Genomic DNA, 120500 nt, shown 5'->3' with positions numbered 1-120500 from the left:
CTTCTAGTTGCCAGAGCCGTGACAGGCAGGATCACTTGTCACCCGCCAGCTACATAACGTTTGCTGAGTAACTCTTCTACCGTGAAAGGCTTTTGTGTTTATCTCATATGACATATGAGATAAAAGCACAAGAAGGACACGGAGCTGTTGGAGCGGGTCCAGAGGAGGGCCACGAAAATGGTGCGAGGGCTGGAGCACCTCTCCTATGAGGACAGGCTGAGAGCTGGGGTTGTTCAGCCTGGAGAAGAGAAGGCTGCGGGGAGACCTTATAGCAGCCTGCCAGGACTTAAAGGGGGCCTATAGGAAAGACGGGGACAGACTTTTTAGCAAGGCCTGTTGTGACAGGACAAGGAGCAATGGTTTTAAACTAAGGGAGGGCAGATTTAGACTGGATTTAAGAAAGAAATTTTTTACAGTGAGGGCGGTGAGGCACTGGCCCAGGTTGCCCAGAGAGGTAGTGGAGGCCCCATCCCTGGAAACATTCCAGGTCAGGTTGGACGGGGCTCTGAGCAACCTGATCTAGTTACAGACGTCCCTGCTCTTGCAGGGGGCTTGGACTACATGACCTGTAAAGGTCCCTTCCAATCCAAAGCACTCTGTGATTCTATGATTCTAAAAAAAATAAAGATAACTCTCAACAAACCAGTTGCGCTACAGGTTTAGTTAAGGAAATTACTGCATCCAGAGAAGCCTCAATGGTCTCTTCAGCTGGCTGGCCTCTGGCTGTGCAGGTGGACCTGCACCTGGGGGAGTGCAGGGGCTGAGCTGCACATGACAGCAGCAAGCTCTTCCTGTGAGCAATGCTATGGGTTTCGTTGAAGCCACGCGAGGCAAAAAGGGCTGTCAGTAGATGAAGAACAGCACTGTCAGGATGAAGCAACAGATACACCACTGACGCCCAAGTACACCACTGCACACCATAACGTACCCTTGCTTGTTCCTTGGTGAGGAGTCTTCACCAGGCATCCATCAACCTTAGCTGATGGGACCCAGCACTGTGTTTTGCAAGTCTTGTGTCATCTGCTAATTAAAGTTATATGCTAAACATGCTCATCTCTCTGATGCATTAATGAAAGGAGCAGGAATTTATATCCCCAGTTTTAATCCCCACTAATTTAGCAAACATTATCCTAAGTTCCTAAGCATTAAATCACGTGAATATCAGCAAGCACTTAGCTGCAATAGTAGCCCATGGAACGCATGGGAAGGTAATTTTGCAAAGAGCAATTCTATTCAGTGTTAAGTGCTTAGTTCTGCGTGCTTTGCTCCACTAACACAGAGCAAAGGACACAAGAACAGTATGAAATGCAGTTCAGCCCCTATATGCGTATTCAGGCTAACAGGACTGAAGTGGACTAACAACAAGGGGAAAGAAGGCCAGTGCTCTGAAGATACAGGTTTATAATCTCAACCCTCAGAGAAAGATGGCAATAATTCCAAAATCATATACTTGTCTACAGAGATATAGATGTGAATTCAACAATGGCAGCAAATGGTAAAACAGTCTAGCGGCATAGTTTCTAACTCTTGGTAGAATTTCGGGATGGAAAGAGGAGATTAAGATATGCCCCTCTAGGGGGGGGAAATAAAAAATTGGCAACTGAATCGCAGCACTTTGTGATGAGGTGAACAGCTCAGTGTCACTGGAGCAAGCCAGGAGAAGTTTAGCTAGGACATAAAGGGAAAAAAAACAAGCAAACCTACTGAGGGAACCCAGGGGATTGAGTGAAGTCAAACAGAGGTGCTGAAAATGACAGATCACAGTCCAGCCACAAAGGCAGCCAACACGAATACCACAGAAAGAGATGGAGCAGATGGGCTGTCAGAAGCTGGAGCAGATGGACTGGCAAGGCTGAGATTGCTCTGGACACAGGGAGGCAATGCTGCAGCGCCTGGCAAAGAGAAACAAAACATCCACCCAGAGAACTCCTCATTGTTCCTCTGCCAGGAGAGCACCAAACTCCAGCTCTAGAGGAACTGGAAGGGTCAGCAGGGCATCCGGCCATCCATTTGTGTCAAGCACATGCAGAGCAAGCATCACCTCACACAGGCAGTATTTGGTCTAGCAGCAAAATCCATCTGAAGTGCAATGGTTTAGGTTCAAACCATCTGTTCCTTTGCTGCAGATTGCAAAAGGCAAGCAAGTGCATTCAAGTGCTCATTGCAAATGCAGTTGTTCTCAATTTTAGCGAGACTAAATGTGTACTTTAGTGAAGTTAACTAAACCTTTTCCTGGAAGACAGCTCTCTTATCATGGAGCTTCTGTGATACTAAGCCACCACAAGCACTTAAAGAATAAACAAACAGTAAGAGAAAAATCCAACTTCTTTATGAGCTACAGCCTGAAGTTAGTTCTCTAATATGTAAAAACAGACATGCTTGGATCAGAGCCTTCACCAACTGAAAAGGTTATGAAAGTACAAACATACCTTCGAGATGGTTGGCATTCCAGGTTACTAGACCTCTCTCTCATTGCTTGCAGAAAAATTATTCAGAAGTAATTTTAATTTACGTGCATGCTCACTTTACTTTCTTCTTGCAGGTCTGATGGTCAGCTAGAGTACAATTGATATTGATGCCTGGAAGGACCTACAATCATTTAATCTGTTAAATCATTAATCATTTAACTCCTGTTAAAACAAACCAGACTAGTTCCTACTTCAAATTGTATAGCTGCAGTTGAATTAGGCCATATCCCAAGATATGCAAGCTCAATTCTGCCTTTAGTTCTGATATGGTAAGTCATGAGACTGCTCCAGTAGCAACATCAGCACAAAAAATGGATTTATCAGTAAAAGGGAGCAGCTCAAGGAATATACACTAAACTGCAGTTAAAAGGTGAACGCACACAACAGCATCGCATGCACACAGCTTTTTCACTGCATGCAAAAAGGACTGATGATGCAGGAGCAACCTCCTCCTCTTCCCTTACAAAGACTACCAACCTTACTGCCTAGATGTCATGGTTTGACCCCAGCCGCTCGCTCACTCTCTCGAGTGGGATGGGGGAGAGAATCAGTAGGGTAGAAGTGAGAAAACTCATGGGTTGAGATAAAGACAATTTAATAGGTAAAGCAAAAGCCACGCACACAAAGCCAAACAAGGAATTCCTTCACTCCTTCCCATGGGCAGGCAGGTGTTCGGCCATGTCCAGGAAAGCAGGGCTCCATCACACGTAACGGTGACTTGGGAAGAGAAACGCCATCACTCTGAACATCCCCCCCCCCCCCCCCCCCACCTTCCTCCTTCTTCTTCCCCCAGCTTTACATGCTGAGCACAACGTCATATGGTGTGGAATGTCCCTTTGGTCAGTTGGGGTCAGCTGTCCCAGCCGTGTCCCCTCCCAACTCCTTGTGCACCCCCAGACCACTCGTTGGTGCACAAGATGAGCAGAAATCCAAAACATAGCCCCATAGTAGCTACCATGAAGAAAATTAACTCTAGCCCAGCCAAAACCAGCACAACTAGATCACAGTCCTATCGAATCCAGGAGAGGTGGACTGGCCAGCCCACCAGATTGCTTCCGCTGGCATTGCTCCCCTGTATTTTGAATCACACCTTGCACCCAAGTGCAGGGCCACATATCATGTTACTGCATGGATCTGGTCACTGATACACCAAAAACCACGTTTATTAAGCAAAGGAAGATGCTGACCCTAGCTATGCATTTGCTACAGACCCATTTCCAACAGGTAAAATACAGTAACCACCACGCAGAGCAGAGTACGACAGACAGATGGCAGATGAGGAGCATCATACAACTATGGGTGCAATGTTAACGAGTTACAGAGCAACCAAGTCCAGCTCACTTTTCATTTTTCCAGTGAGTACTGGGGGGCAGGAGAGGCGCAGGGAACATCGCCTCAGAGCCACCCCCTACAGACTGTTGCCAGGTCTGTCAGGCCTTTGGAAAGCATCCCAGCTCTGGGAACTGTACACACACGAGCTGCACACCTCAAAACTGTCTCCTCCAAGGCTGCACCCAAACTTCAGGATGACAGCAGCACAGAAAACCCTAGAGAAAACCTTAAAATACTTGTATTTCGTGTACTAGGCGTAGATAAACGCGACAAATCGTTTTATGGAAAAGTAAGTGCAGAGTGGTGAAATCACAGCACCTCCAACCCAAACTGTGAATTGAGTTTAGACTCAGTATTTTCTGTCTTGGAAGTCCTGATTGCTGCAGATGACGCAGCCTCAGGTGGTCACGCTAACTGCTGCAGTGAAAATTTCATCAAGGTACTTCCACACCGCAAGTATCAGGAAAGTCTTTTGCCAGACACAAACTTGTATCTAACGACCTAATGCAGATGTGCAAAAAAGAAACTCAAATTGAAAGAGTCATTTTTCTAATTTAATAGAAATAACCAAAACAAAACTGTTTTCAAACAATGCTTTAAACTGATCTAATACAACTTCTACAGCACATTCCAGAGCACTTAACAAGAAATATTTACAGGCAGCTAATGTTTTAAATAACCATGTAAAGAAAAACGTTTTTTTTTAATTACACACCAGCAAAAAACACAGGAACAGAACAATTAGAAACGGTAACCTTGTTTAAAAAAAGTTAAATATGATTAGTCAGATAATACGATACCACAGGAACAGCACTTTTTTGAAGAATCATATTAAAAGATGAGCAAAGTTTACTATGTGCAAAAAAGAACCAGTTCAATGACTGGAAGCAAGAAATAATTGAAGAATCAAAGAATGCTATTAATTTAACCCTTCCATGAGTACGTTTACATGTAAAACAGGCTTTCAACCGCACAAATCTTTATAGGCTTATATACATGTTTCATGGTGTTCTGAACCTAAGAAATACCCCCATTTGCAGGCCATTAGCAGACATGCACTTCTTTTTTTTTAAATGTAGATCACTCTAGAGTGAATGCTGCAACAAGTTGAACTTATAAAATATTTTAGTACCCCTCCTTGTAGAAATTCAATAAATTCTAAAGAAAGCAGCCTTGAGCTGTAAGATCACTCAATAGAAAAGGCCAAAACTGCATTTCATACATTTAATAGTTCACTTATAATAAAGATACCCAAATTAACTGCAATTTTTGAAAACTAATTCAATTCAGATACATTAGAAAGCATATAAAGTAGGATCCCCATAAGCAAACAACACAGGAACTAGATGGAAGAGTTACTGTACACGCACTTTGAGAAAATAAAAGAAATCGCCATATCTGAAGATACAATGCATATGTTCAATCTGAAATATGTCTATGTAAACTGTGGCATATAAATTTTTTTTAAAAAAAGTACCTCCATTATTTACTCAAACATCTACTTTTTAAAAAAATATGTAACTTTCCCCAATTTTTAAAATAAAATGCCACACTATATTGTCAATAACTCCTGCACACTTTGTTTTTAAAAGCTAGACTTGGTGATATGCATACAAACTTCCCTATAAAATCACTATCCAAAGGAAAGGATTCCTGTCATGCTAATAGGCAACAGACAAAGCAGTTTTATTGCTTTTTCTGAGGAAGAGAGTAAGAAAAACAAGAAAAAGCCAACTTCCAGTACATGATACATATAGCTTTAAAATACTGTTGCCATTACCTAAACTTTTAAGGTCAGCCCGAAAACTAGGTTATACAACAGAATGATAAATTTGGGCTAATTTTAAGGACTTCCGTTCCAGTGGCTTGCAGAAATGTTTATAAAACATTTCAATGACCCAGTGTTAAGTGTGCCGACACAGTCAAATGTCACAAGTGATAGCAATGGTGACATTCCACACAAGAAAACAACCTCTCCACATTTAACAGAGCATTCCTGAAGTTTGGGGAACATCCTTTTTTTGGATAGTAACTCTGCCTTATTATGCTATAGGCCACTTGATTCCAGGGCACAGTTAAATAAAAGACCTGAACCTATTCAGCTGGTTAAATTATCACTAATCACTAGTAATTACATGGCAGGATACCTGCTGAGGTAATTGAGAAGTCCGCAAGTAGCATACTGTACACTTTTCACTCTCATTTCAAAAGCAAGTTGCCTTTTACTTCTTTGGATTAACTTAAACTTCAGGGTCATATACAGCAAAAATTGCGACATGAATGGTCTTTTTTACAAGCGTCTTGAATGAGAGCACGTAGTTACACCAAGTGCCAGACTATCTTCTTGCTATCATGTTGGAACGCTGCAATCATGCAGACAAAGCAGCTGGCACGCAGAGCGCGCCCACCACATCTTTCATCCGCTAGTTTTATTGATGTAAGCTATGCTCTAATTCCCAGGGTAAAACACGCTGGCACTTGCACATATTGCACACACATCATCTGGCATAGAGAAGATGCTCAGAGTAACACAGTGACCTGTTAATACAAACCCCATTAATTTGCTCTCAAACAAGTTACAATGTGGCACCAAAAAGTTTTGACTGAGCAAACCCTTACCAGTTCCATGATAAACGTTTACAGACTACAGGATCAGGAAATGTATTAGCAGAGCTTACCTATCCTTTCAAACATTTTTGAATAGAACTTAGCTAATTTCAAAACAATCATTGAATTATTGTATTGGGAGTTCCAAAATGAAGGGGGGGATAACATCGTTTTGTTTCTTTTATATAAAAAAGAAACTTCAGATTTCTTGCACACAAGTCAAAATTCCACATACTACTACCGAGCACTGATGAGCTGAATGGAAGGACCAATTCTAGAGGTTCAGTGGGTTATGTGCAAGAGTGGAGCTTGAACTCTCATCAAGGTCAAAGCTTAGCATCGCTTGTGGTTTGCAGGTGAACTAGTGGAATACAGGCTAAGTCGCTAGCCTACAAAGTTTGACAATTTTCCTACCTTGTCATAGGGAGTGAACCAACCAGAGAGGCTACCTCAAAACATTTAGACATCTGCTCTGGGGTCTGGGTGGAGAACAGATGGTACTGTTCTTGCAGCAGCCAGGGAGCACGCGCTACCCCTGAACCGCAGCTTCGTAGTGTGGTCCTTCCCCCGCTCCGAGACCCAGGATGCCACCACGCTTGTCCTGCGCTCCAGGTCAGGCAGTGGGCATCCGCAGCACTTGAATCCGTGACTGGTGACTTACAAAGTGAACAGTTAAAAAGTTGAGGCCTGAAGGTACAGAACCTAGCGTGCTTAAGCGCCATAAAAATGGTGACCCCAATTGAAGAGAATTCACAAAATCTTATTTTCATGATAATTTTAATAATATTCCTTCGCAAAATGAAGCTGAGAAACTAGAAATGCATAAATAGGCAATACACAGAGCCATTAAATGATCCCTTGTTACTATTACTGTCCTATTCACACACATCATCCTTTCTACGGGCAAAGTTTTTGCTATTTGTCATTTTAATATGTTTAAGTAGAATTACCTTTCCTTTCACATACAAACTGGTAAAAAATAAATTTAAACTGGCACTATGTTAAATCTGAGAAATGGAAAAAAAAACCCAGTTTGAATTTTAAGTGTAACATTTGCATAATCTAAAGAAGTGAGCCTGAAGTTATAAATACCTTCAATCCCCTCATTTATTGTGAGAGGTATAGTCACAATGTACATATACTTTGTTCTTCTAAAAAGAAATCAAATCTTAAGTGATTTGCATAAAAATTGCTGAGACCATATCTCAATTTGATACATTGTGCTAAAATATTTATCTTTACCATTATGGTAAAGTGTATACAATGTCACAGGAATTGCTCATGCTGAGTATACCAAAACCCCAGTGATTTACCACAGAATTGCTGTATTCATGCAAAATCTTATGGCAAATTTATAGTCTGTCAACTTGACATCATCCGATTACATGATTTCTTCATCTTACTTTAACGAGATCTGTATGAAGGCCAGAAATTACATTTATTATTTCTGGTATTGATTTCTGTCAGTAAAGGAAACAACTGTTCAAACTATAATTACTTTGTGACGACCTCATTTCTAACCAGAAATACTGGAATGAAGGCAGTGTGCAATGGGAAGGCACTGCAGAGATGCCTGCCACAGGGTTTAGGGAAATAGGGAAATTGTTCTGTTTTCAATATTTGACCAGAAACCACTCAAAGCCAAATCCTGGTCTGTGCAAGTGCTTTGTTCAATGGATGGACAACTAACCCCATCTCAACAGATTTATTCCAATCTTTCTAGACATTTCCCTCATAAGCTGCTTCTGAAGAAAGTTCTGAGTACTCCTCTAATAAAAATAAGACAGAACCTCAAAATGAATGCAATGTTAGAAATAGCATATATTACAAATCTTTTCTTGATAGGAACAATTAATAAGAATACATATTAGCTTAAAAACAGCTCAGCAAATGTTGCTGATCTGCAAGAAATCTCAATTCACTATTTACAAATAAGACAAAGTGAATACAGGAAATTTTACACATTTGGTAGTTAATAGGTTATTGTTTGCCGAGTGGTCTATTAGAAACTGATATTTAGGAAGACTGGAAAAACACCCCAACTAGTTATTACCTCTTCAGTCTATATTTTAAGTACAGAAAATTAGACAATGAATAGTGGAGATAACATTCTGCCTCATTAGGGGGATCAGGGACAGATGACACAATGCTAAGACTTCTGCCATGAACGCCATTAAAATGTTCTGTGTACAGGATTCGTAATAAATATACCTAGCCCTACTGAAAAGAGATTGTTGCCCCCAGTTTAGTCTTTCATCTGTCAAGAACTCACACTCCTGCACTTGCCAATTCAGAACAGTTTAATGATTTTTTTTCCTTTTGCTATACATAAAATGTAGTAAAGAAAGTCAAATTGAGATAATTGGATCAACACAGAAGATCAGTTATTCACAATACCACTTAAATGAGATGATAAAAGCAATGACCAACACGCACTTAAGTTCACACAAAGAGGGGATTTCAGGAACGTTGCTTACAGTTTATACTGCAGTCCAGCATGAATGCAAGATACAGTAACTGTATTGGTCCAGTCCTGCAGAACATTTTACTAAGCAGTCTTATCTGTACATGGAACATCTCTTATCAAATCTGCTTCTCTTCAACATTTATCCACCTCTATCTGTGAGACCAGGATAAGTGTGTCCCCTCCATCAGGAAAAGAAAGAATATAGCAAATCAAGGAAAAAAGAAAAAAACCACAACCAAAAATTTACAATACAGTTTTTTTCCCCTTTTGATGAGAATGCTTTTCTGTACAAGTGTTTTTTGTAATCTAATACTGTTTAAAAAGCTATCAGCTTCTTCAAGATGGCCACTGTAGGCATGATAATATTCCAGGAACACTTAAATAACAGTTTTTACAATAAATTTTAGGTCCATATCATTAGATTACTTTATATGCACTGGTCTCTCATCTGATTTTAGGCGTTTTCTACGTGGTTGTATAAAATCTTCATCGGAGTCCTCAGTTATTTCACCATCATCCTCTTCCTGTTCAAATTCAGGCAAAGGCTGGAAGGTCCTGTCTGGGTAGATCTCTGTAAGTTTATCTTCAAAGTATAATGCAACTGCCTTCCCTGCCTGCGCTACTTCTGAATCAGCCTGTAAATAAAAGAAGACAGGAATATTCACCTGTTGGAAATGCACATCCCTTCACCAAGTGTGCATGGTCTGAAACGCTTACCTTCAAATTAATCTCTTGTGTTTCTGCATAAACTTGAACAACTTTCATCATCTAAAAAGGATACCAGAGTCAAAAAAAATGAAATTATAATCCTTTCTAAAGTTATGAGATTGCATAGGATTGGATGACTAAAGTCAGCCATAACAACAAAACAGTTTGTTATGGACTACACCTCTTTAGTTCTCAAACTTAGCAGAAGCAGGTTTAAAACAGTCTTAGGAGGGTGACATGAGGTAAATAAACCTTAAACAAAACACACAACTTTTGTACAAATAAGTGTCTCCCCGTCATTTTCAAAACTGCGCTCTATTCATGACTGCTTTCTTCAATTATAAATTTTAGTTGCCTGGACATTATTGTGGAAAAGTCTTACTTTAGCGAGAAGTGCTCCATGAGACTACTTTCTTGGGGGTCTTACCCCACTTTGATTTCTATTTTTTAAAAGCGTATGGCTTAGAGGCAGTGGACATGATGCTATTATGAGAGGTCAAGGTGACTCATCTTTTGCCATGAGCCAGCATTTCAAGCAGCGAGACAAGTCTGAAACACCTTTTTAAAAAAAAAAAAAAAAAAAACACAAACACAAAAAAACCACATCCATCAGTCCTTGCTCCCTTGTTTTACTCTTGTCCCTAAGAGCTGCAGCATGTTTTCCTCTACAGTAGATGCTTCATTAATTCCCTTGATTGAGAAGTTCACATAATTGCAACTTCTTCCACAGTGCTCATTAACCTCCACCTAATAGAGACATAAGGGAGTTGGGGGTGTCAAAGTCCCAAATGCTTGCGAGCATTTACAGCATTACATCATTAACCTCGATTTTTACTACTGTACTTGTGAAACAGTTGAGATTTTAGTTGTAGGTTTGTGTACTTCCTTCAATTTACTTCTTCACAGAGCCAGAAATGCAGCCCAAACACTGCAAAACTCAGATTACATTTTACAGAAAAATACTGGCTGTTGTATACATTTCTAAGGTCAGAAGAAAGCCATTCCCTGCGATGCCTTCTCCCCAGGGCTTTTTGTCATCCTTGCCTTAAGGCATCTCAGAAATGAGGATACCCTCTTACCTCAGCTCCTACTCTGTTTCAGCACAATACCACAATTTTTTTTGATATTGAGAATATTTTTTCCATTGCTCCACCTAGTAATAACACTTAGGTAGTTTATCTCCCCAAGTCACAGTCATTGTAAGGTGCAAGTATTTCATTGATGGGTTCATTGCAAAATAAGTCAACTTCCCACATACATCAAAAATATGACTCCATACAATAGTTACCAACTGAAAATTGATTTTTGTGGGAGCCCAACTACCTATGAGCTAAAGCACTAAGCTTAATACCAGCCATAATGAACACAATGCTTTTCTGGATTCAGCTCGCATGAGGTACTAGAACCAGTAGAATATTCTTCAGAAAGGTACTTTTCCTCAGTAGAGGAAGTTTCCTCAATAGAGGTCTACCATGTTTCATGAGTGTAAGAACAGTTCTCTGTATAGCTTGAGACAGTTTTAAGGACTGCTCGATTGCCTTTATTACCACACTTCCTAAGCACTTCTACAATCTATTTGATATATAGTAACAAGGTCACCCTGCTCTTCAGTCATACATCCATACCAGTGAATGCACTTTAAAAGTTCCCTCTGTTAAAGTCTGATCTCCACATTTTGCTAAAACTGAGCGGTAGTTCTGTAATTGCATTTGTTTTGTTTGGTTTTTTAAGTGTCTGATTCAGCATCTGCTCCGTAAGCAGAAGTTACGACTAGAAGCAGAGCCTTTAATTGGAGAAGCTGCACAACCATGTCGAAATAAATCTTAATCTAAAAAAAAAAATTATACAGATTGGAAGTTAACATACTTCATTAAACCTTTCACAGTTCTTGAAGATCAACCGGACATCTGCCACAAAATCCTCAGGAGTCTGGTAGTGTTGGGAATGCTTCTTTTGCAGTTTCTTTTTTACTGTAGATAAATCCATTGGTTTCTTTATAATTTTATAGTAGTTTGGTATCTGTAAAACACAAACAGTGATTTATCACTACAATGACTACATAGTTCACAGAAGCAGTTGAATTTCTTCACTTATCAAAATATCAATCAGCTAATCTCGTCATGCATTGTACACATGTTCGGCAAGTGAGAACAATTTCCTTTCGTCAAAGTGTTTAAGTTCTTTCTAACCTTCAGTGTCTATCATAGCACAGCAATGCTTTTCATTATAGTTACTTCTTTTACAGCTGAAAACAGAAGAGTCAAAGCAGTTCCTTTCCTCCTTTCATTTAAAAGATTGTCAAAAATAAAAAAGCTCTCCTAAAGCATTTTGAATTTCATGGGTATCCCGAGACATCCTCTTCCAATTCAACAACTGCTAATTGAAAGTATTTTTAAATATCTGGGTTTGAGACTGGGAGTAGAGCCTCTACACAGAGAGGCTACAGAATCAGTTTCTGTCTCTCTCAGAATCATGAAATACTGGATGACCACCACAACTTTTAGATTGATCAAGGGGGACATGCTTCAAGTAAAAGCAGTTAGTTCCTTCCTGAACTCAACTCTAGACTTTTAGAGATGCTACGCCAAAATTAAATCACAAACTATTTTTCAGGAGACTCACCGAGGCTGGGACTGGCTCTTGAAATTCAATGCTCAGCTCATGACAATACAGGTAAAGCAGGAGACGTTCACATTTCTTACAAAGAAATAAACAGCTTCACATTAATATCCTTAATTTATCCTCAGCCCAGAAGTTCATATCTCCTTATTTTAAATAGGTTTGTACTTTAGCAGCTTAGTACTAGAAAATTTAAATGCAATCCCCGCAAGCTTAGTTATAAAATGTAAAGTTCTTCGGAGGGCATTGTTGAGAGGGTAGAACACCACCTTACAGTTCACATAGCAGAAATACACTCCCCTTTGATTTCTTCTTCCTAAACAAAAGCCTAGGGCTAAAGTCAAACATGAAGAGGCACACTAATATACAATCACATTAAAAAAAAAAAAAAAAAAAGACAAACTATAACCACTTTTATCCAACCATAACTGCATGTAACAGGAAAGGACTGAGTTGCAGACTTCTATTCTTTTCCCCACAAGACAAAAGTAAACAATTTGAAACCAAAGCCAGAATGTTTCTATGAATTCCCTGTTGAAATAGTTTTCTTTCCTTTGTTTGTAATTCCTTTGGAGGAATTCGATTTGATAATACTCTAACACTTTATGCGCAGGCTGATTGATAAAGCTAAAAATAATTCTGTCAAGGTCATTACACCTTCCACAAGAATGCACCTAAATAATTCTAGCACCTCTCATAGCATGGATTTAACACACCAAACTTACGTAACTATTTTATAAAGGTTGTATCCATGTTAAATGCAAAGAACTTCTAATTAAGAAAACTGAAGAGATTAATGCGTGTTAAAAGGATGCATGTAAACACATATTCTGTATTTAAATGCAAGTTTTAGCTACTAGATGATTACAGTCCCAGTGTAATGCAGCACTCCCACATAGTCACCAACACCTGGATGTGTGGTCACAGCAAGAAAAATCTCATTACTCATTTCGGGGTTTTTTTTGCAAAACCCACAACCATATTTAATCTGGTGCAGCCACAGCAAAAACACCTCCAAGAAACAGTGGGGGATAGCTAATGTGAGAGAGCACTTTTTTCTAGGAAACAGATTCCTACAGATTTGAGACATACCCTTTGGTCCACAGGACTCAGGCCTTGTGCTGTTTTCCCTTTCTTGCTGTGTTGTGAATTGTCACAATCATATTCCACTTCTGGTTTGCTCAGATCTCTGCAGAATGTACATATCCACTCTCCACTAAACAGAAATAAACACAATTATTCCAGATATCCAGGGACAAAGTCTCATCAGTGATGACTACAAAGATTTCTTCATTAGCTCTTACAGATTCACATCGTACTGTAGTAAAGACTTGGATATCCAAAGATAAGGCATAAACCTTAATACTCAAGATAACTCTGACAGTCAAGGCCATTTTTCCTGCCCTCACATTCCTCTCCCCAGTATGTTCTAATACTTTACAATACCTTTCTCACCATGACTTTAAAATGAACTTCACACAACAGAATCACACTTTGAGAGACCGTATGTTTATCAGATAAACATTGACCAGTTACATGCAAAACAATTCAGGCAGGCCTTTGAAATGTCAGATTTTTTTACTGACAAGAAATCATCCAGAGCTAGCTGATGTTGAGGATGAAACACCAGTTTTGGTACTTTGTTGACATCCACCATATGAATGAGACCACAGAGCTGTTCTCAGGAACCATTACACTGTTTCTGGTACCTTGGAAAGCTGAGGAGTGTTGGTACGTGACAAGTCAGGTGAAACACCTTTGGGCACTTTTCACAACATAATAGATCCCCTCCATTTTGGCATACAGCACACCAGTCTTCATTTGGATCATCATCTTTGTTATTGCCTTCTCCTCCAATTCTAGCTGATCGGTGCATTAGACTCCGCACTGGGGATTTTCCATTTACAAGGCTATGTCCAGACTGTTTGCAACTTTCACTTAAATCTGCTGGTTCGGTTTTTACATGATTTTCAAGACTTCCTAATGCTTCTAATTCACTTTCCAGATGCAAGTTAGTGGATAGTGGTGGTGTCAAGCTGCTCTCAGGACTGCTAAGCTGAAATGAAAGTATTGCATGAAAATCAGAGAGAGTCAATTTTACAAGGGCATCTTTCTTCATATGTTGGAAGTCAAAAGCCATCCACCATTTAAAGGTACTATACTAATTTCCCAAAATATGTGGCAAATCATTATGTAGACCCGAGTTGCATACAGTATTGAAAACTACTTTTTCACAAGTCCATCCTTTCAAGAACAGACTCATTTCTACCGATATATAACATGATAAACAAACTTTCAAGCCAAACACTTTGATAAATTGGTAAAAATACACCTTCAGTGTCATTAGGAAAAGTCCTCAAATCCATCACCCTGCTCCCAGTACACAATCCTATTAAATCAAGCATAGCTGGGAAACACTGAAAAATATTCACTTGCATAAATATTTTATTTATGCTCTGGCATAAGAACCTTTGGCTGATTGGAAGATTTCCCAATGTAATTACATACGTATGAATGTTCAGGAACTACTAACAATGGGTGACTTACAGCTTTTATTAGTCAGGGATTAAAAGCAGCAAACACACTACACTGCTGGGGGTATTTCATTTTAATGGCTAAAGATAAAATTTACATGACAGACTATCCTGTGTCTAGCAGAGCGTAGTATTAAAGGATATAATAAAGTCCTCAACACGGACCAAACTGAGATTAAGTTCTGTTTTCTATCGGACTACTTTCAACACACAACTACCTACCATAATACATAAAACTGACAAGGACTGGGTGTGTTTTGCATCCACATCACTAGGTCAAGTCCTGTCCAAATCAGGAAGGGAAATGTCTGCCATCATTTAATGTTTATTTGTTCAACATAAGCCAGCAAGCTACTGTCCAAGTCCCATTGCCAGCTTATTGGTACCTATGTCACAAACCCCCAGTGATTAGCAGTCTTAGCAGTACTACAAAAGCAGACAGCTCAACACTCAAGCTGGCCCACACTTAAAGTTCAGACGTACTGCCAGGGAGCAAAATACCTCTCAATCTTCAGGGCTGTTAACAGAATATGAGACTTAGGAGTAAAATGGCTTTATTATTTCCAAATTCTTAAACATGCTGCTAGGAAAACCATAACATACTGTTGCACAAACTAACTTTACCATGCAAGCACTCCTTCTGCCATCCTCTGTTTTTTCCTGTTTTACTGTTCCTGAGAAACTGCATATCTCTTCCTCTGTCCCTGGCTCTTGCTTGACTTTCACTTGGTCAGACTTGAAGTTAACGCTAGTTTTCTCAGCAGTTCTGCCCGAGGAGCCACAGCTAGAAAGAGAGCAGCGTATAAATAAGAGGAAAACTCATCAGAGCAAAGAAATTTAAGTGACCATTTCCTGAACAATTTCAGAGGCAAAGCATGTCAGAACATTTACAAGATAGCTCAAGTTTACAAGACAGCAGAGAATCATAGTGAAGAAAGAAAAAAAGAAAAAAATCTTCATGTACCGGGTCACAGTTATATCAAAGCCCTATTGACCCATTGCCAGTTCCTTTTTTTAATTCTTCATGTCTGATTTTTCAGCCTAGCAGTGTTAAAGTAACATACTCACCTTCCTCTGCTACCTGTGCTGGAGGTACTAGGTGGCCTCACAGGAGTGTGGGAGTTGGATAAACCTGCAAAGAAACAGCATAAAGTTGACTTGGTACAAATTTACATTCTGCAGTAGAATAAGTGACTAGCGTTGAGTAACACCAGAAGTGCTGCTAGAATATCATAACTTAATAATTCACATCAGCTGCCCTCTCAGTCATTTGATCAGAACAAAGGTCTAGCACACCACATTAAACAAAAAAACACAGACAACACACTGTTGTTAGAGTCCCAATAATTATTTCACCTAATCCAAACAGTGCTATAGCCCTCAGCCCATTAAGTCATCAGATTTTATCCACTGACATCCACCAATGAAGTCAAGAAAAGCAGACTCTGTATGTTTTGCATGCAAGTTTTGAGAAACATACTAAGTTCCACTGCTGCAACCATTCATTCACAGAATCTTAGAATAATTTTGCAGAGAAAAGAGTAAGAGAAACACATATCAAATGACTGAAACCAGCTTCTTATTAATAGAAATGGACATTTTCAATATTTAAAAAACTCAACATTAGGTATTGGTGACTTAATTTGTTCACATGCATAGCAAAAGCTCTATCATCAATTGGCTATACTTAGAATGACGTTGCTCAAATGATTGTTGGGTGTAAGTATTCCTGTGACTAAGCTATTCTAGAAACTTACTTCCCAAACCTCAAAATGGTCTAGCCAGTCATCATTTGGGGGCAATAACTGAACTACATCCTCTGATGCACAAAAAAAAGAAAAAAGGATTGTGGTAACGTAGGAGAAAAATATAGTCTATACGTGTATCTGGAATACTGCTTTCATGTGCTGGCAGTTTGTTACTGTAAAGATATTTCTGAAGGAGAGTAAAATTTAAATTTCCAGAAGAACTTATTTCTGAGCAAAATAAATTTTAAACTAACAAAATATCACTTCCCTTTCGGCAGAAAACGGTAGGTTATTATTTTCAACTTAAATACCAGAAATGCCCATCACTTTCTAGAATCACTAGAAGTACCCATCACACTTACCTGATGACCCTGGAGATAGAGCTGAAGGTCCTGGGGAGGGATTCATGGTACTTGTAGGCTGTGGGGGTAGGTGGCTGCCTGTAATGTATCTACTTAGAAGGTTATCTAAATTACTTGAACCAGCGTCTTCAAGCTAAGAAGCAAAACCAAAAGTCTGAATCAGAGAGGCCTAATTAAAGTTTCTCAATAGTTCCACATCTTTAAACTGCGATCAGTATCTTTACCGGAATTGTTCACTATCCCTTCAAGGATTCAGGACATCAGCAAACATTTTATCAGTTTCATACAGAGATCAATCTTTCAAAACAGAAACCCACAGTTAGAAACTTGAAGTAAGATTTTTCAAAAGCTCCTAAATATCTGAGTTCTTTCAGTATGGTCACAGGCTGCACTTACTGTAGGTCATTCCAAACCTTTTGGTTCTCAGATGTTCTGTGTGTTATACACATACAAATGGTGTTAGTCATACAAACTACCGGATTACTAATGTTACAAGAGTTATTCCACAATTAAGATATTAAGGAAAACCATGAACTTGTTTTTCCTTAGCATGATGTGAAATCTCCCTCCCTCCCATTCACTTTTTACACAGATTTTAGTATCTATTAAAAACAAGGAAACAGGTACCCTATTACTTTAACTGCTTACAGCTGTTAACTGCAAGACAGCATAATTGCAAATAACGTGTCTGAAACACATTGTATTCAAAGCGCGTTTTTATGACTGTGCAAGCAACCTGAAAGACTAATAGCTTCCTATCCAACTCTTTCATCAACTAAAATCCATAACAGCTATCACATGAACGTGTATAAAAAAAGAGCATCTTAACAGAATGCTGCATGTTCAGCGCACCTAGAAGTTGCATGTTTATGTTTTAGACTATCCCACTAACAACTATTCCTAACTTGCTGTATCGTGAACTTTAGAGACGTATAGCTGAATCGGTCATAACCAGTTATACTTGTGTTTTGTTCTAATGGCTAAACAAAGCTTCAGCACTGCACATCGATCACATTTAGAGATGTGATCCTTTTTTTCCCCCACTATTCTTACATTAGCAAATTACCTGCAGCCTCATGAGAAAACTGAACATACAACCCTTGAACATGACTCTCTATAGATTAAGTTAAAAAGTTGCTACTGGTATTACAGCAGATCATCTGCTTGGATGAAATTTAGGTTTTGTTTCTAAGGCGATTGTTTCCTATATCATAATTGAATCTCCTGTGCTTTATATGGGCTTTTCAATGTAAACATCCTGTTCTCAAGACGAAGCCATCATCCTCCCCTTCCTGGCCTCCCAAACACTCCTCCAGAAAACATATTACTTTTACTTTCTTTGCCTCCACTCATACCTTGAATTATGCTTCTGACCTCTCCAAATGAGCTTGACTTCATCACAATCTACCTGAGGTTGTGTGCAGTACTATCTGCTGCCTCTCTGGGCAAAGAATACAGGGCACACTCTGCAGTTCCAAGTCAGTGAGTAGCAACAGCGTGCAGATGAAGTGAAAACTACAGAAGCAGCAACAGACACACTCTGTGCAAGCAAGAATTTCCAGGCAGACACCACCACAGCTCAAGATGAATCATGGAGGTCAGCTTAAGTGTTCTGCAGCACCTTCCAGGATTCAACACTAATGTGAATGCTGGCGTCTTGCATACAAGGAAATGATTACAGCCACACTACTGGGGTACAGAGGAAATGTGAGGAGAGAGAAAAGTAAGGTAGTGGGACACCTTTTCTCTGTACTTCCTGCATTTGATTGTTACGTTTAGGAACATCACAAGAGAAGTGCCAGGCAACTTCAACTCTGAATAAATTACCATTCAGGGCATTCGACATACATAACTATTCAACTATTCTAGTGATGTCTTCCCGTATGATAATCTTGTGGAAGAAAGGAAGTGAACACAGTACTTGGGATTAACTAATCTAAGTACCAATTTTACTATAGGACAGCCATTAAATACTGACTAATCTAAAGGTTAACACAGGTCGAGCAGGTCAGCCCTGTATAGTGAAAATAGTTGCATGCCCAAGTCAAGGGCTGAAGATTTTGATTCTTTGACTTTAAATGGTAACTAACTATACCACTCCAGAGTCAAGCACCAGTATCCAAATGAAAAAGATACAGAAAGGAAAGCAGATCATACTTCACCCACAGTGTAAGTGCCTGATCTTCTCCACTGACCTGGATGGGTGGAATATCTGGCAGGGAAGGTAAATTCTCTGGGTTTGTTACAGAAGGAATGAGTTCGATTGCTGTAACGGATGGACTTGTTGGACCACGGTTTGCACTTGCCATTGTTGCTGTAGTAGGACTAGTCGGATTAATAGTGGTGTTGTGCACAGAAACAACTGGAAAAGGCCCCGCATGCCCAGGGTTAGAATGCTGTAGGAAAAGAGAAGAGACCGTGACTGCATTACCGACAAATCAGACAGCCACTGCATGTAAAATTGCAACACGTGCATTATGGGATAGTCCTCAACAAAAAATTGGGGGGGGAGAAGGACATATAAACTCACATTTCTATCAACATAACCTGATAGCACTGAATGCAAAGCAACTGCTATTTTTATTTACTCGGAAAGAAAAAGCACTTTATGAGGCTAGATATTTAAATATACAGCACATCTTCCACCAGATTATTTTCATACATAGTTATATTTTCTTAAAGCATTTACTTCCTCCAAAGACAACTCTAGAGTCCACGTCTGTCCACAAACTTTTTTTTTTTTTTTTTTAAAAAGAAGAGTAACTCTTTCAAGTATTATAAAGTAATTTTTGGTTTTCCAGTCATGTTAACATTCATTGTCAAGAATTTTTATGCTTAATGGTATGCAGAGCTCTGCATCATGCTTCAGGTTTGAATTTAAAAACACTTTAGAATTTGGTTTCATTAAAAACCCTCAACTACATCACTTTGAACTTCACTATTCCTGACTATTCTCTAAGAAACCCAAAAGCTGAATGTCACTGAAAAGCGAAAAAGGAAATATTTTGTTTCCCAGAACTAAAATGCAATACAAACATTAGAATTCATTTTCATTCTTAAGGTTTGAGTTTTCTTATGTTCAGCAAAAATGTCACAGTACAGTATGCAACATGGAAAAGCATGTAAATGTGTGTAGCTGTGAGTTATAAGTGTTATAGATAAACACATTTACAGCTGGAGGTATCATTTATTGTAATGAAAGTTTGGCACAATGGCACAAATGAAGCGTGTACACAGGATATACTTGTCTTTGAAGGTGAGGTTGCATCATGGAGTATTGTGGTCCATTGTGGCGTGGTATTCCTGGTATACGAGCAGCATTCTGAGCCATTCTCATCTGATGTGCTTGGAAAGCCCCACAGTTCATGTTACCCCTCTGCATGGTCTGCATGCTGATCAACCTGGGAGGCTGCAAGGGTTTTTGTTTTTTAAAATTTTTGCTTTTAACATGGAAAAAAGAAGCCAATCTCTTTCCACAGTAGCAGGTTTACTAGTTACATAACATCAAGAAAAGCCAATAGCTGTCACATTTAAAGTATGTCAAATTTCAAAAGATTTTCACATTTATAAATCGCTTTGTAAGTTTATATTTGATAGGGCAATTTTAAGTCTTGGTGTTATGTAAAAGGTGAAATAAGAACATACAAGATACTTGCCTGCTGCTGTAAGATTTGTGGACTCGTCTGCCTGGGAACTGACCCAGCTGGCTGCCCCATCCTCATTTGCTGCAGCTGCTGATGCTTTTGTGCATACACTTGCTGCTGCATATGCTGAAGTCGAAGCTGCGCTAGATTGATTTGTCCTGGAGCTTTGTTGATGTGGTTTGTTCCTGGAGGAGCTTGTCCAACCACTACATTAGGAGTGTAACTAGGAGTTGGTTTATTTTCAATGACAAGGTTACCTAAACAAAACAAAAAAAGAACTAGTAAACAGGTAAATCTCCATCATCATCCAAAGGTTGATAAATGCAGAATATTCAGATGTTTCTAATTCAGTTTCCTCAGGGGCAGTAACAATGCAATTTAAGTTTGAAATTTTCTTTTTAAGTGTCCATTACCATACATGAGAGAAGCAAAAAGAAAACTCAAGACTACAGGAAGAAGAAATTGCGAAACTGAAAACATGACCTGTGAGGAAAGAGTGAAAGAACTGCAACTGCACAGCCTAAAAGACAAGACCGACAGAGATGACCGTTCTCGGTGTTCACAACAAACAGACAAGATGAGAAATAAAATAGGAAAAAACCATGTTGAGCATAAAGTTTCTATACCTAAGGAAGCAAAGCCTGGGAAAAGATATTTGGGGGACAGTGGAGAATGTCCCATCACTGAATGACTAAGAACAGGTTATACAAGCGTGACACAAAACACTGCTACAAGCGAGTCCTGCATTGATACAACGCGATGGACCACATTGCCTCTCTAGCTATCTCCAGTCCTATTTTTAAAGGGAAAAGGCAAAATGTTGATTTTTTTACTTTGAACACATACTCACTGAAATCTGCATGTCACTTTTTATTGAGGTTGACAGTTTCTGTTCTGTTTCCTACATAGCTTCCCCCGCCTGCCCTGGGTTTCTAGTCAAACAACATTTGAAACTCTGTTCTGGAAAGCCTTGCTTTTTCCTTCTTGACTAATCTCCAAGAGTAACAGCACTCAAAAACTGCTTGAGGAACCACCCAGGAAGGAATAGTGTCAACTTTAAACCATTACTTAAACAATGAAAAGTTTGTTTACTGTGCACATAAACCTCCTTGACTAAAGACAGGAACACCAAAACCTGGCTAGTGGACTTAGAACAAGAAGCAAGTACACACAAAAGCATCAGGAAGAGCTGGTATTTTTATCCACCAGAAAAGTTCACGAGCAGGTGCTAACAGATACCTCTGTCTCACTGTGCTCTCCCCACTCTAGCTCACCTCCCCTCTTCTCTCATTCAAAACCTGTTCTTTGAAAAGTATAAGTGATTAGCAGATTAATATGGAAGAAAAACTGTGACACTACACTGCTGCAGGATAAGGCAATAATAAAGAGGCTAAGATATTAAACACTTTACATCCTTAAAAGAGCACATGTTATTACTGCATCTGACAACAGCCAGCAAAGTGCAGTAATAGTAACTGCAAATGTCCAGTGATCCCAGCTGTCACTAAGTGCTCATGCAGAATGCGAGCGCTCCAAGCTCCTATCTCACCGAGCTCCAAGCCCTCCAAGCTCCTATCTCACCAAGACTATTACAAACTCCCATGGCAGCTAATGCTTTAGGGCAAAGAAAGAATAAACAGCTGCACTGAGAAAAACTACTTAAGATATAAAAGGTTTCAGCTATGGTGCCGTAACCTACCGTGTGGCAGGTGCACAACACACACACAGGAACAGCAGCGTATCTCCCGTTATGAGGGTCTGTTTTTCTTTACCTTATAAATGTGTCAGACATCTTAGAATACAAAACTAGTTAAACATTGCTTCTTAATCCACTTACCTTTCCAGCAATCACATGGACTGGCTTGGTACTTAACCATGAACTTTGCTGATATCAACAGTCCTCCTAACTATGCTTGTTCATGCAACTTCCAAAACATTGAGACATCTAGTATTACTCCATATGCAGCTAAATATGAAGTTCAGACAGGCGAAACTGATTCTATGTACTTGCCAAAAAAGCTTATTCCAGAAACGGAAGCACCCATTTAGCGCTAGTGTGTTATACTATAACCATCAGAACCACTTTAAGAGGGGGAAAAAAGGGCCATTCCTAGGACCATTCCCACTGGAAAACAAAACCTGTGGAGAAAGCCTTGCTAATAGAAAGAAAAGAGCAGACAAGGAGGGTAATCAGGACTGGATGGGTTATGTCAAGAGAGTTGTGGCCTTCTGCATTAAGAGATATATCGCACTCCAACTCACGCATGTTGGATGAACACCCCCAACTCAATCTAGTTTTTCAAGCAACACAGAATAAACAAACACAATTTTCTCACCTAAATTGACGACGTTCTTTGCCCAGAACGTAGGGTCACAATGGAAGCGTATTGCTCCATTGGCAGCTGGGACAGGATCACAACGTGCCTTTAAAATATGACGTAACTGGAATGTTATCTAATGGAAAGCAAAAACAAGACTGTTGATGACAACGAAATAAAGAATGAGAACGTTAAGAAGTGTGCATTTGCCCAGCGAGTTTAGACTGCTGGATCACCGACAAGGACTGTCAATAGCAAGTTTGGTTAGTAGCCTGGAAAGTACTCAATTCACCAGGAGAACCATCCACTGTACAACAGCTCAGAGGATTACAGAGAAGTACTGTTACACAATAATACTACTTCTACAAAGACTCAAGTGAAACACTGAGGTGCCTTTACAAAGCTTGACCCCATTCCTTCTATGATAATACTGTTAAGTCCTTAATTTATGAAAAGTGGTGTACAAGTTGGGAAATTTATCCCATTATTAAAGAAGGGCTTTTTTTGTTTTGTCTTTAAAGGAAGCATGAACAACTGATTGTCTCTTCCTTGGATAAATCTAGTGAAGCTACACAATACTTAGAAAATTCTTTTGACTAAACATTCTCTGTACTGCACAGACAAGTTAGAGGATGCTTTCTTACCAGCCGTTTACTGTATAGCAAAGCAGTACTGCTGCCACTTGCAATAGCCCAATTAGTAAAGTTCATCACATGCTTCACTTGTCGCGAAAGACCAGTGATGTCATTTTGTTGTTGTATTAACTTCATCTGTCTCTCCTTTGTTACATTCTACAAAGAAACAAAAACTTTATTACAATGGGGGCTTCAGATTTATGAGGAAAATGTAAACCGATATCACAGTTCTTAGAGCAAAATAGAAAAGTCACAAGCAAAGCAGCTTATACTAATGCTCATATTCAGAGTGGCTAGAACCATCAAGTAAGGATTCTCTACTATTCCATTCTACCATTCTTCCCAGAGGTATGAAAGTACAGGGGAAATAGCGGGCTCAGAGAAGAGCCTCTGCTTTATCCCAGGAAAACATCAACTACTAAAACAAGACCAGTTTTCTCCCCCATGTTGCCAGAGGCATAGCAGCATGACAAAGAACTAGGGGAGCGACCCAGACTGGGGCTCAACGAAACTGCCAGCTCCGTACTGAGAGGTGCCCTGGCATTCCTGCAACTGCCACCACAGGAGCTGCAGAGCAGCAAGTGGAAGAGACAGCAACAGCGGTGCCCCAGGTACTCTGAACACCAGCTCCTATGCCGACCAGAAACTGCCTCTAAACACCTCCCGAGTGTGGCAGGTGAACTCAGCAGCCCCATCTTTGAGAAGTCTTCAGCCTTTGATAACCTGCCAGCTGTAAACCCGGTGCTAAAAATCTGGGTTGCAGTACTGAATCTTCAGGATTCAAATTTAACAATATGTGATTGGGCGACTGTTAAAACCTCACAAAAAAGGAAGGTTTCCAATGGAATTTTTCGAGCTTGTAACAAATGCTAGGTAAACAAAAAAAGCCAAAATTCCGTTACTCATGTAATTTTAAATTATTTCTTTCACTCCTGATCAAATACTCCTTTCTTCTAGGAATACTCCATTTCATTGCCAAATAACTGTTCCTTAACCAGAAGAAATCTATTGTAATTAACTTGATCTTAAATTTTTAAATCACATCATGGCAGACTGGCAATATGCTATGAACTAACTTCTCATGATGGATTGCCTCTCTTCAGATAAAAAAAAGTAATCATAAGTTAAATTTTCATAGATTTGAATAGAAGTCAGAATATAATTATTATTCAGAATGTGCTAGCTGGGAAGTATGTTTAAAGTCATTGCCTCCTTTACGATGCCAATCTATATAACTTAAAATACCAGCATTACACCTTAATGTACAAATATGTAAGACTACCATGTCTTTGAAAACTTAGGTGTACTTAAAGGGTTGGGATTTTTAGAAGTCACAGCAGTTGTGAAAATTACTAAAGAAACAAATACTAACAACCGCCATTAGGACCACCACTGTCCTAGCAGCAGTCAACATGACACTAGGAGTGAAAATTAATACTAGCCTGTCCGCTTCCCTGCTCGCTTCCCCTGCTGCCACCACCCTATACAAGCAAAAGGAGGGAAACTGATTTTAACGACGACCTAGCGCAACCGACAGAGAAAAGAATGATGTAAAGTTGCATCAAACACATTGCATCAGTTTGTTACATGCTCAAGACAAAGTAGACAGATCTGTCTCTAGCAGTTTACACTCTGAAGAAAAACTTCTAGACAAGGTATCAGGAGAAGACAAAAAGAAGCAACTCAACCGTAAGAGTGCTAATATATTTACATGAATCTTAAAAAGCTGTTTGAGGAAAAGACTAGATTATACAGACCTTAGAACTATGTTGTAATATAGAAATATGGCAAACAGAACATGGAAAGGAGATTTTTTCAGACACTCCTTTATGATGAGCATGATTTTGAATGAACCTGAGGCATAGACATAAAACTAAAGGAGCCACAGGCTCCAGCTACTGAAAGGATAAACAAGAGGTTTAACTCCAACACACTATTCATAGGCAATATTAGTATTGCAACACCTGCAGTCACACCAAACAAACTGTTTTAAAACATGGAATGTGAGTTCTCAATAGGGGACTGGAAACAGTGAACAACACTTATTTTTTTTCTCTTTACTGTACCTCAAGGTGCTGTAAGAGAGATTTTCCCTTTTTATTGATTTCATTGATGAGGGTGAATATAGCCACTTTGATTTCCTGTTCTACTCGTTTGTTAGTTTCATTTACTTCTTTTATCCTAAAAAAAGAAAAATGTATTGTCAGGCAGTCACTTTATGCTATGCCACCAAACAATAAACACCACAGGCATCTTCCCACCCTCGAAGAGTAAAGGAGCAATTTCTGTATTGAAGGAGTTCTGATAAGTGCAAAATTTATAGCTTGTTTGATTTCTAACAGAGAAATCATCGTTAATCAACTTTTTCAAATAAACCATCTAAAATTTCAGTTTTGGAAAAAAATTTAAACAGTCTGAGATCAAGATGGTATCTTAATTAACAACTTGTGTTTTACTTAAAATAATATGAAACAGTCCTTGTGGTTTACACACTTTATTTAGATGTTTATACACACAGACGTACCCAGCCAAGACCACATGTATGTGTATGTACACATACATATTTATTTCCTTATCATGTCTCTTTCACTGTGAAGAAATTATATATGATGCCTTAAACTTTTATGCTATTATATATTAACCAGAAAGGAAGTCAACCCTGAATTTCAGATGGACCCATCCACCTCCCCAAAAAATCTTCTAACAAAAGGTTATTACATACCTGTAATCAATATACAATAAGGATATAAACATTTCACTAATGATTTGCCTGACATTAGTCTACATTATTCTCTTGTGCTTTATTACTACTGCCTTTGAGTTTGTTATACCTCACACCTCTTCATCATTTCCATCACTGTCATTCTTCCTCAGTTTTAGTGTCTTCACTATTCTCAACTTCTTCAGACTCAAGCAAATCATCCTGAGCTCTGTCCACAGAATTTGAAATACAGCATTTCTTAAACTCCATTACAAATTCTGGATTTATTTGATCCTATGCTGCCTTAATCTAATGACAACATAGAGTTGCAGCAGGATTCTTTACTTTGCTTGTAGGAGTCAGAGCACAATACCTTGCCATAAGCCAGTCTAAGTGTAAAGACCTAAATTGGCCTTTTTTAAAGGGCTTCTTCACTACTAGATCAAGTGCCTGAACTTATGATGTCATTCATCCTGATATCATCACAAGACCAATACTCATTTGTCTGATGATGATCTTCATTGTTGGTGTCAAAAGCCCTTTAAGGCATCTTGGACACATGTGCTTTTTCGTGACAGCACAACCTGGTCTTCTACTCCAAAAAACATTCAACCAACCCTTCATTAAGTCAGTAGGCATCCATCTTTGGCTTTGGCACCTAACAAGTTATTCCAGTAGGCAGCTATTCATTCAACACTGTTTTACGCTTCACAATCACACACGAGGCCAATGTCATACCATCTGCTAACACTGACAACCCTATTGTAATACACATTTTTTTTCATTCCCTGAAGTTTTTATCATAATGGATTTTGTGCCCTACATGTCAAAGTAACTCAATGGCACGTCAAAGTAAACTAGCGTCTTACTTGCACTACCCATTTGGCTCAGCAGATAATCATCATCTTTACACAACCCAATCACATGCTGCAGAAATTCACTGAATTTTCAGTGAAGCCAGAAACTCTTAGGCAAAAAAACATTACAATGTGTTACTCATATATGTACCGCCCATTATTGGCCTTGAATTCTTATCAGAGAATGTTTCGTGACATTTCTTGAGTTTTCAGTTTAATTATTTCCCATGTAACTGGGTTTCTGTCTCTTCTTCAAGCACATAACAATTCTACAGCTCCTCCTCCTGCTTCACGATGGTGTTCTCTTTTGGGTCCCTTCAAAGAGTTCCATGCTGAATCAGCACATAAAAATTGCCATTTTCATTGCTTCCATCTTCACACATTTGTCTCTGTCACGTTGTATGTTCTACTTCACCTACAACTCTTTTTTAATGTACATGGTACCACTAGGAGTTAAAAATTTGCACCAGAACTTCTCCTTATATCCTTGGTACACTTCCTTCTACCCTTGTACTTCCCATCTCCAGATGAGCTGTCATTTTGCAAGTGACTTAAAAGTTGCAGAAGGCTCACAAAACCACCAAGAATCACAGTGGAATTCCCTGACCTCCAGCACACCTCATCACCACAAGAGGGTGAAAAGCTGACAGCGATCACGTGCTCTCTCTGTCTCTATATTCAATATTCTATATGACATTGAATTTAAGCTAACCCTGGAATTCTTAAGTTAAACTACCTAAGGAAAAGCTTGTCTTCCTTTCAGGTAATTACACTAAGTTTTGCTTGCCTAATTAGAAAAAAATGGAAAAAAAATAATAAAAAAACCAACCAAACAAGTAAAAAAACAAAAACAAACAAATCAAAATCCCACACACCACACCAAACAATTTCCTATTCAGTTTCAAAACAAGTTTGTTACACAGTTCTCAGAGGCATTCATATGAAACATCAAATTTTTCTTGAAATATTTTTTTTTATCTCTACAGCCAACACTTCTGTCACCTGGAGCTGAACTTAGCAGAAACCGTAAGACAGGTTTGCCTTGCCTTTTTTATTCCTTTTCTTTTTTTCTTTTGTCTTCTCCCCCTCCCCCAAGCATAATAAATGTGTCACATCTTTGGTTCTACTCAAAGTTGCCATAAAAGACATCATCTTTGACATTTGTTTCTTTCAACAACTTCCAACAGATGCACAGTATTGTAGGGAACAAAACATTACAAAAAGTAATTAAGTCCAATACAACTAAAGACACAGAATCAACTAAAACATAAGTATTATTCTAATCCCATCATTCATCTTACTGTGATTTATTAAAAAGGCAATGTAATAGTACCAGTTGATCATTTTGGGGTACTCACCTATTCTGAACTTGGGTAGCTGCAAAATTTACATAATTCTTCTTCTCAAGAAGTTTGGCCAATAGGTTCTCAATTGCACCCTTCTGGTTCTGAAAAGCTTCTTCCAGAAACTGATACCTTTTCAACACGCAAAAGAAGATCTCAATTACCAAGGAGCAATGTGCTGAAACTAAGGGTTCCCAATTTAGATGTAAAGCTATAAAATTTTGAAAAAAGTATGACAAAACACACAGAAAAACCAAACTATATATATGCCAATCAGTGTGCAAAATGTTTCAGTGCTGATAAAATCCTTTGTAAGTGTCCAGAAGACTGAACCCTCTGTGTGTCACTTACTAATTCCAACTACACAGGGAGACAAGGCACTGCATCATTTCACAAGATAGCAAGCTAAGGAACACCAGCTAAAGGAGACACCAGAAACTTCAGAGTTTGACAACTCATTTTGTTAACCTTAGATGAGGAAAATGCACTAATAGCTTAAACACACATTAAATTATACCAAAAAACACACCCCTATCCCAGAAAAACAGTATTTCAGCTGAGATTATACGGCTCATATTTGACCAAATTAGTTTAATCTGAAAGAAAATATTCCTATTTTAAAAAAACAATTTAATTTTTTTCGGTACTTCCAAGTGAAGAACATATCATTCCCTTCCAAGTCCTTCAACCAAACAGCTACTGTATCAAAGGCACCTTCCATTACTTCATCTGAAAAGAGTGCAAGTAGCTACATCGAAGGAAAATAATGAAATTAGTTGCATTTTCCTAATATACTATGCATCACAAGAGGAATCAACAATGCAACAGAAGCAAAATGCCTATGTTGAAAACAGCGAGGGGAATTAAGTAGCTCCAAGAGTTTTCATTTTTTCTGCTCAACCATCAAAAGATTCCCCCCAAAACCCAGGATTCCTATCAGTCACTTGCCACTTCTTGTCTTTGCAGTAAGTGAACTTCATGCTTCTGAAATACAATTTGTTAACAACAGGGAAAACTAAGGTTCCCAGAATATCTTCCCTTCTTCACTACACTAAATCCCAACATTCAAATTGCCAGAAAACTTCTACAATTAAAGTGAAGCATCTTATAAGATGCATTAGAAGTAACCTATACTATCTCCCAACCACAACTGAAAAGAAAGTAGCATCATCTTTTGTCAAAATCTAGGAGAAGATTACAATCTAATCTAACAGGAAAAGACTGTTTGGATATATGATCAAATTTACAGTAACACTTTTTCTTGATTAAATTACTCACAATTATGATAACAGAGACTTAGGCAAAGAGAACACTGTTCACAACAGAAATTACTCTGCTCCTGTTCATTCCGTTTGTACCAGCAATAGACAAGTTTCAACTACAAGAGTTTAGAGTCCTCAGTCTCAATGTCAGAATGTTGCTTTTTCCAAGAACAGTCTAAATTTCTTGCAGACAGACAGAATTGCAATATTTTAGGTACTATAATACAAAAAGTAGCATTACTAAAGCCCAAATGCCACAGAATTTGAAATGTTTGGAGATCTGCAGATTTTCTAAAACTATTTTGATTAAGTTGAAAAATCAGATTTCCACTTTAAGGAGAAAAAAAAAAAATATCTACACTTACCTAATACAGCTAAAGTTTTGCTGTAGCTCCTGCTACAGCAAAACTTTTTTTTTTTTTTTTTAATATTGTATTGTACTTCTAGCTTCCAAAGTATGTGGACTGAAAACTACCGAAACTAGAGGAATCACACATCATTAGGCTGCTAAAAGAATGTCAGCTTTCTACAGAATCACCAGCAATTCTTTCACTTGAAATTCTGAACTGAGGACTGGACTATGTTGCTACTTGAAATGGTGATTCATCCTCCTTTGGTGCAAACTATTGGGATTTCAGGTAAGAAGTAAACAGGGGATTAAAATAAGTTCTTGTTTCCACTTGGCTTTTTTTTGCTTCAGTGATTTAGCAAGCTTCATAAAAATCTCAGTTGTACTTCATGGCAGACGAAGCAGTTGCCCTAATCATCTGTAATTCACATCTGCAGACAGAACAATTTTTAAAGAATATTCGCAACAAAGCATGTTAAGAGCAAAGTATTCTCTTCTTTTCCTGGAAGAGAACAGGTAAGTAGAACAAGATACATCTGTTAATCAGTTAGCATCATGCACAAAACAGATGCAAAGAAACAGACTAGAAAAAGTTAGTTAACATATCCTAGGAGACCACGCTTTCTGGACAAGTGTGTCTTCCAGGATATTTATGACCAAGCCTATGAAAGAACAGAGCGGGAATATTCGAGGTTGTTAATATTTTAATAGTACTAATTTCAAAAGTAAAAGTTCTCCATTAGGCTGCTGTAGCAGTCTATGAGAGTAATCACTACTCTGGAAAAAAGCCACTGAATTCAATATTGCAACATACTGTCAAGCACCTTTACGGAGAAGTGGTACTTGTAGACCGACTAGGAAAAGCAGGGCTGCAGTGGCTGGTAAAAGCGTACTTATCCCCAGATTCTCTATTATAACACTGCAAAATACTTTTTCAAACATTCAAACAACTATATGACAGAGCTGCTAAAGAGCAGGAAGTCTTAATGTATCTTAAGAGGTTCCAACTTTTTTCTAGCAGCTAAGAGAAAAGCAAGCACTGGAGACAAACCCCATCATTTCTTCTTACTTGGAATGAGGCAACTTTCAACCAACTAAAACCAAACAATTTTTCCCTCTGTACTAGAAAAATATATTAACTATGAGGCAAATTTTATACCTTCCTTCAAAAAATTACCCTAAATTGAAAGACTGTTGCATAATAAAACATGCCCTTTCAAAAAATTACCTCATCCATGACTCGCTGTATCACGTTTGCTTCTTTACAGCACCAGGTGTTCAGGGCTGTAGCAATTTCTATATAAAGTCCCAAACAGAGCGACAGCACTGGAGAATGCCAGGCAAGTTAACACCTTAATCGCACCAAATCACCTCAGACCACGTTGTTTTGAATCTGCTCTTAAGATGCTTGACAAAGCTCAACCAACCGATCACTTAAAGTTTTCAGTGCTCCACACAGGTTCTCCTTTCCAAGGGATCATTTCAGTCCGACAAGAGTAAATACAACAGTATTTAATGACACAACTGTTTTAAATCAATGCCATTTCATCCTCTAAGAAAGTGCACCACAGGAATTAAGACATGGTAATATTTGTACCTGTGTTCTTTGTGTTCCAGTAACTGACAGTCTCTGCATGTCAGCCTGTCACATGTTTCACAGAAAAGTTTTAACTGCTCTTGTTTGTGGACAGGACAGAAAACAGGACGTTGACCAGATGCTCCCACGGCCTCTGTTTTTAAAAATAAACCATTTTTGCATTTTAAAATAAAATTTAGACAATCCAAAAAGCAAAACGACTAACTTCCAAGCTAAGTAACAATCAAGAATTTGGACAAAGACAACTACAGACCTGTTCTCACCCTAAAGTTACCGCGAATACGTTCTCATTGAAATATTTACAGTGCCAGTGGTTTATAGCTGTTTCCACTTTACTGTATTCAAAGAGAAGGAGGAATTCCTCTCCTATCACAAACACTCAAAAGACACTGGCTCCTGTAAGAATGTAAAAGCTGTACACAAGCACCAGGATCGTGTGCACGTGTTTAAAGCTTAAATTGCATGCAATTTCACCTCTGACACACTGAAGGATGGATCAAACCTCGCAAACTTTTATACTGTCAAACACCCATAGGTTTTCTAAATTATCACTTCAAAACCTTTATAAACCTCATTAAGTCATATGCAACTGAAGTGGTAAATGTGAAGCAAACATTGCCCGTGTTAACAGTTACTTAAACCCCAGCTAAACTGCTTAACTTTTCCACTTAAGCAAGTAACAGATAACATCAAAAAATAGTTCCAAGTTTACTAAAAAGTGCTGCATGGTCTTCTAAAGATATTTTGAGCTTAGCACAGAGGAAAGCAGCCTTTGGAAGATACAGCAGGTAAGGTTTAAAACATGAATGTCTTCCTCGGTCTCCAACATTTCTGAAGCTTGTTATATCATGCAAGTTATTGTAAAGAAAGAGAGCTCATGAATATACAGCTGACACTCAGCAGTAGAAATTTAAAGTCTTGGGGCATATCTTAGAGTCTAACAAGAAAGAAGGGAACAAGCGCCCCTGAGAAAATAATGAATCGTCATCCCCTACAATCAAGAGAGCTACTACGGCTCGCTGTACGTCAGGTCAAAGGAAGGCTACGTTCTTGCCATATGCTCACATACCGACTACACCTGGGCTTCCATCTTCTTAAACACCAACCTAAATTTCTGATAGAAAGCTTACTTTATTGGAACAGCCATTTTTTGGCACCTCCCCACTCAGGTTATTGAAGGGGAAGTGAAGCTATAGTATCACCTTGACAGTCACAATGTAGCACTCCTAATGAAAGATGTTAGTAATTCTTTGTAGGGCCCTGTAATTTGATTTCACCTTAAGGGTTTCTCGTCTACTAGGATTAATACATTTAAACTTAAATAGGTAATCTTTCTTATTAAACAAAACCCATTAAGACATACAGAGAGACCTCTCAAAAAATGAAGTTTATTTGTTAGAGCAAGTAAAATAAGATCATTGTCTAAAAGGACTAAGCTCAACAGCAAACTTTTTAACTATTAATATGATTTTGACAAGAGTTGGGAGAAAGCAAAGCAGTGTTACCCTTTGAAATGGCACAATGAGACAATAATGAAGATCTTAATTTATTTTAAATGTAGAGAGCACGCAAAATGTCAAGATCTCTCTTCCTCAATATGATCAGTCTTCATATACACCCAGATTGCATAGAACCTACGGGTCTTCAAATCAGAACTTTTATCCCATTTACAAATAAAAATCTTCTAAGCTAAAATCCAGCTACCTTCTACCTGTTTTGAGAATGTTTTCCACATTACCTCGGGAGGTTACAAATTATATACGGTCAAATGACAGTTTAAGAATTAGCTTCTAATAAAGCTGCAGGTCTAAACAAAGTGTACGCACACTTTGCACATTAAATTTTGCTGAAAGAGATATTAGACCTAAAATAAATTCAAAGTCCACATTTACTCAGCAATATCAATACAACAGTAACATCATATTGACTATGACTACAAGCTTATCTGTATATACTTCTCCACTGGGAGAACTATAATTGCTCCTCATAACCAAGTACAGCAAAATGTATAATTTAATTTCCTTGGCCAATGGATAAGATTAGCAACATGTCAGTGCTCTGCAGAATTCAACCCCTCCATTTAGTTAGTGATTCTACTAAATAAAAGGATTATTAATAATGGATCTAAATCCTCTCCAAAGACTGCAGTCTCATTCTGTTTCTTCTGTACTTAAGATATTTTCTACATTGGACATCAAACTGTACACACAGTATTAGCAAACAACCCATTTTAGTTTAAAATTTAGTTTTTCCCCTATTTTTAGAGCTACCAATTTTGCACTGGTAGCTTTTTACTAAACTTTTCCCAAATCTTTGGGGAAAGCCATACAGCTGGTTGCTACCCTAAATAATCCTCCAACTCTCTTTTTACATGTGCCAAAGAGAAAACGTTTTTACTACAGGCTAAGTGATATCCAAACACTCACCTGAAGATACATCCTCTTTTTTTCTGATCATATGATCTTTAGTAAATTTTACTCGCTGATGAGCTTCTATGCAAGTCTTGCACAACCATTCCCCACACTCTACACAAAATCCAACAGCACTAGCATTATCTTCACAGCTTGTACACACCTGCAAAGGAAAACAGTCAGTTACCATCATTTTCCTGGAAAGCATTAACATGTACAGTAACAAAAACAGCATGTGAATTTCAGCAAGCAGGAAAGCACCATACCTGTTCTGACTTTTCATCAGAGCTGCTTGGCGTTTCTGACGTGTCTTTTACAAAGTAGTTATCCACCAGATCTATCTGTCTGCATTCTTGGCGGCATATCGGACATCTGATTACACCAACTGCAAAACAGAAAAAGTTTCCCACTTTTAAGAAAAAGAACGTGAAAATCAACATGCCCAGAATCAAAAGATTACAAGAATGAACACAAAATCCTCAGACTGCTCATTTCACTTGGGTAAATGAACAGATTCCGCAGCTGACATTACCCTTAAAAACCAGTCATTACCCATGTATAACAGGTTTCCCCCAAAAAACCACCCCAACAACAACAAAACACAAACAAAAACCCCCATGAACCACACACCCCCCTCTTCAGAAATGGATCCCTTACCTAGAATGAAGTTGTGATAATTGCTACATCATACTCAGTTTTTCCCTACTGATTTCTTCCTGAAAAAATACATATTTTTAGCCAAGTCATTTGTTCTCCCTAAGCAAATATCGTCTTTTTTTTTTTTCTCCTCATTTTTGTTTGTTAAACTCAAGGCACCTGTTAATTACTTTTTATAACCGTCTATTGTCCAGTCTGTCTCAAGACAAGCATTAAGAGAGTCGTGCCTGGATAGTCAGGTGTGACTTTAGTGATGTTCATGAAAATGTCAAAGTAGTAACGTGTCACAATATTCTCCCAGATACAACAGGGGATGTCTTCTAACATAACCTATTTCCATGAGGTCAGGGAGGCAGATGCAGTAATACAAACTATCTGAAGGTTTTGGGTTTTTTTTTTCAAATAGTGTTCTGCAGGGAAGGCTAATACCAAAAAACATGAGTTGATAGCAAAAAATCCTCTCATGACAACTACACTTGCCTTTCTGCAGCACGTACAACACTTTGCACATATACATGTAAATGTATACACACATAGCTTTAACACTGGATATCAATTAGACAAGTTCCTTTCCAGTATCCTGCTTTGTTTTCCTCTGTAATTGCTAAATTAGAGTTTTAAGTCCTCAGCAGAGCTGCAAAGAAGTTACTACATGAACCAAATTGACATTTAAAGATGTTCTATGAACAACCCATGTTAAAGGTTTGAAAACTTATTTACCACTAAGGTAGTGGTTAACACTTTCTTCCCAGAAGTGTCATCTAGTCTTCCAGTCAAGTTCCTATACACTTTTGTGGTGAATATAATTTTCAAGGAGAAGCTTTCAAAGTGACTGGGTATTTTGATACACTGGGACACCTGAAGCAACTTTGAAAAGTAAGTGTAATTAAATGATGCTCTACTCCTTTGTGGATATTCAGTGAGAACAGTAGGACTTATTTCAGGGAGATTAATTACATTAGTAGTAAATTAGCATTAATTTTTTCAAGTGCTAAAATTAACAATGGCTTCAAAACACAGAAGATTCACTGCAGAGCAACAACAATAATCCAACTAAAAATTCCCTGTCTCAAACCAAACATGCTTCAAGAGCAGGATGTGAAAAATAGCCAGTATTTCAGTACCTACATGTACAAGAGCTTTCATATACACAATGAAGCCTCCCCCATATGCAGAACCTTGAGATTTTCTTACTACTGAAAGACAAAATTCCTTAGGGAATACTATATGAAAGCCATCTATCAGCTGATGTGTATATACTTACAGAACAAAAATTTTAAACATTTACCATTAAAACTACTCCATCTAAAACAGACCACAGCTAAACCTGATTTTTAGTGCTGTCTTGGGTTAATCACACAAAATATTGCAGGGGAAAAAAAAAAAGAAGCCCAAGATTTATAATCTTTACACAACGTGAAGTCAAATTCCACAGATGCAAACCGCTTCCTGTAAGGCAGGTTTTGTTTTGTTTTAAACTAGACAAATCACTGAAAGCTTGAATATAATCAAGTCTTTTGATGTCAAAAGAGCAATACAACTGTCAGTTCATGGGCTGGATTCTGACCGCGGGTAATTCCACCTTGGCCATTGCTTCTGTCCAGGGGGACACAGGGAAGGGGTAGTCCACAAATAGTGCTTTCAGTCAAACACTCGCTTCTTGCGCCGCCAGATTCAAATGCACTTTGTACACGAGGTGCCACCAGTGTTCCGCACATATCTCAATAGATCACAATCCTAAGACAAGGCCTTGCAATTCTCATTCAGCATATTACACTTCATTTTCACATCTCAATGCCTATTATTTCCAACAGTAGCTTTCCAATATTATATGAGCCACTACACATCCCGTAATCACTCATGTCCTAGTCTTTTAATCTAATATAAAACAAATTAATGCAGCATCATTTGTACTAGGAAACGAACTGCATTACTGAGAAGATACAGATGTGGCTGATTTTGTGAGGGGAGAGGGAAAAGCAGAGAAAAATCACACTGAAATAGCATTTACATAGATGAAAACCAGAAAGAAATCCTTACCTGTCAAAACTTGAGAGAATTTGCAAGCTAACAAAGTTTATGGTAAAAATTTAATAGGAATGTATTTTAGGACAAACTAAGGCTCAAATGTTTATATAACCTACTAGAAAAAACAAGGTTTCACTGCCAGTTTCAGTCCAAAAAAATTCTTACAGAAGAAAATTTAAATTAAGTAAAAATATCATCCTAGTTATACTCCAGCAGAACTTATTACATTGTTTTTCTGCATCAATTCAAATTAGAAGCTTAATACTGTTTTAAAAAAAACAACACCACACACAAACGCGTTAGCCCTAGTACACACATTTCCACTGTAACTCTGCTTTCAAAAAAGGCATGTAACTACTTCCAAGGAATGCATCAGAGAGCACACAGCAAAAACTATTGGTAAAAAAATCAATCTTTTTTCCTAAATCACAGTTGGATTAGAATTAGACACATTCATGGAAATTATGAAGGTCAGGCAGGTTTATGATCTCCCCTCAATCCCAATTATTACCACAAAGACTATCTATGTTCTCAAAGATGGCTTCATATTATTTTGAAGCCATAAATTGATACTCCAGAGGTTAACAGCAGCACTAAAGCAAAGAGTTGAGAATCAGGAAGTTTCTTTCAGACTTCACATTTCAAATCCCATATAGCTCAGTTTCACCTAACCATAAAACAGAAATGCTTCTTCCCTGGCAAAAATATTAGAAGAAATAGTAAGTATTGACCACATCACATGAAACTCTGCACTGAGGGTCCAAAATGTTTTGAACAACAGTTCCTTTCTGACTTACAGTACACTATCATCAAAATACTGTCATCAGCATTAACTACAGAAACACAGTTACGCTTCAGGTGACAAAAAAAAAAAGAAAAAAGAAAAAAGCACCTTACACACTTCATCAGCCGTCCACAGATGCTCCTGTGAATATCAGTACTTTCATTAAGAAATTCAAGAACAATCAGCCTTTGGACCTAAAAGGCCATGGAAAATTATGAACTATTTTACAAGAGCTGCAGATAACAGGAGTGGGCTTCCAAGCTTCTTACATTACATTTAAGAGGACTGACATCACCGGTTCTTCTACTTGTTTATATCACAAACCTCACAACAGTGTATAAGACCTGTAACAACCATGAGCATAAACACTTATTACCTCTCTTCCACAGTACTTGATATACACAGCTCTATGTACCAAATTTTCCCTTCCCTGCCATTTCCAGTAGCACTGTGGTGAAATGAATTACATCCTATTCCCAACTAATTGTGCACTTCAGATCAGATTCTACTTTTTGTCTCACACTTCTCCAGACATTATCCAGAACAGCAAATACGCTTTCAATCACACGTGTTTACTGTCCCACATCCACTGCTACATACAACACGTAGCCTAAACTGAGTTTTGTTTCTCTCCTTTTACCCCACCTAAGGCTGACTTAAGCGAGAAGCAGGAATAACTTCTTACCTGGAAATTTGGTTTGAGAGTCACCAATCCAGCAGGTAGGAAAAGCCTGCATTGCATTGTCAACCCCACTCAAAGGGAGATAGGTTTCACTTGCCATCTTCTCACATCATGAGCCATTCCTCCCTACCAGAGTTTCCAAAGCCTGCAACAGAGGGAGAAAAGAAACTCCCAGATTCCTTGCGACACACTCCTAAGGAGTCTCCTGACACAGTCAGAAAAAGCAATTTGCCTGAGACACTACTCTGAGCTAAAGAAAGCCACAGAGGAGAACCGACAGAAGCGCAACCCCGCAAGAACGTAGTCAGGGATGGATCTGCAAGAGCTACAGCAGGAATTAGCCCTGGGGAGCTGCCTGAGCTGCTCTGCACCCCAGCTCTCTCCAGCACGCTGACAGGACTCAAGGCAGAGCCCACGGCGGATGGAAACAGGAACACCGGCCACGTCCCGAGAACGGTCACTGCCCCGGGAAGAGCTGTCCCTGCCCTGCATGGGAGCCCACGTCTCTGCAAATCGGGCTGTGGATCACAACTGCAAAACTGAGAAAGAGCCGTACAAGAACATTTTGGTACGGCTCCAGCTCTCTTGGCAACTTTGGCCGAGCTCATCACCTACTTTTCTAACCAAAGCAGAACACAGAATACCTCACGTGAAGAGTTTTGTCAGAGCAAAGACAGGCACGTAGAACAAATTTTACTACGCAACACGTGTTGAACCATTAGTTATAAGACTGCTAGAAGTCACATCTTCCTTACATTAGACGTTCTTATTTGTCAAAGACTTTATTAAAAACACTAATGAGTAGCATCTATGTAATCCTTTTAACCGCTTATGATTCAGATAAAGCACACTAAACTAGACCATAGACATCAAAGGATGTCAGAAAGCGCAAAACTGAAGTAAGTTGTGGAGAAAAAGTAATTCTGTTTTCGTAAAAACAGAAAGACTGCTAAAAAATCTGCAACATAATCCAGCAGCAAATCACAATGGAACATTTCAAAGAACATAAGATTTCAAATAGAAGATGCTTTTAATCTACCACTGCCAACTAACACCTAAAGCTGCAACAAAAGTACTTTTCTCAGTTGTAACTCTGAACTATGAGAATACCTTGTATATATTTGTGTTTAAAATTTCCCAAGGGTAACGACATTTCTCTGATGGCTATTTGCATGCATCTCAAAACAGGAAATTTTTCCAACAGGTTAATATAACTATGAAAGCCTTCATCTTGAACTAGCTTCAACAGGAAATTTATTCAAAACCTGCTTAGAATTAATTTCTCCAGTCTGACATCTTAATCCTGGCAAAACTAAAATACTCTTCCAAATTTTAGAAGTGCTTGAGAGCTACAGAGATGGAGGCGGAAAGGCTTGGTTCTCTATGTTTCCAGTCTTGTAGGACCAAACCAGAGAAATCGTCTCCAGAGAAAGCTTATGTCAAGTCTTCGGCTACTGTACCCACTCCAGCTTGGTATTAAAGAATTCAGACTCTTGGCACTTTTAACATAAGTTGAAACCGACTGATCTGCTCCCATTACATCTTTGCTAGGCAACACACATTCTGCCTAGGAAGACAGTATGTGTTCAACTCATACCTACTACTTTTGCACACGAAGAAAAAACCTGGAACTTTCTGAATCTTATTCTTTGCTCCTTACCCACACTTCTAGAAATTCCCTTCTGGAATTTCATCAGATGTTTCAGAGACCATCCGTAGAAGAGCAAGGCTTCCTGAGCCAGTAAGAATTAACCTGTTTCCTAGCCAAGCCCACGTACTACCATCCGCTCGATCTGGTTTTCTAGTTTTTGTTTACAAACACTAGAGAGAAGCTGGCTGGGAGCCTCCAACACGGTAGCCTGGGGTTAGAGAAAGGGGAAGTAGGGAGGAAGGGAAGGGGAACACGGTAACAACTAGCCATGGAAATTTACCTACTCACTACAAACATTACGCTGGCTAAAGCAAAATAGCCAACTTTTGTAAGAAGCTTCCATACTAAAGGATCCATACGGGGTCACTTGTCGACTTCAAGGTCCAAGTTGACTTCAACTTACAGTGAACACGTCACAGCCTAACCAAACACTTCTTAAACCTTACAGAGAACAAAAAGCCATAAGGGAAAGTAAAGTCACCGAAGTTCTAACTCCAAGACAGCCTTTGGCAGCAAAATAAAGGGTGTTGCTGAGGGTGAGGAGAGCATCAACCTGAACGGGGAAGGGCACGGCATGCACACGATGTACGTGATCAAGGGATAAGACACTACGAAAAGCACGTTGTACTTCAGCAGCACCGCTCACCACTGGATTCCCTCCATCACTGGGCTAGTGCAGGGAGTCTTCCCAGTAGTTCAAAATTATAAATTCAAAGTATCTCTCAAACTTTATTCAAGTATTGAACCCAAACACTTGCATTCCTAAATATCCCTACTTACATATGAAAATTCATATTTTCATAAGATCCAACTCTTTCAACATAAGCTCTGGTCTGTAATACAAAAATTTTTATGAATTCTTTAGTTGCTTCATGACATTCAAGAGTACTAAAACCCTAAAACATTAGTATAAAAAAGTAACTTTGACCTCACTTTAATACTCTAAAATACAATGTTTAAAGTACCTTATGGACAAGAAGTTGAACAGGAGTCAACAGCACACCCTTCAGCAAAGGCAGCCGACGTGTCCTGGGCTGCATTAGCAGGTACAGCCAGCAGGTCCAGGGCAGCAATCCTTCCCCCTCTTCAGCACTCTGGAAGACCACACCTGGATACTGGGCCCAGTCTGGGACTCCCCAGTACAGGACAGACTGACAAACTGGGGCAAGCCCGGCAGCGGCAACCAAGATTACCAGGGCTGGAATACGTAACGTGCGAGGAGAGGCTGCACCTCTCAGACCGCTCAGCCTGCACCGGTGGACCTCACCGCTGTCTGCAAGTACCTGAGGGGGCAGAGCCAGGCTCTTCCCAGAAGTGCACAGTAAAAGGACAAGTATTAACACACGCAAGCAGGAACAAGGCAAAACTTGCTTCAACGCAATACGTTTCACATATTTACAACAAGGATGGTCAGACACTGCAACAGAGGTTCAGAGAAGTTGTGAAGTTGCCATCCCAGTAGACAGTCGCCACACAACTGGACAAGGCCCTAAAGAACTGCCTCTAACCAGACCTGCTTTGAGCAAGAGGTCGAGCTAGACACATCTGCACGTCCCTGCCAACCTATGCGATGCTGTGCTCCTTCAAGAACATTCACTTTAAAGAAATGGCTTAGATTTTCTGTTGATACTTATGAGATATCAACTAGCACTAGACAAACTCTACCACGTCATCCACTGATGATCAAGTCATCAACCTTCTACAATCCTAATTACTGAGTGAACAGCATGATTTTAGACATCTGGTTTTAAACACACGTTTGTTTTGGGTTGAAATGTGTCAGGCTGATTCCCAACACAAAAGTACTAAGTGAATATAAGAAAATTAAAAATCCTTTCAGATATTTACATTGTTATAACAATGAAAGCTTTGCAGCTCAGGAAATATTTGCAAGCACACGTGCAATCTAATAACTCAAAATTCCGTTTCAAGTTCAAACTTAGCATGTACGTAGTCCTCTAAGGAATGAATCTCTGCCAGGTTTCATTTATTGGTTGAGAACACCAATAGTAGTTACTGCATGTGCATAATATTTACTTTGCTCAGAAATATAAGGGTCCAGACACATTTCTGCATAGCCATACATCAAAACCCCTGTTCTAGTTTCAGTGATTAGACCTTGAAATAAACCCTCACAGGTCAAGTGAGTGACACAATCAGACTGAAATCTGTCAGAATATAAATACGTTTAAAAAAAAAAAAAATTAACTGCTTTCAAGGTCCACCCCTAATCAGCTTTTTTTCCTTTGGACAAACAATCCTTGCTTATATCACAACTGTCATGCATTGAGCTGACAACACATTATATTTAATGAGGAAAACCAATTTATAGCAGTCACAGACATCAATTCTTATAAAAATAACACACGCCTAGAATGTTCTCAGATAAAAACATTATTTTAAAATATACTATTAATTTAGACTGAAATCTAAGTTTCAGATCAAGATTTTTAGCAAGTCCAGAATATGAACTGAACATTTTTCAGGACTCAGCCTTTGCTGGGCTCCAGCATATATTCATGACCCTCACTCATCAACACAGGAGAAAGCTAAAGAATCAAGAGAGTTCAGGTGATGTGTACGAACATTCACTGAAACTAAGATGGCCTGCATTTACAGAGCTTAAGCAGTCTATTTGTTGCAGGAATTTTCAGCTGTCTAGACTGAAAATACAGCAACTACTACCGAACTCAGTTTAAGTGATATGTCACATTCTCATAGACATCATACCATTTTTATGTCCCACTTCCAAAGCAAATTAAAAATAGTTACTGTGTAATTTAAGGTGTGATTAATACACGGTTTCTACATACACAAACACTGAGTTATGGGAGTTGAATTCAGCGTATCAAAATAATTTAAGATACTATATATTATAGCACTCAGCAGTAAACGTATTGTTCCTCAAATTATACATGCACGCACATTAACCAATTGTGTACCTAACCCTTAGGCTCTCTGAAGGCATCCTGCAGCTCTTTTTTAGTTTTTCAGCCTAATGAAGACTGTGACAGTCACAAAGAGCTGGGAGAGCCACGCGTTCTCTCTGTTGAGATAATCTTCTTAAGAGAGATTGTAAATATCTCAGTGAGGCAGCGAAACCTCAAAACAACCTATCTTCCCAGGAGCAGAAGCAGCAGTGGGTGCATAAAAAGTTGTTTTCCAGTGTCTGTAACCGTCTGAAATCTCTAACTTAGAAATAAACATTTTTCAGAATACTGTGATACAAATACAAGAAGGCGTTTTCTTGCAACCTATTCAATCTGAAAGGACGAGTCCAGCTGGACAGCTGAAACACCAGGCATTAAGAAGTCATCTATCCACCAAATAAAACGCACATTCCAGTGACCAATTCAGTTAAGTCACTAAATTGAATGTAAGATGCTACTTTTTATGTTAAATAAATTACATAAAAAGACATTTTAAATACATAAAACCAAAAACTTCTATTTTTTTCCCCCAACATAAATGTAAACAACAGGAAAAAAAACTTTCACCAGTGCAATAGGTATGAACCTACCAGTTACTTCTTTATAATACAGCAAACCACAACTTTAGATAATTGTTTTAAACTTTAGTCAGTGTTTCTCAAACTTCTAGGGATTGAGACCATTCTTCTGCCTTCATTAGCAGTGTCTCTCAAGGGAGTAGCAACAGGGCAGAAGAAGAGATGCTGATATAGACCATAAACTACTGCCTTCAAGCACCCTTACTGTGTTCTCTACAAGAGCAGCAGCATGCTTTCATCAGGAAAGGGTGCTGTCACTCAGAGAACCGCTCTGTAGGTACAGACCTCGCACTCAACTCCTGGTAAGTAACTTCAAGTTATTACCCAATAAATACATGTATTTACTATTTTAAGTACTGACCACTCTTACAGAGCAAAATCTGAAGCTAATTAAGAAAGCAACCAGGAAAATACCAAAAGAAAAACACAGTTCTTCTCCATAACACTTGTAATTCTCTTATCTAGGTGTAAAGACACTGAAAAATAGCAGGCAAATTTAAATGGATATAAAATAGTACAGCATATAATCCAGCAGTGAGCGCCTGCAGTTAAGCATAACCTGCTTCAGGTATAGCTGTGGGTACCACTTCCCATTAATTCTTCCTTCATGAAAAAACACCTGCTCGTGGTTAAGGAGACTAGAGAAGCAGCAGAAGTCGAAGTAACACTTCATTACTATCAAAACCCATGCCAACAGGGAAGGAACCTGCATGACTAAGCAACGTGGTACTTCTCTGTATGTTGAGAATGTCCATTTTGCACCTGATTAACTGGTAAACATTTCATGGGCCATTCAACTGATTCCATTTACAACGTGCAGAGAGCGCTGTCCACAAAACTGCATCTTCTGGTTGGTCAACATCTCGTTCTTAACTGACCTGCTGGGCTAGTGCATTTGGTCATCCAGACTTAGGTACCGCTACAGATGGATCTTAAGCATCCTTACCAGTACACTCTCCTGGACCCTACATGCACATATTGCTCACGTCATCTAAAAGTTTTTGATGCAGCAATCCAAAGATGAATTTTTACTTCACCAAAGCACACAGTCAAGTATTCTTAAAATGCATATAGGAATTGATATTTCAGTTTATATATACTTCAGAAGCTAAGCTTTGCGTTGTTCCCACACTTGTATCCCAACAGACATAGTGGGATTCAGATAATCCTGCTAATTGCTAGTAAAATAAACCTAGCTTTCCAAGTTCTGTCTCTTTCACTAGCATATATAATGCAAAATGTAGAATCTGGAATTTAACAAGAAGGATCACAAGACCAACTGAGTGCTCTAGTTAGTACATTTATGAGCTATATTTAACGCATCATCTTCTTAAAAGTGATGGACTTTCTAAGACCACATCCTAGATGAACCGCTTCTGAACAGTTTGGATGAAAGAACCACTACCAAGCCAGGTCAATTCCTTCACCATGCAACACAGGAAAGGCTTGAGTCCTTGCTAAAACCAGAAAGATGTCACCAAACAAGGTCTCTCTGACCACAGGGCCCAGTTAAGACCTGCAAAACTGCTTACCAGGGCCCTAGTTTGGTCTGTAGACCACAGCATGTGAGTCACTCCATTAAAAGCTCCAGAAGCTTTTCAATTCCATCCCTGAACATATAAAATAAAAAAAATAAAATTCAAGCTGTGATTCCAATACAAACAACTGGAAGGAGCAGTCTACACTCGTTCCATGGCACAAGTCATGTCTGTGTAGAGGAGACAGGCACAGCGAGTCAACGGACATGCAGCACTGCAATGTTTTAGCTCAGTCCACAGGAAACGGGTATCTGAAAGCAGGCGTCCTACACACGCCGCTTCCAACTGAACGTGTAATACTGTAACAACAGAGAATTAGGTTTCACCTAGAGAATTTTTTTTTCGAGTGCTGTAGAAGTGAACAGTCGAGCACTTCCTCACGGACACGCCTCTACTGTAGCACCCCCGAGAGCCAAAACAAAACGCACAACGCCATTCACACCACCATTCCAAGAACTTCCAAGTTTCAGCTGTCGCTTGAAAATACGAAGCACTGCAAAGATGGGCGCTGCCAGGCAGACCCCGGAGGACGAGGGCAACAGGAACACCGGCGCTCACGTACGCAACCTCCCCGGCGCAGCTGTCGAGCGAGGCCGAGAACAACTCCGGTTCCCACCCAGAGCAGCCGCAGCCGAACGCTCGCTCGCTGCCAGGAACGAGACCCCAGCACGCAACGCGGAGAAACCCGGCGGGGGCGGGGGCGAGCGCCGGCAGCCCTGCCCGGCCGCCCCCCCGCTCACCTTGCTGGATGTCGCCGTTGGCGCCGCCGGGCACGGGCACGCTGAGCTGCCGCTCGGGCTCGGGCAGGCAGCGCCGGCAGAAGGAGTGCAGGCAGGGCAGCAGCTTGGGCTCGGCCTCCCGCCGGCTCTGCAGGCTCTGCGCGCAGACGGCGCAGGTGTCCAGCAGCGAGAAGGGCCCCGGCGCCGCCGGTGTCAGCGGGGGCACCGGGCTGGGGCCCGGCCCTGGAACGACACCGGGCCCCGCCGCCGCCTCGGCCTCGGCCTCCCCGAGACCGCGCTCCACCGCCGCCGCCGCGCCCGGGCTCTCCCGCTCCTCGGGCGGCGCGGCGGCGGGCGCGGGCGGCGCGGCGCCGGAGGGGGACGCGGCCGCGGGCTCCAGGCCGCCGCCGCCGCCCGGCGCGGCCTCGGCAGCCCCCTCCCCGCCGCCGCCGCCTCCTTTGTTTTCCGCCATGTTTCCTCCTTTGAACCCAACTCCCCGCTCCGCGCACGCACGGCGTCACCACGCGCCGTGCGCGCGCCCCGGCAGGGAGGCGGGCCCGGGGCGCGCGCAGGCGCGCTCGATACCGCCCGACGGGCCGTGCGCAGGAGCGCGTGCTCCGTCGTTAAGGGGGCGTCCGGAAAGACGAGTCGTGACGTACCGCCGGCAAGGGCGGGGCGCAGGCCTGTCAACGCACCTCGGGGTGAACCTCTATTGGTCGGCGTCGGCGGCTTCCCAACCAATCGCCAGTGGGGGCCGCGCCCCTGGGGGCGGGGCGCGCCGCAGGCAGCGGGCCCCGCCCCCCGGCGGCTGCGGCGGGCGGGAGCACGGGGCGGGAGCCCGCAGCCCGCAGCGGGAGGGGCCGCAGCCCCGCCCGTGCCTGCGGACGCACCGCACCTCCAGGAACCGACGCCGCGAGCGCCGTGCCCCGCCGGAGGCCGCTACGGCCCACTCGGAACCTGCCCCGATGCGGCGTCGATGGCGGAGAGGCCGAGAGAGAGGCAGGAGGAGCCGAGAACAGCGTAACGGCGGCGGCGTCACCTCGAGACCCGGGCCAGTTACCTGCCCCGACCGAAGCGCCAGCGGTCGCTACGGCAAGGCCTCTCCGTCCCCGCGCCCAGCAGCAGGGCCGGCCGCCACGCCTGGGACCTTCACAGCGGCCGCAGCAACGCCCGGGTCAGCAGGCAAGGCGCAGGACGCTGGTGTATCGCCATGCTGCAAGACCTACGAAATACAGTCATGGTGCTGTACCGCACTTAGCGACGGATAATTAGAAATACGCGTGAGGAGGTAACTGCGTGATTCCTATCGCGCTCTTGCAGTGTCGGGTATAAAACCCCTACAGACGATCCCCTTGGGCGTGCGCAGTTCGCCTGGGACGCCTCACGCACACGAACGAGTCTTTACCTTTGCAATTCCACACGCTGCACCCTAGCCTCTCCTGGGCTGGCATGGGCCAGGTACGAAGGCTGTACGCCGAGCAGCAGCCTCTTCCCCAGACGCAGCCTCCCCCGTGGAATTCAAGGTTACGCACATCAACCAGGCAGTGCTGCTGGGTGGGTTTATTCGGCAAAGCCTACCTCGTTGACAGCACTCGGGCTGTTTTTTGAACATGAAGTGGAAGCCGTACAGGTAGCAAAATGTTTATTAAAGGCATAGGGGAAAATGCAAAACCATGAAACAGTTTTTAAGAGCTCCTATCTTAGGTATATAAAAAGTGAAACAATTCACAGTACGTTTAACTGTGCCCATAATACATCTGAAGAGGACATTTTGAGTCTACCCTGCCCCCTCCTAGAGCTTAAAACAAGGAAAACAATGAAAATACCTTTTTATCACCTTACACAACTGCAACTAGAGGCGTCTACAAACTCACAGCATCTCCAAAGCTTTTTGTTTTGTTTCTTTAACACACGCTGCAGTAAGACAGTAAGGATGAAGTCACTGGAAGTCTTGCTGGATATTCTCCTTGTTTGCTTCCCCATGCTGCTGTTTGATTTGTGAAATTTCATTTTCTAGCTGCACAATCGTTCGTTCAATCTCATAATTTTTACTGACAAGAGACACCCATCTGGAAGGGAAAAGAAATAAAAAAAGCCTCCACGTGTTATGTAACAGTCCTCTGTTTTAAAATCAAAGACAGTTATTGCTCCAAAGAAAGCACCAAGACACCAAATAAAGCAGTATTTTTCTCAATACATGATAAACCTCAGTTGATATCAATGGTAATTTGAACAACCAAAGTGATAAAAAGTAGTTTTTAACCCTGTTAAACCTTAACACACAAAATTTAATTTACTAGACTCAAATCCACTAACTTCCAATATTTAGATAAAGAAGAGTTTAAGAAACAATTTAGGCAATTTCAAGCAGCTAATATACCCTCCTTTTCAACATCTGTTGCTCAGTGATTCCCTCAACCACAGTAACTATTATGCAGACCTGAATTACAAATCCTTTAAAACACTTTGTGCAAAGCAACAGTATTCATGCAATAACATCCTACAATAGCGCTAAAAGATCGCGGATGCTCTGCGTGGAAGAATTTCAAGCAAAAGATATACCTGTGGAAGATTTAACAGAAAAATTCTAGATACTCACGTAGATTCCATTTCTCGTAGCTTAGCCCCAGCTGTGAGCTGCATGTTCTTTCGTTGCCAGTTCAGATCTTGAATGTTTTTCCTGGAGAGAAAAAGATCTGTGTATTTTTTTTGTCTCCTTTCTTTAAAATTTGTAAGATCTGCTGCTAGTTTTGAAATACACCCAATCCCTAGAAGTACTACCAGAAAACACTTATGTAGCCAGGACCATAACTACAACATATAGATGGACAAATCCCAGTACCAGGCTGCACACAGAATCCTGAGATAAATAAAAACAAACAAAAAAACCCCACAAAAACCCACAAACAACAGAAACAACAACAAAAAAAACTTCCACTCTACTACAAGCAAAACTTCAAACACTCAAGCCTACTGCTCCTGGACAAGTGCAGAACACAGAAAATGTTTTGTTCCGAAAAAAAGTCAGAAAAGCAAAGATGAATGCTAACCACTCACAAAATTCAGTAATTCAGTGAAGCACCCAAGAAGTGCAGAATACTTAAAATACTTTGGTCTCTAAGTAGTTCTTAGGTCACACTGCTAACGCTCATATTCTGTTAGCCTCCTTGCCATACATCGTGGTGTCCCTTTAGCCTTCCCAACTTGAGTTCTGCTTCTACCCTTTCCCACACTGATTCTGTCCAAGACAAGAATTCCAGCTAATCTAAACACACAGGTACTGATAAAAGATATGAATCACTACGCACTTGCCTTCTACCCACGTCCCAGTATACAGTGCTCTCTTCAGGCTGAAAATGACAGTAGTTCACCTAAATCTGAAAGCTGAAAAGCTTTACTTGCCAAGTCCATAGCATGCTGTCTAAATAGAGCAAATTACGAAGGTGCATCATTTCCATATACTACGACCTCTATCCCCGAGTAATCCATCTCTGTAAACTCATTAAAGCATCCACTTGAAGATGACAGGCCAAACCTATCATCAGGAAACATGTCTTCACTGAGACAACTGCGCACTAAATAAAAGGCTATCAGCAGTGAAAAGAAAACACGACTGCATTTCAGAGAGGATTCCACCACAATCCATTCTGTTCAAAGCAGAGGTTCAGACAAAACAAAATAAAACCAAACAAAACAAACACAGAGTTTGAGTGGAATAGGCATTATGAATGTAACTGCTTGGGGAGAGCAGGGTCAGATTTCTTCATTATTGTTACTACTGGGTCTTTCTTCCTGTGACCATGGCAGCAGAATATACACAAGCCTTTGTATAGCTCGGGGCAGAGGGGAGAGGGGTTCACTTTCCTTCCAACTTCAGTATGAAAACATGAAAAAGAATGACTCACCTCAACTTCTGGAGCTCTTTCTGGGCTTGTTCTATCATGTGAACCAGATGTCTAATAGCAGAATGGAAGCAAAGCATTAGGAAAACACACGATTGCTAGATCAGACTCATTTAATCTCCAATTTAACTCCTCAGAGTTAATGACACAACAAGCCACTTCAACGCAAGCACCAGACAACTGGTTCTCAGTGCAGTCTGTGCTCTTCACTCCTGAAGGGAATAATGCAACGCCAACACACTCCAATTGTAACATATGCAGTTTTAAGACATAAACCTTCAACAATCACTATGGTCAGCCCTTGCCATCAGACAGTATCATAAAATCATATCCATTAGCTGGTCAAGTTTTATCTTCAAGCTTGTTACTGTATGGTTGTGCTATTCTGACTAGAGTGCTACTGTAACATCTCCCTACCTTGTCACTCGTCTTCTAATTCCAAAATTACCTGTAAACAATTTTTATTATTGTTTCCCTCATATAACACTATCAGAGCACACACAGTTCTTTTTGCTTCCTGACATATGTGCGAGCTAATAGATCCTCTACCTGCCTCCCTCCTCCTGAGCTAAGCAACCCTTTGCCTTCTCTCGAAGATAAGTTTTGCATTCGTCTACACCTTTATCTAAGGCTAAGCTAACCCTTCTCGAAAGTGGACATTAACATTCTCTGCCTGAAATAGCCCTGGTGCTTTCTGCAGCCATACTGTCTACAGCTTTTTTTTGCTTTTGCAACAGCTTTATTAATAATGGCTCCAGGCTGAGCAGGATCAGTAGTAAGTAATCTTTTTTTCCACTACTGAATCATCATTTCGCAGGCTGTCATTAGTCCCTTTAGTTATCCTCAACTAAAGCCCGTTATCACCAACTGCTACTCAAACAGTAACTCACAAAATTCAAGATTGGGATGTATTGAAACATGGGCTATTTCTTGGTCACAGAGACGGCTCCTTCTCTTTCAGATCAGCCTCCTTTTCTTCCACATATAGCTCTCTCAAAGGCGCTCAGTTATTCCAGGATATGTTCTAAGGATCCCCAGTGGACTTACACCGGAGAACACGAGAAACGTGCAGAAACTGAAGTCAGAACTTCAACTAGGTTCAGCAAAGTAGATGAAGGCCTTACTCGTTGTACACCTTCCAAGCGTTACAACCATGCTGCGACATTAACTCCAGGTTCTCGATGCGGACCGCCTGGTGCTCCAGTTGCGCCATGGAGTTGTTCACGCACTCCTGCCACGCCGTGATATCGTTCTTCTGGCCGGAGGACGGGGCCGGCAGCTCATACCTAGAACATGCCGCCCGCCCACCTCAGGAGAAGGCCCCGGCCGCCCCAGGCCCGGCGGGCACCGCTCACCTGCCGGCGCTCCCCAAGGGCGCCGCGGCCAGCGACGGGGGCGGGCGGCTGCTCGGGCCGCCTCCGCTCACCTCTTCATGCTGAGCAGCTCCAGGGGCTGCCGGGCCGCCAGGCGCTCGAACTCGTTCCGCATGATCTCGGTCTGCGGGGAAGGCAGCGGTGAGGCGGCGCCGGGCCGGGCCGGGCCGGGCCGGGGCGGGGGGCCGGCCGGCCGCCTCACCTCGAAGGCGCTGTAGTCGTGCGCCGGCAGGTAGCTGAGGTAGTTCTTCGTCGGCCGGTACCGCCGCGTCTCCTCCTCCACCAGCGCCGCGGCCTAGCGCACACGGGGCGTCAGGCAGGAACGCCGCCCGCCGCCCCGGCCCGCGCCCGCCCCCCGGCCCGCACTCACCGCCTCGCGGACGCCCGGCGCCTCGTAGCCCTGGTCGAAGTAGGGCAGCGCGTCCACCACCACGTCTCCGGCCACCAGCCCCGGGCCCGCCATAGTGCGCCCGGCCCCGCGCTCTGCGCCTGCGCCGGCCCTCCGCCGAGCGGCGCTGCCGCAGAGCGCCTGCGCGCCCGGCCCGCCCCGCGCCCGCGCCCCCTTGCGGCCGACGGGGCCCCCTTGCGGCCGACGGGACCCCGCAGGAAACGCGGCGACGTAGCGCCGGCCCCGCCCCCCGGCTGGGATCTCCACACACCCCCACCCCACCCACACCCCCCACCCCACACACACCCCCACACGCACCCCCACACACACACACACACACCCCCACACACGCACCCCCACACACACGCACCCCCCCACACACACACACACCCCCCACACACACACACACCCCCCACACACACCCCCACACACACACACACCCCCCACACCCCCACACTCCCCCACACCCCCACACCCCCCCACACCCCCACACTCCCCCCACACTCCCCCCACACACACCCGCTCCTCCAACCCCCGGCCCGGCTTTCCTCCACCTCCCCCGGCTCTCCACCCCCGGCCCAGCCGCTGCCCCCGAGACGAGCGGAGACAGGGAGCGGTTTGAGGCACGAGTGGTTATTGGCGGCGGCAGCAGCACACAGGGCCCCCCGCCCCCCGCAGCCCCAGCCCTCCTGGAGGCAACGAGGAGTCCGGCCTCGGCCCGCCGCTGCTCCGCTGGCCCGCAGCAGCGCGCGTTCATTTCTTCTGAAGAAATTTCATTTTGCTTCCTACGGAGAAAAAAAGAACATTAGGAGCCGAAGACAGTCCAGGAGGCATCTGGCTGAGGAACTTCTCAAGGTGGAGACTCATGCGTGGCCACCGCTGCTGGCAGACACGACTTCTGCCCCCTTCGTGTGTTCTCAGCCAAGACCAAAGTTAAGAAACAAGTTTAGACAGCTCTAGGATTAGACAACTTCCACAAACCTTATCTAAATATGCAAAAGCTAAAACCCAAAAATCTTACACGGTGTTCAGTGTCCCCTGAAGGAGCAAATGTAAACAAACGGAACACAAGTGCACAAGGCAAAGAAGGGGCCCTGCTCTCTTTTGCATGCAATTATTTGTTCAATAGCTAAATTTGTTTAAAAAAAAAAAAATCAACAAAAAGCAAGAGTGTCCCTTTACCCAGACTGCGAAGGATTTTGTTCATTCCAGTTGGTTCTGTCTCTGGAATACTCTCCAAATACTCCAAGGCACGGACCTCAAAAAGGCCTAAAGAAAAAAAGAAAAAAGTATCACTCACCTAGATGAACACTATTCCATCTTTTAGCATATGGCATCTTATATCATTAACAAGGAGGTTACTAAAAGGAAATCATGGATGTAACGTAAGCTGCAGGATCAAGCCCAGAAAGGAGAGATGCAAAAATTCTTTGCTTCATAAGATTAATTCTGTTGAGTAATTAGAAGGGCATGGAGCTATTACGTATGCCAAAATGCCAACAGGATAACTTGCCAGGACAAAAGGCTTCTTAAGAGTCAAAGTCACATGACATTATACTTTGAGTTTGTAAAACAAGAAAGTAAGCTCAAACCTCACCTTTGACCACGTTCTTACTTAGCTCTCGATCCTGTATGAACCCTGCAAACATCTGGGTTTCCATGAAGAAGTGCAAGAAATGACGCACATTGCGTGACACGTGAGATTTATGGAACAGTTCCCGCTGAAACACCCGCTCCCCTTTTTCTGTGACATTCATGTGCAGGGAGTAGTGTCCAACGATCTCCACAAAGAACTGCACAAAAGCTTCAGAGACCAGGGAGTTGAGAGGCATGTCACCTGTGAAGAGGACAACAGAGGAGAAATTTCCCTCTACATTCATCACTTTGGTCATTCCTCTTTAGAAGAGGAGCAGCAGTTGCTCTCAGACAATGAAATTTCAGATGCGTGCTTGATATCAAAGAAGCCACAGCTCAAATATTAAGGTTTCTCTCCCATGTCAACTTTCTGCTGCAGGTGAGACATGTTCCATTCTAAAGCTCTTCTAGCAGTTAAAGCATTCATAAGTTCTTTCCCCTGTCAAACATCTAGTGTCTAATAAGCTGTAAGCTCATAACAGTCTAAGTTTAATTCTTTTAAAGAATTAGGCAAATTACAGAACACAAACCCACGGGAAAACTAACTTTGTTACTTCTGATGTGCATGGAATTACATAATTTGCTGATGCCATTCTCTCAAGCTACTCAATGCTTTTTAAAATTCTCACACTTACTTATCTGACAGATTATGTATAAAGCAGTTCAACTTTGAAAATGATCTGTCAGATTACCCTCTAAAGTACAGAAACTGTTCTCTGTTTAAGAAAAACGTTCTCTCTGCCACTTAAGAAAAATAAAAGAAAACTCCAAGCTTGGGAACTGATGCACTTGGCCCAAGAAAAACTAGAGCTCTACACATACTGATTGTGAAAAGAGGAACAATTGTTAGGACACCAAACTTCTCTCTAACACATTCACAAGAAAGATGTTCTCAGTAAGATCACAGGAAAATAGCTTTCTAAAATGTCGCTTCCTAATGTTTATTTCCATTCGCTCATTTTTATATCAACTACATGGAAGCTGTAGAGATCTGCTAATGTGAAAACACTTTTCCACAGAAGTACCTCGTGCGTCACTCTGCTCATGTGACAAGATCTCACTTCGTTCTTCCAAGATTTGTACAAGCGCAGCCTGGAGTTTATGAGGCAGGATCTCATCTTCATCTGATACCTAAAGAGAAAAATGGCCATGAAAGTATTTTTCTGTTATATCTATCATCAGTAGAACCTTCTCATTGTGAACAGATGAGAAGTACTCGTAGCATGCCTAATGCAGTTAGAAGGAAGTTACTCTGTGATATGATATATCTTGGTGGAGACCATACATTTGTCTGGTAGCCACACAAATGAAAAACGTTTGCTCAGCACCCTCCGACTACGTACTATTAGAGTCACACACACAACTGCCCAACACAGAACAATGTGTGCTATAGCCACGACACAGACTCAGGCTTATTATACCAGTGATAAAGCACACAAGAACAACGAAAGTGTGTTGAGAAAATATGACAAGTCTCAACATTATGGTTAAAAAACCCTGATCCTTTAATACCTTTCTCCAGTTTCAGGTTGCAATGCAAAATAGAACAGTAAGGCAAGGAAAAGGAGATGCAAGTATCCTCCTGAACTAGTAATACTCCGGTACGTTTATAGCTACTTGTCTGGTGATGTAGAAGAACATTAGGTAAAGTTCAGCAGAGAACCACAAGCGAACTGTGATAATTTGTCTCCTAGATTACGACTCCTGGAAAAAAAGAAAAAAAAAAACACACCCCAGCTAGATGAGAGAGGAGAAAGCCCTGCAGAGAACAAGAACACAGGAAAGACAGACAGAAAGCAGCAAAGAATCTTAGTGGTCCTCTTCACATAATGAACCAACTAAGCATCTGTTTTTAAATTCAGCTCAGATAAGCAGTATCTTTGGCTTCGCAGAGCTCTGTACCTCACGTAAGCTCAATCTTGCAACAAGGATTTGTAAGCCTGTTCCCTTCTCTACTGATCAAAAAGGAATGCAAGGTATTTCTTCAGCCACTGGAGTCCACATATGAATACTAGCTTTTGCTGATTTTTTGTTTTCATTTTCTTTCATTGATGCCTCTTCCTGGCATATAACCATAAGTGACTGGCACTGTTATTTCACTCACCTCTTGCAAGAACTTGTCAGCACAAAGATCAACAATCAGAACCTGGGGAAAGATGTACAAAACACACTGACTTATAACCAGGTATGTTGCTGTACAGAAAACCACTTTTTTTTTTTTTTTTTACATGTCCCCCGTGGCAGGGGATGTCACACATGAAACACAAGTTTTGCATAACTGCAGCCTGTCTAAAGGAATAGTGAATACTATTTATCTTTGATAACAATGGAACACCCTGACATGTATCTAGCAAGTTCACCAGCTGTCTCAGAAAAGTTCAAGAGTTTGTATTAAGACAGAATCCACAGAGATTATTCCAGAGAGGTCAGCCTCATACCACTGACATTGTCCCTCCACTGTGCTTCACCCAATTCTCACCTCTTCTATGGGCAGGTCCTGGAGCTGTGGTAACGAGCAGGAGAGAATGCCAATTAAGAATGGGGTCGGAGAGCACGCAATATCAATCATAGAAGTTGGTAGGACTGGTATGTAGGTGTGTTGCCAAGTGAAGGGATAAAGCATTGCAACTGCGGCATGGCCACATTTAGACAGAGTGCTAGAAAGGTAAGAGAAGCACAGAGTGGATTGTCAATGTCTCGTTCAGTACTCAGCTACAGACACAGGTTAGAAATGCTCAGGGAAAATGTAATTCATGTACATTGTTTACGCATCAGCAGAAGCCCCATGCATCCACTTTTAAAGTCAGTTATGGGGAGCTAGGAATAGCATCAACCCAGACTAAAGAGGTAAAGGAAACATTCCTTTAGCACCTCTTGGGTAAACAGCATACTCCAAATTCCAAGCATGCACATGTCATGTGGAAAGTCTGCAAAAAGCTTTTAAATGTAACTATTTACAAAAAGTTAGACAAGCTTGCATGTGAAACAAGCCCAAACGCAGAAGAAAATATAGTATCCCTCAGAAAGAACTAGTCACTCAGACTCCTTTTTTACCTTAAGTTCTCAGCAACAAAGATCACCCTCCTTTCCAGCAGGAGAGAGGCAAAGACCCGAATTGCGTGAGAGACACTCAGACACTTAAACAGGCATTCGAAGTCAACGTGTTCGAGTCGAGAATCCAATGGACGGCAGAGTTCCATCACCTGAGAGGCAAGCAGAGATGCAGAGCGCTGGAGGAGAAAGCCACGTTGCAGAGTCAGGCCGGACGAGGGGCAGCCTGGCTGGAGCACAGAACTGGTGGCTCCTCACAAGTGGAACCCCCACGGCCTGGGCCATCGGCGCAGGGCATCGCAGAGGACTCCCAAGCAGCTCTTCCTTAAAAAGCAGGGAATCACTTCTACGGTAGATGATTCAACAGGAAGCCGGTTTCTGCAACAGCATCCCTTCGAACTTTAGGACATTATCTTCAGACTATTTACAGGCAACATCACTCTACAGTGCAGTTTGCAAAGTGCCACTATGCCCCAGAGACACCATCGACACAGGAAAGCCAGTCCTGATTTCTGTTACCTCATTTCCTGCTCCTGGCAGGAAACTCCTCACAGTAATCGTGCGTCCAGGAGCAGGGAAAGGCGCCTCCATTACACTACGCATAAACGGGTGTACTAGGGCTGGGGACATCTCTCGCCTCTTCTCCACTTCATCTAAAATCTGCAAGAAAATACATTGGACATTGCTTCAATGCCTGCTGGGGAGCCAGAGGAGATATGAGCCTCTGTTAGAGTATCCCGTGCCATAGCTACACGTGAAGGCTCCGATACAGACTCACAGCCCTCTCCCCCCTTGCTTGGGATCCCTGTGAAAGCTCCTCTCAAGTGTCTGAGGAATCAAATGGGAATAGATACCTGTGCGTACAACTCGCCATTCTCAAATCCAGTCTCCTGCTACTGCAAGGAAATGTCTTGTATGTGGTAATCAAATTCTCACAACTAGTTAGAGGAGTAAGAAGAGCAACACCCCATCCTCCTCGCCAAGAAATCTTTCTGAAACACTGTTCTAGAAACTCTGTGCTCCAACGATTAGAAACCAGCTTTCATCATAAGCTTGCCCCTGTATTCTTCTGCAACAGCTGCCCTTTACCTGCAGTAGCTTTCCCCAGTCTTTACCTCTTTACCTACTCTCCTCATGGTGCTAGGAGAAACAAACTGAGATCTCCTCCCCCTGCTCTTAAACCGATTTTCCATTTCCAAGTCATGGAAGAAGAGGATGAAGGGGCACCATCAGTAATATCATGTATTAGAAGCCACTTCATGACAATAATTTGCGGAAGGAATAGTCATCTGTGTATCGGCTGATAAGTCTCAGCACTAGTATAATTTTATTTGCCCTGTCAAAGCAAAGGTGGCAAGGAAGCACCACTCTCCTGGGATAAGTTACAATTGCCAAGCAATTCTAGACTGGAGAGAAGCATCCAGTTACGTTCTGGAGCTTGCAGGTTGTCAGAGACTCAAGTTCTATAAGAAGTAACAGGCTCTCCCCACTTCACCTTGGAGAAGAGGTTGAAGCAGCCCAGGCGGCTAACGATGCAGTATACCTCAGGAAGGCGCTTCCCTTTCCCTTCTGGCTGAAAGGGAACAGGAACAGTTATGATGCGAACAGGGATCCAATAAAGAACCCAGCACCTACACCGTAGCTGATTCACAGAATTCCTTCTGCTGTAGTTCCCTCTACACTTCTGACTTAAAAGATTCCTGAGGAATGACCAGTTCCAGGAGCTGTCTTTCACACCCAGAGCCCATTTCACTGTATTGCTGGGCATCATCGTGCTCCTTCCCTTATGCATTCAAAGGGCTGGTAACCTCAGCAGCAGCACAGGCGCTACATACCCCACGTGGGAAATTACTGCTGATTCACGCCCTGCACTTGACTGTGCATTTATCAATGCATTCTTCACACTCCACCCAATACACGGATGCTTACCAGGAGCTTCTTGCAGTACCCAAACCAGCGTCCGCCATCCTCACCCGTCAACACAAAAGAAAATGTTTCACTGGGGAACCAAAGAACAGTCAGGGTTAAATTCACCATGCAGTTCAGAGAAGAGGTTGACAAACAAAGCACACAAACTACAAGCCATTCTCTTTCTGGTCATGCTGAAGACCCCCTTGCTGTGGTTAGCAAGCTACTTTGGGCTCTATTCAGTGTAAAAACCTGCAGGCCATGGACTCTCACTGAGCTACTATAGCTCTCTTCCTTCCCAGCTGCTTCTCCATTCTGCCAAGGAGCAACAGAAGCACTTGCCAGACCCAGGAGCTGGCCTTTTGAACAGACATTACAAACTTCCTTCCTATAGGAAAGACGGTGCTCAGGCAGAAGCAGCACTTCTGAGTCCACCTCCATATGCCATCTTCCCCCATCACAGGGGTTAGGGATTCAGCCTTTCCCATTTTCCTTGCTCTGACTGCAGTTCCTCTGGTCCCGGGAACTGGCACGTACCTAAGCTTTCAGCATTGCGTGTTTCAGGCACGAGTGTTCAAAACCAAGTCTTTACCTTTTAAGGTCTGATGCAGGAAACCAGTCTTTGGGATCTGGAAAGCAGAATTTGGGAATGACCTTTAGCCTTTCTTCGGTATCCTTTGACTGTTTGAAGGGATGTTCAGGCTGGAGGGGTAACACATGCATTTGAAGTCACTGAAGCATGGTGCACAGCTGCAGCATTTAAAACAATGGGAGACACTATCTTCCTGACACTTCCAAATGCTGAACCATCAGATAGCTAATGTACAAGTACAGGAGAACGAATTCTGACTATAACAGATTCCCAATTCCCTCTTGCATCTTTCCTGCTGAATGGACCTTTGTAAAATTACCCAGCTGGTCTTGGTAAGAACTGAGTAAGGATTTACAAGCATGGCCAAGTTTACTGGGGAATTAAGCTAGAACTGACCCCCCAAATCATGGTTGTGTCAGCTTGCCTTGGTTCTATTCCTAGGAGATTTGAAGACACTAAGAGGAACAGGAATGTGTTCAGCTTGTGATGTGCAGATCACTCATCATTCAGTTGCGAAAACAGTGTATCTGAATCACATGTTCCAGCTACTTGTAGGCTCAAGTCAAATCCCTCAAAGACTACAGGACAACTTTCCATGCTCAAAACTGCCCAGAAGGGGCAAAAGGAAGCTTTTCAAATAAGAGAGATCACATTTAAGGAGGAAACGCCCTTGAGAAGAGGAAAGTTTATTCCATAAAGCTGGTTTTAGACACTGTACTCTCAGCCAGCGCATCTAGGCTATTCCAGTGTCCCAAGCTGTGACAGCATGAAGGAGCTCTTAGAAAACAGTACCGCATTTTCACAGAGTAACAGTTGTACAAAAGCTTTGATGTCCTTGGGCATGCAGCCCAAAGAAGAGGGTGACAAGCAGATTACTTGGAAGCAAGGATATTTTTAGAAGGGAGACAAATCTGTAATCAGAACAACTCCATAATTACTGGGCAATGTTTCCTGCAAAATCTCAACATGACAGACTGTCCCACAAAAAGTCACTCACCAAAACACTTTACTTTGAGCAGAGGATAAATAAACACTGAGAAAATAATTTGTTTTGTTAGTGCATCTATAAAAGCCAGTAAAGAGCCACATGGTACAGTTGGGTCTGATTGTCTGCTAGGGCAGTAGGAAAAGAACAATGCACTGCCCTTCCCAAAGGCGATGAACAGATTGAGAGGTTGCACCAGGGAAAAGCTAAACCTGGTTACATTCCTTTCTTCCTCCTAACACCCTAAAGTTTGCACTTTTTAGCAGATATTATTTATGTATGTTCAGTTTTAGCCACTAAATTAAGACTGTGCACTCTTTCTGGCTGGAGTCCCTTATTCATTTTGTGAATGCAAAACGTTTACACATTTAAGACCCTAGAGTTATTTGCACACAAATCCCTTACACAGCTGGACACTATGGGTCCTGCTGGAGTCCCACATAACCTCCCTTAATGAATCTGACATCTCCTTCGCTATTTGGATGACATGCAGATTCCTTAATAATCTCTGGCTGACTCCTGATAGCACGGCTAGAATTACTAGCTTTGTTCTGAGTTTCAGTGGAAGGCAGCAGGTATGAGCCTAGACAGTGACAACCGAATATTCATTTCAATCTGGAACCACAGAAGCAAGCATCAAGGCTCCATCCTCTTAGCTTCACAGTAACTACTGTGTACACCGAGTCATAATTCAGAGTCACACACTGATCTTGTCATCCATTTGGGCCGAACAGACAGAAAAAAAGCTTATTTCAAATGGCTTGTTCTAGCTACAGTACTTTAACTTCCATGGTTCTCCTCTGCTTTTTGGGGGCTAGTACACATGGCTTTGCCATTTTAATTTATTTTTTTCCCAGAACAGTATAAATAAGCATAGAAGCCCTGGGATTCTAGTTCCTGTGCACCATCAGTCAAATTGCTTCACTCCTTGTTTATAAATCACAGACTACCAGGATGAGCTTTGGGAAGAGAGCACTGCACTCCCCTTCCTCTCCTGCAGGGTGCCTCAGCAGTGTATCACAATACAGTATGGCTTTATGGTATTTCCAGGCAATTAGAATTAGAGTAGGAGCCTTCCTAGTTCCAAAAAAAGACAGTAAACTAATTATCAAGAAAGATATTCAACAACTGCCCAATGATATACATTAGGTCTGTAACAGAGCAAGGTGCTCCATATTCCAAGCCTGTATCCTAACCAGTGGGCCAGATTTACTAGTATAGAGTTTAAGAAGGGATACACACTGCAAGAGGAAATAAACAGCTGCTGAGTGTGTTTTGTGGGCAGGTTTCCATGCAGCTCCTACCTTGCTGGGAAACTGCTGTATGATCTGTGGTGTGTACGTCATCTCAGATGCCTTCTTGTGCAGTGACACCACCACAAACAGCTCAAATAGCCGCTGCTCCTGAAGCTCTATCAAATCCCTCTCCAGAGTCTGGTAGTGCGGGTTCCTCTTGGAGGCTGACTGCACCTGCAGCAGGCACCTGTGTCGACCTGAAGAAAGGAACAAATCCAAAACCAGGCTGTGGCTATCACTGCCACACACCTACAGGTCACAGAAGAGGACTCATCACCACCTTTAGAAGGGGGAAAAGAGATGGGTGTATTTGCCTAACATCACTGCTGCGCTCTACGGGACTTGGACTCCTGCATCAGCTCCTCAAGCACAGAGCTGTTCCAGATAGGGGAGCACTGGCTTTGCAGCAGCTCTGCAAATCCCTCTTGACCGACAGCTAGCATTCTCCTGCTGTCCTGACATTCTTTCCACACATCTCAGAGCAACACACCGTGGTAACAATGAGGGAAGCCTAGCTGTGAGAAGCTGCCCAGCTCCACCGGTTCACTACTTGCCAGGCCTCAGGCAGCTACTCTGTAAAGCAGCATGGGCATTCAAGAGAGGCAGAGCCAGTTTCCCGGCCAAGAAACCTCCAGGCTGGGATGTCTTGACAGGCAGTACAGACTCACAAGCGCAGGCACAGCACTCTGATGTAAGAAATTCCTGTGGCCCAGGCACCATGACACATTCTGGACACTTTGGAAACAACTCTTAAATCAGGCAGTGACTCAATCACTGTATTTCTGCAGAGACTCTTCACTCTCCATTTCTCTCTTTAACATAAAAAAGTGGAACTTCACTATTTGCTCCAAGTTAAAGCCTTCTGTATGCTTCCCTCCAAGTAAATGAAATGTCTAAAATAATTCCGTTGGTCCTTTTCGCTAGATGCTTGCTTAGAGACATGACAGTCACTCATCAGGGCTGCTGGCCAACTATTACCATTTTGCATTCAAACCTTAACAGCATAGAAACTAAGACCTCCTTGGTCCTTCCTACACCAGCTAAAACCAAGTAGGTATTTCAAGTCTGTAGTTTGGGCCTACGATCAAACTCAGGACTATGGAACCAGACAAATAACCAAGTGATTTCTCCCCAGAGGAAAGGGCATTTCACAACATTATACATATAAAACAGAACCAAGGGAAGGAAGTAGGGGGAAAATAACCTCAAGTGTCAGCAGCAAAAGTGATCCAAGGACAATCGCCTGCAAGACATATTTTAGTTAAGTGTGACTCTACCAACCCGAAAATGAATCTACTTCTAGCAACTGGCAGATTAATGGCACTAAACCTCAAGGGCTCAGGAGAAGTGGCAGAAATAGAGGCTGATTTGTCACAGCAACAGCTCCCAGCCTTGGCCACGCTGCCTCTTAGATGTTCCCTTTCTCTGTCTTGCCAGAAGCCACAACTAGTCAGTGTGCTTAATCCCATTAGAGCCTCAGTCAAATATGTAGTGATATGGCGACAGGACCAGCCCCTGTGATTCACTCACTTTTTGGCTGATTTTCCGTGTCACTTCCATTCCCACTGGTTTCACCTGAAACACATGTAGTTTTCACTTATTAGCCATGCAGAAGGATGATGGGCAACACCCAAAGTTAGGAAAGAGAGAGAACTTTAGACTCATCAGACAAACATCACTCAGGGCTGCCCACCTATCCTGCTCAAAGCATCAGCAAAACCAGACAGTACTGGCAAATGTGCTACAACAGTAAATTTCAAGAAGTGGAGTTGATATCAAGTCACTGTTTCCAGTAAACCACCTGTAGGTCAGCTGAACACAGGCAAAGAACAGAAACCAGGTGATTATTTGATGCTGCTATAAAAGTTAAGAGAGTTGCTGAACAGAATATACTATAAATAAAGACCATACCACAGCTACGAAATCAGAAGAACACAAGAATATCACGTTAGAGGCACAAAAGCGATGACTGGAGTAGTCAGAGGTAGTTCTCGTGCCAAGTGGTTTTGTGGGGAATTTTTGGGTTTGTTCTGCTTTTTTGAAAAAGCGCTTTTAACCAGTAGCCCAGCTCTTCAGTCTCAGATCATCTGTGACAGCGTTAAACTTGGGTTAGGCAAGTGTTCCCAATCCTTGCGGTGCTGAAAGCTCCACAATTCCAGCTGCAAGACATGGGGTTTCGCACTGTCAAGTCAGCCCAGCATGAGCTGCAGGAGTGGTGGTAGTGGTGCCTGGCCTACCAGCAGTACCCCAAGATGTAGAGGAACTGTGCCGCTCAAGAGGTTTATAGCAAAGAGAATAGTGCTGGAGACCTCCATACCTTTCACTGGAGGCGCTTCTCTCCCAGCAGGACTGAGCAGCTTCACCCTCTTCTTTCCACGCTTAGAATCAAAGATCTCCTGTATTTTTAGTACCAGCTGAAATCCAAAGTAGAAGCAGAGGTTAATGTGGGGGTCCAGAAACGGGTCCAGGTGCCAACAGGACTGCAGCCCAACAGCTGTCATCTAGCACCACAACACTTGGGAAAGGCTGCCCAAGTCCTGCCAGGGACCCTGGCTCAGAGACTGCTTGCTAGAGTACTTTTAGCACAGCTCACTGGATAACGAATGAGCACAGAATTTCTGCTACAAGAGAGAGATTACTGTTAGCACAACTCAAAGCTGACGCCAACTGTACAAGCATTCTGGAAGCTATCATACTTTGCTTACCAAACAGATAGCAGAAGCGGCAAACTGTCTGGCATCAGATCTCCATTTTCTATTAGAGAGGCCAACCGCAAAGGCACTTGGCAAGAATATCTTATAAACCCTCCACCACAAAGGACTCTGAACTCTGCATGCTCTCAAGCATCGCAATTCTTTCCAAGCCCAGAAAAAGCAGAGCTCTCTCAATGTAGCTTGGGGTTCGTCTTGTGTTTGGTTGGTTGGTTTGTTTTGTTTTTTAAGCTTGCTGCTGTAGTTGGATGTCAGACAGCTACAGTAAGTTCTCCAAAGCACCATGTCAGGTACAGAACAAGGCTGCTCTAAGCACAGTCCTTGTCCCAGGGTAGTTTGCTAAAATGAAAGGATTATGTACTTTCATTTTGCATAGATGAAGAAAGACAGCGGGACAGAATAATGGGTCTATGCTGCAGGGACACCACAGACCTGGTCCACTGGAAGAAAAAAATTTGGAAAAAAAACATAGCCCAGTGCAGACTAAGCTACAGACATGAAAGAAAGGTCAGCATTTGGACACTCCAAGTCGACGCTGTTAACCTTCCTTCCACTGGTCATAACGGCCTTAAAACCAAAGTCCTAATGCTTTCTGTTCCTCCTGTCACAGGCCTGTCTGGACTCCCACCCTCAGCTGCCAGGTATACAATGCTGCAGGTGGCTCCTTGATTCTGCATGTCAAAGACAGCTATCACTTCATTGTGAAGAAGGATTTATGCTAAATGCAGTGAGCAGGTCAAGTTCATTCTTGTCTCAAGTTAAGAATTCATTAATTGCTCCCACTGAATGTAGGAGGGTGGGGCCCAGCCATTTGTCACCACAAATACTGCATAAAAAGGAAGATATTCAGCAAGAGAACCTGTTTTTCAGCTCAAGCCTTTATCCCCAGCTCAGCAAACTAGGCTTAGGCTCTTCTTTTCAGATCTATTTCTCCCCATTTTCTGCTTTAGCCAGTCCTCCTAGCACAATGAGGCTGCCAGGAAGAAAACAGCCCACAGCAGAAAGCAGTGCTTCTCCTGCAAAATCTGCCTTCTTTCCCCTCTATCATCCAGCCTTACCTAGAGGATTTCCATTTCTGTTCTGATTTTTGTGCAGTTGAGTCACCAGTGAAAGATATTGGGTGTGTTTAAGGCAGCTGTGTGTTTCTTAAGCAATAAGTATGTTTTTTCTTTTTAGACTCCAGCCCTTTTCTCAATCTCTTGAGCAATCTTGGCTCAATTCCTTGTGAGCAAAAAGAGTAAAGTGTGCTTCCTGCATGCAAATTGTTACCAGATTTTTGGAATAGGTTTGCTTTCGGACAATGTTTTATTTTCCCCCTCCAAATGAAAGATACTCTCCATCACAGCATTTTTATAACCTTGCCATCTCCTTCCTGATTTTCCAGGCCTATAGTTTGTTTAAAAACACATACCGAAGTCGCTTGTTACTCTAAAGTACTTAATGTTTGAAAAGTATTTTGCAGCTGTCCAACTCTACCTCACAGTCTTGTGCAGTTTGAGCAAATACACCCAATTTTTACAAGAAATAAAGATCTGCAGAAGTTAAACGATTTTACCATGGCAAAATTAAGTTGTTGCCACTACCTCAACTGGAATTTGAGTCCTATGCACAAAGTGCCACTACAGTGGTAGCTGCAGCTGTCCTTCTAGAGCACATGCTGCATTTTATCAACTGAGGGACATGAGCTGATAACCAATACTAGTACCTAGAAAGATTCCCAATGCATCAAATGAGAATTACAATGGAGTCCTCTATAATGAAGATGGATTAAAAGCCTTTCTCACTATGGCCTCAGAAGCATATCTGCCTTTGCACACAGGCAGGAGGGACCAGCCAGAGGCAGCAGAGGGGAGAATTGTATGAAGGCTTTGTGAAATGCGCTTATCCCTAAAAGCTGCCCTTCACCTCTAGACTATGAAACAGCTGCAAGGGCACGTTCCTGATGGCAAGTCAAGAACTCCAAGCCAACATGCCAAGTAACCAAGGGCCCAGCCAGCTCCCCACAGCAGCCCCACACTGTCAGCCATCAAACAACTCAGTGCCTGCAGCGAGAACGTAAGGGTCAGTCTGAGAAGTCACCAGGAGCAAGGGACACATACACACAATTGCCCTTCAGCTGACAGAGAGCTTCCTTGCATTCCTGCACCACATTCAGCACAAAACCAGCATCACTACACTTCATGGAAGCATTGGCAACAAGGCTTGAATGACAAAGGAGGAGGAAGAGCTAGTATTCACACACAGCACTGATATCCAGGTCAACACCTAGTACTCCATTTGCAGATTCTTGGCTAACAAAACTACCGCTGCCCCAGCTAGAACTGGCACTCCTTTTTTTGATCCCCAAATACCTGTCCTGCTACCTGGAGGGGAAATGGTTTGAGCAGGGTCACTTGTCCACACACACAGCAGGGCTAACCAGCATTCACCTGCCAGACACACAGCTCCATGACCACTTACAAAGCACTTAGAAGGTGCTAGACAAAGCAGCAAGAGTTTGAAAAGCCATGCAGGAAGTAATGTTTTGTGCTTAAATCTCACCCAGGGCAAGTTCTTTCTCCTGCTAGCAGCCTCTACTGCTCGGAACAGCTTCCACTCGGTCAGCGTGACAGGCAGGGTTGTGTCCTTCACCATTTTCCCTTGGAAACTTGTCTGGGAGGGCTTTAGCTCAAGAGACTTGCGACTGAGGAAAGGAGGTTTTGGAGGGGGCTAGAAAACAGAATCAGAAGAGATGGTTAAGCACAGGATTAAGCTTTGGTCCAAGCTCAGAGTCAAAGGAGTCAGATTACAAATTATAAACTTCCTGCAGCCTCCTGCTCTACCAAGCTCTCCATCCCACCCCACATACTCAAGCATCTCATCAACACTCTCTTGTTCCTATTCTTTTGCTCCTTAGCAGCTTAATCAACTGCCACTGCCATGGCTGTTCGTTATCATTTACATTAATAATAAACAATAAAAAATATTGCTGGGGGGAGCACAAAATAGGGTCCTTGTGAGGATAACTCTCTGTAAACACATGACAATTTAATCCCCTCGCCCTACCTTGGGAGCCCTACTGGTGCTCCGGTGGGGTGGTAGCTTCCAGACAGATGGGACCTTCCACAGGGGTATGGGCAGCGCTCCGATATCTTCATAGGGGTTCTCTTTTGCAGGACCTGGAAAAAGCATTGGACGGGGCATTTATGAAAGGAGATAAAGTCCTGCATTCTTCCAAGGGATGTAAGCAGGGAGAGTGTACAGTTGCCTGCCAAGCTTTAACAGGGTCTGAGACAGACCTGTTTTAAGATGGATTAGGTTCCCACCACTCAAAGATTCTTCTAATCCACTACCATCAACTTGGCAAACTGTACACAGACTCAGCAAAACAAAACACTTCTACCACTGCAGAGAAAGTAGCTCTATTGCAAAGCAGCTAATTTTGTCAGTGTTCACACTGATCTCTGTGCAGCACTCAAGCAAAGCATTTGAAAAGCTAATAAAGAAATCAGTTTAGCACAGGCCAACTCTAGTGACCTTCCATGACATCTGAAATCAGGCTGTTCACATGCAGATAGTTACTAACATCAACAAAGAGCCCCAGATGGGGGAGACCTTAAAAGTCACAGAGCTGGAAAGGGCCTCAATGCATTCTCATCTTCATTCCTCCCACCCCAGCAAATTTGCTACCCTTAATTAAAGTGAGTGCATCCCCCAGAAGCACATGCACATACAGATAATGTCCTCGTAGATGTTGTCTTCTGACTGTGTGTAGATGAGCCTGGATCCTGTAGTGCCATTTGTCTCTTCTCGAAGTCTGTGGGAGTTGGTGGTTGCCATCCGGTTGCGGAAGCCCTGGATGTCCTCAAATTCAAAAGATTTCCTAGAGGAAAACCAGTGTAACTTCTTCTAAAGGCACCTGCATGTACCAGTGAGGTGCTGTCCCAGTCTACACAGAGTATGGTCCTCCTTGGGGCCATCAGGCAGATGGATGCTCCACTCTGGACTCTCTGATTTCCAAGTGTTGAGGTTTAACCTCAGCCAGCAGCTCAGCCCCACACAGCCGCTCGCTCAGTCCCCCGGGTGGGACGGGGGAGAGAATCAGAAGGGTAAAAGTGAGAAAACTCGTGGGTCGAGACAAAGGCAGTTTAATAGTTAAAGCAAAAGCTGCGCACGCAAGCAAAGCAAAACTAGGAATTCATTCACTATTTCCCCTCAGCAGGCAGGTGTTCAGCCATCTCCAGGAAAGCAGGGCTCCATCACACGTAACGGTGACTTGGGAAGACAAACACCATCACTCCAAACATCCCACCCTTCCTCCTTCTTCCCCCAGTTTTTATTGCTGAACACGACATCATATGGTGTGGAATATCCCTTTGGTCAGCTGGGGTCAGCTGTCCCGGCTGTGTCCCCTCCCAACTCCTTGTGCCCCCCCAGCCCACCCGCTGGTGGAGTGGGGCGAGGAGCAGCAAAGGCCTTGACTCTGTGTAAGCACTGCTCAGCAATAACTAAAACACTGGTGTGTTATCAATACTATTTTCATCACAAATCCAAAACATAGCATCACACAAGCTACTATGAAGAAAATTAACTCCATCCCAGCCAAAACCAACACACCAAGCGAGTCCTACTCACTTACTCTAGATTTTTAAACTAAAAATGAAGTTAGAGGCTCCAGGGCCAAGCACACTCCAAGCAGGTATGGCAAGTCCCATCCTGTCACAGAGTCAAGAACCCAAAACATGTTTTACAGACTAAGCACTTGCAGCAGTACTCAGAATTAGGGCACTGCTTTCTACTGTACCTCTCCTACTGCTCATGCTAAGAGTGTTATCGCATTTGTGAGTTTGCATTTTCGTATCCTTGGCCTGCATTTCAAAATTATGGCACAGAGGTCACAAAGGAGCTGGCAGGGATTTAGCCCATCATCATAAAATTTGGTTTGCTGCTGCACGCTTCGCCACAGTGAAAGAAGGTTTCAGGAGTCCTAGCCACATCTCCACCTATAATGTTCACACTACTCTCTAGCACAGCTGCCCTAGGCAGCTCATCTGTAAGCAGAACTAGCATCAAGCTAGCTCACAGGTTTTTTACTCTGTAACAGGGACCTACGTACAGGAAAATGGGAAGAATAGCCAAACCTACTGCAACAGGGGTACCCATAGCTTACAGCCTCCGACTTTAAGCAACAAGAGAATCTTTCACTCACAGCAAAGCCAGAACATTTAGCAGCCATACTGCCCCAAGAGAAAGCTATTCTGTAATTCACAAATTGCAGCTGAGGACAAGCTCAGGGCAAGAAGCAGGCAGCACTCTCCCTGGGGCCAGCACATTGTCACTCAACTCTGTTTTAAGGTGTGGGACGTGTTTGGAGCTTTTAGCCTTCTTTGCAAGATTATCAGCAGCAAAAGCAGTGCATACACAATGCTGGAAAGGGGATACTTTCATCCAGAAATATCCTCTCCCCATCAACAGAGGCATTGTCAGTACTAGTACCTCCACAAGGATATCATGGTAAGCAAGCTGTTTAAACCCATCTAGAAACTGATCTAAGGAAACATGTTTCAGACATGAGAGAGGAATCAATGTACCTCTGGGTTCTCCCTCTGATCCTCCTGCTGGCTATTCTCTTCTCAGGATTGCTGGAGGATGACACCAAGTCTCCTCCATGCTGCTTTTGCAGGGGAGCTTCCCTGGTAGCACTGGCATCACTACAGCTACTAGCACCCTTTTCTGCAAGATAGCGGAAAGTCCTGCGGGGCTTGGGTGGTGGGACAGCAGCTGGCTCCTCCTCTTGCCCCTCAGCCTCAGAGTAAATGTTTTTCAAGCTCCTCTCTGCCCTGCAGAGAGAGTCCACTCCTTCGATTTTAAGTTCTCTTTCCGCGGAGCCACAGCTCCCTCGCTTCCTCTGAAGGTCCAAGGGAACTGGTGGGGCTTTGCCAGGCAGAAGGGGCTCTACTCTCCTCCACAGAGCTTGTGAGGTATAGAAGTTCCCTGGGGGTAGTGTCACCCCTGGGTCCAGGAAGCCCGCTTGCCACTCTCCTTTCTCCTTGGCTTGGGAAGCTAGGCTGCATGCACAGGGCTTGAGGTCACCACAGTCATCAGTCTGCAAGCAGCTCCGTCTGTCTTCCCTGAAGTCCAAACCCAGGCTCTTTGGATCTTTGGACCCAGTCTTTCTGCCCTGCTCTGTATGTTCTGGCTTCACTTTGGGTAGAGCATCGCAGCTGGGATCATACTTTACTCCAAAGTCCTTCAGCTGCTGTTTCTCCTTGCTGGAGCACCCTCGTGTCCTCCCCTCCCACTGGGAGATCTTCTGTTTGATGTTGCGGCAGTGGCTCCAGGAGAGGGTCTGCACAGCAGAGCGGGAGAAGCTACTGTCCACTGACCCTGTTGGGTGCATGGCAAGTGCCAATGTGCTTACAAACACCCCATCTCCAGCCTTGTCCAGGTCCACCCGTGTCCTGCATGCATCAAGCTGGCATGAGACTCCAAAGCACGTGGTGGTGTCCAAGAGCCCCTGGGTGTCAGCTCTGCAAGGACTGCCTGCTAGCACGACCTGTGGACAAAAAGAAGAAAAGAACCATCAGCTGCACTCCAGCCACACACACCACCAGGAACTCCCAGCTGCTCTCTGGCAATTGCTGAAGAACATTCCTCCCCAAACCACATGTTCAAGACTGGCTTCCAGAGCACGCTCCTCACAAAGCCTGTTTCTGTAGCACACATCTGGGAGGGCTAACAAAAGGAAGTAGAGGTCTCACTGGCTTAAAAAACAAACAAAACACCACAACAGGAACAAAACACAGCCAGGGATCCCAAGGGTCCAAACTCAAGGAAATTATTTAATGGCACAAGAACACAGCAGCATAGCCTGTCTGCAGCAGAGGTCTCAGCCAGCCCCTCTGCTGCTTGCTTGTACCAATGCAGGCTAGGCAGGAGTGCTCAGTTTCTCCTGATGCTCTGTACTGCTCAGAGCACCTCAGGCACTATTCAGTCAAACCACTGCAGCACGATGTCATTAGCAGAGCTCTCAACACAGCAGAGACACAACAAGATACAAGATACCACGACAGCTCTATAGAAAGGGAACCACATCTACTTCTCCAGAGAGTCAGCAACAGCAGGACGGCTGCTGCTTCACGCAGGAGGACTAGGACAGTTGTGATGACCAGAGAAGAGCCCGTCTGCACTCCTCCTCCCAGAAGTGCTCTCCTGCTGCACAACACAAGTAAAAACCGGTCTGATGGTCTGCTTCTCAACACCTGACCTAAATTTGCCATCAGAGAGACAGGAGGGCAGCAGTGCCCAGCCTGTGGCTTTGCAGCCAGGGGAAGTTTTAAAAGGCATACAACAGAGGCCAAAAGGCAGAGGAAACTGGTGAGTTCTCATGCTCAAGAGGAAAATGGCCCTGTGTTCAGATCAGCAGAGGAGAAGTAATGCTAAAGAAACACTGTGACTTCTCCTACCCAAGCAGAGCCTGTGCAAACAGGAGCTATGCTGTTTGAGACTACCCCAACGTATAATCTAGAGGATACAGCAAACAGTCCTCCAGACAGTCCTGCAGCAAGAAAGGCAGGTGAAATTGCCAGGGAGAACCTGGGTGGCTGTACAGACCCAGCACCTACAGGTCCACTATGACCTCAGTACAGATATTTCATAAGTGGAGTCCCCAGCCTCAGAGCCCTTCAGCTCTACCTGTAGCTCACAAGGCATCCCCAATATTCTCAGATATGCCAGCACGGTTGAAAACTCATCTTGGACAGAAGACAGCAGCCCACAGGCTCTAATATGCTCTGTTCCTCCCTTTCTGCAGGCAGTTACCCCATTTCAGAAGTTCCAACCCTCCTGGTCTATTTAACGTTCTCCATTTGTATTAGGAGACAAGCACTCAGCAAAGCTCAGGCTCAGGCCAGGTCGACATGCAGCAAGCCTGGCCATGCTGGCTTCAGTAACATTCCCCTGGCACTAAGAAGTCTCCCTGCAAAAGGCAGAACAAGAGCAGCAAGCAGTCCCCATTCCACACATGCAGCAAAAACAGAGGACCTCTGCCGAAAGCAAGACAGACTTGCGCCAGGTGGGAACACAGGCCACAGTCAAACAAAGCCCGTACGGAGGCTCCTCCTGACAGATCCAGCCAGCTCCCACTGCCAAAAACTGGGTACGTGTCCTCCAAAGCTGCTATTACGACACCCAGTCTTCATTGACTCACCAGAGCCTGCAAGAATTTGTAGAACCAAGGATGGGAAGCAAACTAAGCTGGAAGACAGAGGAGCTTAAACCTGCCTGACAAGGGTTCATGCCCCATACACCACGCTGGGTGTGGAGAGCCCCTACCGCAGCAGAGGCCTGCATCCTTCCCACCGTTGATACTGCACCTCAAATTCCAGGGTTCCAGCGCTACCGGCTCTATCCCTGGCGTTGCTGATCTGCTTGGCAGAGGCATTTGTGCTGCAATTAAAAGAAAAGCACTGGCCTTGGCAGACCTACTTGATATAGTTAGTGAGAAAGCTCACTGACGTAGGACAGCTCTGGGCTCCCCAAGCAATTCAGTGATGGCTTGGGCACACATGGCACCAAGCCTCGGCTCTCTGCTGCACCTTCACTCTCTCTACCAAAGCAGCATTGCTCGCTGTGGCAAGAAGCTCACTGCTGTCTGTCTCCAGAGAGAAGAGCGTGGGTTCTTGCAGTCTGGCATCATTTATCACATTGTCCCAGACAGCTGCTGGTAACTCTCCCACTCAGCAGTGAATGGGCTAAACTTGGACAATCTGGGTAACCAACTGAACTGGGGATAGTTGCTCCATCACCAGCCCTCTGTCCCTCATCAGCATTCCCCCCTGTCCTCAATGCTTTCGTAGCCACACCACTCCTGGCCACCACCCAGCACGTCTCCGAAGAAGCGAGGTGAAGCTGCTACTGTGCAGGTGGCACTGCGGCCCCAGTGCCAGCTCCAGCGCGGCACAGCACCCTCTCCCCACTCCTGCCAGTAGCAAGGTGCAGGCAGGGGACGACCAAACAGAAGAGGGCTGCTCATCCCCTCACAGAGGGGCAGGGAGAGAGCAGAACAAGTTCGAGAATGACAAAGAACACAGAAAACAGCGAACCACACCTACCCCACTCTCCCCAACTCCCTTGCCCAGGGTACTGCAGTGCTACTGGGCCCCACTGCAAGACCCTCTTCTTGCACAGCCAGGCTGCTGGTCCAGGCAGCAAGGGGCCCCTGCCCTCTCCTATAAATAGGCATTGTTTCCAAAACATCCTGGAGCCAGAGCAGAGCCATCCTTCCTCTATCCCCGTCTGCACAGCCCTGATTAGCAGACAGGAAAGCAACCTTCCCCTTTCCTATGCCACTGCAACTACTCTACAGCAACAGTGCTCAGGGCCACTCCTGAGGACCTGAAGCACAAGCTATCAAAGAAGCAAAGGCTCTGATGGGGAAAGCCAGGCTAGGAGAGGGGCGAAACGGTCTCCTCTCAGCCAGTACAGCTTCAGACCAGGCACCTTTACTCCCTGCCAGGTCTTCACACACTGTCCTGCAGAACTCGCACAGGGACAGGGCCCCGAAGGACCTTGCAGTGTGGAGCAATGGCCTTATTCACAGGACTAAACAGTTCAAGGCCAGCATATGCATTCATGGAGCACATGCAGCTCTGTGTTGACAGCAAGCCCACACGTGGAACCAAAAGCTCCCTTGCTTCCCAACAGCACTGGCAGCTTTCTTCTCCGAATACACCAGCTGTCAGCTACCCCTGGGCTCAGACCAGCAGCCTGGCAAAACATCTGCATGCAGCATCCATGAGGGCAAATCATTGCACAGAGCAGACTCAGTAGCCCTGCTCAGCTTTCTAGTTGGGCCCATCCTCAGAGTGTGTAGAGCCACCTGTGCTCAAGTGGGTCAGGTCTGCTGGCTGCCAGCCAGCCCCATATCCTTCCTCCTACGACTCACATTGGTAAGGGTGCAACAAAAAGTGCATTTGCCGTAGTTTCCTCAGCCAGCCTGCCATATTTCTGCTTCTTAATATAGAGCCATGGCCCAAGTCAGCCTAATGCTCCTGACCTCTCCTACTGTCCGCATCTGTGCTTCCATGACAAGGCACAACCAGCAACTGAGAAACACAGTAGAGAAGCACAGTCCCAGCCAGCATACAGGTACTGGTGAGACTACGTCTGCAATGCTGCCCCTGGTTCTGCTCACTGATGAATGCCCAGAGTTCAAGCAGTTCACCCAGTGCTCAAGCAATTACCTGACTCCATAGCATCCAGAGCTACGCAGACCCATACGCAGAAACAGGATGCACACTGAGTTTATTTCCCCTCCTTCAGCATAAACCTACCAAGTGATATTACTTCTCCAGCCAGTGAAGCTCCACGCACTTAGGTGAGTGAAGCAATAAGCTTCACTCACCTAAGAAGCCGTACAGATTAGAGTGCAACAATGAAGGTCTTTCCAAGGCATGTCATTGATCTTTGAACTACCAGATACAACTAGAAACACATGGCTCCTGGCTCATCTTAAACACAGATGGTAGAGCACAAGCTTAAAGCACCCGACATTCTCTTCTGCTCAGTGCTGCTCCACCAGTCAGAGCCCCAAACTGTGTCTTCGAAAATAACCGTCCAAGGAGGAGAAGAATGCAGCTCTTCATCTGTCCAGGCCTGCAAGGCAGGTGGGTGCTATCAAGAACTAGACATTTAATCTAAGCTCATCACGTGAGCCAGGGCAAGGGGAGAGACTGATCTTTGGTGAAGAAAGAGCAGACTGGGGTGGTCTGATCCAAGCTAAGAAACCCTCAGACACAGTCTGAGATAGGCCAAAACAGCTTAGGGACACAGAACTGGGAGAGACCACCTGAGTCAGGCAGCCAGCACTTGTATCTCAGGGACCACATACACCATTCCTTCCACAAACTAACCAGAGTTAATGTGACTGCTTCTCTCCTGACCTCTCCTTCCAAACTCCTTCAATGGTTCCAGTATGCTTCCCAGTATTTCCACAGAAGCCAAATTTATCATCCCTGCTGCATTAGTACTTACAGCAGTTCAGTGTAGTTGAGAATACTGAATTATTTTGTTGAAAGCATTCGTTTTGGGCAAAGAGAAATTAAATAATTTCTAGACAAAGTATCACACATTTCTCCCAAAAGACAGCCTCTCCGATCCACACTGTTTGAAGACAGCTTCCATATCTTTATCCAAAGCAGAAGAATGAGGTACATTCACACCACGATAGGTAGCCCTGACTCTTTTTCCAATTCTGACAGCCAGAGAGCACACTAAGCATTTTCCATACAAAGTCTCAAGACAATTCCGTTTCCTGAAACCACATGCTCAGGGAGAGAATGCTGCCAGTGCTGTTCAAGAATAAAATACTCTTTGATGCCGAGATCAAGCCCACCTACTGCAGGTGCTGCTGGTACCCCACAACCCCTCTTACCACAGTCACGCCGGCACCTGATTAGCTACACAAAGGCACTAACACATCACCTTACCTTATCCTGCTGCACAACAGGCATGAGAACACGCAAATCACTGACTTGGCAAGCCCATGCAGTTCTGAAGCAATCTTTCACCCCTTTTATGAGAGCCGTGCAGTTCTGAACCACCCAAGAGACCTCCTTGCCACCAAGCCTCCTGTGTTGGTAGCCAAATAAAAGACAGTTTCTGGTCTTCTGAAGTCTAGGGAAGCTGCCAGCTCAGGCCTGGAGGGATGAGGGGACAGCCAGCACAGCAGCAAGGACCCCTTCCAAAGTTCTCAGCTACTCCCGTTCTGTTCAGGCCCAGAACAAACCTGAAGCTTTTCTGAACAAAACTCTGCCATGCTGATGCCTGAAAGGCATGGGCAGTACCAAACAAGCAGATTTTATACCAAAATAAGTAACACTTCAGGAATGCGGTATGCTTAGTCATTTCCATCTCAATACAAAGCAACTCTAGTTATTAACTCGTTCGAAGCTTCTGCATATCATGCTGAGGAATGGAGTTCCACGTCATCAGACACATGGCCATGTAGAGCACAGCCCCTGGACACAGTAAATGCGATGCTAATCTTAATTACATGGCAAAAAGAGGTTAAGTCTGACCTCTGCCATGGGTCCTAAGACTTTTGTACTGATCACAAAGATATACCTGGATCTTTCGACTTTCAGTCTTTTTCTGAAGGGATTAAATTCAACTTCTTGAGAGTAAATTTTTACCCATGCTAAAAACCCCCCACTTTACTTTAAACATGTAAGCCCTGAAGGCTTTTATACCAGAGGGGACACAGACAGAACCCACAACGTACTATTTTTAAAGTCATGTTTTTTTAACGTGACTCACAGTATCTGAATGCTCAGGTTAGCGATACTGAAAACAGCAGTTGACTCGGACACTACACCACAGGCTGGCTGTGTGTCCCGGGAATGCTGCAGCTTCACACAAGAACTAAGACCCAAGGTAGGGGCAGAGAGAAAGTTAGACTCAAACATGAGTTATCCTGGAGCCATTTCTTGGTGCAACTGCCAGAGGTGAGATTCCAGGCTTCCCCCAGGGCTGACATCACCATAAAGCCACGACCACCTTTATGTTACAAGGGCCACTGCAGATAGGCTGTGTGGGGCCACAACAACCAGCCACTCATTCCTTTGGAGAAGTCTCAGCAGCGTGGAGGCAGCTGTCCCAAGAGGTTCAGAGGGTGCAGACCAAGGTAGCACCAGAAGACCTCTCAGACACCCATCCAGATAACATGTTCCCAGAGCCACAGGGAATGAGCCACATCCATACTGGAAGACTGAGATAAGAATTTTGCCAAGTAGCAACGCACAGTACTAGGACTCGGCACTCCAGGACAGATCCTCCAGCCCGCTGTTTCAAGCAGGAATGTTTTACAAGGCCACCACCGCCACCATTTATTCCTCCCATACCCAACACCCTCAGACATTCTCTGCACATGCCTTCCCTTCAAGGCAAACTAGAGTGCACAGCCCAAGAGACATGCTTTCTAGGACAGGGCGCCCCAAATCTTTCAGGGTCCATTTCTTCACTCACCACATCCTACCCCACAGGAGTTTAACTTCTAAATGCTCGGATAGTAAGCAATTCACCCAATCCTGCCTGCAAGCCCCTGAAGGGACAACCAGTCTGAGTAGTGAGTGAAAGATACATCACACTCCTGGGGAGCCACTGGGCTCCTGACCCTGGTCCAGACACTTCCATTGCTCTAGCAAATACCCTGCTTAGGGCCTTTCCCTCACCCACCCGTCTGCGACTGAGCGGACGGCTGGACTGAACCCGCACGCCTCCCCTCCAGCTGACAGAGCCCTGGGAGGGCAGCACATGGGCTTGTTCAGCAGCTTCTACGTTTCTGCTCTGCTCTCCCTTCCCATGCAGCAAGGTCACCGCTCACTCCTCATCCCTCCCTTCTGTAACTCTGACAGACAGGGACAGCAAAACCCACAACTACCATTGCCCAAACACACATCTCCAGGGGCTGTTTCTCCTGCAACTCCTCTTCTACTTTTCTTCTATCATTAGGGCTGATGCAAGTCCCAGCTGCCAAGACAAAGGGCTCCCACCACTACTAGGGCTCTATCAGAGTCGTGGTGGTCAGGTGCCCACTCAGACAGACTGTGTTCAGCCATGGTAACTGGAACAGGAGTCTACACAGTGAACTAAGAAAGGCAAGGGGAGACTGGTCCAGCATGCCAGCCTACACCTCGTGCCCTTGGACAGCAGTGCCAGAAAGGTACACGGGCCTGCATACCTCAGTGCAACAAAGCACAAGTATCTAGCACTATCTAAAACATCACAGCCTACTAGTAAATAATTTGCCCTAAAGAAACTCTGTACAGAATCATAGAGTGGTTGAGGTGGGAGAGGACGTCTGGAGGTCACCTTGTCCAACCCCCTGCTCAAGCAGGGCCACCTACAGCAGGCTGCCCAGGACAGTGTCCGGACAGCTTTTTAATATCTCCAAGGATAGAGACTCCACAACCTCCCTAGGCAACCTGTGCCAGTGCTCAGTCACCCTCAGAGTGAAAAAGTGTTTCCTGATGTTCAGAGGGAACCTCTCGTGTGTGTCAGCATGTGCCCATCACCTCTGGTCCTGTCACTGGGCACCACTGGAAAGAGCCTGGCTGGGTCCTCTTTGCACCCTCCCTTGAGGCATTTGTACACATTGATAAGATTCTGCACCCCCCGCCCCCGAGCCTTCTCTTCTCCAGGCTGCACAGAACGAGGGGCTGTGGTAAAACACGAGGCGGGTGACTCATCTAAGGCAGCCGGTGGGCTTGAGCAGGCACCTACTTCCTCCGTGGGTTCAGCTCCCGTTCCTTCGCTCCCCGCCCTGCCCACGGGGTAAACGGTCCAGCAGCTGCTTCCCTGCCTGCCGGGACACCGGGTCACAGGGACCCTCGGGACAGGGAGCTGCCGGCCCTGCCGCAGGCCCTCGAGAGCTCTGCGGCCGGCGGGGCTCCAGCCGGGGACGCCGTGCAGCACCGCCCGCCTCGCCGCTCAGGGGCGGGAGACGCCGCCGCAGCGCTTCCTTACCCGCTCCCAGCAGTCCCAGGCTCTCGCTGGGGCCGGGCAGGCAGCGCTCCGCACCGCGGGCCGGGACCGGCGGCGATCGGACGGCGCAGCCTCGCGCCGCTGCCAGCAGCACCCGGGCCCGGCCGGCTCCGCCGCCGGCGCGTCCCGCCCGGCAGCCCCGAGCCCGGCCGCGACTGCGACCCCGCGGGAAGCCCTAATGCCTGCCCCACCCCCCGGGCCGAGCCGCCCGTCCGGAGCCCCGGGTGACGGGCCGCGGGAGAGGAGCCCCGCCCGCCGCGCCGCGCCGCACCCCCGCGGCGGGAACGCGGCGCGCGCGCGCGCGCCCCCGCCCCGGCTCACCCGCTGCCACGGCCCGGCCCCGGCCCCGCTCTCGCAGGACGCTCCCGGCGCGCGAGCCACCGCCCACTGGCTCGCGCGGCCGCCACTCAGGGGCAGCCCCGCCCCCCGCCGCAGGGCGCACGCAGCTGCTGACAGACGGGCCTTTACTGCGCGGCCGCCGCGGAGCCCGAGCCCGCCCCGCCGCCCGCACGGTCCGAGCGCGGCCCCGGGGAGGCCCGGCCCGCCTCCCGCTGGGCCTGGGCGCTGCCTGCAGCCGCGGCCGCAGGCCCCGAGGGCCAGAAGCCCGTCCGCACGCCTAGTCGGTTTTCAGGCCCTCGGCGATGAGGTTGAGCTCGTAGCACCAGGTCTCGTAGCGGTAGGCCATGCGGATCTGAGCCACGTTTGTCTTCCGGATATCGTTGCCTTGGGGCCCCTCTTCCTGGTAGTTTTCACCCAGGAACTTGGCTTTCTCCTGCAAGAGACGAGGACGGCGGTACAGACCTCAGCGGCCCCTGTGGCAGCACCCGAGGGAGACGCTGGCTGCTGCCAGGCTCCCTCAAGGCCTTTGCAGAGAAGCCCAGCCCTGAGCACACAGAGCGAGCTGCTTGCTCAGGCAGGCAGGGACCACTGTGGGCAGGGCCAAGCCCACCCTCCCCAGAGGGGGACCTACCTCATGGGACAGGCCGCACTGCAGGACACTGTTTCTGGCAATTTCACACATGTCACAGGTGCTGAGCTTGAAGACCTGGGCAGCAATGGCGTACTCCTCCATCAGCGGCTCCTGCAGCCACAGGCTGTGTTAGAGGCCAGCAGCTTCTGCCGGCACAGCCCGTGCTGCTGCAAGGACTGTCCCAGAGATGGCCCACCCAGCATCCTGGACCCTCTGCAAATGCTGCTGGCTTCCCTGAAAAATGAGGCCCGCACAGTCCCAGCCCCTGTGCTCAGACAGTAGGAGGTGATCAGCTCACACTGTACCTTGGTGTAATGAAACTGCATGGGGTCATCTGTAGAAAGGGACACCATGAGGCCCTTCTGGTGGAAGTCGGGCAACGGATTCTTCGCATACTCCAGGAAGAGGCTGTTGTTGCTGAGTGGGGACATAGCAATGGGAATTTGGGCAAGGAAGTACAGATACTGCAACACGGGGCTCTGCAAAGATGAGCAGAGTTGCCAGGTTAGGGATAAAGTTGCTGCGCCCTCCACCTCTCCTCTGTGCCTCAGATCAGCCCAGTGCCCCAGCCAGGAAATCTAGTGCACAGAGCTCATGCGTGCAAGAAAAGAGATAGGCAAGCTAGCAATCCTCCAGGCCCCCCATGGAGCACGAGAGGCCAAGTGAGTTCAAACCTGTCTGATTTCAGAATTCGTCTAGCTCCAATGATAACAAACATATCCGGTGATAGGTCTGTGAGGCTGAACTCCTGAAATCTGAATACATTTCTCAGCTACATCCCCAAACATGCCTGGAGAAACCCAGAGAATTATCTAACATCTGCCTGAAGCCAGGCTGTCTGTGTCAGTCTAAAGCAGAGGCACAGTTAACTGTCAGCTGCAGTGGAGGCTAGCTGCAAACATCTTCTCCTCTGCCATGCCTGGGCTGCTCTGTGGCAGACTACTCCACTTACCTTCTTGAGGTTGAGACCATGGGAGATATTATCTGCTGTCATGAAGGCTGCAAGCAGATGTGTGATGGCCCCGGCTTCCCCACAGTGTGGACGGAAGAGGAACGTGTTCATACCACGCTGCCTAGGAACATGGAAGAAGGACTCAGAGCAGGCAAGCAGTGGCGTTAGGTGGCATGCGATGCAAGATTCCCTGACTTCAGGTCCAGCTCTGCCCCTACTAGTGGGTCCCCAAGAATCCAGGTTGACCTAGGAGCACATTACTTGTTCTCTTTTCTCCCCTGTGCACGCAATAGATGCATCTCTGCAATCCCAAAGTTTTCACCCCAGTCCATCACACTTCCTACCGAGGAGTGTTTGGATTGCTCTGGGGCATGAAGCTCCAAACTACACTGGTGGCAGAGCAAGTAGGGGCCCACATCTTCCACACCAACAATCAAAGAGCTGAGACAACTCATGAAGCAGCCCCCCTTCTGCCAGCCCATCGCAGGTCCCTTAGCAGATCCTGGGCCTCACCTGCGTAGGTTGTTGAGCACCATTATGTTGGCATACATATAGTATAGATAGTAGGTGTAGGATGGGTTCTTCTCAGAAGTCCACTGCTCTGGCTTTGGGCTTTTAGTGCAGAACATGTGTCCACTATGCTTGGATTCATCATCCACACTGTCGAAGCCAGTGATCTGCTTGCGAGGTAACAAAAAAGCTGCACCTCAAAGCTCCCCACCTCATCATGGCCAGGTAGGCTGGCTCACCCTGCCCCACTGCAGCTTGCCATAGCCCAGCTATAGCCTGTACCCCTGCCCCACCCAAGAGCAGAGTCAGGGGCAAGGTTGCAGACCTTGCTCCTCACAAACCCCCAAGCTCTGTCAAGGGCTAGAAATGAAGCTCACACCAAACCACTTCTCCAGGAGGTGAGTGGGCAGCATTTCTCACAGCCCCACAGCAGCCAGCTCAAGGAGTCTGACCCCTCCCAGCACTTCTGGGCACACGCCCCCTTTGCCAGAATGTGGCAGTAGGGCCACAAGCCTACTGATGACAGCTTCCATGTCAGGGCCAATACCCCATTTCTTGTGCACAAACAGGAATGTGAGTGCTCACCACACCCTGACAACATCATCAGGTGACACTCACATGGCGTAGAAAGACACTCAGCTCTTTGTGGGCTTGAGGATTGACAGTTGCCTCAAACACGGGAACAAAGATATTTTCCAGCATCTTCCCAAAGTGTGGGAGGAAATTCTTAGACCTGAACACATCACTGTGGACAGAGACAGGGATTAGCTGCTAGCAGAGGAACAACATGGCCCACTGTCCCCATAATCCCTTCAGGATAAAAAATGAGGCATAGTGCACTGTAAGGCACAGCGCTCTCTGAGACCCACAGCACATACTAAATCCTGGGTACTTGGATCATCCACTTCATGTTGGGGGAATAGACCCGATGTTTGTTGAACCAGCTGGCCAGCTTGAGCCACTCCTCAGCTGATCGCCCATAGATTGAGAGGCGAGGCTCCGCGTGCTGGTACTTGGCATCCTCCAGATCAGAGCCAACCTCCTGCAAACCAGAACAGATAGTTGCATGGGGACCCTCCAGCCCCTGGGCACAGCAGCACCACAGCTTAACTGCTCTCTCCTCCCCTGTCTTCTCACCTTGATGATGGTAGCAAAGTACTCGCCACTGATAGCATTCTCCGTCTTCAGATAGAGGTCACGCAGCTCGCTGGCACCCACGGGGTTGTACTTGGCATTGAACTTGTCAAAGCGCTGAAATGTCTGCCGCCCCTGGAGTAGGGAGGATCAGGGGCACATACTACACACACACACTGGGTCCAAGCGTACCAGCTGAGCAGGGACTAATCCAAACAACCCAAAATGGGAAAGCGGGGAGCTGCTACATCCTGCCGCAAACACTAACATGCACAACATGACATGGGTACACAGGGAGGGGAAAAGCCATGCCTACAGGGGTGGATGACAGTCACCCAAGAGTGGTCTTACAGTAAATGCCCTACCACTTACAGCATGGACATCCAGGGAATCCACTGTCAGGTCATAGGGGTGCAGATTAAGCTGATGGAAAAGCTGTTTCAGGGTGAGCTGTTTGCCCTTGGCATCATAAACTACACGGTCAGCATCCACACAGTATGATTTCTTGATGAAACGCAGAAGATGCTTCTGGTTCATGCAGGCTGCAGCATGGATGTGTGTGTCCACCTGAGAAACCAGAGAGACAGCTATCTAGCTTCAAGTTGGGATGCTCGGGTACCATCACAGGGAGGCTAACAAACCCCTTAGGTGAGCCCAAGTTGTGTGGGGAGCACGGCTCAGCCCAGCAGATGAACACAATAGGCCTAGGCCAAGAGCAGCCCAGTCAGCACCATCCCATTAGCAGGAACAGTGTAGGTGCCACAGACCTTGACTCTAATATCCAGTTCTCAGGGAGGGGAAGGCACCGACACCACTCATCTTCAGAGTCACTAGGGCTGTAAGCCTTGCCATTTACCTTCCGGCAGTTGTAGAAGTCCCGGTGGGGGTTATTCTTCAGCTCTTTCATCTCCTCCATCTCATTTAGCATTTCATGCACTTGGAACTTGGATGAGAGGAACTTCAGGCGCCGATGAGCGTAGGTCTTACTAGTGAAAGCAAAGGGCAGAACAGTGACTGGGATCCTTACCCCTCAACGCAGGGGCACGGCCCGTTAAACACAGGGATGCAGCTTTCACCTGAGGTGGAGGAGCTCATGCTGGCTTGGCCTGCTTCCCTAAGGTGCTTCTCCTGGCTCTATCACAGAGCTTCGAAGGAAGGCCTGGCCAGGTGTGAGCATACCTGCAGGGTGTGTCTCCAATCCCTGAATGCTGACTTTGTGTAAGACCCCAATCAGGACAGCTGACAAGGGCCAAGGACACTTTGGTAGCCAGCAGGCTGCGGGTATGTCATCAGCGGGTTCCCCTCTCCTCCCAGGAAGAGCAGGGGGCAACCCTGGCTCTGCCCTGACCTCCCTCTGCCTGCCTAGGCAGGACCTGTTCAGCTGCACCCAGCAGTGCTGGGTTGTGCACTTACACAGGCCCCTGTGCAATGAGGGCCAAGAGGAAGTTCATGTCATCAACAAAGTGCTCGAGGCTGGGGTAGGGCAGGTCCTTCGGCTCATTTCTGTCAATCGCTGCCTTGTCTCCATAGATGTAAACTACCCCATCCTTCATCTGGGCATGGTACCCCAGGTCCTCGGCGAGATTCCCAGTTTCAAAGGGATCTTGTCCGTCCTTCACTGGCGGGGCGAACACTGGACCAAAAGGAGAATACCATGAGGCACAGGCTGCCAGCCAAAACCCCACAAGCCTGCCATGCTCATCCACCCCAGGCAGAGGGCAGGGACAGCCCCGCCACTGTGACACTGAAGAGGAGATCTGGGCAAGTGACTCCCCTGTGGAGCATTTCCGAAACCCTTTTCTGAGCCCTGCCCACCCCATGCTAAAGCCAGAGAGGAAAAAAAACCCTCCAGGTGCCTAGATGTACCTGGGCCAGTGTCACTCGCCCTCCAGACCTCGCCTTCAATAGCACGCAGGTACTGAGATGGGGTCCTGGGGAACCTCTGCACAGACTGCTGCATGTATTTCTCCCGGATGCACAGGGCACGGTACAGGCCTTTGCAGACAACTTCAAAATCTTCAACTGTCACCTGCAAAGAGGGCTGTTGCTGAACACAACCGCGCAACTGCAGCCTAGCTGCCTGAGAGATACCCTGCTGCACAAATATGTAAAGAGGACAATTTTGTTCACAGCAAGATACATACTTTATCATCCCCTTCCTCCTACTGCTCTGCCTGAGCAGGGCAAAGAAGGGATGATAGGCAAAGTCCTAGACATGGCGAAGGGAAGTTCCTCACGCCAGAACCAATGAATTCCAGCTTCATCCCCCCTTACATTCCTCACTGCAAACTGTAGTTGGCACTGAAATGGAAGCCAGGCCTGGGCAAAACACTAAAAGCTATTTTTGGAGCCCAGGCTGAAACTGAAGCAGGACCAACAACATACACTGACCCAATGTGTCAAGAATTTTTTATTTACTGCACAGACAAGTGTTTTGGGCAGTCAAGAGAGGTCAGACTGGAGCAGCATGGGAGAATACCATGCAGCACTTGCAACTAGCTACAGTCATGGCAGAAGATATGTGCCTGTGCATGGAGGGACTTTCAGCTTTCCCTAATTGCTCCTCTGCTATGCAACTCCAAGCTGAGCAACCTGCTCCAGCCCAGGAGTGAGCAACTTGCCAGCAGTATCTCAGAAGCAGCACAAATGTAATAGGAGGCTGTGGAGGAGGAGGAGGAGGAATTAGCACAGGATGTAACAGCAGTCCTGGTCAACTGGCCGTAGGTGACCCTGCTTGAGCAGGGGGGTTGGACCAGGTGACCTCCAGAGGTCCCTGCCATCCTCAACCATTCTGGGATTCTGTGACATGCATAGATCGCAGACAGATATAGCTGTGTGCAAGCAGGAGCATGCTGCGACAGAATGAGCATAGTCTACCCTGCCATGCCCTCCCCTCTGCCCTGTCTGGAGAATCCCATGGGAAGCATGCAGCACTCCACAGAATCCTGCTAAGGAATTCAGCTCCAGATCCTCCAGGGATGCAGCAGGGCACCATCAGATGCTCTTGAGACACAGACTGAGCTGGAAGACACAGACTATCCCCACTGCACCTGGTACAGATTCCTGTGACACTGGGCACTACTGAGGGACAGGCAGGCACTAGATGAGGTGGTAGGCAGCATGGGAAGGGTATAGCCATGCAAGTACCTACCCCAGAGGCATAATCCCCTGTGATCTGTACCCGCTGGAAGTCAGGCACAGTCTGGTACAGGGGGGAGGAAGAGATGACCTCATCAATAGCGGACAGTCTGGTTATAGACTTCTGAGCCACAGGAACTGCCAATGCAATTGTCTTCAGGCGGAGTAGGCGCTTCTTCCTGCCAGCGAGGAAAGGCTCAGGCAGACAGCCCTGACTCCACGGCCACACGCAGGTGCAGGGTCAGGGGCACTTGCCACAGCCATTTTCCAACTGTGCACAACATAAATCATCTTACTGGTGCTTTCTGAGCACCTTAAACAGACACTGCCAAGAGTAGAGGCCACAGCACACAAAATAGCCACAGACTTCCAAGCATGGTCTTTGGAAGTCACACCTTTCCAGAGAAAGGTCTCCAAGTCTCCCTCCCCCCTCTGTGGCCATTGCCATGCTGACACCCAGGGAACAGGCCAAGGGTCTTTCTGTCCCACAGTGGGAACAGTTGGAGAGGAAACCCCAAAGCACCTGACAGATGCCCTGGGATTACCAAGGACTTATCCCATGGGCGTGGTGAGCTGTTTTCACAGGCTTTGATTTATATTCCCCCTGCTTTCTTCCAGCTCTGGCTGGGGATGCGCAGACAATGCTCCTCTCCTTTCCCCAACTGCCCTGGTTGTTGCTCACCGCTTTTCTCCTGTGGCAGAGCTCTCCTGAAGCATCATGTGCGTTCTCATTTCCTGGCGTGAGATGGGACAGATCTCTTCCACATCAAAAGGAGAGATCTCTTGCCTTATCTCCTCATCTTTCACCTCAGAGGCAAAGACCTTCTCTGCGAAGGAGCGCATCGCCTCATCCATCTCTGCAAGGAGAAGGAGCAGAGTGCAGGGTCACACAGGCATCTGGTTCCCAGCCACCCTAACAGGCAGGTGCCCCTTGCGGTGCAGTCAGTTTAATGCTCAGCTGTCATTTCCTTATGACACCTACACCTCCATGCTGCCTGGAAGACTGAGCAGCCTCCAAAATTTGCAACAAGCTTACTGAGCCTGGGCCACACGTAGTGGGCTGGAGATATACCTAGACACCCCCAGCACAGCAGAAAAGGTAAACAGAGCCCATAGTCCAGGAGTAGCGCAAAAAGGCCCAGAAAGAAGCAAGTCCTTGGGAAGGGCACTTATGAGAGCATGCACTGGGGGGAAGAGGGGAAGATTGGCAGAGCCCTTACAGCTCTAGGAAGCCCAAGACCCACTTGCTCCACAAGGCATCCAGTCAGGATGAAGACGGAGGTGTAGATGGAGATGGACACAGCTGGCAGCCCAAGCACTTAGTTCCCACCATCACAGTGCAGCTGAAGAGCTCCTAGCTAGGGAACCATTGTGTGGACTAGACCCCTCTCAGCCCATCATGTGCAGCATGCTGCAAAGGTGCCAGCTAATACGGCCCTCCGAAAGTCGCCATTGACACAAGGTTTGCTGGAGCTTTATGAAGTAGGAGAAAGAAGGTTAAAAGCCCTTCCACTGACAACAAAATACCATAAAATGAGAACACCAGGGCTCTTCTGGCAACATCTCCTGGAAGGGCACATTTGCATAGCAGCATATGGACACTAATCAAGCAGGTTTTGCCAGCAGTTGGCAGCTCAGCATGAAGCGTAGTCAGGATTGATGCTGAAAGATGGACCACACCGCTGACATGTCAGACAGGACACGGTCAGCAGATGAGGACCAAAGCAGAAAGGACTGACATGCATGGCAGAAGTGTGCCAGACCTTTAAGAGATTTTCAGTAATTAACCTAGCCATTTTTTTCCCCACAGGGTGTTGGGGGGATCAAAACAGCTTATCCTTGTAGCTCTGAATTTGCAGTTCTAAGGTCCTAGCTGTGGGTTAGCGGGGGGGGCATAAAAAAGGGGCTTCCTTTTCCTGCTGTTACATGGTAAGGCAAAAGGGCTTGTGCTGAGCTACAAACACATGGGAAAATTCTGGCACTAGGTCCATTTCTCAGCAGTGCAATATCACAAAAACAGGATTTCAGTAACAAAAGTTGCTTGCTGTTGTAAAGCTGCTGTATCATCAATGGGCCCCAAGATGCTTCTTAAAAGACAAAATGCAGGTGTTTGCACCATCCCATTATTGCCCACTGTTAGGGACTCTGGGATTACATGTCTCTCAGCGGGAAATGTTTTCTGCTGACACATAAGGCCTCAGCAAACATGAAGTAGGAAGAAGAGAGCAGGGGCACCATACTGTGGACTTCAACCTGAAAAAAGGAGATGAAGCACTGGATCTGTCCCCTCATGGATCAAATCCACTAGGAGCAGGATGCATTCAAAAGAAGTTACTTTAGGCTGGATCTCTGTTAAACAAACAAACAAAAAAAGCAAAAAAAAAAAAGCCCAAAAAACCAAAACCAACAAAGGTGTGAATAGGTGTAAGGGAAATTGCAAAATGTTTCACTTCCTGCCACAGAGAAAAGAACTCCACTTAAAAAAGTTTGTCTCCTAAGCAGGAGCTCAGGGGTGCTAGGACAGTATTTAACAAATAGCAGCTTCATATATCAAAGGACCAAAAAGCTGGAACCGTTCCATGAAACAGTGAAGGCCACAGCTGGCACTGCTGAGAAATAGCATCTTCTCAAACTGCTGAAAGATCACCATGATCATGTAACTGCTGTTTGTTTCCAATGATCATGTCTAGGCAGTAACACAGCAGAGCATATAAAAAGCCTAGCAATACTCACCTTTGTCTTCTGCTGTTTGAGATAAAACAGAAACAACGTAAAAACGGATGTGATCAGCCCTTCAACATCTAAGCCTTTTTGCCTATTCATCACATCAGTGATTTAAAAGTACTGATAGTAAAGTACAAGTTTAGCCAAAGCCTTCCACTTACAAAAGAAAGAACAGTACTTGTCGCTTTGTACAACATAAAGATGTAAGTTCAGTGTTGACTGTTCCACGATACAGCCTTGGTGGTGTGTGCATAAATAAACCAGATTGCAGATGCCATCCAACCTGAGGCTCTTTGGCAGAGCTTCTGCCTTACAGCAGTCTCTGGGTTTCCCTGCAGCTGTCCAAGGGGAACAGCATTTTCTAGAACCTAGATCACCTCAGCCAACACTAAAAGCAACTATCAGATACCTAGTCATCTAATAAGACTGAGCTGTCTTGGAAGGTCTCTCCCTGCACCTGTGTCCGGGCACAGGGATGCAGAAGAGCATAGGAAGAACCTAAGAGGACAGAACAGCATTCTCCTGCCTGAACAAGAAAGCAAATATTTTAGATATTTAGAGCACCAGGGCTGCTTTGCTGTTTTTTGTCCATGACTCGCCATCTTTGTGAAGATCAGGATGGATGGTCATTTCAAAGTTTCATTCTCCTGCTGCCTATGGTCACATCTCCACTTACTCAGTAACAGGATCAGGCAGCTGAGACACTGCAGTTCCACAGATCTTCACTGCTGGTCATACAGTGTGGCATCAACATTTTGGGGGTGCAACTGATGCCCTTTCCATCTGACACAGAAAATTCAGACTGGAGCTCTGGCATCACAAGTCACCAGCTGCTGGCTTCCCAAAGTCCAGCCTGCAGAACACACTCTCCTGGCATTTGAACTCCATGTATTAATTTGCAAACTAAGCATCCCAGAAATGCCTAGTTTGACCTTTCATTTCTTTAATGGATGAAAATTACACTCATGAAGGTCAACAAACTCCCACTGATGTTGCAGGGCCAGGCTTTAATACTAGTTTCATGTACTAGGACAGTGTCTATCACACCACACAGCACTGCAATTCTAAATGTGCTCTTATCAGAACTGTTTGGTGCCAATATTCTTCAGGGCTCTGTAATGACAGTCACATGTTCCTCTGTACTGTTCTGCAAAGCCTGGCTGACCCTACTCCTGCTGCCCAGCTTGTGTTCCCCATCCCCTCAGGACTGCAGCACCCCACATCTTCTGAGCTTAGCCAGGTTGACCAGAGACTCCTGAAATCCCTCTGACCCTTTCTACAGTGATTTAATGGTACCATTACAGGATACATTACACTGTAATATTTATACACTGACAATATTTTTCTTCAGTACAAGTAGAGCAAGACTTAAACAATAATGCTATTTCTTTGCTGCACTATCCAAAAATGTCTCCAAGCAGGAAGAAAAATGCTCAAAGCCCCCAGCGAGGTCCCCTGGACTGCAAAGATACCACACCATCAAAATCTCAGAGGCTGCAGGCTAACAAGCCTGCCCTGTGGCTCCTTGTCTCACTATTTGCTTTCAGACCTACCTGGAATTCTCACCCGTGACATCTTTGCAGCAAGTTTGCAGAGCCTACTGTAACAGAGCACAAGTGGCTGACTGACTGCACAACAGCCTAACACTAATTTTACTGCTTTCCCTTCCCTGTAATTAGACTCTCCCACTCTAAAAGGAGAACGGAGGTCAACTATAAGACTATTTAAAGTGCAACCACAAGCACTTGCACTGAAACAGGTGAAACCAGGGCTCAAATTTAACTTTTTTTTTTTTTTTTTTTTTCAGTCAGGCTTTCATTTTACATTTAGTAGAGTTTCACCTGTTGTCTCGTGAAGATTGCTACTTCCCAGGACAGTTGCACCTTTCTAAAGAGGACTGTGGAAGTCAGTCTTTTAAGAGAGACTAAAACTGATGTCTTCTGTGCTGAACCAATGGTTTAAAGGAAATGCCCAAGGCACAGGGCTGACGTTTTCATCAGAACAGGAGCTGTGGATAGGTACAAATGATGAGCTCTCACCAACCAGTGTGCTATTCAGAGAAGATTTTTCCTGAGAAAGGGGTCTACTTGAAAGACCCGATTTTAGCAACAGGAGTTGCACAAATGTCCTCACATCTTCCCAGCTGAATCAAATAAACAAACAAACAGAAAGTACAAGGAGCTATATTTTGTTCCTGAGCTTTTCAGGAGCTGCCTTTATAAAATGTTGTATCACAACAGTAAGGTGATATTCAGTTCTGTATGTGGTGAGCCATAACCAAGGCATATCTTACAGAGACTAGCACTTAGTACAATCCAAGGTGTGGCAAGAAACTCCTCCGGTAAGCTACACACGGTGGCTTGGATCTGGCAGAGCAGGGTAGCAGTTTGGGAAGTACCTCTCAGCTTGTTTTAAGTACATTCTTTCTAGCATACAGGCATTGAGGGCTGTACCCAGTCCTTTAGGGACTCCTCAAACCTACTTCACATCTCTCACATGAAGCTGGAAAACAGCTCTGTCTGAAGAAAATGGCCAGAATTTGTAGTGCCCTGCATGTTGCCAGGGTAACTCTGAGCTGACTCAGCTTCCTGGTGGGAAGTGGTAAGCCTGAACAGGTCAGAAGGATACAATAGTTTTGATTTGAAAGAGTCTTTTCCTGTTTGTTTATACTTCACTTCTTGATGCAGTTGAAAAACTGCACCAAAATCAGGACAAGTCAAGCAAAGCATTCAGGCTACAGTCAGCAGTCTTGCTTCTGATTTAAAAGGTGACTTTGGTCATAACATTGACGGGAACAAAAACTAGCACCCCTGGAAATGACAACATTGCTTGGAATTATACGTGCATGTAAGGGCTTCCTGTGCTATATTTTCTAGGAACAGCTATGAAAAGGCCTTGTCGCAGAAGGCTGGAATAAGTGAGTTATTTGCATAAGATAATAGAGCTAGAAATAACAAGTCATAGATTTTGTCCATAGGTGCACGGGAAGCTTGTGGCACAACTAGTCAGTGAAGTCAGATGAGCTGAGACCTGGCACAGCATCTCCAGCTGATAGTTTCCAGAGCATCCAGAAACTCTCTCTGAAAGATCACTATTTGATGTGTACAACTTCAAAACATGCTGGGTTACAATTAAGAAATTCTCCAAAATTCAGGGAGTTTTAGCCCCACTTCCCAGATATTCCCCAAGAATATAAATGGGTTTCCCCCCGCAACGTGCAGAGGTGCAGCCAATAGGGCAAAGCTGGGATGCTGTTACAGTCTCAATCTCTAATACCTGGTCTCCTCTCTCATGCTGATAGCAGTCTTCAGTTTCTGAACTATTCTTGTTCTTACTCATTCCCCAGTCTGTGAGTCCCCACACCACATTATTGTTTAACTATTTCATTTAAGGTCAATAAAAACTGGCTCCTGCTTGTTTGCTCTCTCGCAGGGACTCTATCTGGATAGCCCTAACCTTTCTGGATATATCAAGATCTTGAGATTCACATCTGAAACCAAAAATAACCTTTAGGGTGCAGAGGTCATCTTCCTCAAGAGGTCTCTTGATCCCCTAGCTTTTTAAATCACAGGGTCAACTTAGTTGGGTTCATGGTAGAAATATGAGTAAAGCTTGGGCATGCTGTGCTAAAGTTAGATCTACAGCCTCTTTAAACTGAAGTACTGAATACAAACAAGCCCTCTTCGCACTCTTTTTCAGCTGGAAAGTGAGTGATTCACACCCAGAGGCTTCAGAGTGGCTCTAAACCGCCACACTTTTATCTCTGAGCTGCCTTCATTCCACCTAGGTCTAGTCAAAGGAAAATGGCCAAACATGCCAGAAATTTGGCAGCTTAGAGTATTTAGCAGGATCTTCCTCTAGTTTGCCTAGCGGAGCAGCCATATCACAGGGGTAGCTGTCCAAATAAAAGCCTAGGGGCAAGTTTTGCTAGAAAATTGTTTCAATTCCTGAAGAAGAAAAGTATTAACAGAGAGGGGGTAATATGGAAACTCACAGGGGCGCTCCCTGATGTGCTGTGCCTTTCACCAACAGCACCCTGCACTAAGAAGAGCCTCAGCAAGTTCTTCTCTCCCCACACTGCTCTTAGTCATTCCCTACACAGACTCCTCTAGGGCTGTTTAAATCAGCCTCTGTTCTATATGCAACAAAAGTCAGTAAGTCCTTAAAGGGTGAACTAGTTTCTAGGAACAGATTGTTACAGATAACAATCATATTGGAGGAAAGCTTTCCTAATAAACCAAGAAAAGCCTTGCTTTTAAGCACCCATCTGTACTCACATTCTGAATCTCTCCTTTTGGAACAGGCAGCAACTACTGCAGCTGCACAGTGCAAGGTGTTTTACACCCCCGTTACTAGAAGTCTATTCTTAAGTTCCTTGCACAGAAAACAGATTGAACACTGGGTTCCAGAGGCCTGACACAATGTCTTAGGAGGAACACACTTAAAGCACTCTTACTGCGTGCTCCAACACAATTTGCCTTATTGCAGGAGGAAAGCCAACAGGGAAGTATTTTAGAGGGCTGAATTAAGCAACTTAAAAGCCTAAGAGAGAGCATGATTTGGACACAGCGATAACTTTATAGCTGATTTCACTCTTGGAATACCAAGTAAAGAAATTTCCCCTCCCTCTTTTTTTTTACTTAGCAAGCATCCTTTCCAAGGGCAAAGTCAGCAAAAATATTATGAGGGACCCCACTGCAAATATAGACTCAACGCTAACGCGAGATGCATGACATGGCACAGATTGGTGAAGTCATTAAAACTGGACTCTGGAACAAGCCTATGGTACGTCTCAAAGCCACTCTCACCGCTTATTCGCACTGTAGTGAACATATATGATACAGCTGTTCATACCACATTACAGAAGTGACAATTTCAGTAAATCTAGATCCCATAGAGAAAGCAGATAGCATTGTTATAAGCTCTCTGTTAAGCCAGCTGTAGATCCCATGCCCAGATCACTACCACAAAAGAAACAACCAAAGAATTCAAAGTTTATTCTTTAAAAAAGTTATTTAAGAAGCAAAATAATTTACTTCAATTCAAACCAAAAGAGATGCATTATTGAAAGCAAATAATTATACAAAGTAACAACAAATTAGCCCTTGGATAAAAAGTCCAGATCCCAACAGTTCCCTACCATCCTGGAGGTTATACACAAACAGTCACTCAAAGCTTGGGGAGTAAAGGAGGACCACATACAGGATCAGAATGTAATTCAAACGTCCACTACTCTCCTTTGCCCCATAGGCCTGAAGTTGCTTGAAATCCCATTCTAAGTCATTGAACTGTACTAAAAATTATGATGGCTGAAGCATCATGGTTACTATCCAAAGTCCTACTGATGACAGTAAGAACAAAATTTGAGCACTGCTGTTTGAACAAGACGATGGAGTGGGGACACTAACAGTAACAAGCCACAGAGTTATACTATCTCGTTAAACAACTGTTCTCAGTCCACAGTAGCAGAAACATTTCTTTCAGTTATTAGCACTTGTAATTTTTGAACAAGAGCTTTACCCTTTTTTAACATTTTACCTCAAAGTTGTTTATGCCCATTCTTCGCAGTCAGGATAGTAAAGTTAGCTTGGCACTAACACGGTGTTGTGCTGTTAGTTCTAAGTAACAACATTTGGACTAAACCTACAAAACTACCTTTTCCAGGGACATGTCTTGTGCAAAAAAATCTGTGCTTATCTTCTAAATAATTTTCCCAAAAGTTCTTGGGGTTTTGTCCTTCCAGAGTTCTCTCTCAGTTGCCACCAAAATCAGGGTTCTCTAATATAGATAGCTGGAAACAAAATACAACAATTTACTTCATACTCATGACTAGTACACAACACCCTGATTTTGTATCACTCGCTAGATTTGAGCCTAAAATAATGCAAATGGGAGTACCACTTGTGTAGGTCAGCTCTGCAGCATCCTAAAAGCTGATGCATCCTCCTCTGAGGTTCCAAAGGTGAAATACATACTGACCTATCCTTACCAGGTCTTCTTCCCTTATAAGATTTTATGTAGCCCAAGAGAAAGGGAACACTGAAGAGAAAGTAGATGCATTTGCCAGTTCCCATACAATTCTGAGAATTCACCACTTTTGGAGCTACAGCTAGTACATTTCTAATGACAACTAGAACATGCTATGTGATGTAGAGAATTATTATGATGAACCTCCATCCAAAAGAAATAAATTTTCCATACTTGACCACACAACCATCAAACATCAAATGCTAGCTGCAAAAGGTTTCCCATGGCCACGGGCAGCAGGCAGTCATGCTCTGAACTCTGCAACCCTGCTTGCCAGGAAAGAAATTCCTAAATTTCCCAAATAATCAAAAAACATACATGGACCCAGATGACAAGATCTCACCATTCAAACATACTGCAAACTCCACATTGCTGTCTTTCCAAAATGCTGAGTCTATGTGACCAGATGTGTATCCCAAAAGCTATCATTTTCCACATGTAATTTTATTAAGTGGACAACAGTGTGTCACACATCTCTTTAGAAGTGGACAGTCATCTCCTGACACAGTGCTCAAAGAATGCTTTCACAAATAACTTCTCTTCTTGCACCACATAAAAGAAAAACACTGGTTGCTGATTACAGACATGACAGCTTGCAGTGACGGTAATTCTGTCACGTTTAACTTGCAGGCATGAGATCATCTTCAGACGAACTCAACTTGAGTCACAGCCAATGCTATCCATAATGCTGCCCACCACTGTGTATGTTGCCGGAAAATAATGTTTTATGTAAAAATATTGTATTTTTAATTCTTATCAGTGTCACATCAGTCAAGGGTAAAATAAATTGCAAAAAGCACTTACAAGGATTATCACGGATAAAGAAAATATGATGCAGATTGATCCTCTTCATTCCAAGAAGAGAATTAAGGATGTAAGTAGTGAAGGAAGCAATATTAAAAGGAACAATTTATTCTCTCAGTATTTACTGATTTCTAATTTCCCTTTGAAATTGAGAACTCCAAATTAAGATGTATGAATCTGACACCAACAAACTGAAATTAAGCCTCTTGCAATTTCTCTGCTCATACTGGTTCAGCTGACTGACTGAACGCTCCCTCTGTTGGCTGGAGGCTCATTACTCTTCCATCAGACAGTAACTGGGAATTCAGCTTTGCTGTGGGATACACTGTCTGACCACACAGAACAGAATCCAGTATCAGCAGCACAAGAACTAGGGAAGGACACAGTATTCCAAGGAACACTGCTAGGTTTTGCAACAGCAACCACACTTGTATGTCCCAATTATATGAGGTGACAATGTTTTGTTCTAGGAAGAACTCACACAGCTTATGCAGTAATTCTCTCATACTCTGAGGCTGTTAGAACAAGCCCAGAATTCCCATCATTATATCATACACCTTCTGCATAGTCATCACTGAACTCACTTCCTTCCTCATTTTGCAAGGATGCTGCAATCAGAAGCTAGCTCCGTTGTCTGTTACAGCTCATTGCCTTCTCCCCTCAGTCTGGACATACTAAGTCCGTGACAACCACTGCACCAAATACAGTCAACTTAAAATCCCACACTCCTTCCCTGACAAGGAGACTCTCCAACTACATTGTACAGAGAGACATTTTGAAGAGACTATGTTTACAGTCTGGTGGTAAGAATATTCAGAATAAAATAATTTGCAAGTTACAGAGCTGAATAACAGCTGTCCAAACTAACTAACCTCCAGTTACTAGATTAACTATTGAGAAGCTGCCCATAAATGTTGGCAGTTAATGTTAAAAATTAACAGCTGACTAATTTGGTCCAACTTGGAAGAGATCTGAATGCTGCAGAAAAACAATAGAAAATATAAACAGTTCCACCTAAAAAGAAAGTAAAAAACAGATGCAGTACGTCCCCCTCCCTAGTTCAAGAGTCTTACAAGTGCCTGCTGGATCTTCCAGCCTACAAATTCCTGTTTTAGTATCCTGTCAGGCAAAGAGATCACCCACACAACACTTGCCTGCTTAAGACAATGAGCTCCCAAGAAATTCCAGTCCTTGGGGTTTTCCCTCAACCCAAGGGAACAGGGGACAACTTCAAATCTTCTTAGCAAACAGGCACTTAAGTTAGGAAAGGTATCTCCTTTTTATTACAGAAAATGAAGGATCAGCTAAGTGGTTTTCCTGGCACAAAGGAGATGTTTCAAATATGCTGTACGGATGCACAGAGAGCAGATACCAATCTGATACATGACAGGAGCATTCACAGTGGCAAAACCATTTCTGACATTACCTGCCAAGCAATGATTAGTGCCACTCCTCTGACAGCACTGCAAATCAGAATCCAATAGAAAGGGGACAAACATCACTTCTAGCTTTTACTCTAGAGGTAAAGTGTCATCTTTTTCACAGCATTTAGTCTCTATAGTTCACTTTTCTTGTGACTGGTTTTCCTCTTGAACAAACCCAGATAACACAGTGAAAAAAGAATCCCAGTACATCAAGGGATGCAACTGCTCCGTTAGCTGAGCAAGGAGGTAGACGCCACAGATGTTCTCTTCAGATGGAGCACAGAAAAGGACCTTGTGCTAATTAACCGGTACCAAGATTCTGGTCACTGGCACCAAAATACTGCAGGGCATCAGCATGAGACGCAATACAGTAGCATCGAGACTCGTCCAGCAGCTACATCTGAACCACGTATTCTTGGCATCTGGAACAGAAAGGCATCTCTAATTAGCTGCTGTCCACCTTTGTGATGGACGTGCAGTCCAACAGTGTAGTACCAGTCCTGAACTGGTCTACCTGTTTTTACAGTGACGAGCAACATCTTTTAGGTAACTGTTGAAAATAATTTCACTCAGTTGGGGAACTCATAAATTTCATTACTCGCATTATTTTATTTGGTTAATCTTTGAACAGTGCATATTCCAGAGGAACGCAGCTCAAGACGAGCTGCGCAGAAGTCAATCAACCATCAGCAAATGAAGACTGCAGAATTGTGCATGCTCCTCTTTCCAGTTCAGGTGTTTCTTGTGTACAAGACAGAAATAACACATTCTCCAAATAGGCAAAATGGTTTCCCAAAGGAAGGAGACACTGACAAGAATGATACAGAAAATCACACAAGTATCAGTTCAGTGGATATCCACAGCTACAGCCTAAAGGTTGCTGGGAATAGAATTTCCTTTTCTTAAGCTTTGCTATCTACTTAGAGGGGGAAAAAAAATTTGTGTAAGTAATTAATTGTAGGATCTAAATCTCTGGGTATCGATGGGTTATATAACAGGGAAAACACCCACCTACAACAGCTAGTATTTCTAAGCCATGCTTATCAACAACTGAAAGACATACATACAAGAAGCCAATGAAAAACTTAAATTACAGCTCACCTTATCACATCACAATGCAAGACAATCCCATACAGCCTTGATTCCCATCTTCGTTGCTGTTGAGCTTTTTCATCCGGTACTGCCGGATCTCTCTCACCAGCGTGTAAAAAGCATCTTCCACGCCCTGAATGCAAATGATCCAGGTAAAGTATTTTCTTTCCTGAAGCTTTTGAGATCACTGTTCTTTCCATCACAGGATCCCTTAGCATATTTGAAAGACATACTTCTACAGGAAAAGTAGTAGCCAGCTCATCCCATAGTTCATAAAAGGAAGAAACTAGCACTTACGTCCAAAACTCTCCACTTACACTGTTAACTCTTCCTCTGAAGCAAACATCCAGGGTAACAACCATTAAAAGAAACAAGGCAAACTGTAACTGTAGAGAGGGCTTAATAATTACACCTTTTCTGCTTCATTCCACACTGATGTAGGTAGAACACAGGCTGACTGGACAGAGCCACATATTCAATGCAACTCTGAAGAAGTCTATCAGTCCAGTCTGGGGAATGCTTTCTGTAAACATAACCTTATAACTGGCCTTCATTAAGAAACCAGAAAACCAAACAGGCCTGGGATGACTAACCGCACAGTCTGACTGCTTCTCAGCAAGAGCAGATGAAGCTCTCTTCTTACGAACATGACCCGCTCAAAAGAAAATCAATACAAGTCAGAAGTGATCTGTGTACTGACCTAGCCCAGTGGTAAAAACAGAACTCTTTCAAGCTAAAGGTGAGTGGGTAAATCAAAAGCTAAAAATTGCAAATGGATTAAAAAATGCTTACTCCTATAGGTAAGAAAAAAAGTACATGGGAAAACGTTAGACCATTCTGCATTTAGCATACAGGCAGAAGTCAGACCAAGAAGGGAAGCATCTTACCTGTCTTGTTTTAGCAGATGTCTCTATGAAGGGGATTCCATAGCTTTTTGCTAATTCTTGAGCCTGTTTTGTGTCTACTGTTCTTGTGGGCAAATCACACTTATTCCCAACTAGCACCATTGGCACATCATCTGAATCTTTCACTCTCTTGATCTGTTCTCTTTAAAAAGACAAATTAAAAAAGTTAGGAACTATTTTCTAAATATAAAAGCTGTTTTAGTTCAGCATTCAACCAACCTTGTGCTACAAAAACATAAAAGCTAGACAGGACCTCAGGGGTTCTAACCTACAGCAGTATGTCTAATAACTTCACACACTCCACCTTCTGGTCCGTGCATAGCTCCACTCTGATCTGCGTTTGTCTTCTTACCTTTTCTTAGAGATCACGTTCTGTATGCTCGAAATATAATTCGATTAACACAACAACCCAGGTGACTGTCCCACTCTCAATTGACTAACAATGTATAGACACAGAACACAGACAAGCTTGAAGAACGTTCTGAAAGAAGTGGGAGATTTAATATTTGTCTATTATTTAGTCTTCACTGGGTCTAATAGCAAATGGGTCTGACACCTTTTCCAGTCTTCCCTCCCCTGTGGTAAAGACCCAGCTCATACCTGTAAAGGTTAATATCAGCAAACGATTTACTGTTGTTAATGGCAAAAACACAGAGGAATCCTTCCCCAGTTCTCATGTACTGGTCGCGCATGGCACTATACTCTTCCTGTCCCGCAGTGTCCAGGATGTCTAACAAGCACGTCTCTCCATCAATAACAACCTGCTTTCTATACGAATCCTGCAAAATACACAAGCGAATTTTAGATTAGAGAAAAATGTTGTACTACTTCTTTCCACCTCAGGTGTTACTGAGGAAAAATAAAAATAATAATTAAAAAAAAAATAAGAGTATGATTCAGAGGAGCTTTTCTAGCCCCCCCAATGAAAAAATACCAGTATCTGTCGGCATTTGAAACGTTACTCTAAGCCCCCTCGACCTTTCTTACAAAAAAGAAAAATCCTGTTCTTCGTAAGAAATTCCTCCATTGGTAGACAGAAAAAACGTATTATAAACACCACCACGACTAGGATCTACAGGCTACGGCGGTGACTTTTTTTGCTGCCACAGCCGGCTGCCCACGCTCTGCTTTAGAAGGGGAGAAGCAGAATACGCAAGGAATCTTCGAGGGAGTTTTCCCGGAATTTCCCATCCTCTGCGCTCTGATCTCACGTCTGGCTTTTTCAGCAAAAAAAGCCAGTAGCACCCTCCCGTCTCGGTCCACACGAAGCTCCCCGCCCGGGACCGTCCCCGCCGGCGGTGCCGCCCCTCCCGCCGCCGGCTCGGCCGTGGCCGCCCCGGCTCACCTCGATGGTGGGGTCGTACTCGTCCACGAAGTGGTTCTGGATCAGCTGGATGGTCAGCGCGCTCTTGCCGACGCCGCCGGCTCCCACCACCACCAGCTTGTACTCGGTCATCGCCCTGCCAGCGGCCTCGGGCGGAGCGCGGCGCGGCGCGGCCCGCCGCCAGCCCCCCGCCCGCCGCTCCCGCGAACGCGGAACACCCGTCCCAGCGCCTTCCGGCTTCCGGCCCCGGCACGGCGTCATCAGCAGCCGCCGGAAGCCTTGCTGCGCCCCCCCCCCGCCGCTTCCGGACACGTGACGCCGGCGGAGCGCAGCGCCCCGGACGCGAGAGACGGGCCAGGAGGAAGGAGTTTTTCAAAATCAGTAAAACTTTATTCTATTTCCATTCTTTGCCATTAACAGAAAAAATTGGAGAAAGCAATGTTTGTTTTACAAAGATAATGCATCTCCCAGAGAAGAAAACCCTAAATTGAGAATAGAGGTAACATGAAAAAAAAAAAAAAAAAAACCAAAACAAAAAAAAAACCACAGTACTGCCCTCTATTCAAAGAAAGTAACTCCTGATCTTTTTGGTTAAAGTAATACTTAGACCAATCATTCCGTTTTCTTGCTTGATAAAGTGTGACTGGGGAAATGGAGGGAGGGGACAGGGGAAAGGGGGGGGAAAAAAAAAAGCACACAGACATCAACTATTTCACCTTGATGAAAGTCTCAATACAGCTATGGAAAGCCTAAGTATTTATTCTTTTACAGTACACTGGGTGCCGGCTGCAAAAAAGAAAAAAAAAACGTATTCACTTCAGGCACAACTTCTTTCTTTTTAAATTTAAGTCAGTAAAAGAAACTGGGTTTAAAGCTGCAGTGTTCTAAGCAGCAGCAGATTTGTGCATCATTTTAAATATATTTAAATTACCACACTGATGGCACACCTCCGCCTTATGAAATTCTGCACTGCATGTGTTTCAGAACGCTACAAAAATAAGTCTACCCCGGAAAGAGACTTTCATTGAGCTCTAACGACTTTGCTGGCTAAAAGGACTCAAGTTAAATGAAAGAGGAGAATGTCGTTAACATTTGGCCGTCAGCTGACGTTATCTGAATGTTCATACGGATTTTATATAAAGTTGAACTTACTCCACCCTCGTATGGTCCTCAGAATTTGAGCGAGTGAGCTGAAGTGAGTCTTCCACTTCCACTCGGCAGGAAAGACATAATGCAACGGAGCACTAAGGCATAGTAATACCTTGGCCAAAACAACAAAGATAAAGCATGGATAATCGTAGTGCAGAATTCCATAAGGTCTACCAGAGTAGAGCTGTCTATAATGTTTACTCACATAGGCAATGTAGATTTGCAGTTACCAGTTGCGTTAAATGCACCATTCAAAACAAGCTTCTAAAATGTGATACTATAAGGCGCCACCTTAAGTTCTCCAGAATGCAACTGTGCATAATTTTAAAATGGTTTCATAAATTTATTTTAAACATAACATGAGAAGGTGTTAAAACCGGTGTAATAGCTTCTTAGAATTTGGAGGAAGGGATGAATAGGGAGATATTCAGTACCCTTCACCAGCCCCCACCACTCAGTCGTACATCAGGTATGGGTTTTGTGGATCAGTCTATAACACCAGCTTGACGGATCTTTCTCTCCGCACCGAACCCCTGCAAGGAAAACAAAACAAACTTTTAGCTCTAGCATCATGCTTTAAAGCAAACCTGTTCTGTTCCAACCAAGTACCCCATTAGCACATTTCTAGTTAGCCACATTTGTCTTCAGAAAGAGACACAGCAACAAAACAGGTTCTGTGGGTTGCTCTTCATAGTCCTAGACACTTCACAGATTCCAGACACTTCGCTCCTTCTGCCTAACAAGTGGTGGCAGAACCTTATGTGAAAGCAAAGTTTAGATAAAGGGATTTCACTTACTATCTCTGAGAAGGGGAGCAGGAGGTTTATAAGAGAAAAAAACAAACCAAGAGGGCCGTTATGGGCTAGAACACAACAAGCAATTGGTTGCTTCTATACTGTGTGCTCTTCTGAAACCACAGCATACGTTACTGACACAGGGTATAGTGCCCCTGGCTTCACACAAAAATAATCTAATCTCACACAGCAGGTGACTAGTTCACGATGGAATGAAAGTGGACACCACACTTCAAACAGAGGAAGGAATGTTATGTAATCCAAGTTAAAATACAAACTGCAGTTACTCTGCAAGCCAGCCTTTTATCTTACGTACCTTTGAGTTATCCGGTCCCCTAGGCTGACGAAGAACTGTGAGACGAGGAGCATTGGCATCATCCAGATTAATGCTCTTTAAACGATTAACAAGTCTATCAGGACGTGGAGCAGCAACAGCCTTGGCACCTTCACTGTAACAGAGTCAACCATACAGAGCGCTGATGACTTCCCAGAAATGGCATAAGCTACCCAATTTATAGTCACTTTCCTCATTAAGCCATTAGCATAATCTGTCTCGTGCAAAAGGAGACCTTCTGGATCACACCACGTATGTCTGCCTCAAAACTGTTTCTTTAAACACAGGACTCTGAAATAGCAGTAGCTCAAAACAGTTATTCTCAAAAGGGTATTCTTTAGTGAGTAGAAGTGTTGCATTTACTCTGGTGCACACAAGTAGTATTTCTACATTTCCGTTCCCTGTAACTGGAACAATAAAAGGCTTACAAGTTGCCAGTACGTAATGGCATAGCATTAACATCTCTGAAGATGACAAGAACAGAATTTTGAGAAAAAAAATTAAATGTTAGCACTTCTACAGCAACAGGAAGCTATCTGAAGCTTAAGCAAAATCCAAATTGTGCAGTTTTCTTCAAAATGTGTAAGTAGTTCAAAAGCAAAAAAAATACCCATCACCCTTAAGAAACGACATGCCAAAAAGAAAAAAAGAGTGCCTAATGACATTGGTTTTCTATTTAAAAATGAAAGTTGCTCTTCAGGAAACAGGTGGAAGCACTACATACTATGCTGGCCAGAGAGGCCAGCAACTACCTAGGAATACCATCAGTTTTCCTATCATTCATTAATTTCTACTTAGAAGGCTGCATCCAAGTTCCTGCTATGGGGGGGGGAGCTTCCTAAGAACAGATTAAAAGAAAAAAAAGCTATCTAATTAAGAAAAGCTGAGAGTTCTGCTGCTGTGCTGTACTGGACACCCTACAGGTGCTGGCAGTTCTCAGGGGAGAGGCCCTCACTGAAGCCAGCTGAAATGTATTCTAGGAACAGCTAGCTCAGTTTAGAAGCAGCATGCACTCAGCTACTGTGATGCAGACAGCACACCAGATTAAATCACTTTAATTCTAAAACCTCACCAGACACGCCACACATTACAGGCACTGCATTTTCCTGTGCGCTGGTTCAGGATTACAGAGAACTCCACTTCGTCCCCAGCCTGTAGCTCCACACCATCCTGAACTTCTTTGACATGGAAGAAGAGCTTTTTGCTGTCACCCACTTCATAGTTAATGAAACCGAACTGAAAACCAACACATCACAAGGTTATTTCTTTCCTCTTGATCCAAGCAGATGCAATGACTTACTCATTATTGCCATTTAACTAATTCTAGAAGAAAAACCTCTGAAGTGCCTAATGGAAGTGGAAATGCAATTTCTACACTGAACAGAAATTCTGTCTGGAAACAATACTTCTGGGAGTCTAAGCACTCTTCTTGGGTTTGTGAAGTCACATTTAAACCCCAAAGTCTAGAGAACAAGTTCTGAAAACTGCCAAAGTCCTGGCAGTTGTATTAAACTGAGAAGAGCGCTGCTGCATGTTCTTTTCTAAGACTCCACCTTAAAAGTTACACAGTAGAAACCACTGGTTTTTGGTCTGTCACTGGTAGAAGTCAGTTACTTCCACTTACCATTCCACTCATATAAACCAGCAAAACTCATCTAACCTCTCCATAAATGACTAGAGCTTAGTGCTGCAGAATAACTATAAAAATAGAAAGCATTCACAGCACTTAATCTTCTAATCATTCTGAGATGCAACTAGGGCAATGAACAGCCTTCACACTTCAGGTGGACTGCAATAATTGACTGCTTAATGCTGTGAAGAAGCTTCTTATAGAACCAGAGTAAAACAAGAAACAAAACTGTGCATAAACATTTTTTAATGCCCTCTTCAGCAGAAACTAGTTAGATCAATTTCTAGGACATCTCAAAAACAGGTCTTCAGAATCAACCACAGCAGGAACTGCTGCCCAGTACTACCGATGTATTGGCACCAAACCACATACTGAGTTCACCTTTACTGAAGTCGCATTACACAGGCTTGCATGAACCAGTACTTGGGTTACACAAACCTACTTCCCTAGAACCAGAGTACAAAGAAATCCATTTGTGCACAACAAGCTTCCTGGATTCAAGTGCTGAAGTGGGTTCTCATCTGCTCTATGCCAAGTCAAGCAGTTGTTTCCTATTAACATGCATCTTGTCTTTATAGCAGCGGTCACTCACCTGATCTTTTACACATTCCACTGTGGCTCTGCGGAACGGTGTGATGTTAACAGCCATTGTCTGCCCATTTTGACCAAGAACACAGAGCTGAAACTTTACTGTCTCTCCCTTTTGCAGACAGTCACCTTTGTTTGCCATTCCAACAATTCCAAATGGATAGACCTCTCCTTTCATCTCACCTAGAGGAGGAAAAAGTACAAGACAGAATTGGGAGGCATCCTTTCCTACCTGAAGGCATTCAGAATTTATTTCCAATATTAGAAATGATACTTTTACTGTCAGCTTAGTAGTATGAATATAGTCTGTAGTGTGAATATAGTCCTCAACATGTCTATTTACAGTTTATTAAACTTCTACGCTTCTTGTACATTTGTGAAAGGAACACTTACAATTTATAAGCAACAAATCTTACCATCCTCCATGACTTCAATCATGCCCTGGTATTCAGTTTGTGTGGGATCTACGCTCCTTAAAGGACGAATTACTTTACCAGAGTAAACAGTTGGATCAGCTTCTTCAGTGATACCATTCACTGAAAAGAAACAGACAGTGCAAGAACAGGATGTTCTAGTCATACTTTATTTTAAGAAGAATTAATAAGTGATTCAGGTTGACCAGGAGCCAATAGTTTGCACTGCAAGACGCCTAAGGCAGTGCACTCAGTAAAACTGGAACAGCTTTAAACACAGCAATAAGTAATGATAGCTTTTCTAAACAAGACCACAAGACCATGGAAGTAGAAAAATATTAGTTTCTCACAAAACTAGAGGCCACGGAACTTGAAAAGCAAATTGAAGTATTTTACTTCTCTTCCACTGCATTCCCATTCCCTGCTCACTTCAGTCATTCAATAATCTTTAGGTATGCATTTTTTGCCCCCAAGTCCTTAATACCCCCATCTGCATTCCTCCTGCAATTTTCCTTCTGTGAGGTACAGCCCAAGTAGTGCAATTACTAATTTGGCTAGTTCTACCACTAGGTATCTCCTTATAACCCTCCAATTGAAGAGGACAGAGTACAGTAAAGGTCCAAAGAGTTGCTACTGTCTACAGGACTGTTGGTCTGCTCTTGTCTGTTCTCTGGAAACAGAGGTAACAGCTTTTAGGAAACCAATGACCACCACATTAAGCATCGTTCTCTTGGTCTAAGCTCCAACTGTAAACAGATTAGTGAACTTTATCCATCAGCACCTGTCAAGAGCCTTGTAAGCAAAAAATACCAAGTACAGTCTTACCTGCATGTGTTTTGTTCACCTTTTCTGCACTAACTTTGTTTCCTTTGCCTTTTGACAAGCTGTATTCAACAGTGTCTCCAAGTTCCAGGCTATCAATATCACCACAGTATTCACTACAAGAATAGAATTATGTACAATTTTCCCTTAGTTACATGACAACAGTGATGCTCATCCAACATTTACGTAAGTTGATCAGAAACCATTTAACTAGCTCAGCACCTCACATTCTCAAGAAATCCTCATTCAAGAAAGTGAAGCATTTCAAATATACAACTGTATTTCTTGGCCTGGGATTCAAAGACATAGAACACCAAGATTGCTGACTAAAAGAAAAGCCTGAACCAGTCCAGCAGAGATAATAAATGGAACTTGAGACACCTAAGTGTGTGTGTGTGTTTGTTAGAAGCCCAAATGGGTTTAACAGTCACCCCTACCAAACTCTGCTTCCCCCTTCCCATACAAAAACAACCCCCCACACAAACAGATAATAGTAATAAAATTGCCATTCACCTGTAGTGGAAAAAGATCTCCTTATCATGATTGGCTGTTTCAATAAATCCAAAGTTATCTTTCAGAGCCGCCACATATCCCAAAAGCCTCTTAGAGCTGTAATTGCGTCCCAGCATTCTGACAGAAACAGCTGTTTGCAGACCAGTTCTCTTCACTTCACAAACACTGAACTCAACCTGTTGAAGAGGAGCTTATCAATACTAGATAGAAAAAAACCAAAGCAAGCTGACCACCAAAACCATGACCACCAACAAAAAAACCCACCAAACCCCTGAAACAATGCATTTTAAAGCTGTGTAGCTCTAATCGATATCTAGGCTCTCCAAGAAAGTCATTTCCTAGCCAATCCTCTCCCAGAAACATCTGTCAGTCATTGACATTTACAACATTGCAAAGAGTAGCAGTCACACCAGTGATATCTGCAAAGCAAGCCAGCCTCTAGCACTCAGCTTCTTTTACCCATTAAAGATGAGAATCTTTCTGTTTATGCGATTCACCTCCTTTCACTACAGTTATCACCAGTGGCCCACAGTGAGCATGTACCTAGCTTCGCTCACTTGGTTCAGGTTTTTAAAAACAGTCATCAGTGCCTTCCTAGCATGGCTCCTTAACACTGACAGTTTTTAGGCTGCTATTCCAGATCTCTGAGCTCTTTCTCCCTTTCCATTGTCTCTCAGGCTAATTTGCTCATAAGGGTTTGTTCTCCCTCTTCAACATTCACCTCAAAGTCTTTATGGTAATTTCCTCTTGATTATTCACAAGGGGAGTCCACCGTCTTAATGCTAAGAATCCCTTGTTTAAAAAGTATCATTTACATATTAAGACACTTTTTTCATATATGTATCATCAGTTCTCAGGATATTTTTCTTAGTTATACAGAAGATTGAGCCACTCAAACCGAGGACAGAAGAAAAGAAATGGGTGACATTACGCAGATGCCTTGTCCTTCATTTGTTCTGAGAGGGAGAACAAATCCAGTATCAAGGCAAAGAGAAGCTCACATCTCACAATACACAGAAAAATATTTCCCAATAGTATCCTTAGTTATATTGCCTTATCTCCTATCTGGGGATTAGCAGATCCTTCCACATCCTTGGCCTGATAAGGAATGGTCAGTTTTACTCCACAGTCATCATAAACAATTATTCCATCCTCAGCTTCCTAAAAAAAAAAAAAAGACATCAGAATTCAGCAATCAGGGTCTTATTCATAAGCAAACAAGTTTACTATATACAATTCAAGCACTGTTCATTTGAGCCACAGTGGTTTTACAGTAACTGCTCAGTCACTGGTGAAAAACACAATCAACTCTGAGTAAGAAGCTTTAAATGATATTAGACAATATTTTTTAAGGAAAGAAAGTATTACCACCAGTAATACCATCAGTATTATTTCCAGTTAAGTTTTTATTGGAAGTTTAATTATTCTGACATTGTTTAAAACAGCATGACAAAACAACAGAGGTTCTCCTCTAGCCCTAGAAACTGAATCTTGACCAATTCTATCTAGCATCTTAATCTTACGTAGTAGGAGGTAGAAAGAAACTTCCCATCAAGTTCTTGGAAATTATCCTTAACATGATGATCATTAACGATGCTTTTATCTTTTTTCACACAATTTAGTTTTCACTGACTGCTGTCATTAGCTGTTCAATGTAGTTCACATTTATACAGGATAAACAGTGCTTCAAAAAGTTGAAGTACAGATTTTAAGGAAGCAGCCTCAGTCTCCAAAGCCAAGAGAACAGGTACTTCACAAGTAGAAGAGCAGCATTACCTTCTCTTTGCCTTTATTTGGGCTAGTGGCTTTGGCTGGAGTGGCTTCTTTGTCTATAGTGCCCACAAAACGGTGATCTGATTGGGTGTGGAAAGAAACCGTGCCCTTTGGAAGTTTTTTAATCCTTATAGCATGATTTCTTTGGGCAGACAACATATCCTGAAAAACAAGATCGATCAGATTTTAGACGACTGCACATAATTTCTTTAAAAACTAAGATTTCATGAAAGTATTCATCTCACTTACAGGAACGACAGTAAACTCTACTTCATCAGAAATATGGAGTTGATTTCCATCCATAATTTCACTGAAGTGAAAGAACATGCGAGCATCCCGGTCCACACATTTAATGAAGCCAAAGCCATCTCTCATTGCTGCAATCACACCCTGAGGATAGTCAAATGGACAATTACAGTTTTACTACTAGTATGTGACATCTGTCTGCAGGTACTCCACATCTGTCTGTGGAATATGTAATAATCTGAACACAAGGCCTGAATCCCATGAAAACACTTCTTGGTTGATGCAATATGCTTCCTTGCAAACTGTAGTGCTAATGGATATGGCCAACCTGAAACGCAAACAAGTCGTACTTACCTAGTTTCTCAACTTAATTTCTTATTAAGTGGAAAAGATTAATTTAAGCCACTAACAAGAATGACTACAGTTAAAGAACCTGACATTACTACTACAAAGAGAGCACAGTCTTGAAGGGGGTAACTCTACAAATACATGCGTCATCTGTACAAGTATGTAATACAGACATAAACACACACACAAAACATACAAGGAAATAAAACTAGTTGTCAGAGGAGAGTTTAAGAGAAAACCCATCAGATTTCCAGACACAAAAGAAGAAATTAAAAAGCTTTCTTACAAAGAAGTTTGTTAAGACTATCATATCCATGGGGGTATATTATGGTAAGCATGTTACATAGTATTTTAGTGGCCTTCCTGGTAACCACTAGAAATGGAATGCTGAACGATAAACAGAATATACTGTGCCCCATCAACTGTCAAAAAAAATTCCATTTCTCACCTTGACCTCTGTTTAAAAAAAGAAAGGCTCCATAAAGTTGCTGAAAGAGTTCATTACTCAAGTTAGGAAGAGCTAGTACCAGGTCATGGGAGAGGTATTGAGCAAGATAGCATTCATAAACATATTCAGTGCCACCCAGTTACTACAGGGCCTTTAGCAAGTCTCAGAGAAGGCTTACAGGATTTGAATGACAATGCAAAGATACTTTCCACCTTTAGGAACATTATTCTCTTGTATAGCTTTCACAATCTCAGGAAAATCACCTAATCTTTCTAGAAGCAGCCAATACTTGTCACCTCATTAACAGTTCAACTCAAACGGGCAAATATATCTAGCCAGAGTAGAAATGTAAGAAGTCTATAGGATAGAACGCCAAAACCTGAGAGGCTGAAGTCAATTTTCAGTTGTTTTCTTAAAGCAAAGGGTCCCTAATTCATAGCATACTGGTGCGATAGCACTGTAATTAGACTCCAGTTGAAAAGGAAGGCAAAGTTACAGTGTAGTTGGAACAGAACAAACATTCCAAACCACAGGAATGAAAGATACTCTTTAATACTGATTAGCACATCCATCTTAGTCCCTGTAATCCACAGTTTTTTGTACGTGATGGAATGCAGCTCTTGACTATCCTTTTGCCAGACCCTCAGAGAGAGATTGGCCAAAAAACCATGAAATCCAAAAGCTGCACACAGTACCTCCTCTGAATCTTAAGACTTTTCACTACCTGAACCAGAATAGCCCCAGGTTCTTCCAGTTTTCCTACGGAACATGAGTAGTTATCTATTCAGACTTAAGCATGTGAATTTTTAAACTAATAGTTCAAGATTGCGTTACTTCTCTGTCTGCTATAACTAGCTAGCAATCCAATCCAAGAGTGCCAATTAAGGTCTAATTTTCTAGTATGATTTCATTTACTCAGTAGTTAATTTTTTATTCTTTTGAGGGAAAGATGTACAGCATTAATTCTGAATTTATACCATTTAAGCACTTTGTTTGAAGTGTACATTTGAGGATTGGATTTCAGAAAAGGCAATGGAAGACACTAGTGATTTTTACATTAAGTTATTGTTTAAGACAAAACCACCGTGTTTTACTTTCATTTCCCCTCAAGAATTAAAACTTTTAAAGATAGATACTTGCCATTTCCCTAGTTTCGTTAGTAAACTGGAAAGTATTGGGGAGAACCTCAATATTGGTGGCTCGTTCCAGTTTGTCACGTCTGTCTGTTGAAATATTGAATCGAACGTGGTCACTTTCCAGCAAGGTCACCTTGGATTTTGTATCTTTGTCTCCAAACGGAAGTTCTTTAGGAATCACGAAGTCAACTTTGATGCGGCCAGGTAATGGATCACTCTAGCAGACAGAAAACCCAACAGAAAAAGTTGGTTCACCTACAAGACTCAGCATAACTGCAGACAGAATAGTTGGCAGAAATACTAATGCTAACGGAAGTATGGATGACACCAAATGCCTGCTGGACTCAGACCACTATGCTTCATTTCTACCACTCCTAATTTGTAATTTACTCTGTCCACAGCCAAATGCAAGGTAGTTTTTGGTGGTGGTTGGGGTTTTGTTTTGGGTTGGGTTTTTTTTTTGTTTGTTTGTTTGTTTTGGGTGGGTTTTTTGTTGGGTGTTTTTTTTTTTTTTAAGCACCAAGCATGTATTGCTAAAGAAATTAAGACTCTATTTCAATAATTAAATTTATAAACATAATTAGAATACTTCTAAAAGGCAGTGTCTTTCTTATTAAGTGTTCAAAACACACAAAAAAACCCCACCCCAAACCTTCCCAAAACAACAACGCAGACTCGCCTAAAACCTTAAGGAAACTGCTCATGTACACTCTTCCCTCAAAGCCAAACATTAAAGGTGAAGTTATCTCTCTGTCAGAAACCTCATTAACTGTTAATGCTCACAGGAATCCATAGATCAGGCTTATTCCAGCAAATATTTTCTCCCCTTTTCCCTATGCTTTTGCCTTAAATACACATCCTAAACCCACAAAATTCAATGGGAAGTATTTGAAACATTAAAGAAAACACACACCCCCCAGTGTACCACTACCCTAATTCTTGCTCTTCATAACCTTTAGAAAACATGCACACTGTGACTGCTATCAGTGGCTGTTACAGGTTGAGTACAAGCTTACTCCTTTACTCTGATGCCATGCCTGTGCAGCAGACTGTTACAGGGAAAGGGGAATATTTTTACTGTTTGACTGGAATTCAATATAAGCAATACAACATTTCACATAAACTTAAGCAAATAGTGAAATTCACCTGGTTTTTGCTGGGTACTTTTGGAATTACTTTGGTTACAGTTCCTTCAAAATGTTCAATGCTGATATCTTCAAAAATGACAGTTCCTTGAGGCAGCAGTCTAACATCTGTTGCAACTTCTTTACCCTAAAATACACAATCAGTCAAATACCCATAGGGAAGAAGTAAGGTAGCAGACATTTTCCAATGAACCTCCCCCCCCCTTCTTTTACAAGTGAATTTGAGAAAACAGACAACTGTCCAGCTGTGCCCTAGGATCTTGTCTTCAGTTTTTACTGGATTTCGTCTTACATTTCTGTCTTTGATTGTAAACTCCACATCATCACCAGGCTGTAAGGCTTCTAGGTCACCTTTAAATTCACTATAATGAAAGAATATCTCCTTCACGACATCACCCCTCTCAATAAATCCAAAGGCTTCCTAAGAACAGAACAAAGTGTTTAATAAATTGCCTATTCTCTTAACACACCAAGACAAAATTTTACAGGTTCTATCAAACACAATGAAAGACTATGACATACCAGTGTAGCAGACTTACGAGTGCACACAGCTAACAGACTACCACAAGAAATAAACAAACGGAAATAAATGTGACTTCCTTTGTTATGAACAGTATTAGCATCAAAGATTAGCTGTTTAACCCATTTCACCCAGTTTACACCCACAGCTCCAAACTGTTAACAGCTCTTAATGCCCTAAATATATTACTTATAACAGCACTTTTCAAAACAGCATTTCTTTTTCAAAGGAAACTTTAAAGCTAAAACATCACTTACTTTCATGGCACAGACTACTCCTTGACAGCGGGCTTGTTTCTTTTTTAATAGCATAATATTACGAGCACTTACAGCACCAGTACTAGAGGGGGAAAAAAAGTAAACAGAACAAACCTGAAACAACTCAAAACTGGAGCAAAAATTAAGATTATATTTCATAATGTCATCTCAGTTCTTGAAACAGGCATGAATTGCTGCCTGACTACTAAAACAAAGTATGAAGTCAGAAAAGCAATATCAACTTACTGTTTATTTGTATCAATTACAAAGTTGATTTTATCTCCTGTTTCCAGCTGTACATTTCCTTCAACATCCTCCGGGGTGTAAGTCAGGTAAAATACTTCCTGTAAATTAACATTGACTAATATTAGTCTATTTGCAGAATAGTTGTTTCAAAGAAAGATGAATACAGTTTTGTTTAATAACAATATCTGCTATTAAAGAAATTAATTTAGTCAGAAAATCGAAAATGGTCAAACATGGCATGCAAAAACATTCCTCTTTAAATGTCAATTTCTAAACTTTAAAAGTTCAAGATAAGGATACAGGAACATTACATAACCCAGCTTCATTAAGTTTTTTTAGAGAAAAACAACTATTTGGCTCTATATAAAGTTCTCCATAGATATAAGCAAGCAAGCTGTCCAATTAACATTTCTGTTTCTAATATTTCCCAAAGCATGCTTTTTTTTTTGGCCAAGAACTACAATTCTTAGCAGTGTCAATTGTCTACATTAAATTGCGTCAATTTCTTTTTGCTCATAGACCACAGTGATTGATCAGTGAAGAGTTCAAGTAAAATACATAAGCTTTACCCCATTACGTTCGTAGCATACACTCCCTGTTGGACTCTGACCCGGGGCAGCTGGAGATTTGCTCTCTAAATTGTGAGGAACAGCGCACACAACCTACCAGTCAAAAAAAAAAATCCATTGCTAGTCATTTCAGGAGCGGTATTGTTGAAGACAAAATGAATCTCAGTATCCTCTACTATACGCTCAGGAATGCAATTCTAGTGTAACTCAACAGGGAACGCCACGCTGCAAAGTTTCAATCTTACAGAACACCTGTTGACTCCAAGAACTGTTTGGAGCTAAGTAAGAGCTCAAACTGAACCTCTGAATTTTTACCAGAATGACAAAAATATATTTCAGTGTAATGGAATACTGTATGTAGCTAATACGCATGCTAAATTAATCTAGCCTTCTATACTGGAGTAAAGGATGGAAATTATGCATGCATAGAAAACAGGCACTAACTTGTCCATTTATTCGTTCTTCAGGTAATATTTCTGGTTTTATCTTCACCAATTTAATAGCAATGGGTTTTCCAGTTCGGCGATCAGAAGACACTTCAAACTCAACATCGTCTACAAGACAATCGAACATGATAATGGCATCACAGAGTTTTGTTTGGGTTTCTTTGTTTTTTTAAATCACTAAATGGTTACATTTGATAATCCAGTGCTTGTAGCCAAACACAACAAAGTAAAACTCAGGTGCTTTTGTTACCAGGGAAGGACACTCTATTTGCAAATATTTCTCTGGTTATTCTGCTTATTCACTCCTGTTGCTAATGAACTATTCTATTGTAATGGCTTGCCCCTCAATAATTCCCTCCTCCTGCCCCATTCACTATACAGCAGAATTCACACTGAAGTTCAGACAACATAACATATGCCATTAAACAGTTTAGAAACTACTCTGCCACATTAATTAGCAGCATGAAGTAGCAGCCTCCCCATTCTGAAAAACAATTGGCCATCTTCAAACTAATTTTAAAAAAAGAAATACCGAGTATGTGAGGTATATTCTTCCACAGTCTAAGCACTTGCTTCCATCTCAGTTACACAAGTTTGACCTAACACCGCACCTTTTCCAGAATGGCCACAACTGTATTAATACAAGCTGCACAAAGCTTAAGCACTGGAAAGGTGTCTCAGCAGGAGTGGTAGATTATTAATTCAATTGTCTCTTTAGCCCATCAGAAGCAACAGAATGCATCTGTTCACGCCACAAGATAAAAGGATTTTCTATGGCAAGTGAAAGAGACCAGTCTTCACTCAGTCAAGGAGCTCTGAAAGTTGCCCAATTACCTCCTACTTTGAGCTCCTGTAAGTTGCCATTGTACTGTGAACAGTGGAAGAACAGTCTAGCTTGCCGTTCTGAACACTGAATGAATCCATAAGAGGTCAGCAGTTTTTCTATAACCCCAGTCTCACGCAGTGCTGCCGAAGTACCATTGGGGTACCCGTTGTGTCCATTGTTGTGGAGCAGGTTTGGATCAAAGCTCATCTGTTTAAAAGAAAGCATAGGGGAAAAAGAAAACAAACACAAAAACCACTCAAACTTAAGTTTCCTCTCTCCATGCCCAGGTAACAGAATAACACACACAAAGAGCTTGTGGAAGTTACTGTAACAAGCAAATTCTAACCATTTTTAAAACAGAGTAAGAACATCAAAATAGTCAAGCTTTTGCAAAACAATAATCCTTAAAATGTAGACAGGTAACATACCTACAAAATAGGCCAGAAATACACCAAAATAAAGCCTCCTTAGACCAAAACAAACTTCTGACTTTCTTAAGTAATATACCTCAAAGTACTCCCACATTCACTATTTCACATCAGAGCCTGAAAATATCTAAAGTTATCTGCTCTTCCAAATTAAACAGGTAATTATGGAAATGCAACAGTTATGAACCAACAGAATTACATTCACATCCCTGCAAAGTCTCTCCCTAGTTTGTCTGTTCAGTCTTTCATACTAAAAAAATGGGTTTAAGTATTTAAACATTTTTGCACAGTTATGGAATTAAGACCCCAGAATTAAACTAACATTTCTGTGGCATAGGAGCTCAAGTGCTAGAGAGACTGAGAAAACTTGAAAATAGCATTAAGCTAAAAAAGTTAAAGCTGTAATGAACTGTTAAATTAACTTACATCCATGAAGCCCTCTTTTTTTTTTTTTGGGGGGGGGGGGGGACGGGACGGGACAGGAGGAGGGGGTGTCTTTCCTTATCAAGGTACAGACTCAATCTTGAAATATTCACAAGTTCCTTTACTAACTCATTGGCTTTTTCATGCGCAAGCCTCATTTTTAAAGCAAGCCATTTCCATTTACAGGTTAGCAATTAAATCAGTTGAAATGTATTACACCTCACCAAACACTTTAATTCAAGAAAGACTACTGAAGCAACCCTCCCCCCTCCCCAAACAGTCAACATGCATCTTAAAATACAGTACTGGAGGGTTTTATTTGCTGCAGTTTCTAGAGTATTTATTTTGGAAACAGAATGAGACTGTATCTGTTCTCCCTTTTCTTGTTGCATCAAGCACAAGAGATTCAAGATTAGTCAGCAATATGTTTAGTGGACCTAAAAGGTGTCTGAGCAACTTGTAAAATGGTCACGCTTCTTACTGTAATACAATCATCGAGTTACTCAATGTATTAAACAACGTATAGTTACAGCATATCTTATGCTGTTTGGAAATCAGTTTAAAAGCGATCAAAGAGCACGACTCCAATACATGAACCCTCATCTTTTTTGAGGAAGGCAACCCCTAGAACATTCCAAGACGACACCCCTGTGGGAAGGCAACAACTGAAGTGTTTGATTTTAAGCCATCCTAGACTTTGAAATATTTTTCAAAAATAACCTGTTTCTGAAAGTAGGGTGGCTGGGGGAAGGGAAAATGATATATTATTGTACCCTTTCCCAGGAGAATAATAGGCAAGACCATCAACCCATTCTGAAAGCTCAAATCAGTGTGACAAATGCTTTCCGTGAGTCATTTACAAAATGGCCACTTCACATCTCCGATACAAGGTAAGTACACAAACACACATACTTAATGTCTGTGACAAGGGTGTAACAGACTGCTACTAAAGGCACATCAGATACAGATAATGACAAAAATCTACCTAAAAATCAAGTTCAGAATAGTCTGGTTTAGGATTAGAAAACCACACTGCTGTAATCTCTGGCTCAAAGACTACCATTGCGTGCTATCATTTAAACAGTTTAAGTTTAAAGGACTACTAGTAGTATAGCACAAAGAACTCATCATCAGTTATCTGAAGCCTGACAACTTAAGTTCAAACATACACTCCTCAGGATGGCACTAAAGTTTGCTGTAGAGAGCAAGATACATGATAATATCGGCAGTCTTTCCAGATGCTTGTCATATTCCTACACCTGTTCAAACATAATGTTGTAACAGAGTGTAACAAAAATCAAACACAACATCCGTTTATACATATCATCAGGAGTTTTGTCATCAAACTTTAAGAAACTTCTAGTAATAGACTACAACAATTAATATACAAACAAGACTTGCTTGGACCTACAATATAATGGTTATATACTGGACCACGACAACTACCTGACTGCCGCTGCCAACAGTTCACTCGCAACAGTTTACTTTTAACACAGCTGACCTGTCAGTTTACAATAATAAGAACTATGAACCCCACCATTAAAAGTTCTCAGAGGAAGAAAATAAAACAAAACAACTTGTGCAGTAAGATTTAAGGAAGACTAAACAGAGGTTATTTGAAAAAAAGGGATTGGAACTACAACAGTACCGTTACTAGAAAAAAGAAACATTAATAACCAGCTCTCTAGGGTTATAAGTATTGTTAAATAGAACCATATTGCAGGTACTATTAATTCGTCATACTACTACTAAACCAACATAACAGCAAAGAACTGCTAAAAAAAACCCTAGCAAACCCCACACCATTCTGCTGACAATTTGTTTCCTATTAAGTTTAGAAATATATATAACTCTTTATATAAACACATGCACCAACCTCGCAGTGATATTCAAATATTGCACTTTCAGTAGTATTAGCCGATTCTTCTGTTTCAGCACAAGCTTCTAAGGATGAAGACTGCTATTATTAAAAAAAAAAAAAAAAAGGAAAAAGAGAGAAAGAAAGAGAGAAAGAAAAAAGATAGCAAGAGAACGTGACCTATCGAGCTAATAGAGAATACAAGTGCTGCTGCCCTGGGCAGTTTCAATACAGCACTGGAGAAAACAAAGACTACTAGCAGCGTTGGGACGTGCTCTTTTGAAGCTGTTGAGTAGGCACAAACTTCTTGTTTCAGATCAAGCCTTGTATCTTCTATGTAAGTTTCCTCTTCTTTGGTCTTGAGTTGTTGTTACGATGTGGTATATTCTTTTCCTGATCTGAACTTGAAGCAGCAGTTTCAGGTGGTAAATTCTGTTCTGTTCCACTTCATACTGGAAAAAGGAAAAAGACACACACTAAGTGTCACTTTAAAAGAAATTATACATCAGTCCTAGGTGTTCCTACAAACAGGTGCATTTCCTCTACCTTAATACTGTAGGTTTGATCCATGCTAGGAAAGACTCTTTTACAGATATACTTGGCATTCCCATTTTCATTTTTGTTTTCCAAGAAACTCTACCTCCAAGCCAGTGATACAGTATTTCCAATTTTAAAATCTTCAGATGCAGTTAGGGATTTCAGGAAAGGTCCCAGTTTGTACAATTAAAACAGCAACTTCATTCTGATTAATAGCAGCATCATCTAATGCAAGTCTTTGTTTTCCTATCAATAACTTTATATGGGTGCTGTCTCATAATTTCATTAATAAGTGCTTGCACAGACCTTCAGAGTAGCAATAAGGTGTATGCGTGTCGGGGAATTAGAATTTCCTGATAATTTTTGTTCCAAAAGGTAAGTCAAGGACTAGCAACACCTGAAGCACCTTTAGTTTTGTATAAAAATAAACAAGCTTCCCAATTATATGTACAGATGCTGTATGCCTGTTCTACACGGTCCCTATGCACCCTGGCAGAGCATGTAAAATAACTGCAAAGCCATTCTCTGGACTTCTTAAAACAGTGTTTGCAAAATGCTCATTACATATAGATATTTGTGCAGATAACATAACAGAGAAGCCTCTCTGCAGCAGTAACTAGGTAATAATTCTCTCCTTAAGTTTTCCAGTACCACTTCATGTTTTCCTGAGAAAGTGGTTTAGACAAACTGACACTTACCATATAAAACTGAAACCTTATAGAAACAGAAGCTTTTTTTGAAAAGAAATAAAATCAGGTTTTGATTTGAGTTTGTAGCTTACTCAGTAGATATAGGACAAAAAAAGGGGAGGAGATTTTTGTGGACAAAAGCAGCTAAGAAGCAACACAGCTATGAATCTCTGGGTAAACTAGCATGTTATGCAGTAATCTAATGGTATGAAGCATCAGAGCACAACTCTTCCCCAAGTCGTTCCACAAGTCCCACACCAAATGAGCAAAAATATGGACAAAGCCTATTTCTCCACTGTAGTGGGAAAGTGAATTTCACAATTTACATTGAGCTTTGAATTCCCTTTAGTGAACTTGAAAGAGTCAACTTAGGTGACTGAAACATGAATGCAAAGACATTTAACTCTCACCACACTGAAAATGCTGACTGCAGTCAACTATTATAAATAAGAACTCTAAACCCCAAAAGCACACAGTGGCTGTATGCAAACTCATCACCCAGTTTTCACAGAAGTTTGTATTTCAATGACCTCTCCTCCCGACGAAGTATCTTCCTTTAGTCACCACTCTGAAAAACTTTCAGCTGACATAAGTTTTCTTGTCAGACCATTACACATACACGAATGAGACTAAACAAGTAACTGGATGAGGGCAGTACAAACCAGTATCTGGTCTGAAAGGTTTGCAGTGAGAGATTAAATTATAAAAAAATATACATCAGAGGACACAAAGCTATTGCAAAATTAACAGGATCACTAGACTTTTCACATACCTCCGTATTAGATTCAGGCAACCGTTACCACAATCTCTTTCAGGATAGTATTATTTTTTGGACAGCATTTCAGATCTCAAATGAGCATCCCCCCAGCCAAGTTCAGGAGGAAGGAAGCAGGCATACACTGTATCACAGGAACTGCAGAGAGACACTTAGAATCTTCTTATTCATGTCCTTCTCTCTCATCTAATTAGACTAATATTATTAGAGCTCTACTAGAGCTGTAACTTGTGTCATATGACACTTCTCATTTTTCTGGGCATAGATTATATTACATTTTCACAGAATAATCAAAACACCTCTTCTGCCCAAAGATGACTAAAGCTAATTTTGTCAGGTAATGGAATAAGGCATAAGCTTTCCCCTTAAAAGCCAGTTCGATTTGATAACAAGATTGGTTTACTACACTTATTAAAAGAATGGGGTTGTCAAGCAAGCATAACTGAAGTAAAAAAAAAAAAAATCTCTTTTGAGCCACTGTGTGTGTCTGCCTCAAATTCTTTACTTTTTAATTCAGCTACTATAAATACTCCTCGAAATGGTAAACACCCTAAGCAGCTGCCCAGCCCCCAAGTCACACTGGATTGTGCATTTGTGTATCTACAGCTGAAAGGATTAATGCAAAGACAGGGAAGAGCCCTATAAGTCCTATCCTTGAAGTCTTTCAGGTGCAGATTTTGCTAAATGACAGTAAGTCACATAAAGCTGTTCACAGCTAGCAACCATCTACACAGCCTAACAGTAGAACCTGCCAGATTACAAACACTGTTTTATTTACCATTTTCTTCACAAAAAGAGGTAACTGCAAGAACACGTATTTTACTGGATTAGAACATGTGCTTCTAGAAATAGCCATCTCTTACGTGACTAAGATCAGATTTGATAGGTAAAACTTTATATTTTCAGTATACACGCACAAGACGGCTATTAGATGATACTTGGAGATAAAGCTATTCCATATCTTTTCAGACGAATATCAGAAAGCAGTACTGAACACTAGCTCTTGAGCACCCCAACCAATACGTGACAGCTACCAGACCAGCTACTAACATTCACTAGATTAGCGAAAAATACACCTACTGGGAGGAAAAAAAAAAAAAAAAAGTTAAAGAACTTCCAAGGACACCTGTAAAGGCATATATACATACAGAATAATTTAAACCCAATCCCTATAAAAACAAAAACCCGATTTCTTTTAACGGGTCTGGAGTCTGGGGAAGAGCCTTGTGCTTGTTATTAATCCAGACAACAGAAAAGTGGACCCAGACCGATAGAGACTCGTCGCAGGCCTTCCGGCGGGGCCTGCAGCATAGCAGGCTCCGAGCGCCCGGCGCGGCCCTCCCGGCGGCCCTGTTCACTGCGCTGCAGCAAGATGGTGGCCGCGGAGCGGAGTCGCGGGCCCCGCCGAGGGGCGGTGCCAGCAGCCCCAGCCAGCAGCGCGCCGAGCGGGGGCTGCCGTGCGCGGGAGGCGGCCAGCGCGCCGGCCGCGGCCTACGCTATGACAGCGCAAAGGCCGGAAAGGGGCCGCGCCGGGCGCCGCCGCTTCCCGGCCCAGGGGAAGGGCTGGCACGGCGGAGGGAGTGGCCGCCCCGCCGCCCTCCCCGCACACAAAGGGGGGCGATGGCGGCCGCTCCCCCACACACAAAGGGATGGGGCCTGGTCTCCGCGCCGGGTGGGGCTGCGCGCGCAGCACGCCGGGAGCCGCGGTCCGCCGCCGCCCCTCCACGGCGGCCGCGCGAGCCCGTCCCCAGGCGTCCCAGCGCCGAGGCCCCGCCCGGGGCCTGCCGGGACCCGTAGTCCCCTCGGCGCCGCCCCCGGCCGGCCCGCCGCCCGCCGGCCTGCAGGCCCCGACAAGCCCCGCAGCCCGCTAGGCCGCGCAGCGAGCCGGGAAAGCGAGTTCCAGCGTCGCTGTGGCCCCGCCTACGCAGCCGGGGGGGAAACTCCAGCCCCCAAGAGCCCCGGCGGCAGGGCGGCTGCCCGCAGGACGCCGGGAAGCGTAGTGCGCACGCCGCCACGGCCCAGCCACCCGCGGCCACCGGCACTCCATCCCCAAGAGCGGCGGCCTGCGAGGCAGGCGGCCGCCCTTCCCCCTCCCCCCCCCGCCCTCCGCGCGGCCGAGGGGAGGCTCGGGGCACCTTCACCCCGCCAGGACCGCTGCGACGAGGGATAAACGGGAGGCGGATCCAGAGGCGCCCTCTGCCTCTTCCGCCGGCCCTCGGGGGCCCCAGCATCCCCTCACTTGCGCGGGCGCCGTCTGGGCAGCGACGGGCGCCGCCAAAGCCCGCCGCGGGCCGTACTCACCCCAACAGCTCAGCGCCCCCGCTCCAGCGCCGCCATGAGCAGCACGGCACAGCACGTAGGAATAAATCCCGGCCTCTCGCGAGAGCGCCGGGGTGGAGCCGCGCCTGCGCCGAGAGGAGCCCAGCGGCTGCGCGCTGCGCATGCGTGCCTGGCAACGGGCCGGCGGCGCGGCCGCGCGCAACGGTGCCTTGGGAGCCGGCGGCGCCGCTCCCGCCTGAGGAGACGAGCCCTGGCTGCCCCGCGGCCCCTCCCGCGCCCGCCGGCCGCCGCTCTGCCCCGCCAGGGCGCGGGAAGACGGGGCGAGATGGCGGCCGCACAGGGGCTTTACTGGCACGGCCCCCCTCCCGGCCGCGCACGGCCCTCGGCTTACGTTGCAGGGCGCCGACCGCG

General features: G+C 43.6%; 6 protein-coding genes across 17 annotated transcripts; all 6 read right to left on the bottom strand.

Annotated features, from left to right (window-relative positions):
- Positions 1–4332: 4332 nt before the first annotated feature.
- Positions 4333–46118, bottom strand: TRIM33 (tripartite motif containing 33). Of its 5 annotated transcripts, none has more exons than XM_072844574.1 (20): positions 45551–46112; positions 34229–34347; positions 33978–34125; positions 31552–31684; positions 28359–28475; positions 25509–25623; positions 23452–23598; positions 22826–22943; positions 20502–20746; positions 20090–20254; positions 19041–19241; positions 16846–16978; positions 15804–15867; positions 15360–15519; positions 13911–14257; positions 13294–13417; positions 12205–12279; positions 11449–11601; positions 9592–9642; positions 4333–9509 (listed from the first exon to the last, which is right to left on the bottom strand). In XM_072844574.1, the coding sequence occupies exons 1-20, from the start codon at positions 45999–46001 to the stop codon at positions 9297–9299; spliced, it is 3279 nt and encodes a 1092-aa protein (XP_072700675.1). In that variant the 5' UTR covers positions 46002–46112; the 3' UTR covers positions 4333–9296. The 5 variants fall into 5 exon arrangements, with proteins under 5 accessions (XP_072700675.1, XP_072700680.1, XP_072700679.1 ...); XM_072844579.1 differs by lacking the exon at positions 45551–46112 and adding an exon at positions 38117–38299; XM_072844578.1 differs by lacking the exon at positions 20090–20254 and having other exon boundaries at positions 45551–46118.
- A 1036-nt stretch (positions 46119–47154) lies between these two features.
- On the bottom strand, positions 47155–51416 carry BCAS2 (BCAS2 pre-mRNA processing factor). Its single transcript, XM_072844878.1, has 7 exons — positions 51175–51416; positions 51007–51099; positions 50858–50928; positions 50556–50717; positions 49435–49485; positions 48129–48209; positions 47155–47598 (listed from the first exon to the last, which is right to left on the bottom strand). The coding sequence occupies exons 1-7, from the start codon at positions 51265–51267 to the stop codon at positions 47469–47471; spliced, it is 681 nt and encodes a 226-aa protein (XP_072700979.1). The 5' UTR covers positions 51268–51416; the 3' UTR covers positions 47155–47468.
- A 370-nt stretch (positions 51417–51786) lies between these two features.
- On the bottom strand, positions 51787–78271 carry DENND2C (DENN domain containing 2C). 6 transcript variants are annotated; one of them, XM_072844623.1, is made up of 19 exons: positions 78214–78271; positions 68940–69904; positions 67083–67231; positions 66415–66527; positions 65911–66078; positions 62976–63072; positions 62189–62233; positions 60668–60855; positions 58379–58488; positions 57808–57877; positions 57374–57451; positions 56398–56538; positions 55882–56030; positions 55307–55484; positions 54932–54973; positions 53853–53958; positions 52790–53029; positions 52375–52461; positions 51787–51977 (listed from the first exon to the last, which is right to left on the bottom strand). In XM_072844623.1, the coding sequence occupies exons 2-19, from the start codon at positions 69746–69748 to the stop codon at positions 51946–51948; spliced, it is 2802 nt and encodes a 933-aa protein (XP_072700724.1). In that variant the 5' UTR covers positions 69749–69904; positions 78214–78271; the 3' UTR covers positions 51787–51945. The 6 variants fall into 6 exon arrangements, 5 of the variants coding, with proteins under 5 accessions (XP_072700724.1, XP_072700722.1, XP_072700723.1 ...); XM_072844621.1 differs by lacking the exon at positions 78214–78271 and adding an exon at positions 77875–78153; XM_072844622.1 differs by lacking the exon at positions 78214–78271 and adding an exon at positions 77632–77814.
- A 113-nt stretch (positions 78272–78384) lies between these two features.
- Positions 78385–92879, bottom strand: AMPD1 (adenosine monophosphate deaminase 1). The gene is made up of 16 exons (XM_072845024.1): positions 92859–92879; positions 88874–89102; positions 85279–85453; positions 84610–84775; positions 83325–83487; positions 82872–83091; positions 82315–82444; positions 81831–82025; positions 81462–81593; positions 81203–81366; positions 80943–81069; positions 80328–80491; positions 79815–79935; positions 79168–79341; positions 78863–78973; positions 78385–78664 (listed from the first exon to the last, which is right to left on the bottom strand). The coding sequence occupies exons 1-16, from the start codon at positions 92877–92879 to the stop codon at positions 78509–78511; spliced, it is 2448 nt and encodes an 815-aa protein (XP_072701125.1). The 3' UTR covers positions 78385–78508.
- A 2532-nt stretch (positions 92880–95411) lies between these two features.
- Positions 95412–99139, bottom strand: NRAS (NRAS proto-oncogene, GTPase). Of its 2 annotated transcripts, none has more exons than XM_072844856.1 (5): positions 98918–99139; positions 98173–98351; positions 97555–97714; positions 96677–96800; positions 95412–95997 (listed from the first exon to the last, which is right to left on the bottom strand). In XM_072844856.1, exons 1-4 carry the CDS (start codon positions 99026–99028, stop codon positions 96681–96683), a joined length of 570 nt encoding a protein of 189 aa, XP_072700957.1. In that variant the 5' UTR covers positions 99029–99139; the 3' UTR covers positions 95412–95997; positions 96677–96680. The 2 variants fall into 2 exon arrangements, with proteins under 2 accessions (XP_072700957.1, XP_072700958.1); XM_072844857.1 differs by lacking the exon at positions 95412–95997 and adding an exon at positions 96154–96383.
- Positions 99140–99264: 125 nt separating this feature from the next.
- CSDE1 (cold shock domain containing E1) lies at positions 99265–120266 on the bottom strand. Of its 2 annotated transcripts, XM_072844853.1 has the most exons (21): positions 120111–120266; positions 115827–116260; positions 113108–113306; positions 112272–112381; positions 111828–111920; positions 111259–111356; positions 111013–111094; positions 110528–110656; positions 110237–110362; positions 109095–109307; positions 107162–107302; positions 106916–107074; positions 106193–106300; positions 105140–105315; positions 104630–104742; positions 103808–103927; positions 103396–103574; positions 102246–102409; positions 101156–101288; positions 100510–100578; positions 99265–99682 (listed from the first exon to the last, which is right to left on the bottom strand). In XM_072844853.1, exons 3-20 carry the CDS (start codon positions 113304–113306, stop codon positions 100531–100533), a joined length of 2391 nt encoding a protein of 796 aa, XP_072700954.1. In that variant the 5' UTR covers positions 115827–116260; positions 120111–120266; the 3' UTR covers positions 99265–99682; positions 100510–100530. The 2 variants fall into 2 exon arrangements, with proteins under 2 accessions (XP_072700954.1, XP_072700953.1); XM_072844852.1 differs by having other exon boundaries at positions 99265–100578.
- Positions 120267–120500: the final 234 nt, after the last annotated feature.

The sequence above is a fragment of the Ciconia boyciana genome, chromosome 23 (genome assembly GCF_034638445.1).
Source record: "Ciconia boyciana chromosome 23, ASM3463844v1, whole genome shotgun sequence".
NCBI lineage: Eukaryota > Metazoa > Chordata > Aves > Ciconiiformes > Ciconiidae > Ciconia > Ciconia boyciana.
Note: the sequence above shows the minus strand (reverse complement) of the source record. Positions and strands in the feature narration are given on the sequence as shown.

What these genes read in the sequence shown, in the direction of transcription:
- DENND2C (XM_072844618.1), bottom strand. Translation starts at nt 74,861, where the DNA reads ATGCCTGTTGTGCAGCAGGATAAG. An exon ending in GGTACTGCAAGAAGCTCCTG is followed by an intron (nt 57,452 to 57,807) that starts GTAAGCATCCGT and finishes GTTCCCTTTCAG; the next exon opens with CCAGAAGGGAAAGGGAAGCG. An exon ending in TTTGTTGCTGAGAACTTAAG is followed by an intron (nt 55,485 to 55,881) that starts GTAAAAAAGGAG and finishes TTACCTTTCTAG; the next exon opens with CACTCTGTCTAAATGTGGCC.
- TRIM33 (XM_072844574.1), bottom strand. Translation starts at nt 46,001, where the DNA reads ATGGCGGAAAACAAAGGAGGCGGCGGCGGCGGGGAGGGGGCTGCCGAG. An exon ending in CTGATGAAAAGTCAGAACAG is followed by an intron (nt 34,126 to 34,228) that starts GTATGGTGCTTT and finishes TTTCCTTTGCAG; the next exon opens with GTGTGTACAAGCTGTGAAGA. An exon ending in AACCTCACCTTCAAAGACAA is followed by an intron (nt 19,242 to 20,089) that starts GTATATCCTGTG and finishes CTTTTCCTACAG; the next exon opens with CATTCTAACCCTGGGCATGC.
- CSDE1 (XM_072844852.1), bottom strand. Translation starts at nt 113,306, where the DNA reads ATGAGCTTTGATCCAAACCTGCTCCACAACAATGGACACAACGGGTAC. An exon ending in GTAATTGATACAAATAAACA is followed by an intron (nt 111,095 to 111,258) that starts GTAAGTTGATAT and finishes TTCCCCCTCTAG; the next exon opens with TACTGGTGCTGTAAGTGCTC. An exon ending in CTAACGAAACTAGGGAAATG is followed by an intron (nt 107,303 to 109,094) that starts GCAAGTATCTAT and finishes GACTATCCTCAG; the next exon opens with GGTGTGATTGCAGCAATGAG.
- BCAS2 (XM_072844878.1), bottom strand. Translation starts at nt 51,267, where the DNA reads ATGGCGGGCCCGGGGCTGGTGGCCGGAGACGTGGTGGTGGACGCGCTG. An exon ending in AAAGAGCTCCAGAAGTTGAG is followed by an intron (nt 48,210 to 49,434) that starts GTGAGTCATTCT and finishes TTTTCTCTCCAG; the next exon opens with GAAAAACATTCAAGATCTGA. An exon ending in CTACGAGAAATGGAATCTAC is followed by an intron (nt 47,599 to 48,128) that starts GTGAGTATCTAG and finishes TTTCCCTTCCAG; the next exon opens with ATGGGTGTCTCTTGTCAGTA.
- AMPD1 (XM_072845024.1), bottom strand. Translation starts at nt 92,879, where the DNA reads ATGGGCATAAACAACTTTGAG. An exon ending in TCTGCCACAGGAGAAAAGCG is followed by an intron (nt 84,776 to 85,278) that starts GTGAGCAACAAC and finishes CCTCGCTGGCAG; the next exon opens with GAAGAAGCGCCTACTCCGCC. An exon ending in ACTTCTACAACTGCCGGAAG is followed by an intron (nt 82,026 to 82,314) that starts GTAAATGGCAAG and finishes CTGGTTTCTCAG; the next exon opens with GTGGACACACACATCCATGC.
- NRAS (XM_072844856.1), bottom strand. Translation starts at nt 99,028, where the DNA reads ATGACCGAGTACAAGCTGGTGGTGGTGGGAGCCGGCGGCGTCGGCAAG. An exon ending in AGTACGACCCCACCATCGAG is followed by an intron (nt 98,352 to 98,917) that starts GTGAGCCGGGGC and finishes TGTATTTTGCAG; the next exon opens with GATTCGTATAGAAAGCAGGT. An exon ending in GCTGATATTAACCTTTACAG is followed by an intron (nt 97,715 to 98,172) that starts GTATGAGCTGGG and finishes GTCTTTTTAAAG; the next exon opens with AGAACAGATCAAGAGAGTGA.